A 107582-nucleotide genomic window follows, 5' to 3' on the forward strand; every position below is an offset into this window, starting at 1 on the left:
TGTCGGCTCCAGCTTCGATGCTGGCTCCAGCTTCGATGCTCATGACATGGAGCCCGGACGATTCTCCCTTGGCGGGGCGATGTCGGTGCCCCTCCTGACCACGGGTTCAACGACGGGAGATGAAGGTCCCGGTTCTGCTGCCATTCTCGAGCTGTCATGATCGTCTGCCCGGAATGACCTCCTGTGTCCGATGCTCGTCTTTCCAACCACAGAAACCTCAGGAGACAAATGTGTAACGTTAGGACCTGGACATGAACCCGTAACAAAACCAGATTCGCCCCACATATCGCACCCGCCTGCGGGGCCCCCAGTCGCGTAAACCTTGTGGCCCCGCGATCCGTGATGGGACATGCTGGGATGCGAGTAAGCTCCGCCTGCGAATGCTTGCGGCTGGGTCCTTGGTACCTGCTGGTTATGATGACCAAAACCAGGCCATCCGCAACCATAAAGACCGCCCGCGTGGCCCATGGTGCTCCCCACCGTCTAAGGAAAATAGGGGAATGGCACTGTCTGACCCCCTATGTACAGGTGCCCATATTGCTGCTGGGGAATCTGGTACCCCTGCGGCCCAGTGGGAAAAGGCGAGGCAAAAGACCATGGCGCCTGCTGCTGTTGGTGTGCAGGAGGCTGCATAAAGGCTGTGGAACCCATACCGTATGCCGAGGGCCCAAAGCCTTGGGCCCCCGGGTGTCCCGTTGGAGCCCAGACGAAGCCTTGGTGATTAAAGGGGGATGGGACCTGGCCCTGGTGCCAATTCATATGGGGGGCCTGCCCCGTGTGTAATGGAGCGGAACCCCCGTCCTGGAGGCATCCCAGGAGCGCCCCTGGGTGGCCCCCATCCCTTGCTATCGCGCGCAAGCGGAAACCTGCAAATGCCAGCCCGTGAATGGGAGGTGCAAAAACTGCACCCCCACTGGTGGGCAAGCCCCCCGCCAGAGCGCAGAGCGGCCCCCATATTGGGCCCCTGTTATAATCTGCATGGGGCTGCCCTGCTGCTGGTTCATGGGAGTCGATGCCCTAGGAGAACCCACCCCATCCCCTAAGGGCTGGGGGGTACCCCCTGCCTGCCCCCCATGAGCCCCTCTTGAAGAGGCCCTGGGAGGTCTCATGGGCATCCCTGCCATGCTCCCTGAAGCCCTGGACTGTGGAGGCCGGAGTACTATACATTCCGGGGTCAGCCCACACCACTGGTGCTGCCGTCACCGCTAACAGCCGCGTTACTTGCGGCTGGGAGAAATGAAATCACGGCAAACGCCCCTTGATCCCCGCTCGGGGGGGGGGGGGGGGGACTTGGCTGGCTGGGCATGGGGGCTGGGGGAGCATGTGTCCACAGCCCGGAAACAGGGGTGATTATCTCCCGCCGCCGCGTGCAGGGACTGTAACAAGCAGGTGGGAGGCATCCGCCAACCACCTGGGCGGGGCGCAGACCTCCTAGGGCGGCCAGACATGGTGTGCTGACAGAGCAGGGAGGCTAAGTGCAATGTATGAACGTATAGTATAAGGCCTGTACGTGTACGTAGCTTCGGTCACTGATTCCCAGCAGCTACTGTACGCCTCTGAAAGGAGGGATTCCGATACTGCTGAAAAAAGCAATGGATGAGGTCACTTACAACAACCTCTGTCTCCCTGATGACATCAAGGCAAGAGGAGTGGAGACATTCCCAATTACCTGTACAAGGAGGATGGGATGAAGATCTGGTTGGCTGTGGAGAGGTAGTTCTGAGAAACATCATTCTGTCCCAGCTGCCCAATTAGAGGGAGATGACCACATTTTCCAATGTTTAATGACTATGGGCGTGATGTACTAAAGGGAAAATGCGGTAAAACCCCCGTTTTACCGCATTTTCCTATGTACTATTACCCGACCGCCACGTCACCGCAGTGTAGGGTATCGCCACCTTTGGGTGGCGATACCCTATAGAAGCCTATGGGCTTCTTTTCGCCGCCCGACGCCTCCGCCGAAAAACCCGCCGACCCCCCTCTCCCCCTCCCTCTCTTACCTGGTCCAGGTTAGTATGTATGTTAGTACATATGCGGCGGCATCGCGGCGGGGGGGCCGCGATGTATTTCAATATTTCAATACATCCCGCCCATTGCCACCTACTAATAGGGTGCTGTAGGTTGAAGACCCATGCTGTATTGTTTTCAAGCCATTGTCAGAATATTTGATGTGATTAAACATATCAATACAAGCTGCGCATTGAAACTATTATAGCATGTTCCTCTGACAGGAAAAGTGTCGGCTCTTATAGTGAAGTTACTGAACACACCCCAAAATATCATAGGGGCATCCAAAGGATCACTTTAGGGAATGGTCAAAGCTAAACAACTATTTCTTACTATGGGAACTGCACACAACCAAACATGGAGCATTGAACCATTCAGTAACTGTACAATAGCTTGCGGTCAGTGTATCTAGGAGCTTCAGGGATTTTTGGAAATGCGTGTACAGATTAATGTAGCAGAGTTGACATGACAAACGGTCCAGTTGCTAAAGGGGTGGCAATTTATTGGAAATATGTATAGCTTTTCCCTCTGTTACACATACCTGTAGGGGGCGCAGAACCTGAGCAGAGCAGGGAGTAGTACATCTCCCCAGTGCATGTGGATGTAGGAATGCTGGAATAGATTTCGAATGCAGCAAATTAATGGTCTCACTGGAGCCTATGGATGGCCTATGTCCCTCTCGTGCACATGCACTGCTTTAGGTCACTGGCTATAATAATAAAGTGAATGGCGCCTCCTTTTTGGCTTGTGGGAGGAAACCGGAGTACCTGGAGGAAACCCACCCTTCCAAGCACAGGGAGAATATACAAACTCTGCACAGTTAGGGCCATGGTGGGAATCGAACCCATGACCTCAGTGCTGTGAGGCAGTAATACTAACCACTACACCATCTGTGCTGCCCTTAACTGTAATGTGTTTTATTTGTGTTTAATTTTAGCGTGAGCTCTGAAAACAAAAAAAAAAAAATATATATATAAAAAACAATTTCCACTGGCCAGTGATTACTATTTAATTGCATAATAAATTTGTGTTTAATATATTTCTTGGTGTACTTCTGTTTCGGTGATTTTTCATATCACATTGAAAATGGTAAAGTAACCTATTCTTTTGAAATTGTTCAGCAAGTATGTTCTATATCTTTGATCGCTAACCTTGACACTCCAGCTGTTGAACTACACATCCCAGCATGCTCTGCATCAGATTTAGCATGGTCATACAGGAAAACTGAAGCAGAGCATGCTGGGATGGGTAGTTAGACAGCTGGAGTGTCAATGTTAGCCATTGAGGTTCTATATCCTTTATTCTGTAGCTCAAAAGGAAACAATTTATTACATTAGCTGCCTTTATCGCATAGTGTGTATGTGGCATTAGTCACCAGCTAAGAGAGAAAGCAGACACCATACATCTTCCTCTATAACTGAAACTGTTATTTTCCTTGACACGCACAGGAAATGACTGGTTACCACTCCCTGTCAATCAACTTCTGTATGGCCAGCAAAAAAAAAAGTGTAATTACAGGATGGCCTCACGCAAGCATACCACAGGCGGGTTGCATGTGTAGTCAGTCATGCAGCAATGCAATCAGATCTGAAATAAGCCCTAAGCCAACACTTCCCATCAGAGGTACATATCACGCAAGAAAGGAACTACGCAAATTGTAATGAAATATTTAATCACATCAAATATGATCAGACAATGGCTTGAAGATTTCAATGTCGACTCCTCTGCCAACACAGATGGACAGTGCACATCAGGACATTATACGCTGGTGGCAAGGTCAGGCATAGTCAATAGATCACAGCCACTAGTCCGATTATACAGATACACTGTTCTCAATCACACTCGGGTCCAAGTAGGGTTATGGCAAACGCATGTTCTTGTTCCTCTCTTTAATGGAATGGGAGATCTCAGCCAACTTCTTCTGGAAATTCTTTATGGAAGTCTGTGGAACCGCCTCTGTAAAACGCACATTGGGATAATCCCCCAGACGTCTCTACAGGAGGAATGGGAAATCTTATTAAATGGAAGCCTCAAAGACCAAATCACTTTAATACTGTAACTGTCCATTCACATTACAGAGTGATATACATAGTAGAGATGGGCGCCAGGGCCAAAGATTTGGCTTTGTCAAGCGACTGAAAGGCTTTGGATTTTTTAAAATTGGAAAAATAAAAAAAAACCAAAGCACGTCATTTTTTGCACTTTGGCCATGGAGTAATATTAGCCTCAACATTTCCAGCCCTTTCAAGACAATTTTGACCACTTTATAGCTCAATGTTTTCATTCAATCTAGGCCAAGGTCTGCAGCAAGCTGGATGGTTATTAACACACAGAACTTCTGACAGTATCAGGATTATGTATTGGGGTGCAGTAGACAAAGCGCGAAATATTTTTTTTGTGTTAGGCTTGTCCAACACTGCGTGGAGGCAGAAAATCACACACGTAACTGGTAGTATCAGTATGGTGTACAGTACACCACAATGTTAAGAAAAATAAAAAAAAAATTATATATATATATATATATATATATATATATATATATATATATATATATATATATATATATATATATATATATATATATATATGACTGACAACCTGCCTGTGTACTGTACTCCACTACACTGACAGCCACTGCCCTCTGCACACTGACTTGACACAGCCTGCCTAACACAACCAGTACACTGACACAGCAAAGCAGCAAACCCCCCTGCATAACTTTGCACAAGTACCCACCACACACACACACACACACACCAGAGCTGTGCGCTGCTTGGGAAGAGTGGGGAGAAATTGCACCAAATTCGAGATGCCGAGCCTATAAAGACTTCACGTCTCGCCAGAATCTCATGCGAGATTACAACGTTCAGGTTTCCGAGCAAAGTTGGAAACACACAAGCGAGGCAGGCTCGGTTCAGATTCCCCAGAATCCAGACAGCTCATCTCTAATACATAGATGATTGGATTGCACTGGTTAGACATCCAAAGAGGAATATGAGGGTACTTGTTTCCTAGCACGGCGCCCGTCACGGTTAATCGCATACCTAAAGTTAAGGTATGCGATCAATGCGATATTCTGTCAATTACCAGCCTTTATTGCCGGCAAATAGAAAATCGCGTTAAACGCATGCCATTATAATAGCACGCGATTAACATAGGGAACAATGTGAAATGGGCCAATGTGCCAGTTTGATTGTATATGCCCCCTTATGGGTATTAAGTATGGTAAATGGTCCCCCATTGTTAACGCCAACCCGAAGCGTGGCAAGCGGCGGTACGCATCTTTCGACCTTTTCATAACCTCACTATCCACTATGGCGTGGAGCTTATTTTATAAAGTGTGGCGAGCGCAGCGAGCCCTGCGTAATACCTTTGAAGTTATGAGCGTCCCCTCGCGGGTATTGCCACGATTTGGGCTCGGTGGCTCGCTGCGCTCCCAACACTTTATAAAAGCAACTCCACACCAACGTGGATAGTGGTGTTATGAAAGAGTCGGAGGACGCGTACCGCCGCTCACCACGCTTCGGGTTGGTGTTAACAATGGGGGACCAGCACCCATGAGGGGGGTATGCAATTAAATTGGGGTTTCGGGGGCTTTTAACATTGGGCACAATGGTAAAATGGTCTCAGGGACTATTTTACATTGATTCCAATGTAAAAATCACATGGCATGCGATCGACGCCATTTTTTTGGTCCCGATGCTTAAGATAAAAATCGCTGGCGCTGTGCTAGGAAACAAGTACCAATATGAGAGTACCAGATCAGATTGCAATATTCATAATGGCCCCAGTACTCACCCGGTCCATTGGCTCTTTACTGAGCAGCCACGCAGCGGATATGCCCAAACTGGTAGTATTTACTTCAGGCAATGTAGAAAGGATACTCTGGGTTGTGCTGACCCCTTTTACTGTGGGTGGGGGGCTTCTCATTGATGTGGGGCCATTAGGCATCCAAGTATAGATGTCAGACTGCAATGGAAACCCAGACAGGAATGCTTTACACCAGAAAAGCAGAGGAATGGTCAGAATACATTACAAGGTAAATTACGGAGTAATGTAGAAGTGCCCAGTTTTTTCTTTGATGATTTTAGGAACAATTTCCACATTCCAGGTTAAGGATATCAATGCTTATGCACAGGTGACTTCATTAGTAACTCAGCGGCAGATTTATTAAGCTCAGTGAAGTGATAGTGTCTGGTTTTTATCACCGGCCAATCATCTCCTACCTGTCATTTTTCAAACCAAGCCTGTAGCTTCATGGTAGGAGCAGATTGGCCGGTGATAAAATCCAGACACTATTATTTCACCGATCTTAATAAATCGGTCCCGCTCTCAATTTGATTTATCATCTGGATTCAAACAGGGATACCTTAAAACCTGGACTGTACTGGCAGAGTTTAGGGAACGTGTATTGCATGGTGTTTCAGGACCTATATAGGCTTACCACAGTACCTAGTAGATAGTCCCATAAAGTGTTTTGCAGAATATAAAATGAGGCTTGCAATATGTAGTTTACAGATGTCAGATTAAAGTGGTAAATGCCATCTATAATAACATACTGCACAATACAAAAGGTAGAGAAATGTTGGACAATATGATGTTCAGCACAGTTAGTGTCAGTAATCCTGTAAGTCAACGTCTTCCAATGTTGATGTCCACAATGCTCCAAATCCAAAATAACTTGTATTATCAGAAAGATGATATGAAAAAAAAAAAAAAAAAAAAAAACAGGATAATGAGAACAGCATAAAAAGAAGTGGTGGTGGTTACCCAATTGTTCGGATCCAAGTACGCCCCATGGACTGGAAGGGGGGGGGGGGGGAAATAGTGAAAGTGGAACCTGGTCCAAGTTGGGTCAAGTGCAGATGGTCCCAATAGCCAACTCAACAGGAGTCAACGAAATGCGTTAGAAGCACTCCTGTTGACTGAGCTATTGGGACCATCTGCACTTTACCCGACTTGGACCAGCTTCCACTTTACTATATTTCCCCCCTCCAGTCCATGTGGCATACTTGGATCCGATCAATTGGGTAGCCACCACCTGTCTATTCCTGGGAAAACCAAAAAGGCAAGCTTTCTTTCCAATTGGATTACAATAACACAAGCTACCTCACAGTCAGGTTTATGGACACCCTTTAACCATACTGGACTGAAACTTTAGGGATTGACCATTCTTCAAGGGACGCAATATAGGAACAAGCGGGACTGGTAAAAGTATACCATTTACTTCTTTAACTCTTCAGGTCCATAGCTCACCCAAAGACATCAAAGTTGCTCAGTGCATTTTAATTTGTTGTACGGTTTAATCTTGAGCCATAATATTCTCATATATACACACACAATTATTTTTTATTATTACTATTTATATTCATTTTTTTCTTACTTTATCATTTTTTTTATTGTTTAAATTATAGATTATAGTTTGTTTTATTATAATAAATCATTTATTTTTGTGATACCCAATTGATCTAACTAGTCATTTATATAGCGCTCCACATACCATTTTTCTTTCCTCAATGAGAACAGCATACTGTAAAACTTGGTCAGTACAGATGGTGTAATGGTTAGCCTTACTGCCTCACAGCAGGAGTTAGATTCCCACCATGGCCATACCTGTGCAGAGTTTGTAATTTCTCCCCGTACCAACGCAAGTTTCCTCCAGGTACTCCGGTTTCCTCCCACAAGCCAAAAATATACTGGTAGGCCAATTGGCTCCCAACAAAAATTAACCCTAGAATGTCTGTGTACATGTGGTAGGTAATATAGATTGTAAGCTCCACTGGGGCAGGGACTGATGTGACTGTTCAAATATTCACTGTAAAGCGATGCGGAATGTGTGCAATGTATAAGAAACCGTTGATAAATTAGATGTTTTGTCACTCACCTGACCACTGTTGACAGCTGCATGCTGAGCAGAACAAGTGAAGATCACCATGGTTAGGTACTTGATCAAACAGGCCTTGGTCTTAAAGCAGGAGGGTATTCCTAACATACGGAATAAACCATTAGTCAACTAGACCAGTGGTTCTCAATCCCGGTCCTTAAATACCCCACACAGGGCACATGGAAAACCTGCACTGTTGGAGGTACTTAAGGACCAAGGTTGAGAACCACTGAACTAGACCTTACCTACACTGAAAAGTCAAAGTAATATCTGGAGCACCACATTTGGTGCTATTCAACCTTTGGCAAATACCAAGTTTACTAACATTTCAGAGACCAGGTTGGCTCCTTGAGGACACCATTGTGATCCGGTATCACTGAATAAGAAGTCACTAACCTGTAGATTTATACTCCAAGAATCCTTCTTTGTAGATCTCGGCCACCCAGGCCTGAAGTTCAGGGTCTGTACTGACCACCACATCGCTCTCATAGTAGTAATTCACAATGTTGGATACAAAGCTGAAATGGATAAAGCAAGAGGGATGATATAGAATTCCACACCCAGTTATTTTCTGTAAATGACCAGAGGATGTCTGATCATGTGTGGGGGCAACATTAAGGTTTTTATCCTACAGCAGGCTTTCCCAACCACGGTCCTCAAGGCACACCAACAGTGCAGGTTTAAGTGATATCCAAGCTTCAGCGCAGATGGTTTAATCAGAATCTCTCAGATACTAATTAAGTCACCTGTGCTCAAGCCTGGATATCTTCAAAACCTGCACTGTTGGTGTGCCTTGAGGACCGTGGTTGGGAATGCCTGTCCTACAGCAGTCACGCTATGATTAGTAGGTGGCAATGGGGTAGATGTATGAAGGAGTAATTAGGGAGGAGAAGGGAGCCAGAGGAGAAATGGCCCATGGCAACCAATCAGCACTGAAGTAACATCTATAATTTGCATAATATAAAATGATACAGAGCAGCAGATTGGTTGCCATGGGACAATTCTCTTCTGTCTCACTTCTAAATTTATAACTCCTTCATACATCTACCCCAATGTCATTAAACATTGGAAAATGGGGTTCTCTCCTGGGTGGGCAGCCAGTCAGGATAATGTTTTTTCAGAACTACCTCTCCACAGCCAACCAGATCTTCATCCCATCCTTCCTGTACAGGTAATTGGGAATGGTCTCCAATCCTCTTGCCTGGATGTCATCAGGGAGACAGAGGCTGCTGTAAGTGACCTCATCCATTGCTTTTTTCAGCAGTATTGGAATCCCTCCTTTTCCAGTTACCATGCCCTGGAAAAATACAATGTGCTGGATGTCTGTTCTGGTGTAATACGGTCATTTTTTTTAGATTCAGGACAAATAAATGATCGTTTAAAACATTTAATATGAATGTTCTACCTTAGACTCAATACCACGTGAACTAGGACAGTTTTCTTTAACCACTATATAAGAAAGGATCTCACCTTATCAAAGAGACCCCCAGGACCAATGAGAGTAGATCTGGCAATGACATTGATTTCAAGGGTGTAACGAAGGTGTGGAATTATTAGCTGGGGAAATAGAATAAATATCAGCATCTGATCTAGACCATGAGAAACTGATTTTAAATACAGGAAATAACCACATTATTAATACTCCAGCATCAGCAGTCATGTCACCCAGGGCCGTCTTTCCCATTGGGCTGAATGGGCAGTTGCCCAGGGGCCCAAGGATGGTAGGGGCCCAGCCCAATTGGGAACACTGCACTGCCCTGGGGAATGGTGGTGGGGATGCGGTCAGCGGCGACGGTGATCCAGGCAGCGGGGGGCTGGGATCTTGATGTAGCAATCCGGGAGGCGTGTGGCACGGATCCAGGCAGCAGCTGTCAGCGGGGACAGCGGTGATTCGGGCAGCGGGGGGCTTGATGTAGCAATCTGGGCGGCATGTGTCGGGGATCCTCCGGGCAGCAGCTGTCAGCGTTGTCCATACAGGCAGTGGCGACTCAGACCTCGCTGTTGCGCTATTTGTCGCCGGGCGGGAAGCGCTGCTGATTCTGAAAATTCTGGCCGGACGCTGATTGGCCGGATGCTCAGCCAATCAGTGTCCGGCCAGTCTTTTCAAAATCTGCAGCGCTTCCCGCCCGGCATCAAATAGCGCTACATCAAGTTCTGAGCGAGCTGCCTGGACGGACAACGCTGACAGCTGCTGCCTGGATCCCCACCACACACCGCTACATCAAGCTCCCAGCCCCCCCCCCCCCGCCTGGATCACCGCCGCCACCGATGAGTCACCTAGACAGATGCCGCTGACAGCTGCTGCCCGGATCCCCGCCCAGCCCTCCTCTGCTGCTGCAGATAGGTGGGTGGAGGGGGGCCCTAAAAATTATTTTGCCCAGGGGCCCAGTAGATTGTTAAGACGGCCCTGATGTCACCCTTCTGTAAAACCTAAGTAGGACTTGTACAAGTTATGTCATTGTATTGCCATATAAATGCAGATCATTCTGCAGTAGGCAGCGAAATGTTATGTTCCACCATTTCAGGTAACAGACCGTTCTATGATTGGTGCAAGGTATGCAGTGCACAGGGGCCACACAATGCACCCATAACATTATACTTATCCCTCTGGTGTCCCATGACAATCTAGTATCTACAGTACTGCTAGCACAATGTGGGCCTGCTAAGAACATGCACACAAATCCTATGTTCCGATACCACCTCTCAAAGCCTCAATATTAAATGAACGCTTTAGCCCATTTATGAAGCCCCTGCAGACTGCCACTCCATGCCAATACTGGCAGTACGGATGGCGTAATGGTTAGCATTACTGCCCCACAGCACTGACATCATGGGTTAGATTCCCACATGACTAACTGCAGAGTTTGAATATTCTCCCCGTTCTTGCGCGGGTTTCCTCCCACAATCCCAAAAATATACTGGTAAGCCAATGACTCCCAACAAAATGAACCCTAGAAGGTCTGTGTGCGCATGTACATGTGGTAGGGAATAGATTGTAAGCTCCACTGGGACAGGGACTGATATGAATCTTTAAATATTATCTGTAAAGCGCAATGGAATATGTGTGCGCTATATAAGAAACTTTAAATAAATAAAATATTGTAAAACCAGATCACCTTGTACACCGGGTGGCCCATTGGAAGTTATCTGGTGGTTGCAATGTTGAAGACCTCAGCAAAGAGATGTGTACGGAGAAGGTGAGTGACCATTTGATGCACCTGGTAGTCAGAATTGCGCACCCAGGTCTTGGCCAGTAACCAGTCACATTCAGAGTCACTCGGCAGGAAGATTGGAGAGTGCTCTCCTGGGGTTTGTGCCAACTGTAATAGACAGAACAGTCACTACAACACCATCTAGAACCACAAATATCCTTTATATGTTATTTAGAAGTGGGCAGTATCTGCACGGCATGCTCTCGCTGCTCTGCCGACTGCTGCACTTGTCAACACATCTTTTCTGATGCAACTTCTGTCCTCTTATGAAAGGACGCAAGTTTATAGTTTACAGGTAGGTGCCAAACACCCTTGCACCGGCCCTGTGGCATGGTCCTAACTGAGCAGTTTTGTATACTCCATGGGCTGCGCTAGGTAGATACAGTACTTTGGTTGCCTACAGAGGTAGGATGGTTAATCAGCTCCTAGAAAAAAAAAAAAAAAAAAAAACTAACTAGTGTTTACATGTGGTAGGGAATATAAATCATCAACTCCACTGGGAGTGATGCGATTGGCCAAATATTCACTGTAAAATCACTGCAGAATGTGTAAGCTAATTAAACCAGCTAGAGTAATACTGTAGTAGCGTTCAAACTGTGTACCCCAGTCCAAAATTAACGAAACCCCTTTAGGACCACCCATATGTCCCGACTCCCAACTGGTTATGTTTGGCATGCTATTGAAGCAATTCCCTCATGCACAAACCTATTTTTGAAGATATTAGGACACAAGGTGTATTTTATTTTTTTTGTATCACTTTTGTTTCCAGGTTATTTATATTGCATTCGTTTTAAATTATAACTGTCCACATTTGTAATTTTTGTCTGTTAAAAAAAACCCACCAACCCCATCTTTCAGATTAAAATACTTTAAATCTAGCATTAGGGTCTCTTCTGGAACTCAAAAGCCTGTGTGGTTATAGCTATGGACCTACATGTAAAAAGGCCTGGAATATTTGGGGATGTCAAGACCCCGTATAAGTCTTTTGTACGGGCAGAGGATAACGCGTGCACCTCTCGCTACCCAGCTGTATTAAATAGTGGTATCTGAGTACAGTCTGGTATGGTGACCCCCAAGTAAGGCTTCAACTGTCTCATACAATGGTAGTCCCACTACATTTTGGTCCAGGATGAAAGCCATGCATTTATAATAAAAAAAAAAAAGTTTATATGATCATGGCCTTTGCTTAAACATGCCCTCTAATTGTATTTAAACTAATCTTACAACTAGGATTCCGCAGAACATATTTGAATTAAGTAGACATTAGAGAAAATACTTGCCTGGATGGCTATTGGAATAAGTTGATCTTTAGGAGTTCTCCACAGTAGACACATAGGAGCAGTCATGTATTGTTGCTTTCCATTAATGGAGTTATTGGCTGGGACCCCCTTCAGAATCTTGTAATCGGCCAGGAAGATATTGCCTTTCTGCAAAACGCAAACACCAGTTTATTGCTGGGTATCTGGGTTCTTTGTTTTGGGCCAACGGCCTTATCAGAGTCAGCTTTATTGGTTAGGTATAATTGCGTATACTAGGAATTTGTTTTCGGTGCAACAGCCAGGAGGGTAACAAGTAAACCGTATACAACATAAACAGGTGGGGGAACATAGGAGCCAATGGACTTGCTGTTTATCTATTCCTAATTTCCAGAAATAGACCCCTCACCTTTAGTTCTGTCTCAAGACTGGTGGTGGTCCCCAGAGATGCAGCCACCATGTTGCAAGTAACTGGGAAGTTCTCAGGAATGTGGGAGCATTTCCTGAGGAGTATAGGGTTAATGCCATTCAGGTATTGGTTACCAAAAAAGGTATCCTCCTGCCACATCTCAGCTACCACATCTGGGGATAAAAGACACGAAGGAATATTAGATCGGATTCATCGCAAACTGCAGTACTCCTGGGATATTACTGATCTTGATCATTTCAGAAGACAACTTTACCATATGAGATAGGTGTATCATTTCACTAAGAGGGGACAGAAGACTAGCAGCTGTTACTCCTTCATCTGAGATATTCACCTCCGTGAATAAGAAAAAAAATAAAATAAAAAAGTACCTGAGTTATCAAACCCTCTCAGGCAGAAGACCCGTTTGATATCATCTAGACTGGTCCACGATTCTGCACTTGTGAAACCTTCCAGCATCATTACAAGTTCTCTAAGAAAGAAAGTATTATGAAGGATTCAAACATGCACATGAGAACCAAGAGGTTTTATAGCCCAACAAATCCATACAGTGATGTAGAGAAAGGCCAATTTACATTTCCCTTCCACAACTACAAAAAGGGATTTGCAAGTGACTGAAAAGGAGATCTTTGTGCCTGGAAATGTACTTGAGCATTGGTACTATGGTAGATTGTGGACAGCCAACTACAGTATATACATTTAAGTAAAGAACACTAAAAAAAAAAAAAAAACACACAGGAGCTTATCAAATCAATGAAGGACTCTTTGGCCAATCATGTAGAGAACTAGACATGAAGGATATACTGAGTTTTCTCCAGTTTCTTCTCAGACTAGATACATACACGGCTGACTTGGAATGCTGGAAGCTGCTCAGTTTTTGGAAGGAGTACTGGTCATTACTGGGCAGTTCCTCAACCTTGTCTACAGCAATGCAGTGAGGGGCACCTTCTGCATAACGTTTCCACCTGCAGGATACATAGGTTAGTACTAAAGTGATCAGTTATGCTTTCCCTACATGGACCATTCCTAAGCATACTGATTATAGAATTCAATGTTTTTTTGCTCAATGTTTTAAAGCCAGTGGGATTGGTTTAAATAAATGAGGCAGCTTAATCTAAAATAAGCGACCAAAAAAGTCAGTTGATCTTGAAAGAACTGGGTCAATCAGCAAAGGCTTAAATACTGGAGCAGGGATATGTCAGACCTTAACACCAGAAATACATATATTCTTATGGTCTTCAGTCTATGCTTAGTTTGTATTTTAATAGTCTAGTTCAGGGGTCTGCAGACTATTTTGCTCTGGGACCCCGTCAGACAATAAAAAATAAAAAATTTTACAGGGCCCCAGCAAGTTACTACCGAATGGACGCCACAGGTATGGTCAGTATAGTGAAGTGACCGCTTTTGTGACAAGGATGCAGTGGGTAATTGTGCGATGGAAAAAGGTGACAGGGGGGTGGAAAAGGGAAACCATGGGTGTTTACTTAATGCGTTATACCCTGTCCCCCCCCCCTCCCCGCCACAGACACATTAGCCTGATGATCAGCAACAAAGTTGTGACCCCATGCTGAGGTGGTAAGGACCCACAGTTTGAGAACCACTGGTCTAGTTAATGCCAAGTTATGCATAGGATAAATGCAAGTCTGTCCTGGCCACTTAGATGTTTTGTAGAGACAGGGGTGGAACTGCTGGAGGCACCTGTACTTAGTTGACAGGCAGCTTCCAGGCCAGATGTACTCCAGTTATTAGCAGCACCCAGCTATATACTGAACTTCCTGTGTGGTCAGGCAGGGAAGCTCTGCCTTGGCTCCTGTTGCTATTAGTCCCTCTCCTCCCACCCAGGCATAAACTCCCTCTTCCCAGATGAGGAGGAACCTGCTGCTTGCAGTCAGTGATAATTGGGGGCTGACAATGTGAGTCTCTGCGGGCAAGTGTCCATGGTCCTGCTCCTTCAAAAGGCCATCCATGCTAAAAATAATGGACAGGAGAAGGGGGGGGGGGGTCAGTGTCTCAGAAGGGGGTGGAGCTACCAGCCTTGCACTATACCATGCAGCATAGGAGGATTATGGAGCTGCCACACACACACTGGCAGATTTATCTTAAAGAGGGAAAGGCATGAACAATATACAGTATCAGGAGTGTGTATACATGTAATTATATGTGTGAGCAACTATATGTGTTTAATCTGTACACATACATATATATATTTTATAGTTGTAAGTTTGGATTTGTGTAACTTTGTATATTATGTCCAACTATAGACTGACCTCCTGGATGTAGCATGGGTGGGGTTCTGCAACATTAAATTGTGGGCAGTCACTGCATTATAAAGGTGGTTATGGATTGGTCTATTACATGCTTGTCACAAAATTGCTTTCATACGGTCTGGTGGAACATGCTTTACGTGGTTTGTAACAGTCACCAAAATGCTATCTGTATTGTTTGCTCATCATTAAATCGCTCTCTGTATTGTCTAGTGATTAAAGTTTGCAGATTAACCCCTTCCCGACATTTGACGTACATTTACGTCATGGTCGGGAAGTACTTCCCGACACATGGCGTAAATGTACGTCATGGCTTGTAACTGTCACCGCGTCTATAGACGCGGTGACAGTTTCAACATGTCTGCTGTCCCTGACAGCAGACATGTCCCTGCATGCCCAGGGGGGGCTGCGATGCCGCCCCCCCGTCGGCGATCGCTGTGATTGGCTGTTCAGTGTGAACAGCCAATTACAGCGTTTTCTGTGTCACCGGCGAATAACGTTCGCCGGTGACACGCGATCGGAGGTGATTGGTGCTGTAAAGTACAGCACCAATCACCGCGGGGTGTAAGGGTGACACTGGTGTCACCTCACCTCGCCCGCCCCCAAAGGCCGTGATTGGTTCGTCGGACCGACGTACCAATCACAGCCAAGGAGGGGGATTTAAACTAACGGTGACTGCACTGCAGACGCCATTCCGGTCTGGAATTGCGTGCAGTGCGGTCACCGTGCCTAACTGCCGCAGTATACTGACCTGAACCGAGCAAAATACTTACCTGATCACTGCTTGTAGTGTGCTGGTTGCTTCCTGGATCCTGTTACTACTTCCTGTGTTGTGAACTTGTGCTGCTGCAGTGTAATAGCGTTAGATAGAGAGAGATAGAGAGAGATAGATAGAGAGAGATAGTGTCAGAGTGCTATATTTTGTGCTGCTGCAGTGTGATATAGTTATAGATAGAGAGATCGAGAGATAGTGACAGATTGTGCTATATATTTTTTATATAACTGACTGCTGCCCCCCCTTTTGTGCTGATCAGTATAAATTAACTGATCAGCTACTTTTTGGGGGCGCAGGGTTTTATATATATATATATATATATATATATATATATATATATATATATACACACACACACACACATATATACACACACACACCTGTCAGTGCTGCTGCTGCAGTGTTATAGAGTGATAGATAGTGAGAGATAGAGAGAGATAGTGACAGAGTGATAGAGACTGCTATATTTTGTGTCTGCTGCCCCCATTTTGTGCACCCCCAGCAACTTTTTGGGGGTGCAGGGGTTATTTTTCATATATATATATAACTGTCAGTGCTGCTGCTGCAGGGTCATAGAGTGATAGATAGTGAGAGATAGAGAGAGATAGTGACAGAGAGTGCTAAATTTTGTGTCTGCTGCCCCCGCCTTTTGTGCTGATCACTATATCTGAGGTGATCAGCAACTTTTTGGGGGTGCAGAGGTTTTTTTTTTTTATATATACCTGCCAGTTGCTGCCAGTTGCACTGTCAGTTGCACCAAAGGTTGTGCACCTGCTGCCCCTCACTGGTAATCAGTGTCGCATCACTGATCACCTTTTTTTTTTTTGAGGCTGCTGTGGGGTCTTTTTTTAATTTTTTTTTTTTTTTACACACACTGTGATTTTGTGGGTGTCCTGTGGCCACTGTGCGCTGATCAGTGACGTACATCACTGATCAGCTTTTTCGGCACAGGGTTGATCTTTTTTTTTTTTTTTTTTTTATCAAATTCCTGTTGCCTTTGAGCGCTGTTCAGTGACGGACGTTACTGACCATCATCTGTGCTCAATTTTTGGCGCAGGACCTTTTTTTTTTTTTTAACCCCTTCAATTTTTTTTTTTTTGTATAAAGTATTTTTTTTTCTGCACTACATACACACTACACACTACATACCCCCCGGGTTGAAATAAAGTTTGTACCCCCCCCTACACTATACACGTGTTGAAACATTTCACTACCAGTAACACAAAAATAAAAATGTCATCCCAAATGTCATCCCAGTCATCCAGAAGAATGTATTCAGCGTAGGAGGCATATGCCATGCTTGCCTCTGACTCTGACACAGCCAGTGATGCAAGCGGGGAATTTGAAGGCTTCGTCTTAAGCTCCTCTTCCTCCTCTAGTGATGAGGGACCCCCTCAAAGACGCCCCCGTAGAGCAGCTGAGACCCCCCCCCCAATAATTGATCTTGTATGGACCCCACCACCAGACAATTTTGAGCCCCAGGTTCCTGAGTTTTTGGCCATGCCAGGAATCCAATTTGATTCCACAGGTCTCAGAGAAATTGACTTTCAAATTATTTTTCTCTGATGATTTTATAAATTTAATGGTGGACCAAACTAATTTATATGCCCAGCAGTTTATTGCTCAAAACCCCACGTCATCATTTGCTAGGTGGACCCCTGTAGATGCAGTAGAGATGATGACGTTTTGGGGTCTGGTGTTTCATATGGGCATAGTAAAAAAGCCAGAAATTAGGCAATATTGGAATACAGATGTTCTGTACAGCACCCCATTTTACCGTATGGCCATGCCCCGGGCTCGATTTGAGACGATCCTTAAATTTTTGCATTACAACGATAATGCACAGTGCCCACCCAGAGATGATCCCACCTTTGACCGGCTATTCAAAGTCAGGCCGGTCATTGATCATTTCAGTGCCAAATTTGAAGAGATGTACATCCCAGATAAATTCATTTGCATAGACGAGTCCCTTATACATTTTAAAGGAAGGGTTAAATTCCGCCAGTACCTTCCCAGTAAGAGGGCAAGGTATGGCATAAAAATGTAGTAAGCTGTGTGAAAGCACCTCAGGGTACACCCACAGGTTTAGGGTATATGAAGGGAAGGATTCAAGAATTGAACCGCCAGAATGCCCCCCCTCCCTCGTAGGTGTTAGTGGAAAAATTGTCTGGGATTTAGTGCACCCCTTCCTGGATAAAGGTTATCACCTCTATGTGGATAACTTTTACACCAGCATCCCCCTGTTTAAGGCCCTTGGTTCAAGAGGTACAGCAGCTTGCGGTACTGTGCGCAAGAACCAAAGAGGCCTCCCAAAAACGCACATTGCCCAAGTAATGAGAAGGGGTGAAAGCAGGGGAATATGCACCGAAAATATGTTGTTGGTCAAATATAAGGACAAGAGGGATGTCCTTATACTGACAACAATTCACGGAGACAGTACCACCTCCGTCCCTGTACAAGGTACCAGTACCCACACCTCAAAACCTAATTGTATCCTGGATTACAATAGGTACATGGGCGGAGTGGATCTTTCAGATCAGGTACTGAAGCCGTACAGTGCCCTGCGGAAAACAAAAATCTGGTACAAGAAGCTGGCCGTGTATATCATCCAGATGGCACTGTATAACGCTTACGTGCTATTCCGTTCTACCGGCCAGAGGGGGACATTTATGCACTTTCAAGAGGAAGTCATAAAGGGCCTAGTATTTGGGAACCAGCAGGCAGAGGGCCCCAGTACTTCTAGTACTGGCCCCCGTATTGTACCAGGGCAGCATTTTCCTGATGAAATCCCCTCCACTGGAAAAAAGGGCAGGACACAAAAAAGGTGCAAAGTTTGCTATAAAAAGGGAATAAGAAAGCAAACTATTTTCCAGTGTGACACTTGCCCCGACAAACCCGGCCTATGTATAAAGGAGTGTTTTAAAATATACCACACATCTATGGATTTTTAGGTTCATCATTTCACCGTGCTTCGGGGGTCTTGCTAATGCCACATAGCACCCACCATTCATTCCACCAGAATCTGAGCCGCAAAATCCAAAAAATCACTCCTTCCCTTCTGAGTCCTGCCATGCACCCAACTGGTATTTTTTGGTCACATATGAGGCATTGCCATACTCGGGAGAAATTGGGGCACAGATTTTGGGGTGCTTTTTCTCCTTCATACCTTATGAAAATGAAAAATTTTGAGCCAGAACTGCAATTTTGTGTAAAAAAAAATGTAATTTTTCATTTTCACTGCCCAGTTGTACCACAATTGGTGAAACCCCTGGGGGTTTGAAATGTACACTATACCCCTAGATGAATTCCCTGAGGGGTGTAGTTTGCAAAATGGGGTCACTTGTGGGGGGGGTTCCTAAATTTTAGCATCTTATGGTGCCTAGAAACCTACATGGTGCCTAAAAAATAATCTCATAAAAAGGAGGCTCCAAAATCAAGTAGGTGCTCCTTCTATTATGAAGCCTGTGGTTTGGTCAACGTGCACACTAGGGCCACATATAGGATATTTATGAAAACAAAAGAATTGGGGGAATCAATTTTTAGTCACATTTCTCTAGTAAAATGTACTGTGTTCCTTAGAAAAATGTATTAAAATTGCAAATCTGCAAAAAAATGAAATTTTGAAATTTCACCTACACTTTGTTTTAATTCCTGTGAAACACCTAAAGGGTTAACAAACTTCCAAAATGCTGTTTTGAATACTGTGAGGGGTGCAGTTTTTGAAATGGTATCATTTATGGGGGTGTCTCACATACAAGTCCCTCAAAGTCACATCAGAACTGAACTGGTCCCTAAAAAAAAAAAAAATCAGTGTTTGAAATTTTCTTGAAAATTTGAGAATTTGCTATTCATATTGTAAGCCTCCTAGTGTCCAAAAAAATTAAAAGGAAGTTGAAATAATGATGGAAACATAAAGTAGACATATGGTCTATGTTAGTTATTAACTTTTGAGTGGTATGATTATTTGTCTCACAAGCAGAAAATTTAACATTTTGCAAATTGCTAAATTTTCCATTTTTTTACGACATTTTGGTATTTTTCACAAAAAAAACACAGACTGTATCGACCCAAATTTACCACTAATTTGAAGTACAATGTGTCACGAAAAAACAATCTCAAAATCACTGGGATAAGTAAAAGCAAAAAAAAGTTCCCACTTAAGTGATACATGTCAGATTTGAAAAAAAGGGCTCTGTCAGGAACGCAAAAACTGGCTCTGTCAGGAAGGGGTTAAGTTAAAGATTTCCACTACTGCTCAGTCATCATTGGCTCAGATGCATGTGTCAAATTTGCAGTCCAAAGTCGCATGGCACTGCATCCATGAGTGAAAGTGAGCAATAACAGGTTGACCAGAGGGTGCAAAGATCTATCTTGCATACAGGCAACTGGGATGAAGTTAAACCACTGGGTAGGAGGCAGCAAGGGGATTACTAAAATAACCAAAAAGGGAAGGGAAGTTCTATCCCTCTAGGGCAGTGGTAGCCAACCCTAGCCTTTGAGAGCTAGCAACAGTTCACATTTTCCAGACAACCTAGCTGCTGCACTCATTAATCACTGACACATTTTAAAAGATACACAGATGGAGCTAATTAGCTCAGTTGTGATTCTGTGAGGAGACCTGCAGAACATGCACTGTTGGTAGATCTCGAAGGACTAATGTTGGCTACCCCAGCTCTAGGGCAAAGGACACTTCCTCAGACACTAATTTATTTATAGTTTCTTATATAGCGCAGCAGATTCCGTTGCGCTTTACAATAGTAGACAGTGATAAAACAAACTGGGTAAACAGACTGGGAGGTAGGAGAGCCCTAATGCTGTATTCCATGTATAGCGGCCACTTACTTGTGAGTTTCCCTCTCCTTCTCCAATTCCTCTGTCCGTTGTTGCTTGAGTACTGGGTGAGTATTGCCGGATAATATGATGCCTGAAACAGAACAGATCCCAAGAGTACTGTATGTACCAGAGTCAGCCTGGTTTATGGATGGTTATTGATCTTGCATACAGAAGAATCATGAGACAAGTAAAGTGCCCATACATGGAAACCTTCTCATCTGTAGTGTTACATGTGCGCCAATTCTACATCAATCCCAGCTGTATAATAGATAGTACTGTACACCAGGGGTTAAAGTGTGTGTGTGTGGGAATACAGGATGGAACAGAGTTCCACCAGCTCTAATGGTGAGGTGAAACTAGGTCATTGTCCACATTGTCCCCGCACAGTAATGTTAACAGAAGCATTATAGTTTGCAGGGAGGGGGTTGTAACAAAAACCCTACCACTGGCCCTTACTACCTACTGGGGGGAGAGGAGTGGGGTAATTAGGTGGCATAGGGAAAGGAGTTCCCCGACCTCTCCAGGAGCACTGCTGTGCACCAACATGGAGATGAAGCACTGTGGAATGTGACAATATAATACATTGGGGTGAGCACCTCTCCCACAATGACAACCACCCACATAGACCAGATGAGGAGATCTCCAGGGAGCACAATACAAGTCTGGATAGAATCTCACCCTTTCCCTCTGGTATGGTCACAGTCATTCCCGTAGGAATCCATTGATGAAACGGGAACTGGTAGAGCAGACCATTAGGGCAGGTCACATTGACATACCGGCAATACCAAGCAACTGTATTAAAGTTATTGTAGGTCACGGTGGACAGCCGAACCAGCAGGAGCTCTCCAAGATCTTTCCTTGTGTCAACTTCAAATTCAGTCACCTGGAAAAGCAGAGCGATGTCTGAGAAACATGCACTGAGGAACCACAGAATGTTACTAGGACACATACTAGGGAATTAGGGGGATGTACAGACTGAATATTTTATTAATGTAGATAATTACTGAATAGCCTTTTATTAGCCATCAATTTTAAATGATTTGAAGATTTGAGAACCCAACTGCTTCAACGCCAAATATTTAAATGCATAATTTGTTCATATGAATAGTGTTAAAGTTCAAGATCAAGAAAACTGAAACAAGAATAGTCTAATGAAAGTATGCAGATATTTTAAACTGGGAAAACCTATAAAACGCAGGGTTGGTTGACATTCCTGTTGGATTTTGCTGTTCGTGAGCCACAGACCAGGCAACAGTCTGGACTCAAGAATATATAAGGTGCAATTGTCCTGCATTTCCCTATACTGGACTTGGCAGAGTTGTAGACATCTCTCTTTGTTCCAGGACTTACTTTGGGGAGTAATGGGGCCTAGACATGTAAATCGCTTGGAAATTGGCCTCTACATCGCCCCATGTGTAGTGCATGCCGGATGGGGGGGGGGGTCCAAGTGCCCAGAAACCCTCCGGACAGCCAGGCCAAGTTTTTTTTAAATTTAGTTTGAGACGGAGACCGTCTCTAGTGACCGCTGCTGGGCAGCTCTATGCGAAGATGCCGGGGACGTTGTTGCAGGCAGAGCAATGGTATGCGGCAAGGTGGCCAAGGAGAGCTTCAGCAGAATGAAGGAACGTGCCAGCAGCACACAGCTTACCCTGCTCGCCTCCTTCCATCGAGTGGAAATGAGATGACCAGCGAGAGAGACAAGCTTGCTATGACATTGGCTTGACTCACTACAACTGAAGCAGGAGGTTCAGATGATATTCAACGTACGTATGTTATAAACATAAACACTTCTTATACATCGTATATGCAGGTGGTTGGGGAGTTTCCAGATACACAAGTCACTCTTATTAGCTGCAATCTGAGGACATCTATTATATGTGGCATGATGGCAGCACTGTAGTACTTTGTTAAAGTGCTTTAGTCTTTCAGCATGTTGGGATTGTATCTGTCATCACCCTGCTGACGACAGGTACAACCCCAAAAAAACAAAGAATAAAGCACTATACCAAATAACCAGTCTTGGAGCACCGCCATACATCTTATGGAAAAAGGATTTGTGAAATTCTATTTGATAACATTTGAAAGCAGAAGCCTCTTTATGAAGGTGTGTAAAGAGGTTCCTGCCTCAAAAAGTCAGTTTTCATGTGAAAAAAATAAATTGGTACTTATGTAATATTTGGGCTCCAGTATTTCTTATGAGACCGCGTGCGCTCGCCACGCTTCGGGCACGGTGGCTCGCCACACTATATAAAATCAACTCCATGCGTAGTTGGATAGTAGGGGTATGAAAAAATGGGGTACATTTAACATGGGAGCCCAGATAATACATAAGTACCAATAAATTATATATATTCTGGAAATCACCCCCCCCCCCCTTACAAATCCTGTGTTTGCCCCAGATCGTTCGGCACACAGCGATGTTCCAGTGCTGTGCTGAACAATCTAGCGTCAGCTCAGAAGTATCGCTACATGCATAGGCCCCGTTTAGGCTTCTGGCAACAGCCACCAGGGATTCAGTCTGGTAACGAATCCAAGCCAAGTCTTCTGCACTGTTCAGGTATTCGACACCGATGCAGAATGCTTGGCTCCAACTTATGAAGGCCGAGTATCACACAGTGGAGAACGCACTACTGCCTGAACTCCTTGTCCAGGGACAGACTGGCCCACAAGGGAAACAGCAGTGAGCCCCATTTGCTCCTCAGGATCTAGACTGTGCACTTAGTGATACATTATATGATTACAGGGCATCGCTAGTATTGCATGTACTATACAGAGCAGTGAAATTTGTTTAGGCAGAAGCCAGTCCTGAACTGGGTCAAATAAGGTAAATAAGTGTAATGCCAATTAAGAAGGGTACAACTATATTGTACTGTATGTGTAGGCCAAAGAAGCCTGTCTATTACTGTACTTCGCACATCTTATTGTATAATCTGTGTCCATTACCCGGAATTTATTTTTGGTAATAAAACTTAAAGTAGGTTATTATACAGAACATGCAAGGCAAACTTGCCAACATGTAAAATCTCTCCAGGACATTGCTACGGGGCCCTATTCAATGCTCTCTTCCCCGACAGCATTGCACAGGGGATCTCGGCAGAAGGAGCCCGACTTCACAAGCAGTCGGGCTCGTTCTTCCAAGAATAGCTGGAATTGACAAGCTCCCGGCCACAGCCCCAACTTGTCCCGCTGCAGGCGGGACATTGAAATGTGCCTGCAAATTCTGGGTCGAGCAGACTGAGAACAGGACAGGGTCATGGCTGTTGGCCCAGCTCGACAGCCATGACCCAAGATTGAATACCCCCCTAAGTAATAAAAATAAATATATATAATTTTTGAACTGTACATTGATATGGTGTCTGTATTTCCTGTAATAAACAGCTTGTATTAATGGCATTGTGAGCATACTAATAAGATACTTACAGCTCCAGGTCTGAAGTTACTCCACTTATGATCCAGGTGATGTTTAGCACTTTCTCCCAGGGTGCCCAGAAGAACAATGGAGACTTGGTCACAGGTCCCAGCACTCAGGTCAGTCCCTGTAGCAATCTTTAGCTTGTAGGTCCTCATGTCTTCAGGTAACAATGCCCGATGGAGCAGTGCTGGAAGGAACTAGACAGAACGGTCTCAGACCTGAGCAGAAGTTATCCAAGCATCAATTCTTTTTTTTTTTTTTTATTACATTTCCATTGGTTCTGCAAATTTACTAAAGGTAAATGCAAAGGAAAATCCTGTCTGTAGATTGCAATGTACGATCAGAATGATCCATTAATCATTTTAAATAACAGCAATAACATCGGATTATACTTACCGATAATTCCTTTTCTTCCTAGAGACCATGGCAGCCATCACATTGGGATATCGCCCCTTTCCTTGAGTTAGACAGGTTACTTTTTCCCCAGGCTCCTCCCCCTTGGGTATATATCCCTGCTCCTCCCCTCTCCTGGTGTCTTTTCGAGTGTCTCCTTCCTCTCTGGGAAAAAAGAACATAAGGGAGGGCAAATAATGGCTGCCATGGTCTCTAGGAAGAAAAGGAATTATCGGTAAGTATAATCCGATGTTTTCTTCTACGATCCCATGGCAGCCATCACATTGGGAATACCAAAGCTAAATACACGGGAGGGCCCAGTCAAGTTATAATTCTTTTAATTATCCATCACACCATGTAATACTTGATCCCCAAATTGAGGAACAGACACATTTATTTCATAATGTCTAGAGAACGTATGAACTGAGGACCAAGTAGCAGCGTCACATAAGTCCTTTATCGACGCCTTCGCCTTCAAAGCCCACGAAGTCGACGTAGCCCTTGTAGAGTGTGCCGTGACAAATCGCTGGAACTTCTTTTCCTTCCAACTTGTACACGAATACAATGATCTCCCTGATCCATCTTGAAATGGTTTGCTTCGTAGGAGTCAATCCCTTCCTTGACCCCTCAGGGATTATAAATAAACTCTTTGTCTTCCTGATTTCCTCCGTTCTCTTTAAGTAGTAATACTCCTTACTACATCCAAATTGTGTAAGACCATCTCTTCCTCACTCTTGGGTTCTGGATAAAACGTTGGCAGTGAAATTTCTTGGTTCAAATGAAATTCAGAAATGACTTTGGGGAGAAAGTGAGGATTGGTTCTAAGAACAATTTTATCAGGAAGAATCTTCAGATATGGCTCCTCTGCCCATAGCGCTTGGAGTTCACTAACTCTTCTCGCTGAGGTGATGGCGACTAAAAATACGGTCTTCCAATTCAAGTGCTTTAACGAGATTTCTGCTAACGGCTCAAAAGGTGGACTCATCAGAGCTTTTAATACTAGATTTAGGTCCCAGGAGGCTACCAGAGATCTAATTGGAGGTCTCATCCTCTTGATCGCATTCCCGAACCTAATAATCAGTTGTTCTTCCGCCAGTCTTCTCTCTAATAGGACACTTAAGGCTGAAATCTGAACCTTCAATGTTGAATTAGCCAGACCATCTGCAAACCCCTTGTAAAGGAATTGTAAAACCTCAGCAGTTGTAACTTCCTGTATTGCCTCCATCGACCCTCTCCAGTTGAGAAACGCTCGCCAGACCCTATAATAAGCCACAGACGAAATCTTCTTTCTTGCTTGGAGCAACAGAGAAATAACTTGGTCCGAAAGACCCTTCTGCCTCAGATGGCCCTGCTCAATCTCCACGCCGTCAAAGCTAACCCTGCGGGATCTGGATGTAGCAGCTGCCCCTGCATCAGGAGTTCTGGAACCACCGGCAATGTCCAAGGTTCTTGAACTGCCATCCTCAGCACTGTTGTAAACCATGCCCTCCGGGGCCAAAAGGGAAGAATGATTATCACTTCCGTCCCCTCGTCCATTATCTTCTTTAGAACCTTGGGAATTAGTGGAAATGGGGGAAACACGTACCCCAAACTGCACGTCCACTGTACGGAGAAAGCATCTATCGCTGCTGTCTGGGGAAGAGAGTATCTGGAGAAGAATCTGTTCACCTTCTTGTTTAAGTGTGTCGCCATTAGATCTACTTCCGGCACCCCAAACCGGCTGGTCACCTCTCTGAAGACTCCTCCATTCAGCTCCCATTCCCCTGGGTGCACTTTGTTTCGGCTGAGGAAATCTGCCAGTATGTTCTGCTCCCCTGGGACATGAATGGCTGTTAAACGACTCCACGTTCTCTTCCGCCCAAGACAGTATCCTTGAGAGTACTGTCATAAGTGACTTGCTCCTGGTTCCCCCCTGGTGATTTATATAGGCAACCACCGAGGTATTGTCGGAGAAGATTCTTAAATGTGTCCCTATGATCGTCTGGGAAAAGTTTCTTATCGCTCTCCATACGGCCTCTGCCTCTCGCCAGTTTGACGAGTTTGCACTCTCTTTCGCCTTCCACGTGCCTTGAATTGTCTCTCCTTCGCAATGAGCTCCCCAACCTAGCTGACTCGCGTCGGTTGTGATTAACCGGAATCTTGGTGACTGGAGAGATGTCGTCTTGTCTTCCAAAGCTTCTCTGGCCCACCAGTGTAGAGACCTTCTTGCTTCTGAAGACAGATTTATCTTCTTTGTTATGGACACCCTTTTCTTTAGAAGTGGCAGGATTGCCCACTGTAACTCTCTCATTCTCCATTGAGCCCATGGAATGACCCCTATTGTGGAAGACATCATCCCTAGTAATCTTGTGCATTCTTTCAAGGATGTCACTCTTGTCTTTGCAATTGAGTCCGACAGCCCCCTGACCTTTCTGCACCTTTCTTCTGATAGCGATATTTCGAACTTTCTTGAGTCTATTATTACCCCCAGAAACTTGATTCTCTGTGTGGGCGTCAACTGACTCTTCTGACGATTCACTAGCCACCCGTGCCTTTGTAAACAGTCGATCACAATCTGCACGTGATGTGTGAGCACCTGTTCGGATGGAGCTGCTATGAGTATGTCGTCTAAATACAGCCAAATGAGAATCCCTTTTCTTCTTAATAGTGCCACCAGAGTTACTAACACTTTCGTGAAGACCCTCGGAGAGGCCGCAAGCCCGAAGGGTAGACACGTAAATTGGTAATGCTTCCCTTTTATGCAAAACCTGAGGTACTTCCGATGCAGCTGATGTACTGGAACATGATAGTAGGCATCTTTTAGGTCCAGGGACACCATGAAGTCCCCCTTTCTTATTCCTGCCGTAATGGTTCTCATGGTCTCCATACGAAACTTCCTCACTATTAAGAATCGATTCAGTCTTCTCAGATCTATAATAGTTCTGAACCCCCCCGTATTCTTCTCTACGAGGAACAAATTGGAGTACATCCCTTTCCCCCACTGGTTCCTTGGCACCGTCTCCACTGCTTCTATGGACAGTAAATTGGTTAGAATTTTCTCTAACTCTCTTGACTCTAGTGCCGACCTGGGTTTTCTTGACCTCTGGAAAAAATCTGTAGTGGGAGTCTGGTTGAATTCCAAAGAATAACCCTCTCGAATTATCCTCTGTACCCATCTGTCCTGAATTGAAATGTCCCATACCTGTGGAAACTGGGCCAGACGGGCTCCCACCGGGGGAAATAGCTGGTTGTCATTGTCTTCCACCTCTCCTATAATTCTGCCGAAAGGACTGTCTGGAGCTGGAAAAGGAGCCTCTCTGACTGTACGGCCTACCCGGCCTGTACGGCCTACCCGGCCTGTATGCTTTGGCATCTCTAAAGTTTTGCTTGTAGGTACTTGGATACGGGAATTTATTTCTTTTATCCTGGGGAAGCTTTAGGGACTTGCCCCCCGTGAGTTGTCATTGTCTTCCACCTCTCCTATAATTCTGCCGAAAGGACTGTCTGGAGCTGGAAAAGGAGCCTCTCTGACTGTACGGCCTACCCGGCCTGTACGGCCTACCCGGCCTGTATGCTTTGGCATCTCTAAAGTTTTGCTTGTAGGTACTTGGATACGGGAATTTATTTCTTTTATCCTGGGGAAGCTTTAGGGACTTGCCCCCCGTGAGCCTGTGAATCAGGGCATCTAGCTTGGTGCCAAAGAGAAATGATCCTTCAAACGGTAACGAGACCAGACGGTTTTTAGAATGAGAATCAGCTGACCAGGATCGCAACCATAGAGCCCTCCTTGCTGCTACCCCTGCTGCCATAGATCTGGCCGCAAAGGAGGTCACATCTAAAGACATTTCACAAAGAAATTCAACAGCCCTTTGAATCACTTCTAGATTCTTCATGATGTACTGTCTAGAGATCTTCTCCTCTAAGTCCGTATGAAGTGTAGTACACCACATCCTCACCGCCCTTGTAACTGAGGCCATCGCTACCCCTGACTTCAGGGATACCGCTGTGGAAAGGTGCAGTTTCTTCAATGAACCTTCCATTCTTCGATCCATTGGATCCCGGAATGAGGCTCCATCTTCCAATGGTAATGTAGTGCGTGAAGTCACCTCTGCCACTGCGGCATCTATCTTGGGTATACCACACCACTTAAGACATTCCTCATCCTTTATAGGATACATTTTATCAATACGGAATAACTTTCCTTGTTTCTTTTCCAAATTTGACCATTCCTTCACAATAGTCTCCTTCATAACACGATGAACCGGGAAGGAACGACCCTTCTTGGATCTGTCCTCAAATAATAAATCGGCCCCTTCTATGGGTGTGACAGTCTCTTTATAATTCATCGATTTATAAATATGTTTCAGCACATATTCTACTGTTTCAAAATTGAACACTCTAGTATCCTCTTTAATCTCCCCTGGCTCATCTGAGACATCCTTAAATTCCTCCCCATCATCAGAGGTATCATTTCCTTCATACTCCAATTCTGCCTGGTCTCTTGTTCTCTTAGACCCTTGGTGTTCATCCTCTTTAGCCACAAAGGATTTTTTCATCCAGTCCATCAATTTCTCCAGCATTATAGACTGATTATCAGGGGCTTCCGGCTGTGGTTCACAGCTCTCACATATAGTTTTGTCAAGTGCAGCATCAATCACTCTATCACAAGCCATGCAGCGTATTTCTGTATGCTTCTTCTTAGCAACTTTTTTCTTTGGTTCAGAAGGCACACTATAACAACAATAAAAAACCCCTATTACTAATCTGAAATAAAATTTTCTAAAACTCCCTATCACAAAAACGTATAAGGCTCACCTCACAGGGGCACTGTTTCCTCTACTGGGGGAAGGCAGATCCATCTCACAACACCACTATCTGCAGCAACATAAAAAACCCATAAGGTATGTATACACACACTGCGTTTTACAGATGCTGATAGCAGAAGTAACCCATCGTCCTACCTTACAGCCGCTTTGTCAGAACTCCACTGCTGCTGCTTTGCCTCACAGCAGACACTGACATTCTGCCTCTTTTATTCAAGCAGAGCGCGCTGGAAGCGTGCAAACGCCGCCCGGCGTACCGGAAGTGCGCGATAGCGCAAAGGAACATGGGACCTGTAGTTTCTGCGCGTACTGCCGAAACCGGAAGTACGCGGCAGGAAGACGCGCCGCAAGGGATTCTGGCTCCTGTAGTCCAATCCCGGCGTCCGCGCTTGTAGCTCACGCTGGAGTTTAACAACTTTCTCCTCTCAGTCAGCAATCCCTGCCGGAGAGTGCACACGCTGCAAGCGCTAGAGCTGGTGCTATGAAGGAGAGAGGAGCTACAGACGCCCGCTACTGTACTCCTGATGGCATGGACAGGCACCCTATTAAGGGTCACGCTCCCAAGCTGCAACCCCCTGAGTGATCCCTGTATCTAAAAGGTGAGCCAAAAATAAAAGTAACCTTCCTGCCTTAACTAACAAGGAGACAGGAAAAAAAGACACCAGGAGAGGGGAGGAGCAGGGATATATACCCAAGGGGGAGGAGCCTGGGAAAAAAGTAACCTGTCTAACTCAAGGAAAGGGGCGATATCCCAATGTGATGGCTGCCATGGGATCGTAGAAGAAACAGGACTTCCAGTTTAATAACCATCTGGTTTGTAAACCAGACAGACATTATAGAAACATCTCAGCAGAATCATCCATCAGTTTAAAAAAAACATGCAAGAAACAGGAAAACGGGAATACTCCAGTAAGTTATGGCGAGGTGGGCTATATTTTAGGGTATGTACCGAACATGGGCTCGATCTTGAAGATAATTCAGTCAGTTTTCCATTTCCTGCACAGTTTTTGAAACAAAAGGGTTGCCGCTGCAATTTCTGAAATCATCCTCCAGGAGGTGGCAAGCAGCTTGGCATGGTGCAATATCTGGGCTTAGCAGAGGTGGTGATGGATAGGGGCAGAGCAGAGGTTGTGTCTTCATAATAGCATAATATCAGATCCACAATGCTGAGACTACTGGCATTGTGAGGCAGGGGTCAGGCACATGATGACTGATAGGAATGGTGATCATTGGGTCGACAGTCATTAGGTCAACACTGTTGGGCCAAAATACTGGAAGGTCGACACAGTAGAAGGTTGACACATGTGTTAGGTCAACAGTCAAAAGGACAACATGGGGGTTTTCACCAGAATGTTGACACAGTCGACATGGACACAGTTTTAAGTGCACCGCTGCCCTCGCCATTCTTTGGGCACGGTGCCTTTCTATGCAAGTCACACTATTTTATACTCCCACCACGCCCTAGTGGATGGTAGGGCATGAAATACCACACGTCGGCCCAAAAAACAGTGAAAAAACCCATGTCGATCATCTTTAGGTCGAGCTATCGACCGTATCCCGACTGATACTCCACATTCCTGTAATAAGGCAAATATATTGTGAGGAATGCAAGCTTTGTTCATTTTTCAAATAAAAAAATATGGTTACTTAAAGTTCCCCTTGACATAACATAAGCCACCTCTACACCACCTCTACACTAGTCAGCCCATGAGTAGAATCCCTCAGAAAGCTTACACCCCTACAAAAGAGGGTACCCCAATTGAATTGGCCTACAATGTCCAGCAAACCTGCCCTGGTAGAAGTGCTGGCATTCCAGGACAATGAGGGCCTGCTGCAGCTTGTGATCCGCTTGTAAAAAACAAACTCGAATGACCACTAACTTTGATTCACTGTCACTGGGAATACATGAAATAGCCCAGTGCAAGTTCTACCACAGGAGTATGTGGGAGGACAGTAGTCTTGTGGAGATCCCAACATCTGAGAAATTCCACCCCTTAGCTATGCAGTTTGGGGTTGCTCAACATGTTTTCAGGCAGTCCCCACACTGTATAGGAAGAGGAACTCTAGACTGCACACCACCCCAGCTGCTTGTAATAGGAGGAGTTACCTAGCTGAGATTTATAGTTATATGCAAGATGGGGTGGGGGCAGTTGCATAATATAATACAGATCTTCTAATTAAGTCAGAAGTGGTTGTCACCATATATTAGGCCCAATATAAGAACCTGTCCACAAGCATTGAGGTCACCTCTTTCAAGCGGGTTCCTAACACTCTAGGACAGTGGTTCCCAAACTTTATATACATAAAGTCCCGATTTTTTAAATCGCCAATCATTTACACTGCAAACCAGTTTGATTCTGAAACGGAAATGATTGCCGCTTTAAAAAAACCCGGAGATTTCTTACCAAACCTCACTTTCTGATTCTCTCACCCTATTAAATATCACCCTTTGTGTTAATCAGTGATGGCCTGAAGTGGCCCAGCCAGACAATCTCAGGGGCCCCACACCCCAAAAAACTGACACCATATAAGTATAAAAGCACTTACTTTGGATGATGCCTAAATCAGTAATGAGCAGTCACTGCTAGGTCCCTGCTTATATACCATGTGATGGCAGTGGGGGAGGGGAACTGATCTAGACTGAGGCAATCTCCAACCTCAGGTGTGTCGCTATAGCTATCCCCATAATATAGACAATATAGGAAATGGGCTCTTGACTGCACGCCCTAGCTGCTTGTAATGAGTCTGAGAGGTGCTACCTTGCTGAGATTTATATCTACACTATATGCAAGAGACAGTGAGATGCAGGTGCACTAATCATTACTCCTCACATACTGTATATATTGCTTATTATATTTACATTGTAATATTAAAGGCTGTAATCAAATCTTTTGTCAAATATATGAACACCAATATTGAGGTTACCTCTTTTGAGCAGATACCTAACACTCTGGACTACCTCCCAACATTGGTGGCAGTGGAGTAGGGACACTTGTGTGCATCCAAGGGACCTACAGTATGAATGCAGTACTCCTGTAAAGCTATGCCCCGTTCCATCCATTGTGGGGGTATGGCCAGTGCTCTGAGAGCTGGCGGCTATGCCCCCAGCCCATACTTGCCTACCCTCCGGGAATGGCTGGGAGGATCCCAAAAACCTGGTCTCCCCCTGACATGTACAAAAATCAACCAAGCTCATACACTTATTATTATTGCTGATTAAAAAATACACAATAGATGCTTTTCAAAAGCTTGTTCCTAATGTGGGCTCTTAAACAATGTCCCAGACTGTATAAGGCAAGACTGATTGCTAACTGCAGAGACATACTGTAGCATTTGTCCTGGAGCTCTAGTTGAGACAATGTAGCCCTCAATGAAATATGTAAATTGTTAATGTAGACACTGTAACAAAATAAGACTCTTTATAAAATACCATGCATCCCTTAGGTGGTACTCAGCAGGTATCTTTATAGTAAGGTCTGTTTGTGGATGACAATTCACTTATCAATTATGGAGCAGGTCTACCGCAATTATAAACATTGTAACAGAATGGAGATCTACCCGGATGTGGGATACATGGAGTTCTATAGAACTCCATGTATCCCACAGATGAAGCTCAGCATGGACCTTTATAAGGGATATGGTCATTTGGTGTACAGCATGAATGCTGACAAGCATTGGGTCAACACCATTAGGTTGAAATGCTGAAAGGTTTACATGGGTCTAGGCCAACATGGGACTAGGTCGACATGGGTCTATGTCGACATTGGTCTAGGTCGACAGGTCACTATGTCGACATGAGTCTAGGTTGACAGGGCACTATGTCGACATGAGTCTAGGTTGACATGGCTTTAGGTCAACAGGCCATTAGGTCGACACATGCATTAGGTCGACATGGCCAAAGTCGACAGTCAAAAGGCCAACATGTTTTTTTTGTGGTTTTTCTAGCTGACATGAGCCGACAGGCGGTATTTCATGCCCTACCATCCTCTAGGGCCGGGCTGGGCAACACCGGCCCTCCAGATGTTAATGAACTACACATCCCAGGATGCTTTGCATGAGTTTTGCTATGTGGCCATGCTGAAACTGAAGCAAGGCATGCTGGGATGTGTAGTTCATCAACATCTGGAGGGCCAGAGTTGCCCAGCCCTGCTCTAGGGCATGGTGGGAGAATAAAATAGTAGGGTGGCACCGTTCCCGAAGCATGGCGAGCCATGCAAGGGGACATGGTGCTACGTTTTAGTGTTTATGTTGACTGTGTTGACATTCCGGTAAAAAAAAAAAAGTTGACTTTTTCAATGTCGACCATACCCATGTTGACCTAATGACCCTGTCATCCTAAAGTCATGTCGACCTTCCTGCATGTCTACCTTAACTCATGTCGACCTAAAAGCATGTCAACCTAATGGTGTCAACCTAATGCTTGTCCACCATGATGCTAGTGACCTAATGATCCATACCCGCAGAGACATAGCATTTGTCCTGTAGCTCTAGTTGAGACAATGTAGTCCTCAATAAAATATGTGTCAATTGTTAATATAGACACTCGCTGCGCTCGCCATGCTTCGGGCACAGTACCTCGCTGCGCTCAGCACACTACGTTATTCTCCCACCACGCCCTAGTAGATGGTAGGGTATGAAATACCGCCTGTCGGCACATGTCAGCTCAAACAACAGTAAAAAAAAACATGTCGACCTAATGACCCTGTCTACCTTACCCATGTCGACTTAATGACCCTGTCCCCCTAATGACCCTGTTGACCTAACCCATGTTGAACTTCCTGCATGTCGACATTAATTCATGTCGACATTAATTCATGTCGACCTAAATGCATGTTGACCTAATGGTGTCGACCATCATGCTGGTGACCCAATGACCGTATCCCATCTCAACTAGGTAGCACCTCTCATTACAAGCAGCTAGGGAGTGCAGTGTAGACTAGAGCCCTATGTTACTATATATTCTATGGTATGGGGATATCTACACACCTGAGGTTGGAGATTGCCTCAGTCTAGATTAGTGCCCCTCCCCCACTGCACTCACACGGTATATAAGCAGGGACCTAGCACTGACTGCTCATTACTGACTCAGGCACAATCCAAAGTAAGTTCTCATACTTATATAGTGGCAGGTTTCTTGGGGTGAATGTTTGGGTGTGGGACCCTGGAACTTGTCTGGCTGGGCCAATTCAGGGCATCACTACATAACGCATAGATTCACATTCTATACCACTTTCTTTGTATGTCTTTCATCCATATTTTTTTTCCACATTTTTTATTTTCTTCAAACACTGAATAGTTGCTTTCACCTTACACAATGCTCTGTAACACTTCACTGCTAAATTTAACTCATGTGATGTCCTGTGGGATTTCCTATGTATCCCGGGTGGCAGTGGATGAGAGGTTAATGGTCAATTGAGAGATGATGTTGTTGTGGGCAACAAACACCAGTTGCTTTCTTATTGTCCAGGAATGCTGGCACTTGTGGTTCTCCAAGTGTGCTCAGGGCAGGCTTGCTGGACATTATAGGCCGTCTTTATCATATCTGTAATGATGCTATTTTGGAGACACAACCCCTGCTCTGCCCTTACCAATAATCACATCTGCTATGCCCAAAGATGCTACATCATTCCCCAAACTCCCCCAGCATGCCACACTGCCTGTAACTTCCTGCTGGGGCCATCAGAACATCAGTAAATATGGATTGTTCTTGGCTTTGCAGTGCTTCAGCCAATCGCTACTCCCACAGGCAGGGCTATATAATATTTATGTTGTGCATTTTGCTCAGCTGTTTGTGGTTTCTATCTGCTTACGAAACTGATGGTTACTAAATCTGAGACTTCTATCTGATATAAAATGATGGCTGTTTGTTTCTGATGGTTCATTCACTCAGGATATTTCTTTGGCATTGCCATTTGTACATTTGCAGAATCAATGGAGGGTCATACACAAAACTGACCCTTAGGGGGGGGCTATTCATGTCAGCCACTATTCCCAATGGGAAATAGCGCCTGCCACCTATTCAATGCTGTTATTTCTGATAGCATTGAAGGCAGACTTAGGCAAAACGGATCCAGCTTTAAAGTAAGCTGGATCTGTTTTATTGGAAACTCCTGTGGATTGTATAATTCACAACTGTTACTCCACATGTCATGACCGTTTTCACCACTCGAAAGGCGGAACATTGAATTCAAACATTGAATTCAACCTATCGTATCTTTCAAGCTGGGTGGGAACAGCCTGGGATTCTAACTGTCAGTATGTTCCAGTAGTTGGAATCCCGTATTTAAAACCGCCCTTAGTAATTTATGCCCAATTCTGACTGGTCTTGTTCCTTCCAGCGCTGCTCCATCAGGCATTGTTACCTGAAGACATGGGGACCTACAAGCTAAAGATTGCTACAGGGACTGACCTGAGTGCTGGGACCTGTGACCAAGTCTCCATTGTTCTTCTGGGCACCCTGGGAGAAAGTGTTAAACATCACCTGGATCATAAGTGGAGTAACTTCAGACCTGGAGCTGTAAGTACTTATTAGTATGCTCATAATACCAGTAATATAAGCTGTTACATGATGTATGAGCTTTGTATCTGATCATGATGTATGAGCTTTGTATCTGATCATTAGACTGTTCAGAGAATAAAATGTATACATTTCACAACAATAGTCTTAAAATGTGAGTTCTCCTACACTTTCATTTCTCATTGTACATTAGGGCTTGGCCCAGTGGCATGAGGTCTTCTGTAAGGGCATTTCCTGGCTATGCTACATGGTGGAAAGTCATAGATAGGAAACTGACACTTTTTTTTTTTTTTTTTTAATACAATAACATCTATGACGTACAAGAACACAGAAAGGGAAGGCTGCGGTATACATGGTGTACCTAGTCATTTTAAAATATAAAACTTTTATTAATCTAGATTAAGACTGTGAAATGGGGTGGGATGTACCAAGCAACTGCAGTACATCCCGCCACATCGCAGTTCTGTGCTAACATATGTGATTAGTATTGCCAAGGGTAATTCGGTACTCTTTACCTAGAACGGCGCCCGCGATCAGAATCGCGGGCGTCGGGGGTAAAAAATCGCGGGCATCGCGGGTAAATCGCGGGTACATCAAAATCGTGTACCCGCGATCACCGCGATTTTCCCATAGGGAACAATGTTAAAAAGCCTAATTGATCGCGATTTTAATGTTAAATGCCTCAATGCCCGCGATTTTCCCATAGGAATCAATGTTAAATGGGCTACAGAGCCCAAATAGACCCAATTAACCCTTAAATGTCACCCCAATTTTTTTACGCCACCCCACGATCCACGCCAACCCGAAGCGTGGCGAGCGCAGCGAGCCCGCGAGGGGCGGCGGTACGCGTCCTCCGACCTTTTCATGCCCTACTATCCACGTCGGCGTGGAGTTGAGAATAGAATAGTGTGGCGAGCGCAGCGAGGCGAGCGCAGCGAGGGGACGCGGATACCTTCACAGGTAAACGCGTCCCTTCGCGGGCTTCACAGGTGTCGGCGTCGCCACGGACACCTGTGAAGTCCGCGAGGGGACGCGTATAACTGTGAAGGTATCCGCGTCCCCTCGCGGGGCTCGCTGCGCTCGCCACGCTTCGGGCTCGGTGGCTCGCTGCGCTCGCCACACTATTCTATTCTCAACTCCACGCCGACGTGGATAGTAGGGCATGAAAAGGTCGGAGGACGCGTACCGCCGCCCCTCGCGGGCTCGCTGCGCTCGCCACGCTTCGGGTTGGCGTGGATTGTGGGGTGGCGTCAAAAAATTGGGGTGACATTTAAGGGTTAATTGAGCCTATTTGGGCTCTGTAGCCCATTTAACATTGATTCCTATGGGAAAATCGCGGGCATTGAATGCAAAATCGCGGTCAATCTGGCTTTTTAACATTGTTCCCTATGGGAAAATCGCGGTGATCGCGGGCGTCGCGGCCGTTTATGTACTGCCCGCGATCCCGCGATCACCCCGATGGGCGCCGTTCTAGGTAAAGAGTACCGGTAATTCTTGCCATGAGAGCTGCCCTTTTGTGAAACTGGTGGTGGGGAAGGTGAGCGGGTCTGTGGCTTTCCCCCCCCCCCCCCCCCCCTCCTCCTGCTCAGTCCACTGCTAGGCTCCTCCCTGCACCCAGAAGAGGGTTGCTGCCCGGACAATGGTAAGGGAGGGATGTGAAAAGAAACACATAGGCGTACCCCGGCCGTGGCAAAGCTCTGGCGGTGGGGCTTTAATGCCTAAAAGTGTGTTTAAAAAGGTTTTTACCATATTTCCAGTTTAGTACATCCCGCCCAAGTGTGATAAATATAAGGTGGCAGATGGTGCACTATACCTGTATAATACAGTATATATGTGTGTTTTTTTTTTTTTTTTTTTTTAGTGAGAGATGAATACTGTTCATCATATACTATAGTACTGCACCTATTTTGTGTCCTATGTACTGTAATAGACTGGATTGTTCCTTTGGCCTACACATACAATATAATTGCACCCTTCATAACTGGCATTAAATTATTTATCCTGCAACTTATTTGACCCAGTTCCTGATTGGCTTCTGCCTAAATATGTACATAGTGCATGCAAGAATAACCAGATTAGTAATGGCAATGCACTGTAATAATGACCTAATAGTCCTGTGCAGCAATATGTAATAGATGTAGATTCAAGTGCACAGGCTGGGACCTGAGGGGGTGGGGCTCACTAAATATTTCCCCTGTGGGCCAGTCTGACCCTGGACAAAGGCAGTAGTGATGTCTCCACAGCTTTCAAAGGCTTCTGCACCAGTATGTGACCATATTGAATACCTAAACAGACTTGTTTTGATTTTCTGCCAGAAAAAATTAGATTTCTACAGCTGGTTCCAATATATTATATAAGTTACATGTTCCCCAAACCAGACTGTTGCCTGGTCATAGTGGAGTTTAATTATTGGAAATTCCAACAAGAAAGTGGAAACCTCCAGGGTTGAATTCAACAGTCTAAAATATTTGCAGAACTTTTTTATTAAGGAGCATACACCGTGATAACAGCCCATATTCTAAGCAATCTGAATAAATCTCTTAGAAAATAAGTTTAAACTGCTCACTGTGTATGCCTGATGGCGATGTGCTGTCCCACGCGTTGTGTTCGCCGGCTCATATCTTGAGTTTATGTAGTGAACATCTGTCCAAATTGCCAGTGTTCTAACCAGAGAATATTTGTTAGCACAGACACATTACTACAGGTGTATAAGCAATCTCGTTAGCCATGTGTGCTGAGTGATCTGTAGCCTAGAACCCTAAGCACATAGATGCCCTTAGTGTAAGTACTTACCTGAACAAACAATTTATATATTCTTGGTTTTAGCTTTGATAAATCACAACCCCATTGCTTCAAACGTTGCCAAACTTATGAACAATAGAAGACTTATTCCGTAAATTGATGCAGAATTCTGTCTGCAAATCCCCTGATCCATAGAGATGTTCTGTGGTTCCTCGGTGCATGTTTCTCAGACATCGCTCTGCTTTTCCAGGTGACTGACTTTGAAGTTGACACAGTGAAAGATCTTGGAGAGCTCCTGCTGGTTCGGTTGTCAACAATGACCTACAATAACTTTAATACAGTTGCTTGGTATTGCCGGTATGTCAATGTGACCTGCCCTAATGTCGGCTCTACCAGTTCCCGTTTCATCAATGGATACCTACAGGAATGACTGTGGAAATACCAGAGGGCAAGGGTGAGATTCTATCCAGACTTGTATTGTGCTCTCTGGGGATCTCCTCATCTGGTCTATGTGGGTGGTCCTCCAGATGTGGTGAAACTACAATTCCCAGCATGCCTTGCCACAGTTTTAACACTCCCTTATAGGAAAACTGTGGCAAGGCATGCTGGGATTTGTAGTTTCACCACATATGGAGGGCCGCAGTTTGAGGACCCATGGATTAAGGAATAGTTAGCACACATAAAACACTACAGATGGGAACGTTTCCATGTATGGGCATTTCCCTTATGGAGTCACATTATTGATCTTGCATACTGTATGTATCACCATTCATAAACCAGGCTGACTATGGTACATTACAGTACACTTGGGTTCTGTTTCAGGCATCATACTATCCAGCAATACTCACCCACTACTAAAGAAACAACGGACAGAGGAACTGGAGAAGGAGAGAGAAACTCACAAGTGAGTGGTCAAAATACATTGAGTACAGCTTTATTGCTGTTTCTATGAGGAAATTCATTCATTATATAAGTATTCCCTTTTAGGGAGGTGCCAAGGGAATTGCGGGCAGGTTAAGCTTACATTTTACCTATGCACATCTTTCATTAGCATTAACTCTACTGTTACTGCCTAAGATATATTCAGGTCTTCAGCCTATGCTGTCATGTGACCAGGTCTGAACTATCTCCTCCAGTCTTTAAGCCTTTGCAGATTGAGCCAGTTATTTCAAAAATAACTTTCTTTTGGGTCGCTTATTCTACATTAAGCTGCCTCGTTAATTTAAATAGATCCCACTAGCTTTAAAACATTGGGGCAGATGTATTCAGCCTTGTGAAGAGATGGTGGTCTGTGTGTTATCCCCTTCCACTTAATCTCTTCAAAAGGCTTAATACATCTGCCCCATTGAGAGAAACTGTTCTATAATCCCTACATCTAGGAATAGTCCATGTAGTAAAATCATACATTTCTTCTATACTACTAACCTCTGTATCCTGCAGGTGGAAACGTTACGCAGAAGGTGCCCCTCACTGCATTGCTGTAGACAAGGTTGAGGAACTGCCCAGTAATGACCAGTACTCCTTCCTAAAACTGAGCAGCTTCCAGCATTCCAAGTCAGCCGTGTATGTATCTAGTTTGAGTAGGAAGTTCTGTATATCCATAATGTATATTTTACGTGACTGGCCAAATAGTCCTTTGTTTTTACAACCCCTGTTAGTATTTTGTTTTATTTGCTTAGTGATTGCCTTTGGTATAGTTTTGTCAGGAATATAATGGTTTAATGTGTATGGGGCTTTGGAACCCATGCCCAAGTGCCTTTCCAGGAACAATCTTGGCTTGTGCTAACATCAGCAAGTGCTTACACACTTACTGATGCTGGCCGTGAGTGGTGGTTAGGGCGGAGCAGCAACATGGCTGTCATTTACAAGGACCTCCCTTATCTGTACATGTCCAAGGAAGGGCTGGGCAATGTATCGGAGCAGACATTGTTCATCTGTACACACTAGGCCAGGACAGGCCAACCTGTGGCTCTCCAGATGTTGTGAAACTCCAAATCCCAGCAAGCCTTGCCACAGTTAACACACTCCCTTATAGCAAAACTGTGGCAAGGCATTATGGGATTTGTAGTTTGACAACATCTGGAGAGCCACAGGTTGGCCAGGCCTGGACTAGGCGATATAATGACACCATTTTGTTAAGTAGGGCCCATCTGAGAAATCTTTTACTATATTGCTTAGTGTGTATGGGGCTTTAGATCACAAATTGCAAATCTCCTTTTTCATATCTGTGGAAATTTAAATTAGTTTGTCCCTAAGTCAATGTATGTATTTGTAGGACTATGGGACATATTAATTATGTTTCGTGTTAGTACATCTCTGTAGTTTATTTGAATCCTCCATTTCTTTCGTAGGGGCCTTGCAATGATGCTGGAAGGTTTCACAAGTGCGGAATCGTGGCCTGATCTAGATGAGATCAAACGGGTCTTCTGTCTGAGAGGGTTTGATAACTCAGGTACTTTTTTGCCAGTTTCCTTGTAAGGTGAATATCTTGGATGAGGGAGTAACAGACGCTCCTCTTGTCTGTCACCTCTTTAGTCATATGATGCACTCAGCTTATATGGTAAAGTGCTCTTGTAGAAGAAGCAAGATCAGAGCTATCCCAGTAGTCCCTCTATCTGCAATAAATGATATCAAATGTTCCTTCATGTCTTTTATCCCCAGATGTGGTAGCTGAGATGTGGAAGGAGGATACCTTTTTTGGTAGCCAATACCTGAATGGCATAAACCCTATACTCATCAGGAAATGCTCCCACATTCCTGAGAACTTCCCAGTTACTTGCAACATGGTGGCTGCATCTCTGGGGACCACCACCAGTCTTGAGACAGAACTAAAGGTGAGGGGTCTATTTCTGGAAATTAGGGGCTAATGAACTTTGTATCTATTCCTATGAAACAAAGGAAGCCCAAAAGCATGGCTACTGACCCAGATGCACTGCAATAAACATGTTTGTCTTGCAGAAAGGCAATATCTACTTGGCAGATTACAAGCTGCTGAATGGGGTCCCTGCCAATAACTCTGTAAATGGAAAGCAACAATATATCGCTGCCCCTGTGTGTCTACTGTGGAGAACTCCTGAAGACCAGATTGTCCCAATAGCCATCCAGGCAAGTCTTCTAATGTCTGCTTAAATTTCAAATATACTTTAGGTGAACGCTCCAGTGGGCTGAACAAGTGTGGTTCCATCTGTGTTGATCATTGATAGGCAGGCTTAAGGCAGTAAAAATGTATACTATACCCAGACTTGTATTCCAAGCAATCCATGTCTGGGTACCAATGCATAGTTTACAATGATTGTAAACTTTATTTGGCAAATTTTACCTGGGCAAGCAAAAACCCCTCTGCTGAGAAGTTTGCTTCTACCTAAACCTACAGACCATTGTGGCCTGAATCCCCTTGTTGGATCCATGCATTCATTTGCTTCATGGCCACTTGCGTTTAGCATTAGGCAGAACAAATTGCTTTATGCATGTGTAACCTTCAGGGCTCTTCATAGCAAAGCACTGGAAATCCACACAAACTCAATCTCAAATGTATGAAACAGGTTGTGGTATATATCCTTCAAGGAATATATTCCTTTTTTTTTCCAAGATCAATAGATCTTGGGCCTATGGTTCAATTTCCATTCCTACTGTTCCCTACTAATTTCTCATTGTCTATTTGTCTGCACTTTATGTCTTGTTAGCCATGTTTATATTTACCTCCTTAATAGTTGTTGGATATACAATTGGGATGTTTCTGATTTTGTGCCTTAAAAAATATTTGACAATTCGTAATCTGTGTTCAGAGGTATGTATTGTGTATATTTTGTATGATCCTCGGTTTAAAACTTAGGGTTAAAGAAGTGGGAGGGAGACAGTGTGGAATGGAATTCTGTCACCTCTAAAGATAAAAGGTACTAGTTTCACCTCCAACATAGCCCTGCACAATAATTCCAACAGAAAAGCCTGTTCCAGCGACTCCACTAAAAATTAGTCTCTGTGCGTGCTGAAGACTAGTTGACAGGGTGGTCGGGAAGCTGCTGAATGGATCGATGATGGAACATGGATGGTGAGTACTGGACTGACAAACAGATATGTGTATAGGCGGCACTAATACAGTGTTTGAGTGACACTACTATGTGGCCTACATGTACAAGGAGTAGCACTGTTTAAAAGCACAAAGGGCACTGGTGTGTCGTAGCATGCATAAGGGGTGCTATGTGGTGTAATACCAATTGGGGGCACTACAATTGGTATGTGAATACTGTGTTACTATGGCATAACTTGAACGGGGTTGCGTAACCATGTCTTCATACCACTGCCCTTTTTTGTAAAATGTGAGGTCCTCTCATTAATTTGCCAAAAACCCTAGCACTGGCATGTGCTCCGCCTAATGGGGGTGGAGGTTGTCGGTGGCAGACTAATAGTTCCACCAACCCTCAAGGACCTTTTTTGCCTTCTATTTTTCTACTGCTGTTTAATGAAGCTGTTTGAATGAAAGGCTGAAAGTGATCCAAACCTTGATTGACAAGTAAAGAATTACTTAGTCTCTTATATATTTGGCTACATCTGTCACTCAAAGTGTCTGGAGCTATAACGCTGGGTGGAGCCTCTGACTCACATGACTGACTCACATGACAGAGAACCAGCCCAGTGAGCCCACAGACAGTGCCAGACATCCTCTGCCTCCATGTTACACAGCAACTCACCAGACACACCAGGTGAGCGCCCCACACCTCCATACCTCCCAACATGACCCTCTCCAGGAGGGACAGAATGCTCTGTTTGTGGACTTCCATCTTAATTTATGATTGTCATCACCTGTTTTAAACAGGGTAATTGATAGAGGTTTTTATGCACAGGTGATGGTAATCCATAAATTAAGAAGAAAGTCCAGAAACAGAGCAATGTGTCCCTCCTGGAGAGGGTCATGTTGGGTATGCCCCCCCCCCCCCATTCACGGCATCCCCACGATTAAATGGCACATGCAAAAATCTGACATGGCTATGGTCGACAATGAAAAAGGTTGACAAGATTTATTCACATTTTGAATGTTTTCATATTCATTCTCATGTGTCGACATGGACACCAATGAAGTGCCACAAGTACATGTGTTGACCTTTTTTTTTTTTTTTTTTTTTTTTTTTTTTTTTTTTAGCAATTTTTTTCCAGTGACAACTATGAACTATGTGCACGTCAACCTACACATCAACCAATTCTTTGTATAATATATAACACCTGTTCTGTATTACTGTAGGTGTGAAGTCAGACCTTTTTACTGCTACTATTACTGTTTATGTAAATGCATTCTGAATGACAGCAACATCCTACCATCCTTCTACAAGAATATATAACCAGCTAGGTGATTCATCACGGACCCCTCCCGCGATTCGCCGACACCTGCGCCCCCTCCCTTGATTCACGGCGCCCCCCCGCAATTCACAGCACCCATAAGCCCCTCTTTAGTCCCCTGTATACTCACACACCCCTATCACTACCCAGCTTCCTGCTCTCCTGAACCATAACTTCCACCACTGGGGAGTCGCTGACGCTGTTTTGCCCATATGCCCCTATCATGCCTCATAGCCCAGCCTCCTGCTCTCATGCACCCGAACTCCCACCCAGTAGGAGGAGACTGACTAAGGGCCACACCTGTACTGCCACGCTGGACCCTCACCCACTGGCAGAATCTGCACAGTATTTCCCTCCCTCCTCTTTAGTCCCCCTTATGCCCACACACCCCTATCACTACCCAGCCTACTGTTTTCCTGTGTCGTGACCTCCGCCAGTGGGGAGCCGCTGACTCCAACACCCTACTTTACTATTGCGCACACACACCTAAACAACATGCGCGCGCACACAGCCCCCCCCCACACACCCACAAATGTCACTACCATCCACACTATCAATGTACATCTTACTCTGTAACCGCTTTTTAATTAAACAAAACAATACACACCCCCTTCCACATCACATGCTCTCTATTTATTTAACACATTTCACCTATAACTCAAGTTGCAATACAGGCCATCTTTCATACAATTCTAACCATCTTTCTCATATACAAATGTTCACAAATTAAGGGGGCGCAGCCCCTTACGATGGTGTGAAGAGCGCCCGTAGGGCGCGATGAATCACCTATTGTTACAATAAAAGCCTTTACTCAGAGATACCACTTTTAAATGGAGATGGTTCACAATGGGTGAGTCGCATAGGATAAATACAAGGTTGTGGATGTATCTACAGTGTCTATATACAGTCAGTCGACAGTAAAAGGTTGTGTTTTTTTTTTTGTTTTGTTTTTTTTTGGGGTGTTAACGTGGACCATTAATTAGTATAACCCTTATCCTTGCATAGCTTGTCTCGCTCACAATGCTTAAGGCACTATTTTATATTCTCCCTCTACGCTAATGTGGATGGTGAACTAAAAGTCAAAAAAAAAATTGTGGAGACATGTCTACCTTTTTGACCCTGTTGACTTACTGTCTATCTAGACACTGTAGCTCTCACCTGGATATAAGACCTCTGCCAACACAAGACTTCCATGTCTTAGTTGGAAATATTAAAATGTGTGAAAATACTTACATAATGGTCCTTGGCTACAAAACCACAGGTGTGTGGGTACCACAAGGGATGACTACTTTGCTAGAGCAAAATATTTCAATCCATAACTTTTTACAAGGTTGTTACAGATAATGCTATAAATGTGGACAAACTGACTACTGCATTAGTTTCAATGAAAACGAAGCCTGTAAAATAGAAGTAAAAAACAAACAAACCCGAGTCCTAATATGACGTAAAATAGGAGATCTTGCCATGAACGAGTCCCGTCAGTATCCTATATTGTATAATCAGTTCTAGGACTCTGATTAAGGTAATACAGTTGGAGTTGTCTGTAGCTCCCATGTATCCTCACAGCTTCTAGTACCCCAATCCTTGGGTATTTGACTCTTGTTAATCCTAAATAACTATGTCAGTATATAGAGGAGGTGGGTGGTCCAGATGGACACGTCCTTACAGATGTGTTCTCCTATAGACTTCATCAATTTTTATACTTCCTAAAATGGTTTGGTTAATTTTTACTGGGCAAAATTGTTTGACCTTCATTACCAGTTCTCTCTAGAGCTCAAATTCTGCAGTGCTTTACAGAGTATATTTGGCCGTCAGTCCATGTCCCAGTGGAGCTTATAATGTCCCACTATTTTTTGCTGGGGGGGGACACCTTCTCAGTTAGGGCCATGGTGGGAATCCATTCCATGGTCTCTGTGCTGTGAGGCAGTAATGATAACATTACATTAGCTGCATAAATCCTTCATAGAACTGATACAAGATTGTTAGCTTGTTTTATTCACTTTAAGAACCCATAATCTGTTCTCTACATGCCTGAAGTCACACACCAGACCCAGCATTTCTGCTGTTTATCCCAAATCTGCGCACACTTGGGTCCATAAAATAGTTTTTCTATAAAGTATATGCAATCTCCTATTTGGTAATTACTTCAACCTTTTGATGGATATCAGATGGCATATGTCTTACTAGTTTATAGGTGAGACTAGAACACTTTCGGTAGGGATATAGATAAATCTTATGCATTAAAGCTTAATTATTAAATAGGCTCAAGTGCAGATTTGCTGCCCACTTAACCTCTAATACCATATAATCATCCTGTCTTACAGTTGTCTCAAACCCCAGGAGAGCACTCTCCAATCTTCCTGCCCAGTGACTCTGAATGTGACTGGTTATTGGCCAAGATCTGGGTGCGCAATTCTGACTACCAGGTGCATCAAGTGGTCACTCACCTACTCCGTACTCATCTCTTTGCTGAGGTCTTCAACATTGCAACCACCAGACAACTTCCAATGGGCCACCCAGTGTACAAGGTGAGATTTTGCTTCCCAATATTGTCATGGCGTGGCAGTCTCCTCATTGGCATATCTGTAGAGCCCCTGTTGTCCTCTTAATATGGAGGCTTAGGAAGGGTCACTAGTGGTGGTTATAAGAATATGTATGCAGGCCTCCTTAGGTCTCGCAGTTATGTATATTCTAGATCAGGCATGTCCAACCTGCAGCCCTCCAGCTGTTGTGAAATTACACATCCCAGCATGCCTTGCCACAGTTTGCATTCCATAATAGCAAAACTGACGGCATGCTGGGAATGTGTAACTTCACAACAGCTAGAGAGTCGCAGGTTGGACATGGGACATCCAGAGGTGTAAGAATGTTATGGCTGAACATTTGCTGCCACATTATCTTCTGTTGCAGTATAATGGTTTACCGCGTACGTTTAAACTTCATACTAAATACCTGTAAGTCATTGGTTTGTTTTACATTAATATCCAGAACCTAGTCCGGTTTAACTTAACCCCTTCACGACATTTGACGTATATATACGTCATGGCCGGGAAGTACTTCCCGACACATGACGTATATATACGTCATGACTTTAAACTGTCACTGCGTCTCGAGACGCAGTGACAGAGGGACGATGTCTGCTGTCCCTGACAGCAGACATGTCCCTGCATGCCCAGGGGGGGCTGCGATGCCGCCCCCCCGTCGGCGATCGCTGTGATTGGCTGTTCAGTGTGAACAGCCATTCACAGCGGTTTCCTGTGTTACCAGCGAATCAGACGCTTGGTAACACAGGTGTCAATCACCGCCGGGCGTCAGGGGGCATGAGGGGGTCATCGACACCTCACCCCACCTGCCCCCAAGGCTGTGATTGGTCCGTGGGACCCACGGACCAATCACAGCCAAGGCGCGACATTTAAACTACCGGTGACTGCGCTGCAGACGCCATTCCGGTCTGGAGTAGCGTGCAGAGCGGTCACCGTGCCTATCTGCCGTGATACTGACCTGATCCTTGCTCATACTTACCTGATCCTTGCAAATACCTTACCTGATCACTTGATCACTGCTTGTAGCGTGCTGGACGCTTCCTGGATCTGACTTCCTGAGACTTCCTGCTGCTGCTGCAGTGTGATAGAGAGAGAGAGAGAGAGATAGAGAGAGATAGAGAGATAGTGACAGAGAGAGCTATATTTTGTGTCTGCTACCCCCCCTTTTTGGGGGTGCAGGTTTTTTTTTATACATATAACTGTCAGTGCTGCTGCTGCAGTGTGAGAGATAGTGAGAGATAGTGAGAGATAGTGAGAGAGAGTGTATATTTTGTGTCTGCTACCCCCGCCTTTTGTGCTGATCACTATATCTGAGGTGATCAGCAACTTTTTGGGGGCGCAGAGGTTTTTTTTTTTATATATACCTGTCAGTTGCTGCCAGTTGCACCAAAGGTTGTGCACCTGCTGCCCCTCACTGGTAATCAGTGTCGCATCACTGATCACCTTTTTCGGCACAGGGTTGATCTATTTTTTTTTTTTTTTTTGATCAAATTCCTGTTGCCTTTGAGCGCTGTTCAGTGACAGACGTTACTGACCAACATCTGTGCTCAATTTTTGGCGCAGGACCTTTTTTTTTTGTTTTTTTAACCCCTTCAATTTTTTTTTATTTTAACCCCTTCAATTTTTTTTTTTTTTTGTATAAAGTATTTTTTTTTTCTGCACTACATACACACAACACACTACATACCCCCCGGGTTGAAATAAAGTTTGTACCCCCCCCCCTACACTATACACGTGTTGAAACATTTCACTACCAGTAACACAAAAATAAAAATGTCATCCCAAATGTCATCCCAGTCATCCAGAAGAATGTATTCAGTGGAGGAGGCATATGCCATGCTTGCTTCTGATTCTGACACAGCCAGTGAGGCAAGCGGGGAATTTGAAGGATTCGTCTTAAGCTCCTCTTCCTCCTCTGGTGATGAGGGACCCCCTCAAAGACGCCCCCGTAGAGCAGCCCCCCCCAATAATTGATCTCGTATGGACCCCACCACCAGACAATTTTGAGCCCCAGGTTCCTGAGTTTTTGGCCATGCCAGGAATCCAATTTGATTCCACAGGTCTCAGAGAAATTGACTTTTTCAAATTATTTTTCTCTGATTTTATAAATTTAATGGTGGACCAAACTAATTTATATGCCCAGCAGTTTATTGCTCAAAACCCCACGTCATCATTTGCTAGGTGGACCCCTGTAGATGCAGTAGAGATGATGACGTTTTGGGGTCTGGTGTTTCATATGGGCATAGTAAAAAAGCCACAAATTAGGCAATATTGGAGTACAGATGTTCTGTACAGCACCCCATTTTACCGTATGGCCATGACTCGGACTCGTTTTGAGGCAATCCATAAATTTATACATTACACCGATAATGCACAGTGCCCACCCAGAGATGATCCCACCTTTGACAGGCTATTCAAAGTCAGGCCGGTCATTGATCATTTCAGTGCCAAATTTGCAGAGCTGTACATCCCTGATAAATGTATTAGCATCGACGAGTCCCTTATACATTTCAAAGGAAGGGTTAAATTCCGCCAGTACCTTCCCAGTAAGAGGGCAAGGTATGGCATAAAAATGTATAAGCTGTGTGAAAGCACCACAGGGTACACCCACAAGTTTAGGGTATATGAAGGGAAGGATTCAAGAATTGAACCGCCAGAATGCCCCCCCTCCCTCGTAGGTGTTAGTGGCAAAATTGTCTGGGATTTAATGCACCCCTTCCTGGATAAGGGTTATCACCTCTATGTGGATAACTTTTACACCAGCATCCCCCTGTTTAAGGCCCTTGGTTCAAGAGGTACAGCAGCTTGCGGTACTGTGCGCAAGAACCAAAGAGGCCTCCCCAAAACGCACATTGCCCAAGTAATGAGAAGGGGTGAAAGCAGGGGAATATGCACCGAAAATATGTTGTTGGTCAAATATAAGGACAAGAGGGATGTCCTTATACTGACAACAATTCATGGAGACAGTACCACCTCCATCCCTGTACGAGGTACCAGTACCCACACCTCAAAACCAAATTGTATCCTAGATTACAATAAGTACATGGGCGGAGTGGATCTTTCAGATCAGGTACTGAAGCCATACAGTGCCCTGCGGAAAACAAATATCTGGTACAAGAAGCTGGCTGTGTATATCATCCAGATGGCACTGTATAACGCTTACGTGCTATTCCGTTCTACCGGCCAGAGGGGGACATTTATGCACTTTCAAGAGGAAGTCATAAAGGGCCTAATATTTGGGAACCAGCAGGCAGAGGGCCCCAGTACTTCTAGTACTGGCCCCCGTATTGTACCAGGGCAGCATTTTCCCAACGAAATCCCCTCCACTGCAAGAAAGGGCAGGACACAAAAAAGGTGCAAAGTTTGCTATAAAAAGGGAATAAGAAAGGAAACTATTTTCCACTGTGAAACTTGCCCCGACAAACCCGGCCTATGTATAAAGGAGTGTTTCAAAATATACCACACATCGATGGATTATTAGGTTCATCATTTCACCGTCCATCGGGGGTCTTGCTAATGCCACATAGCACCCACCATTCATTCCACCAGAATCTGAGCTGCAAAATCCAAAAATTACTCCTTCCCTTCTGAGTCCTGCCATGCACCCAACTGGTATTTTTTGTTCTCATGTGAGGCATTGCCGTACTCTGGAGAAATGGGGGCACATATTTTGGGGTGCTTTGTCTCCTTCATTCCTTGTGAAAATGAAAAATTTTGAGCCAGAAGTACATTTTTGTGTAAAAAAATTTAATTTTTCATTTTCACAGCCCAGTTGTACCAAAATTGGTGAAACCCCTGGGGGTTTGAAATGTACACTATACCCCTAGATGAATTCCCTGAGGGGTGTACTTTGCAAAATGGGGTCACTTGTGGGGGGGTTCCACTGTATTGGCAATGCAACATAGCACCCACCATTCATTCCACCAAAATCTGTGCTGCCAAATCCAAAAATCACTCCTTCCCTTCTGAGTCCTGCTATGCGCCCCACTGGTATTTTTTGGTCACATGTGAGGCATTGCCGTACTCGGGAGAAATGGGGGCACAGATTTTGGGGTGCTTTGTCTCCTTCATTCCTTGTGAAAATGAAAAATTTTGAGCCAGAAGTACATTTTTGTGTAAAAAAATTTAATTTTTCATTTTCACAGCCCAGTTGTATCAAAATTGGTGAAACCCCTGGGGGTTTGAAATGTACACTATACCCCTAGATGAATTCCCTGAGGGGTGTAGTTTGCAAAATGGGGTGACTTGTGGGGGGGTTCCACTGTATTGGTGCTTTGGGAGTCTTGCTAATGCAACATGGCACCCACTATTCATTCCACCAAAATCTGTGCTGCCAAATCCAAAAATCACTCCTTCCCTTCTGAGTCCTGCCATGCGCCCAACTGGTATTTTTTGGTCACATGTGAGGCATTGCCGTACTCGGGAGAAATTGGGGCACAGATTTTGGGGTGCTTTGTCTCCTTCATTCCTTGTGAAAATGAAAAATTTTGAGCCAGAACTGCATTTTTGTGTAAAAAAATGTAATTTTTCATTTTCACTGCCCAGTTGTATCAAAATTGGTGAAACCCCTGGGGGTTTGAAATGTACACTATACCTCTAGATGAATTCCCTGAGGGGTGTACTTTGCAAAATGGGGCGACTTGTGGGGGAGGTTCCTAACTTTTAGCACTTATGGTGCCTAGAAACCTACATGGTGCCTAAAAAAAAAATCTCATAAAAAGGAGGCTCCAAAATCAAGTAGGTGCTCCTTCTATTATGAAGCCTGTGGTTTGGTCAACGTGCACACTAGGGCCACATATAGGATATTTTTGAAAACAAAAGAATTGGGGGAATCAATTTTTAGTCACATTTCTCTAGTAAAATCTACTGTATTCGTTAGAAAAATGTATTAAAATTGAAACTCTGCAAAAAAAAAGAAATTTTGAAATTTCACCTACACTTTGTTTTAATTCCTGTGAAACACCTAAAGGGTTAACAAACTTCCAAACTGCTGTTTTGAATACTGTGAGGGGTGCAGTTTTTGAAATGGCATCATTTATGGGGGTGTCTCACATACAAGTCCCTCAAAGTCACATCAGAACTGAACTGGTCCCTAAAAAAATCAGTGTTTGAAATTTTCTTGAAAATTTGAGAATTTGCTAGTCATATTTGAAGCCTCCTAGTGTCCAAAAAAATGAAAAGGAAGTTGAAATAATGATTGCTACATAAAGTAGACATATGGTCTTTGTTAGTTATTAACTATTTTGAGTGGTATGATTATTTGTCTCACAAGCAGAAAATGTGACATTTTGCATATTGCTAAATTTTCCATTTTTTCACGATATTTTGGTATTTTTCACAAAAAAACACAGACTGTATCGACCAAAATTTACCACTAACTTGAAGTACAATGTGTCACGAAAAAACAATCTCAAAATCACTGGGATAAGTAAAAGCAAAAAAAAGTTATCCCCACTTAAGTGAGACATGTCAGATTTTAAAAAAAGGGCTCTGTCATGAAGGCACAAACTGGCTCTGTCATGAAGGGGTTAAGGATAATGCTAATGCTAGAGCAAGAATTAATTTTAAAAGTATTCTGGTGTGTTCTGTATTTCAAATATATTGGTTACTCCATAAAGGTCTATATCGGATGGGATCCTAATGGCAATCTTTCTCTTTCAGCTAATAACTCCACATCTTCGTTATACCCTTGAGATCAATATCATTGCCAGATCTACTCTCATTGGTCATGATGGGGTCTTTGATAAGGTGAAATCCTTTCTTGTACAATGGTAACAGAAAATTGTGCCATCCACAGGGTTTAGAATCTGTAACCTTTTATATGAAAGTTAAACCCTAAATCACATGCCTGGCCTGACTATAGAAGCTGCAGTATTGCACCATAACAAACATCCACCATCCTTTTATTTTTTCCAGATTATAGTAACTGGGAAAGGTGGGATTCCAATACTGCTGAAAAAAGCAATGGACGAGGTCACTTACAGCAGCCTCTGTCTCCCTGATGACATCAAGGCAAGAGGATTGGAGGCCATTCCCAATTACCTGTACAGGGAGGATGGGATGAAGATCTGGTTGGCTGTGGAGAGGTAGTTTTGTAAAACCTTCTAGCTGCCCTCCCAGAGGGAGATGACCACATGTTCCACTGTTTAATGATTTTGTCACCTTCTGGTCAGTGTTAAGAGGATGTAGAAAACCTTAATGTTGCCAACATATCTGGTCAGCTAAAATTCAACACCCTGTAATCACCCATACTTTATTTACTCATTGTACCTCTTTATCCATTTCAGCTTTGTATCCAATATTGTTAATTACTATTACAAGAGTGATGTGGTGGTCAGTACAGACCCAGAACTTCAGGCCTGGGTGGCTGAGATCTACAAAGAGGGATTCTTGGAGTATAAATCTACAGGTTAGTGACTTGTTCTGTGCTGTCGGATCATAATGATGTCCACACTGAGCCAACCTGATCTTTGAAATGATGGTAATCATGGTGTTATCAAGTCATACAGCACCAAATGTGATGGTCCAGATCTTACCTTGAATGTTCCAGCAGTGTATAGGAAAAGTCTAAATGACTAATGGTTTATTCCATTTGCTAGGAATGCCCTCCTCCTTGAAGACCAAGGCTTGTTTGATTAAGTACCTGACCATGGTGATCTTCACTTGTTCTGCTCAGCATGCAGCTGTCAACAGTGGTCAGGTGAGTGACTGAATATCACCACTTTGCAGTAAACTTTTCTTATCCCATGTGGTGTATTTCGTATTCTGGGCCAGATGCACCAAGCCTCAAAAGTGATACAATCAGCTCCTTCCTGCAATGTGACAGACTGTTTGAAAAATGTCCAGACAGGAGCTGATTTGTTAGTAGTTTATCACTCCATCTTACCACTTTTGAAGCTTAGTGCATCTGGCCCTTAGTCCTTGATTTGGTCAATTGTAGACCAAATTGACAAATCTGATGTCAACCATTGGAGACGTTGACCTATAGGGTTGCTGACCCTAAATGGTGCTGTGCAACATTTCTCTACATTAGGCATCCATAGTATACGTACTGTATGCATTCACCACTCTAAACTGTAACATACATGTCACAAGCCTAATTGTATATTCTATGAACCACTTGTGTATGTTTCATGGGACAATGTTTACTAGATAATGTGGTGAGCCTATATACATTAGATCCTGAAACACAATGACCTACAGCAGTTTCCCATACTCTGCCAATACATTCCTGGACGTTGGATATTTGTTAGCCAACCCAATTTTGTTTGGGAAATGCTGCACTACACAGTAGCGTAGCCTGTAATTTATTATGAGAATGTTCTCTATCCTTTCCTGTTGTAAAGCATTCCTGTCTGGGTTTCATTGCAGTCTGACTTCTATACTTTAATGCCTAATGGTCCCACATCAATGAGAAGCCCCCCTCCTTCAGTAAAAGGGGTCAGCACAACCCAGAGTATCCTGGCTGCATTGCCTGAAGTAAACACTACCAGTTTGGGCATATCCACTGTGTGGCTGCTCAGTAAAGAGCCAATGGACCGGGTGAGTACTGGGGCCAGTATGAATACTGTAATATGCTCAGAAGAGGAAGTACTAGATCAGCTGATCTAACCAGTGCAATCCCACCATCTATGCGTGTGCATATCACTGTTATTTGGTGGTGAATGGACTTATTCATTGGAATAATTTTGAGGCTTTTATTTAACATTATTTCCCGTTCCCCTTGTAGAGACGTCTGGGGGACTATCCCAATGTGCGTTTTACAGAGGCGGTTCCACAGACCTTCATAAAGAATTTCCAGGAGAAGCTGGCTGAGATCTCCCATTCCATTAAAGAGAGGAACAAGAGCATGCGTTTGCCATATCCCTACTTGGACCCGAGCGTGATTGAGAACAGTGTATCTGTATAACATGACCAGTGTCTGTGATCTACTGATTATGCCTGACCTAGCTACCAGTGTATAACGTCCTGATTTGCACTATCCATCTGTGTTGGGTGGATAGTTTGGGTTTTTCAAGCCGTTGTCAGATACTATTTATAATTAAATATTTCAGTACAACTTGTGAATCTCATTTCTTACATACTGTAGTATGTACCTCTGATGGGAAAAGTGGTGGCTCTTAGAATGCACATATATCATAGGGGTGTCCAGAGGATCAGTATAGGGAATGGTTATAACTAAATATCTTCTGCTATGGGAGCTTAACCCAAACAAACATGGAGCATTGGACCATTCGGTAACTGTACAATATATTTTGGTCAGTGTATACAGGAGCTCTGGGGACATTTAGACATTGTGTGTGTGTGTGTACTGTTTGTAGCAGTTTCTGTACACACCAGTGAATGCCTTGATCTAAGAAAAAGCCAAGTTTTTAAAAGCTTTTGTAAAAACCCAAGTGCAGCTTTATCCACTCCTCACCATATGAGTAAATGGTGTGGTGCTTAATGTTGGTCAACTATCCAGACAGTGAGTGTGGTAATGGGGTTGTGGTGTAGACATGCAGGAAGGTTTTTATATTGTTTGGGGGAGGGGGGGGATTAATGCAGGTAATTATAGGTCTCCCTGGAGCTAATGTAAGTGCAGCGGCGTAACTATAGCACCGCAGCCACCGGGGGGGGGGGGGCGCTGTGCATGTGGGGGCACCGGGGGCTGCGGTGCTATAGTTCAACCCCCCCCAATCCTCTGCAGACTTACCTATCTCGCTGGTCCCGGCGGCTATATGGCCGCCCCCATATAGCACACTGTTCTCAAACTGTCTGCTGTATGGGGGCCATTTTGTGGTGGTCCTAAGCAGAAGAACAGAGCCGCCGGGACCAGCGCGATAGGTAAGGCTGCGGGGGGGTTTGCATGGGCTATGCCACGAAGTTGTAGACTTCTTGGTACTTGATTCCTAGCACAGGCCCATCACATTGAATACCATTATACTAAATAAGGTATGCGATATTGTACAATAAAATATCGCATTGTATACCATACGATTTTTGATTGTACAAGCACCCTGATGGGTCCTTACAATGTTAAATGCCCCCCCCATAGTAAACACAAACCCGAAGCGTGGCGGTAAGCGTCCTCCGACCTTTTCATACCCCCCACTATCCACGTCGGTGTGGAGTTGACTTTTAGATAGTGTGGCGAGCCACAGCCCCGTGAGGGGACGCAGAATACGTGTAAAGAAATGAGTGTCCCCTCACCACTATCTAAAATGAACTCCACGCCGACATGGATAGTGGGGGAATGAAAAGGTCGGAGGGCGCGTACCAACGCCCCTCACGGGCTCGCCACGCTTCGGGTTTGCGCTTTGGTTTTGCGTTGATAGTGGTGGTTTGTTTAACTTGAGTTGATGACGTTGTACCAAGTTTACTAAATGCCTATTACTGGAACTATTTAGGGCCCATTTATAATGCGATCTGGGCAGAATGCTACCGCGCAGGGATGTGCCATCCCACAAGCGCAGGGTCAGGGCTCTGAAAGAAGCCCGTCCCTGCAATGCAAGAAGCAGGGCGGGTCTGTCTGCACATGTACAGTTAGCATTGACCCAGAAGCAGTTGGATGTGTATCCCTTAGGCTACAATGGGCTATCGCCATCTCAGAATGGCAATAGCCCAGGAATGCGAACTGCTGCTGCCAGATTTTGCTACATCGGCTGCTTTGCATCTCCCCATAGAAACCTATGGGGAATGCAGCTAGCAGCAATGCAGGGGGGAATGCAGATTCATGCTGTGGTCCCTCTTTAGTAAATTCAGGGGGTAATTAATATTTGAGGTAAATATTCTTTGATAAATGTGATTCTTAGTCTTTTTATAGTGCTCATATCTGGATCATACAGTAACTTCTGCAGTCGCCAGCTGACATGAACTGAAACATGCCAACTATTGGGCTTGGATGTAGAATGACCATGGGGAGCACTTCCTAGTTCTTTTGCATTTAATAGTTATTGTGCATGAATGGACTCTCCTCTCCTCTCCGTTTTTTTATTCTGCCTTGTTAAAGTTCTAAAACTAGAATCATTGGTTTGCCGCAGCTTCAAACTTGCAATGATTTCAGCCTGGAGAGGAGAGAGTCAGTAAATATGGTTAAAGCCTACCTGCCAACTGTCCTGGAAGGTGTAGCAGATTTTTGGGTGGTCATCTACACCCCTGGAAAAGTAGGTGGTGGTGTCACAGTCCACGAAATTCTTAGTACTGTGATTCCAAAACTGTGTTGCGGCTCCCTGGCATGCTGCAGGGCTGTAACAGGGGTCCCCTGGCCAGTGTCCCGATGCGGCATCCTGGCAGCTGCATGCATTTTACTTGTTGGATATAGTGCAAGCAGGTAGTGGGGATGTATGACCGAAGTCAGTCATCAGGTTGTGAATGCGCACTGCTACACAGCAGGCAAATGATGGGGATGAAGGCGATACTGGCAGCTGTGGCAGAGGAACTGAATGCCTGCCATCTAGCCAACCCTGATCACTCTATGAGAGTTTGATGTGCTGCATATGAGGGTGCTACTTGGGGTATGCATGCTATGTTTTATTAAAGGGTCAAGCTGGATAAATGTGCAGGTATATAAGGAATGTAATGCAGGAAAAATCTTGCAATGCATTCTGGCGTTTTCCATATGCATGAAGTACTTTGCGAAGGATGGCTCTTTATGGTGATGGGATTCAGGGTCTAAAATTTGGAAGTCCTATCTGCGCATGCACTGGGTGATGTGCGCTGCCTGGGATGCAGGAAGGGATCCAGTTGTATCATTCACAGTTGAAAACTGCAATAGAAGCTTCTATGGGCAATGCTGACTTGAAAATCTCATGTACCCCATTCTAGGCTTGATGCATATAGGAGCTGCGGCCAAACCTCCAAAAATGACATGATTTCTTCCTACTTCCTACTTCATGGCAGCCACACAATGGGTTTACCCCTCTCTCGCTTGTACACTAGAAAGGTAGTTTTTCCCTTAGGATCCTGCCCCTCCTCTTCTCACTCCACTATATAATCCAGCTCCTCCCCCTCAGCTTCCAGTATTTTTCCTGTCTCCGTGTAGTGCAGGTTTTTACTTTGATTTATTGTGCTTACCAGTGGGCTTGTATGCTGCTGGTCCTGGGCAGCTCGGGGTTGGTGGTGCCTTACTCCTGCTTTGGTCCTGGCCGGCGGCGTGGACTATTCCTCTGGATGCCTCTCAGTCCTGCTTGTTTGGGGGGTGCCGCTGGCGGTAATGGCGCCCGGCGTGTAAAACACTGTGTTGCAATGTGTCTGGTCCCTACTGTGTGCTGCATGCCTCGGACGGTGGTCAGGGGAGCAGGGTGGTGCTGTGTCATCGCCGCTCCTCACTCTTTCCAGCTATTGTGGCAGAAGGGGTGGGGTTTCTGCATTCCAGGAGAGCTGGTGTGCATTCCAAGAGGTGGAAGTGCCTGGCCGGTGTTATAGGCGCTAGGGCTCCAAATAAGCTGGTGCTAGCTTTTATCTCAGCATGGCCACTTCCTACAGTAACATGGAGGCCTCTCAAAAAGCAACTGTTTCGCTGCCCAGGTAGGTTCTCTCTGAGGACTGGTTTCTACTATTATTTTTATTTTATTTGCTAAAATATTCCCTTCATGTGCTAGATCTTTTGGGGGTGAAGATTCTTTGTGTCAGGACTGTGTTAAAGATACCGCGGCTGGTGCTAGTACTACTTCGCAGTTAAATGACCTTATGATTTGGATGAAGAGAAATTTTGTTTCAAAGGAGGAATTCTGGGTAGCAAAAGGTCCAGATCAGACTAGACTGGATTATGACTTGAATGAATGTTCTTTTGTCTCTAGTGCAGAGTCTGGTGAACAAGTTGAGGATGAACACCTATTTAATTTGGAGCTTGTTGAGATGATCCTGAAGGATCTGTATAGGACTCTGAATTATAAGTAGCTGGCGAAATCTGCATATGACTCCCTGTCGAAGACAGGTCCAGGAAGGGAAGGTGTTTCCCGGTGCATAAAGTAGTTAAGGAAATTCTAACCAAGGAATGGTTTATTGTAGATAAACAGATAAGTTAATTCAAACCGATTGATCGTATGGACCCCATTGATGAGCATTTTTAAAGTGGTGTAGCATTCCGAAAGTTGCTGTAGCGGAAGTCACGACAAGGACGACCATTCCTCTAGAGCAGGCATTCCCAACCACGGTCCTCAGGGCACACCAACAGTGCAGGTTTTAGTGATATCCAGGCTTGAGCACAGGTGACTTAATTAGTATCTGAGGGATTGAGATTAAACCATCTGTGCTGAAGCCTGGATATCACTAAAACCTGCACTGTTTGTGTGCCTTGAGGACCGTGGTTGGGAATGCCTGCTCTAGAGGATGGTGCTACGCTAAAAGATGTGATGGAGAAAAAGATTGAGTGCATTAAAGAGGTTACATATCTCCAAATTCTGTATGTATAAATGAAATATGAGGTAGCCATAGCTTCCTCGGCCAGGGCCCTAACGATATGGTGAGCCTCACTGCAATCAGATTTGCATGGAAAAATATCTAGATAACACATTAGCAAGCGTCTTGCACAGATCCAGCTTGCAGTGGATTATATTTGTGAAGCTTCTCTAGATGTATTGGACTTCTCAGCTAAGTCTATAACCTCAATAGTGGTAGCCAGAAGGGCTCTGTGGCTCAGGTCTTGGACGGCAGATTCCCACTCTAAAAACAAACTTACGACTCTCCCGTATGAAGGTGCTTTTTTTTTTGTTTTGGGAGTAAATTGGATCAAATGATCCAGAGGATGTCTTGGGGCAAATCTGTCAGGTTGCCGCAAGACAGAAGAGAAAGGTTTGAGAATCCTTTCCCTAGACAGACCTTCATGCAAGCTAGATCATATAAGCCTGGGAGGCCGTTCCATGAAATCATGCATCTGGTACATCCAGGGCATTTTTTTGACAGTCCGAAGAGGTGTTCAAAAGCAGTGATGTACCATGTCCTGTGGTAAAGGTCCCAGTAGCAGGAAGGCTACTAAAGTATGCTCAAGTTTGGAGGCAGACTGTTTTGGACAAGTGGGTACTAGAAACAGTGTCTCCAAGGGATATCGCCTAGAATTTATTTCAAAGCCCAGATTGGGAACATCTTTGAGTTCAAAGCTTCCAGCTCCAGCTGCAGAGAGGGAAGCTCTAAGTGAGAGTTTAAAGGACCTAGTAGACTCAGGAGCAGTCGAAGTCCCAGAGGCGGAAAGAGGTCTAGGTTTTTACTATTGCCTTTTTTCATAAAGAAGAGTTCTGGAGGACTCAGAACCATTCTAGATTTAAGAAACTTAAATGACAAAATGTGGAAAAAGAAGTTCCACATGGAAACAGCCAAGTCAATTCTTATGGGTCTAAGGAAAACGACTAGTAAGTGTCCGTAGACCTCAGACGATTATTTTCATGTCCCTATTAAGTATTTAAGATTCTGCATAGGATGAAGCCATTATCAGTTCACATGCCTGCCGTTCGGTCTCACATCCTCACCAAGAGTTTTTAGAAAAGTCCTAGTGGTTCTGGTCGAGTATCTTAGAAATCAGAAAATTTCAATATGGTCAAACCTGGACAATTTGCTGATTTCTGCCGGGTCAGAAAACGAACCAGTCTTGGCAGCAGAGTTTGCCATTCAGTTTCTACAAAACCATGGATGGCTGGTCAATTGGGAGACAAGTCACTTAGTTCCCTCGCAGAAGATTACATTTTTAGGGATAGTAATCAATACAGTAGACTTCAAAATCTCACTGGCCGAGAAGAGGTGCAAAAAATTCAGCAAATAGTTTGCATAATCCCTGAAAATATCTGGGTACCGCTAAGGGTGGCTGTAAGTCTGTTGGGGATGGTGGCATTCACAGTGTATATCGTTCCATGGGCAAGGTGGAATATGAGAACTTTGCAGTGGTGCCTCCTCAAATATGCCAAAAACCGTGTGTCTTTGGATCATCAAATCAGAATACCGGAGTCTGTAAAACAGTCCCTGCTTTAGTGAAGAAGTGATCGTCTAGCATTAAGAACTCTAACCCTGTCAAGCCTGCAGTATAATGTGATAACTACGGACACAAGAGCCCAAGGTTGGGGGGTCTGGGCAAGACTTGTCAAGGCATCTGGTCTCCTCAACAAGCAGAGTTCTCTTCAAACCACAAAGAGCTAAGGGCAGTACGGTTAGCTATAGAGATCTTCAGCAGAGATATCGATGGTTCTCACCGTCGTGTGTTCTTGGACAACGTTACTCCAGTTTCCTACATAAACCAACAAGGTGGAACAAGAAGTCGGCCACTGTTGGAAGAAGTACGGCATATAATGATTTGGGCCGAGAAACATCTGCTGTCAATATCAGCGCTCCATGTACCAGAGGAAGACAACCATGTGTTAGCTTTCCTGTCTGAACTGTTTTGTGCTGGAGGATTCAGTGTTTCGTCTGATAGTGCAGCGGTTCAGCCAGCCAGCCAGAGATAGATCTGATGGCGATGGCAGTCAACAAAAATATTCCTTGGTTATTTTCCAGGTATATGGGGGGGGGATCTTAGAATGCACACCCGATTTACATGAGGTGCTATCATGCTGGGACTTGTAGTTCTGCAAAGAAAGACATGTGGTGCAGATGCACACTCCATATTATTAATCAAAATCAATCAATAATAGAGGTTCTTGGTATATTCATTGGCCAAGAAATATTTGCCCACCAACCAGCTTCACGGTAACCTCATTTCTGGTGGGTCCCTAATACTAAGAATCTGGGGTGCGGAACCCCAAAAAGGCCAGCATAAGCCTCGCTATCCATGTAGCTCACCCCCCGGACCACCTCTCTTGCAATACAGCACTCGGCCATCTCCTCCAGGGGGGTGAGCTTCAGGAGGCCTGGCATGGGGCCAGCCCCAGAGGTGTGGCTGTGTTCCCACCATTTGGTCAGTTTCTTCTTGAGGTTGGTTTTGAAGTCGTGCCACCTGCAATCAAAGTTTACATATTACTACATGTCACTCCTGATGTTTGCTGTAGCAGCCATTGCAATCTGCAACAGATTACAACATGTGCTTCATTCCACATAACTTACATTATATTAAACTATAAAACCAACCCTTAGAAGATACATTCACACTCACCCTACAATAACTATCGACTAAGTGACATGGCAATCATGTCTGTGGCTCCTAGCAACATGACCGACCATTTACCAACTCCATCTAATATCTAATTAAAACATTACTGGTTTTGTACTGCTCAAATGTAACACACATGAACTTGCCTCTTCTTTACGTGCTCCGCCAAACGAACTTGTGGAGCTACCGCATTAATCTCCGCAGTTATGTCCTCCCAAATCTTCCATCTCCTTGTGTGTGTCAACCTGTCCTGTGGACACTCTATCCAATCCCGTGCACGGGGTACCAGTATGGCAAGCTCCTGCGGTTCGAATGCCATGTTCCTGCTGCTTGGTTCCTCTGTTGGCCTCTTTCGGCCACCCCCATGGCCACGGCCACCTGTCGCTGTACTTGAAGTGCTGGCCAGGCTACTCTCTTGGGAAGCCACCTGCTGTGTTCCCAATGATTTTGCTGAGGCAGAAGATGGCCCAGCTGCAGATTGGGCTGATGTTGATGGGCCAGCTGCCTGCTCTTCTCCCACTGGCTGGTCTGTGGTGAGGGGCACATAGGAGGTGCTGGAGTCCAGGCGATCAAAGAGTTCCTAGCACTCCTGGTCTCCCTCAGATTGAGATCCAGCCATGTTTGCAACAACTTTTTGGTTTTCTAGCACACCTTTATATACTATTTCTGTAATTGGCGTACATCAGCGACACCCTGCGTTCCGTGCGGCAGCGTAGACCGTGCGGTGTTTACATGGCACCATGGCCTAATATTGGGAAAAGGTCTTGCACTATTTGCTATGTTTCTGTTTTCACACTAATAAAGCTGTCTATTTTAGTACCTTTTAGAGTTATGTGTAACTGGCTAGTGATGCACACTATTTCACCTGTTGTTTCCAGCCATGTTTGGTGAGTACAATGGTTTCCCAACTTCTTTCACCCTGTCTGTTTTGGAGATACTAAGTAATGCCACGGTCAGCTCAGCGATGCAAAGCTACAGCAAGTGTTTGCGATGCAATGGTTTAGCCGTCTGTTGTGGCGCATACACGCTGTTAATGTAAAAATGAACAATAAAGTTAATACCAAATATCACTCAGAACAACCAATTACAGGACATGATTGCTTGAATTGTGCCATTGTTAAGATGGCGGCCTATGGGAGAGCAGCCCCATTTTCGCCCGCGGAGCTCAGGGCACTGGTCTCCGTTATGGAGATCAGGCTGGGGCGTGCGGGCCCATTTATAACCAATCGCCAGAAGCGGCATGCTTATGCGGCGGCCCGCCGCCGCATATTCACTCGCACCCAAGTGCGGAGGACCATCGCTCAGCTGGAGCGGCGATGGTCAGATCTGAGGCGACGACAGCCAGATTTGCTCCAGCAAATCAGGGCCAGCATTGCGCGATGTGAGTGTTTACACATTAAATGGCCAATTGTACATTATTGCTTACATGACCTTTTTTAAGCCAATAAGGTAACCTGGCTGATCATGAGTTAAACATGGCATACACTATATGTGTGCTACTTCCTGTTTAACATCCTGTAATGGGGATAAAATATGTAATTGTGTAGGATTATTGTTTGTGAAGCATACAATGGGCCAAATGTCACATCATAACTGCCATGTTACAGGCTGTGTTTGATAAAAGCCAGTAAGGAGCTGATTAGCTGGTCATTTATCTCTACTTATCACCTTTGCATTTATTGCTTGTTAAGGCTTAATACATCTGTCCCAATGACCCCTAATTGGCACTAATGTTTTTTTTTTCTCCAACACAGCACGGGATCGAGCACAACAGGCACGGGAGGAGGCAGAGGCGGCCCAGGAGGAGGGCACAGATGAGATGGGCGAGGAGGTGGTGCCAGAGGAAGGGGAGCAAGTGGAGGAGGAGGTGGTGGCAGCTGAGGAGGAGGTGGTGGCAGCTGAGGAGGAGGTGGTGGCAGCTGAGGAGGGCCGGGAAGAAGAGGAGGATGAGGAGGCCTGTGAGGTGGTGCAGGCGGCCGAAAGTGGTATGTATACATAAAGAATCATTATTCCTTTTGTCATCTACTATTTGCTATGTAGCACTGGTGATTCTATTGTGTTTTAAAATACTATAAAGTGGGTACCAACAGACACACTTAGGGGTTAGATAGGGTGCCCAAACCATCCCTTTCATCCTGGACACATATTAATGACACAGGTTGTGGGGATGGCTTTCAGGTCAATTTTAACTGCCACTGAACCTGTGTAGTTAATCTGTATCCTGGAAGAAAGGGATGACGTGCTCATCTAAGGGTTACATGTCCCTGCTGCAAGCGTACAATCTATAGCCTCATATAGGTGAATAGAGTTTACAGGTGATTGATATTTCTAAACTAGATTAAGTATGGCATAAATGGAGTATGGACAGGCGTGGCTTAGAATGGAGTCACAAGTGGTCAGTGCCCCTGGGCCCTCCTCTAGCTAACCACCACCTGCGGTCTGCATGTATTGTTGCCACCATAATTGTTGGTTGATTTTGTCTTAATAATGATTTTGTGCATGGGAGTGGGTTAGTGCTGCAGCTTCACCTACCTGGCATTTTGACAATGATTTATGGAGCAGACCATCAGCAGGCAAGCCATGCATGATTGCACAAATGTACTGTGCATTCCTGAGAGTTGACTAAGTCCCATGCCACGTTGCATCATAGAACAGACACTGAGCGCTTTTTGATGAGTTGTTATTGGTGGAGCTCATGACATGCTTCTCAGAGCTTAGTCATGGGTGGGTTTGGATTCAGAAGGAGCACTATGACTGTAAGGTGTTCTACAGAGTAAAGGGTAGAGGGAAAAAAACAGGCTTTCCATCTAGTATGTATGCATGTATGTATAGATGTATGTGTCATATATATAGTTATATATGTCTCTATATTCATATATATATATATATATATATATATACACACACACACACACACACCTGTCACCTTGCATTTATTTAATTTATGTATGGCTATGTTAAATGTATTCATGAATATCATTACTAATTGTACCCTTTTTAACATGCCCACAGATGAGCCAACCCAAGCAGATGAGGGTGTCCGTGGGGCCCTCCTGCGATTAAGGGCACAAATCCAGCTGGTTGTGGCAGATCTGCAGGACCTGACGGACCTGCTAATGTAATTTTTTTTTTTTTTTTTCATTTAAAAAAAATTGTAAAATATTTAATAAATTGTTGTAAACAGTTAGAAGTTGTCTGTGTGGTTTTTTTACATTAAACAGTATATGTGTAAATTGTTTAGAATATTTTTAATTAGCAAAAGATACATACTGTATATAGATGTATGTTATGTTCACATGATGTAAGGGTTAATGTCTGTAATGAATGTAGTAGTAATGTGTTTAAGTATGTATTAGGATTTAATTGATTCCAATAGGAAACAAGCACTTTTTAATGAGGTTGCCTAATTGCATAAGTGGGTCATGTGATCGATTTCGGTGTTCAGATAATAGTGTTGAATTGTGCGTAAATACACCGCATCGGTGCGTACGGCCAGGTTCCCGTCCGTTCTGACGCGGTAAGACCGTGCTTACGCTGTAAGACCGTGCAGAATATGTGTGTGTCCACCGCACACGCAAGGTTTGGATGTCGTCCGTAAACACGCCCTGATCTTCCAGTGTGAGTCCGTCCGTATGCGGAGGTCCGGTGGCCGTTTCTTCGGACGATGTCGGCACAGAATAACCTCCAATGTCTCTGCTGTCCTTCTCTGTCCCTCTCCTTGCCCTCCTTGCCACTATGTCCCTTCTGTCCCTCTCACGGTCCCTGCTGTCCCTCTCTCTGTCCATGCTGTACTTATGTTCCTGCTGTCCCTCTCCATGTCCCTGCTGTCCCTCTCTGTGTGTCCCTGCCAATGCTATTTTCATGTTTGTAGGTATGCTGCATGTGCATGTATGCTGTTTTGGTACTTGTGTTTTATCACGGCGCCCATCGCAGACCATAAGGCATGCGTTGGTATGCGATGTCCTGCGATGTTCCCCAATGTCATACAATGTTAAAATTGTATGGCATTGTATATGGCATACAATGCCATACAATGCGATGCAATGTGATTATAAATTGTATAAGCACTCTAATGGGTGCTTACAATGGTAAATGCACCCCCACGCCACACCCACTATGAACGTGAACCCGAAGCGTGGCGAGCGCAGCGAGCCGGCAAGGGGCGGCGTTACGTGTCCTCCGACCTTTTCATACCCCCACTATCCACGTCGGCGTGGAGTTGATTTTATATAGTGTGGCGAGCGCAGTGAGCCACCGAGCCAGAAACGTGGCGAGCACAGCGAGCCCCGCGGAATACATGTAAAGTAATACGCGTCCCCACGCGGGGCTCGCCACACTATATAAAATCAACTCCACGCCGACGTGGATAGTGAGGGTATGAAAAGGTCGGAGGACGTGTACCGCCGCCCCTTTACATTGTAAGAACCCATTAGGGTGCTTATACAATTTAAAATCACATAGGGGGCTTAAATCGCATCGCATCGCATCGCATTGGGTGTATGGCATGCGACTTCATATCGGGGGCGCCGTGATAATTAGTGATGAGCGGGTCCGGATCTCCGAGATCCGGATCCACACGGACGTCCTGAATCCGAATCCGGATCCAGGACGTCCGCGGACTCCCGCGCAGGCCCGGAGCCGAAATCGAGGCCCGACGTCACATTGGTGACGTCGGATTCTCGCGAGATCCGGATTACATAAAAGCCGGGACCCGCCGCCGCCATCTTCATTCTGTGGGGCGACGCAGAGCAGGCAGCAGTGCTGCCAGAGAGGGGGGTTTTATTTATTGCTCCGTGAGGGGGGTTTGCTGGAGCGTTGTGTGTGTCACTGTGCTGCTTGCTGCTAAAGAGCTGCAAGTACAGAGGGGGTTTAATCATTTTTATTGTGCTGCTGGAGAGTGATTTTTTTTTCTATATTGCTGTAGCCTGCTCATCTGTAATTTGTGTCACTGCTGCTGCTACAGAATACTACAGACAGAGGGGGGTTTATTGTACTGCCACAGAGGGGGTTTTCTTTCTATATTGCTATAGCCTGCTCATCTCTAATTGTGTCACTGCTGCTGCTAGCCTGCTACAGAATACTACAGACAGAGGGGGGTTTAATAATTTTTATTGTGCTGCCAGAGAGGGTTTTTGTGCTGCCTGGCTACCTGTTATATGGTTGTAAATGTGGCAGTCCACCCCAGAGGTGTGCCTGTGCCACAAGGATTTAATTGCAGCCAATGCTGCTGTTAGGAAAGACTGCAGCTTCATAGACACTGCAGGGATGTGAGGGGTTAACAGACCCAGCTCACATCCACGTGCAGAGAACCTGACACCCCCCTGATTAGCTGGCTGAGGGAGCGTGAGGAGGAACTGAAACTGAAACTGATGAGAGGGAGAAGTCTGCAGCAGCATGAGAGGAAAGAGACTCACATGCTGCCAGAGAGGAGACACTGTGTAGTGTGTGTCCAGTAGCCAGAGCTGGGCAGCGTGAAGTGCAGCAGCCAGGAGAGACCAAGAGAGAGAGCATCAAAGCAGAGCAGTGACCCCACAGACCCTGGATGCTAGAGACAGCTGCAGGAGGAGAAGGGACAGCTGCTGAGAGGAAGCAATCGTTACTGGCTGGAGCCAGCATCAGCAGCAGTAATCACAGGTACCCAGTCCCCCTTGGCTGACCCACCCATGTGCCAGCCTGCGTAGAACCCAGCTGAGGCCCAGTCCCAGGGACACCCCTAACCCAGCACCTGGAGAGAAGGAGGCCCCTTGAGAGACTCCCTTGGTGAAAGCTCCCTATTTTGCATAGTGCTTCCAAAGCCTGTTGTTACCTGAGTACAGGAGGTTACCCCAGGAAACGGGAATCTGCCTGCCCCTCTTTCATGAGGATCGTTTTGTGAGTTACCCTGTTGTGGGTCTATGTAGATAAGTGTGCACACTGTTAGGGCCTAATTCAGAGTGAGGATTTGCCTTCGTGGGACCTTGTACTCTATCTGGGACTATCGTGTAATATGCATATATGAGGTGCCCGGCGCCATCTTGTGGACATTCTTTATTACCCCGGTAAAGTCATCTTGTTTTGAAATACCAGTCTTTGAAGTAAATCTCTTTACCCTTGTCTTTATTATATTTTTGCTGACTGTCATTTATGTAGAACTGTCATTTATTGCACCAGTGTTTAGTGTTACGGTACCGTAGGTAGGAATGCTCATGACCAGTACAGTCTGACCCTTGAAACGGACTGAGGTGGTCATTGGTTACTAGTTAGTGTTGCAGAGATATTCATTCATTCACCCATTCATACAGTAGTTATTGTAAGTGTGATGTTTACGCAGTTATGTGAGGAAAGAGCAGCAGGATTGCACTACGTATTCTTTAAATAAATTTCAGTTGCTGCTAAATGTTTAGCGTTGTCTTCTGTGGGTCCCTTGGGTTGTGCCGTTCCCTGCCACAGGTTCTCCAGCAGAAGCCGTGAAGAATCCAGAAGCCGCCGCCGTCACCAGCTCCAGATTAAGGTACGCCATCTTGCACCACATCGTACAGGGGCACTGTCACATTTGGCGTCACGAACAGGATTGCACAAGACCCCTGTGAACGGCAAGATGTGGCGATCGCAGTACATAGAACCGCTGGAGATGCGAAGAACCGCCACTCCACCAGCCCAAGCCAATCAGAACTCGATTGGGGCAATCATCGAAGCGATGACCGAAATGACCAGGATGATCCGTGAGATGCGTCAGGAATGGGCGGAGGATGAAAAGGAAAGACAGCAACGTGAAGGTGGCAGAAGGCATAGACGGCAACAGAATCCCCAATGGAGGTCAGAACGACTACACACTGTGAGAAGGCACGGGAGAAGTAGTCCACCGGCAGTGTTCCAGAACACGTCAAGAGCATCCGGTGTAACGCAGATGACTGATAGGCCGCGAACCGGCCCAAGAAGGATCACAGGTCGTGTCCTGTGGTTTGATGTGCCACGCGGATATGGATACATTAGACGTGCGGATACGGGGCGGAGCGTCTATGTCCATTACACCGCAATACAGAATGAAGACCCCCAGAATTGCTTTCGGAGCCTGAGCGATGGTGAAGCCGTCGAATTTGAATTAACAAGCGGAAAAAAAGGCACCAAGGCTGCAAAAGTGACGGGGCCGAATGGAACGCCGGTGCTACGCAACAGACATGCCCCAGAACAACAGTGGCACTACCCGCACCGTAAAGAGCCTCCACCATACCGCCAATACACCGGAAGTACAGCTGAACTGAGAGAGGTCAAGCTAGAAAAAGAAAGAGTGAACAGCAACCCTCCTCGACCAGGACAGATGACCCGCCCACCAGAACCTGACATCACGAGGTCAAGCAAGAAACCGGTCGTGCGGAGTGAGGCAGTCCATCAGAACTGGCAAGAAGCGACCAGGCCTCAACTTCCAGAGCCGACGCGGGAGTATGTGCCCAGGATGGATGATGCCGGTTACCGAGCGGCGAACCTAGGGCCAAGAAATGTCAGAATGGCTGAACCGGAGAGAAACCCCAAAATTGTGGTCCATATGGCCGTGACAGAGACCGTGGAGCCATCAGAAGTGGAACCAGCTATACCGTTGCCTGAACCCAAGGCCAAGATAGAAACAGCAGAGAGAGATGAGAAGGCCGAGACCTGTTTCATCAATGGGAAGCCTGTAAAGGACGGCGAGTACACGACCATCTCCGGGGAAGAATTTGCCTTCCAGATACAGCAGGCGATTCTGCGATCCAAGAGGCAAGATCGAGAGGCGAGACGTGCTTAAGTGCCGGTCGTATGCCGTGAGAGTGGGCGCCATCCATGGACGTCGATGAAGCACCTGGACCGCAGAGGGATGGGAGACCTGTGGCGGAGGGATGGTTGACCCGGGGAGCCCGCGTTAGATATCAGGTGATAGGGAGTAATTTGACATTTGTATTATTATGTAAGTGTTTGCAATTTTTTTTATTTTTGCCGTTAGGATGTTTATTGACAGGACTTTGTCAAGTAGTTATTGGTCCGGGTAAGTTGCCTGCGGACAGGCAAATTTCCAGCAGGGAGGTATGTGGCAGTCCACCCCAGAGGTGTGCCTGTGCCACAAGGATTTAATTGCAGCCAATGCTGCTGTTAGGAAAGACTGCAGCTTCATAGACACTGCAGGGATGTGAGGGGTTAACAGACCCAGCTCACATCCACGTGCAGAGAACCTGACACCCCCCTGATTAGCTGGCTGAGGGAGCGTGAGGAGGAACTGAAACTGAAACTGATGAGAGGGAGAAGTCTGCAGCAGCATGAGAGGAAAGAGACTCACATGCTGCCAGAGAGGAGACACTGTGTAGTGTGTGTGCAGTAGCCAGAGCTGGGCAGCGTGAAGTGCAGCAGCCAGGAGAGACCAAGAGAGAGAGCATCAAAGCAGAGCAGTGACCCCACAGACCCTGGATGCTAGAGACAGCTGCAGGAGGAGAAGGGACAGCTGCTGAGAGGAAGCAATCGTTACTGGCTGGAGCCAGCATCAGCAGCAGTAATCACAGGTACCCAGTCCCCCTTGGCTGACCCACCCATGTGCCAGCCTGCGTAGAACCCAGCTGAGGCCCAGTCCCAGGGACACCCCTAACCCAGCACCTGGAGAGAAGGAGGCCCCTTGAGAGACTCCCTTGGTGAAAGCTCCCTATTTTGCATAGTGCTTCCAAAGCCTGTTGTTACCTGAGTACAGGAGGTTACCCCAGGAAACAGGAATCTGCCTGCCCCTCTTTCATGAGGATCGTTTTGTGAGTTACCCTGTTGTGGGTCTATGTAGATAAGTGTGCACACTGTTAGGGCCTAATTCAGAGTGAGGATTTGCCTTCGTGGGACCTTGTACTCTATCTGGGACTATCGTGTAATATGCATATATGAGGTGCCCGGCGCCATCTTGTGGACATTCTTTATTACCCCGGTAAAGTCATCTTGTTTTGAAATACCAGTCTTTGAAGTAAATCTCTTTACCCTTGTCTTTATTATATTTTTGCTGACTGTCATTTATGTAGAACTGTCATTTATTGCACCAGTGTTTAGTGTTACGGTACCGTAGGTAGGAATGCTCATGACCAGTACAGTCTGACCCTTGAAACGGACTGAGGTGGTCATTGGTTACTAGTTAGTGTTGCAGAGATATTCATTCATTCACCCATTCATACAGTCGTTATTGTAAGTGTGATGTTTACGCAGTTATGTGAGGAAAGAGCAGCAGGATTGCACTACGTATTCTTTAAATAAATTTCAGTTGCTGCTAAATGTTTAGCGTTGTCTTCTGTGGGTCCCTTGGGTTGTGCCGTTCCCTGCCACAGGTTCTCCAGCAGAAGCCGTGAAGAATCCAGAAGCCGCCGCCGTCACCAGCTCCAGATTAAGGTACGCCATCTTGCACCACATCGTACAGGGGCACTGTCACATAAACACCTACCAGGCAGTCACCTCTGTTGTTGCCAGTGCCACTACCTTGTACCTACCTCTCAGAGTATATAAAAAAAAATAAAAAAAAAATTAAAAATATATAAAAATATAAAAAAAAATAATTAAGTTGTTGTTGTTGCTGACACCACTGGCTGCCGTTAGATATCGCAGACTCAGTAATTAAATTTTTAACTGTGGTTTGCTGACGCCACTTGTTGTGTTACCTACCAGTGTATCCACTTTTGTATCTTGCTGCTGTTGTCACTGGCTAGTGACAACAACCAGCTGATATCTGGGTATCCAGTTTGCTGCCACCGCTGCCGTTACATATATCGCAGTAAATAACTCCGGTTTGCTGACGCCACTTGTTGTGTTACCTACCAGTGTATCCACAAAATAAATATTGTATCTTGCTGCTGTTGTCACTGGCTAGTGACAACCAGCTGATATCTGGGTATCCAGTTTGCTGCCACCGCTGCCGTTACATATATCGCAGTAAATAACTCCGGTTTGCTGACGCCACTTGTTGTGTTACCTACCAGTGTAACTATCCACAAAATAAATATTGTATCTTGCTGCTGTTGTCACTGGCTAGTGACAACAACCAGCTGATATCTGGGTATCCAGTTTGCTGCCACCGCTGCCGTTACATATATCGCAGTAAATAACTCCGGTTTGCTGACGCCACTTGTTGTGTTACCTACCAGTGTAACTATCCACAAAATAAATATTGTATCTTGCTGCTGTTGTCACTGGCTAGTGACAACCAGCTGATATCTGGGTATCCAGTTTGCTGCCACTGCTGCCGTTACATATATCGCAGTAAATAACTCCGGTTTGCTGACGCCACTTGTTGTGTTACCTACCAGTGTAACTATCCACAAAATAAATATTGTATCTTGCTGCTGTTGTCACTGGCTAGTGACAACAACCAGCTGATATCTGGGTATCCAGTTTGCTGCCACTGCTGCCGTTACATATATCGCAGTAAATAACTCCGGTTTGCTGACGCCACTTGTTGTGTTACCTACCAGTGTAACTATCCACAAAATAAATATTGTATCTTGCTGCTGTTGTCACTGGCTAGTGACAACCAGCTGATATCTGGGTATCCAGTTTGCTGCCACCGCTGCCGTTACATATATCGCAGTAAATAACTCCGGTTTGCTGACGCCACCTGTTGTGTTACCTACCAGTGTAACTATCCACAAAATAAATATTGTATCTTGCTGCTGTTGTCACTGGCTAGTGACAACAACCAGCTGATATCTGGGTATCCAGTTTGCTGCCACTGCTGCCATTACATATATCGCAGTAAATAACTCCGGTTTGCTGACGCCACTTGTTGTGTTACCTACCAGTGTAACTATCCACAAAATAAATATTGTATCTTGCTGCTGTTGTCACTGGCTAGTGACAACAACCAGCTGATATCTGGGTATCCAGTTTGCTGCCACTGCTGCCGTTACATATATCGCAGTAAATAACTCCGGTTTGCTGACGCCACTTGTTGTGTTACCTACCAGTGTAACTATCCACAAAATAAATATTGTATCTTGCTGCTGTTGTCACTGGCTAGTGACAACCAGCTGATATCTGGGTATCCAGTTTGCTGCCACTGCTGCCGTTACATATATCGCAGTAAATAACTCCGGTTTGCTGACGCCACTTGTTGTGTTACCTACCAGTGTAACTATCCACAAAATAAATATTGTATCTTGCTGCTGTTGTCACTGGCTAGTGACAACAACCAGCTGATATCTGGGTATCCAGTTTGCTGCCACTGCTGCCGTTACATATATCGCAGTAAATAACTCCGGTTTGCTGACGCCACTTGTTGTGTTACCTACCAGTGTAACTATCCACAAAATAAATATTGTATCTTGCTGCTGTTGTCACTGGCTAGTGACAACCAGCTGATATCTGGGTATCCAGTTTGCTGCCACTGCTGCCGTTACATATATCGCAGTAAATAACTCCGGTTTGCTGACGCCACTTGTTGTGTTACCTACCAGTGTAACTATCCACAAAATAAATATTGTATCTTGCTGCTGTTGTCACTGGCTAGTGACAACAACCAGCTGATATCTGGGTATCCAGTTTGCTGCCACCGCTGCCGTTACATATATCGCAGTAAATAACTCCGGTTTGCTGACGCCACCTGTTGTGTTACCTACCAGTGTAACTATCCACAAAATAAATATTGTATCTTGCTGCTGTTGTCACTGGCTAGTGACAACAACCAGCTGATATCTGGGTATCCAGTTTGCTGCCACTGCTGCCGTTACATATATCGCAGTAAATAACTCCGGTTTGCTGACGCCACTTGTTGTGTTACCTACCAGTGTAACTATCCACAAAATAAATATTGTATCTTGCTGCTGTTGTCACTGGCTAGTGACAACAACCAGCTGATATCTGGGTATCCAGTTTGCTGCCACCGCTGCCGTTACATATATCGCAGTAAATAACTCCGGTTTGCTGATGCCACCTGTTGTGTTACCTACCAGTGTAACTATCCACAAAATAAATATTGTATCTTGCTGCTGTTGTCATTGGCTAGTGACAACAACCAGCTGATATCTGGGTATCCAGTTTGCTGCCACTGCTGCCGTTACATATATCGCAGTAAATAACTCCGGTTTGCTGACGCCACTTGTTGTGTTACCTACCAGTGTAACTATCCACAAAATAAATATTGTATCTTGCTGCTGTTGTCACTGGCTAGTGACAACAACCAGCTGATATCTGGGTATCCAGTTTGCTGCCACTGCTGCCGTTACATATATCGCAGTAAATAACTCCGGTTTGCTGACGCCACTTGTTGTGTTACCTACCAGTGTAACTATCCACAAAATAAATATTGTATCTTGCTGCTGTTGTCACTGGCTAGTGACAACCAGCTGATATCTGGGTATCCAGTTTGCTGCCACTGCTGCCGTTACATATATCGCAGTAAATAACTCCGGTTTGCTGACGCCACTTGTTGTGTTACCTACCAGTGTAACTATCCACAAAATAAATATTGTATCTTGCTGCTGTTGTCACTGGCTAGTGACAACAACCAGCTGATATCTGGGTATCCAGTTTGCTGCCACTGCTGCCGTTACATATATCGCAGTAAATAACTCCGGTTTGCTGACGCCTCTTGTTGTGTTACCTACCAGTGTAACTATCCACAAAATAAATATTGTATCTTGCTGCTGTTGTCACTGGCTAGTGACAACCAGCTGATATCTGGGTATCCAGTTTGCTGCCACTGCTGCCGTTACATATATCGCAGTAAATAACTCCGGTTTGCTGACGCCACTTGTTGTGTTACCTACCAGTGTAACTATCCACAAAATAAATATTGTATCTTGCTGCTGTTGTCACTGGCTAGTGACAACAACCAGCTGATATCTGGGTATCCAGTTTGCTGCCACCGCTGCCGTTACATATATCGCAGTAAATAACTCTGGTTTGCTGACGCCACTTGTTGTGTTACTGATATATATCCACTTTTGTATCTTGCTGCTGTTGTCACTGGATAGTGACAACAACCAGCTGATATCTCGGTATCCAGTTTGCTGACACCGCTGCCTACCGTTAGATATCCAAAATATGGAGGATAAAAAAAAAGGAAAAGATGAGGAGCCACTTCGTCGTGCTTCTGAAGCTGATGCCACTAGTCATCATGACATAGGCGATGAAATGCCATCGACGTCGTCTGCCAAGGCCGATGCCCAGTGTCAAAGTAGAGGGCATGTAAAATCCAAAAAGCCAAAGTTGAGTAAAAGGCCCTTAAAAAGAAAAAGCAAATCATTGGAGGAGAAACTTAAAGTTGCCAGTGTGCCATTTACAACGCGGAGTGGCAAGGAACGGCTACGGCCATGGCCTATGTTCATGACTAGTGGCTCAGCTTCACAAGATGATCAAAGTCCTCCTCCTCCTCCTCCTCCTCCTCCTCCTTCTCCCACTTTAAAATTTAAGAGATTTAAGGTGTCACCAACAAAAATCCAGCAAACAACTCTGCCTTCCAAAGAAGACATGGTATCACAAATCCCAGTGGAGAGTCCAAGGGTGTTGGTGGTTGCGATGCCTGACCTTCCCATCACTGTACGGGAAGAGGATGCTCCTTTCAGCATTCGCAGCACACCCTCTGCATGTGCTGGAAGGATCACAGACAGTGCAGTTGCAGATGTCGATAATGAAGGTGTCAGTGTTGTACACCAGGAGGAGGATATTGATGAAGCTGGTGCTGAGGGAGAAATTGACGAGGAGGACGATGCTGATGCGGTTTGCTTAAATGAGGCACCGGGCAAGACAGTTGTTGTCCGTGAGATCCCAAAGGGCATCACCATGCCTGGACAGAAGACCAATAAATCCACCTCTTCGGTCTGGAATTATTTTTATCCCAAACCGTCCAACAATTGTTTTGCCATATGTAGCTTATGCAAAGCTCAAATAAGCAGGGGTAAGGACGTTTCCCACCTAGGGACATCCTCCCTTCTACGTCACTTGAAGAGCGTTCATAAGTTGCTGTTTAGTTCAGAAACTGTGGCTAAGAATGTACACAGTCCAGGGACAACTAAATCCCTTTGTCCTGTTGTGTCCACGTGCCCAACTACACCGCAAAGTCCCTCCTCGTCAATTTCTTCCTCAATGAGGATTGGGAGTAGTCCTATAGGCCATGTTACTTGCCTGACTGACTCCTCTCCTATCCAGGATTCTTCTGGAGGATCCTGCATTGCTACGCCTCCTACTGCTGCCGCTGCTGCTGTTGCTGCTGGGAGTCATTCATCATCCCGGAGGGGAAGTCGGAACACTTATTTCACTAAGCAATTGACTGTCCAACAGTCCTTTGCCATGAAGATGAAGTATGACAGCAGTCATCCAATGGCAAAGCGGGTAACTGAGGCCTTAGCAGATCTGATTGTATTAGATGTGCTTCCGGTGTCCATAACTGCTGGAGTAGGATTTAGACGATTGATGGACTTAGTGTGTCCCCGTTACAAAATACCGTCAAGATTCCACTTCGCTAGACAGGCGATACCGAAGCTGTACAGTAAAGTGCATAAAAGTGTTCTCAGTGCCCTGAAAAATGCGGTCATACCCACTGTCCACTTAACAACGGACATGTGGACAAGTGGAAAAGGGCAGACTAGGGATTACATGACCGTGACAGCCCACTGGGTAGATGAATCACCTTGTCCAGCAGCAACAACAGCAGCAGCACCAGTAGTAGGACCTGGGAAATGCCAGCTCCTTCCTAGGCAGGCTACGTTGTGTGTAACCGCTTTCCGTAAGAGGCACACCGCCGATAACCTCTTACAGAAACTGAGGGTAATCATTGGGCAATGGCTTACCCCTCTTAGACTCTCCTGGGGATTTGTGGTGTCAGACAATGCCTGCAATATCGTGCGGGCATTAAAGCAGGGCAAATTCCAGCATGTGCCCTGTTTTGCTCACACGATAAATTTGGTGGTCCAGAGTTTTCTAAGAGACAACAGAGCTGTGCAGGGGACTCTTTCGGTGGCCCGAAAAATTTGTGGCCACTTTCGTCATTCGGCGGCTGCATGCCAAAGACTGGAGCGGCAGCAAACACTGTTGAACCTGCCCCTCCATCAGCTGAAGCAAGAGGTCGTAACGCGGTGGAACTCAACCCTCTATATGCTTCAGAGGATGGAGGAGCAGCAAAGGGCCATTCAAGCCTATACATCCACCTATGACATAGGCAAAGGAGGGGGTATGCACCTGACTCAAGCACAGTGGAGAATGATTTCAGTGTTGTGCAAGATTCTCCAACCCTTCGAACTTGCCACACGTGAAGTCAGTTCAGACACTGCCAGCTTGAGTCAGGTCATTCCCCTCATCAGGCTTTTGCAGAAACAGTTGGAGAAAGTGAAGGAGGAGCTGAGACGGAGCGAGTCCTCTAAGCATGTGGGACTTGTGGATGAAGTCCTTCATACGCTTTGCCAGGATTCGAGGGTGGTACAAATTTTGAAATCAGAGGAGTACATTTTGGCCACCGTGCTCGATCCTCGGTTTAAAGCCTACGTGGTGTCACTCTTTCCGGCGGACACAAGCCTGCAGAAGTGCAAAGAACTGCTGGTTAGAAAACTGTCATCTTCTGAAGTGGAAAGTGACTCAGCAGCACCTTCTCCTTCATTTTCTCCAGCAACTGGTTCTGCAAGGAAACAACTGCGATTTCCTAAACCCCCCGCTGGTGGTGATAAAGGACCAAGTTTGGACATTTGGTCTGGGCTGAAGGACCTTCCAACAATTTCTGACATGTCTACTTCCACTGCCTATGATGCTATCACCATTGACAGAATGGTGGAGGATTATATGGGTGACAGCACCCAAGTAGGCATGTCAGAGAGTCCTTACCAGTACTGGCAGAAAAAAAAGGAAATTTGGAAGCCCCTGTACAAACTGGCTCTATATTACCTCAGTTGCCCTTCCTCCAGTGTGTACTCCGAAAGAGTTTTTAGTGCAGCTGGGAACCTTGTCAGCAATAAGCGTAGGAGGTTGCTTCCAAAAAATGTGGAGAAGATGATGTTCATAAAAATGAATTATCAATTCTACGAGAAAGACCAGCGTCCACAAAGTACACAGGAACCTGTGGTGGTGGATTCCAGCGGGGACGAATTAATACTCTGTGAGGGTGAGGAAGAACAAGATACTGATGGTGGTGAGGAATCGCTGGATGAGGATGAGGACGACCTTTTGCCTCTGTAGAGCCAGTTTGTGCAGGGACATATTAAATGGCAACTTGTGATGTGGGGGCCCAAACGAACCAATCATTTCAGCCACAGTCGTGTGGCAGACCCTGTGGCTGAAATGATTGGTTTGTTAAAGTGTGCGTGTCCTGTTTATACAACATAAGGGTGGGTGGGAGGGCCCAAGGACAATTCCATCTTGCACCTCTTTTTTGTCTTTTGAATAATGTGCTCTTTGGGGCCTAGTTTGGGTGGGAGTGCCGTAGGACAATTCCATCTTGCACCTCTTTTTTGTCTTTTGAATAATGTGCTCTTTGGGGCCTAGTTTGGGTGGGAGTGCCCTTGGACACTTCCATCTTGCACCTCTTTTTTGTCTTTTGAATAATGTGCTCTTTGGGGCCTAGTTTGGGTGGGAGTGCCGTAGGACAATTCCATCTTGCACCTCTTTTTTGTCTTTTGAATAATGTGCTCTTTGGGGCCTAGTTTGGGTGGGAGTGCCGTAGGACAATTCCATCTTGCACCTCTTTTTTGTCTTTTGAATAATGTGCTCTTTGGGGCCTAGTTTGGGTGGGAGTGCCCTTGGACACTTCCATCTTGCACCTCTTTTTTATCTTTTGAATAATGTGCTCTTTGGGGCCTAGTTTGGGTGGGAGTGCCGTAGGACAATTCCATCTTGCACCTCTTTTTTGTCTTTTGAATAATGTGCTCTTTGGGGCCTAGTTTGGGTGGGAGTGCCCTTGGACACTTCCATCTTGCACCTCTTTTTTGTCTTTTGAATAATGTGCTCTTTGGGGCCTAGTTTGGGTGGGAGTGCCCTTGGACACTTCCATCTTGCACCTCTTTTTTGTCTTTTGAATAATGTGCTCTTTGGGGCCTAGTTTGGGTGGGAGTGCCGTAGGACAATTCCATCTTGCACCTCTTTTTTGTCTTTTGAATGATGTGCTCTTTGGGGCCTAGTTTGGGTGGGAGGGCCCTTGGACAATTCCATCTTGCACCTCTTTTTTTCTTTTGAATAATGTGCTCTTTGGGGCCTAGTTTTTCTATCTGCCACTGCAGTGCCACTCCTAGATGGGCCACGTGTTTGTGCCGCCCATTTGTCTTGCTTATCATAGTCATCCAGCTACCTCGGTGCAACATTTTGGCCTAAAAACAATATTGTGAGGTGTGAGGTCTTCAGAATAGACTGTAAATGAGTGGAGAAGAAAGCTGATGGGGTTAATAATAGCATAGGAGCAAAAAAAACACCTAAATTATGCAATGTTAACCATTTTTATGCTTTTTTCAAAAAAATCAGAACCCAAAACCCAAAACCCAAAACCTTTAGGGGGTGTTTTGGCAAAACCCATTAGAACCCAAAACCTGAAGGTAATCAGAACCCAAAACCCAAAACCCAAAACGCGAAAAAGTGTCCGGTGCACATCTCTAGTGATAATACACAAGTACTGCTGTTTTTATGTATGTATGTATGTATGTATGTATGTATGTATGTATGTATGTATGCCTGTATGCTATATGTGTAAGTATGCTGTGTGTATGCATTTATGCTGTGTGTATATATACTATGTGTAGGTCTGTATGCTAAGTGTGCAAATGTATGTATGTATGTATGCTGTGTGTGTATATGTATGCTATGTATACATATACACGGAATGGGATCATTCGTCAGACTGCATTTAGGTCTATAGTCATTAGGTCGACCCCACTAGGTCGACTGGCAGGAAGGTCGACCTGACTTAAGGTCGACATGGGCCAAGGTCGACATGACTTAAGGTCGAATTTGCATAAAGGTCGACATGAGGAAGGTCGACTGGTCATAAGGTCAACATGGGTTTTTCACTGTTTTTTTATCCGAATGTCGACACAGTCGACATGGACACAGTTGGCAATGAGAATCGGACCCTCGCATCGCTCGCTTCGCTCGCAATGCTTCGGGCACGGTGCCTCGCTGCGCTCGGCACACTATTTTATTCTCCCACCACGCCCTAGTGGATGGTAGGGTATGAAATACCGCCTGTCGGCACATGTCGGCTCAAAAAACAGTGAAATACCCATGTCGACCTTATGACCAGTCGACCTTCCTCATGTCGACCTTTATGCAAATTCGACCTTAAGTCATGTCGACCTTGGCCCATGTCGACCTTAAGTCAGGTCGACCTTCCTTCCAGTCGACCTAGTGGGGTCGACCTAATGACTGTAGACCTAAGTTCATTCTAATAGATGACCGCATCCCATATACACACAGCATACATGCACACACAGCATACATACATACATACATACATTTATATGCATATTTGTATGTATAAAGCTCCAATAAGCAGGGGTAAGGATCTTGCCCACCTAGGGACATCCTCCATTATACGTCACCTGAAGTCCCTTCATAAATCAGTGTTTAGTTCAGGAACTGTGGTTAGCAGTCCAGGGGCACCTAAATCCCTTGGTCCTCCTGTTGGAGCCAAGCGCCTGAAAAGCACACCACCAACTCCCTCCTCGTCAAATTCCTCCTTGATCCGGATCGGGGGGAGTCCTGCAGGCCATGTCACCATCATGACTGACTCCTCTTCTATCCGAGATTCCGCCAGAGGATCCTGAAGCGCTATGCCTACAACTGCCGCTGCTGCTCTCACCCTGCATTATTCTGGGAGTCCGCCACTGCCTCTCTCACCCTGCATTATTCCGGGAGTTGGCCACTGCCGCTCTCACCCTGCATTATTCTGGGAGTCAGCAACTGCTGCTCTCACCCTGCATTATTCTGGGAGTTTGCCACTGCCGCTCTCTCCCTGCATTATTCTGGGAGTCAGCCACTGCAGCTCTCACCCTGCATTATTCTGGGAGTTTGCCACTGCCGCTCTCTCCCTGCATTATTCTGGGAGTCAGCCACTGCCGCTCTCTCCCTGCATTATTCTGGGAGTTTGCCACTGCCGCTCTCTCCCTGCATTATTCTGGGAGTCCGCCACTGCCGCTCTCACCCTGCATTATTCTGGGAGTCTGCCACTGCCGCTCTCACCCTGCATTATTCTGGGAGTCTGCCACTGCCGCTCTCACCCTCCATTATTCTGGGAGTCTGCCACTGCCGTTCTCATCCTGCATTATTCTGGGAGTCAGCCACTGCCGCACTCACCCTGCATTATTCTGGAAGTCTGCCACTGCCGTTCTCATCCTGCTTTATTCAGGGAGTCTGCGACTGCAGCTCTCACCCTGCATTATTCCAGGAGTCTGCCACTGTTGCTCTCACCCTGCATTATTCTGGGAGTCGGCCACTGCCGCTCTCACCCTGCATTATTCTGGGAGTCCGCCACTGCCGCTCTCACCCTGCATTATTCCAGGAGTCTGCCACTGCTGCCCTCTCCCTGCATTATTCCGGGAGTCGGCCACTGCCGCTCTCACCCTGCATTATTCTGGGAGTCTGCCACTGCCGCTCTCACCCTGCATTATTCCAGGAGTCTGCCACTGTTGCTCTCACCCTGCATTATTCTGGGAGTCGGCCACTGCCGCTCTCACCCTGCATTATTCTGGGAGTCGGCCACTGCCGCTCTCACCCTGCATTATTCTGGGAGTCAGCCACTGCCGCTCTCACCCTGCATTATTCTTGGAGTCCGCCACTGCCGCTCTCACCCTGCATTATTCCAGGAGTCTGCCACTGTTGCTCTCACCCTGCATTATTCCGGGAGTCGGCCACTGCCGCTCTCACCCTGCATTATTCTGGGAGTCTGCCACTGCCGCTCTCACCCTGCATTATTCCAGGAGTCTGCCACTGTTGCTCTCACCCTGCATTATTCTGGGAGTCGGCCACTGCCGCTCTCACCCTGCATTATTCTGGGAGTCAGCCACTGCCGCTCTCACCCTACATTATTCTTGGAGTCCGCCACTGCCGCTCTCACCCTGCATTATTCTGAGAGTCTGCCACTGCCACTCTCACCCTGCATTATTCTGGGAGTCTGCCACTGCAGCTCTCACCCTGCATTATTCTGGGAGTCTGTCACTGCAGCTCTCACCCTGCATTATTCTGGGAGTCTGCCACTGCCGCTCTCACCCTGCATTATTCTGGGAGTCTGCCACTGCCGCTCTCACCCTGCATTATTCTGGGAGTCTGCCAATGCCGCTCTCACCCTGCATTATTCTGGGAGTCTGCCACTGCCGCTCTCACTCTCCATTATTCTGGGAGTCTGCCACTGCCGCTCTCACCCTCCATTATTCTGGGAGTCTGCCACTGCCGTTCTCACCCTGCATTATTCTGGGAGTCTGCCACTGCCGCTCTCACCCTGCATTATTCAGGGAGTCTGCCACTGCCGCTCTCACCCTGCATTATTCTGGGAGTCCGCCACTGCCGCTCTTACCCTGCATTATTCCGGGAGTCTGCCACTGCCGCTCTCTCCCTGCATTATTCTGAGAGTCTGCCACTGCCGCTCTCACCCTGCATTATTCCGGGAGTCTGCCACTGCCGCTCTCTCCCTGCATTATTCTGGGAGTTTGCCACTGCCGCTCTCACCCTGCATTATTCTGGGAGTGTGCCACTGCCGCTCTCTCCCTGCATTATTCTGGGAGTCTGTCACTGCAGCTCTCACCCTGCATTATTCTGGGAGTCCGCCACTGCCGCTCTCACCCTGCATTATTCTGGGAGTCTGCCCCTGCCGCTCTCATCCTGCATTATTCTGGGAGTTTGTCACTGCCGCTCTCACCCTGCATTATTCTGGGAGTCTGTCACTGCAGCTCTCACCCTGCATTATTCTGGGAGTTTGCCACTGCCGCTCTCACCCTGCATTATTCTGGGAGTCCGTCGATGCCGCTCTCACCCTGCATTATTCTGGGAGTTTGCCACTGCCGCTCCCACCCTGCATTATTCTGGTAATCCGTCGATGCCGCTCTCACCCTGCATTATTCTGGGAGTTTGCCACTGCCGCTCTCACCCTGCATTATTCTGGGAGTCCGACGATGCCGCTCTCACCCTGCATCACACAACCAGATGCCGTCTGAAGACGGCCTAAGTGAGAGGAGCGTTTCTCCCGCTGCCTGCAGAATGCTGCCGAATCACCCACTGCTCCAAGGCTGGTGGTAAACAACACAATCAAGCCAGAGAGTGGTCTTATTAGATACTAGGTGATTCATCGCGCCCTACGGGCGCTCTTCACACCGTCGTAAGGGGCTGCGCCCCCTTAATTTGTGAACGTTTGTATATGAGAAATATGGTTAGAATTGTATGAAAGATGCCCTGTATTGCAACTTAGGTGTCCGCGAATCGCAGGAGGGGGGGTCGCGGAGGGTGTCGCGAATTGCAGGAGGGGGGGTCGCGGGGGGTGCCGCGAATTGCAGGAGGGGGGGTTGTGGGGGGGTGGATGCTGCGAATCGCGGGAGGGGAGGGATTGCAGAGAATCGCGGGAGGGGGGTCGCGGGGGTGGGTGCCGCGAATCACGGGAGGGGGGGTTACGGGGCGGGGGTTGCTGCGAATCATGGGAGGGGGGGTCGCGGGGGTGTGCCGTGAATCACGGGAGGGGGGGGTCACGGGGTGGGGTGCCGAGAATCGCAGGGGGGGTGTGTGTGTGTGTGCCGTGAATCGCGGGAGCGGGGGTTGTGGGGGGGGGGTGTGTGACGCAAATCGCCACAAGAAAAAATCAACACAGAAAGGTCAACACATGTAAATGTTGACATAAGTGTGGCACTTCATTGGTGTCCATGTCGACACATGACAATGAATATGAAAATATTCAAAAAATGAAAAAAAAACCTTAAAAACTCATGTCAACCTTTTTCATTGTCGACCATAGCCATGTCAGTGTTTTCCATGTGCAATTTAATTCTGGAGCTGCCGCGAATCACGGGGGGTGCCGCGAATTGCGGGAGGGGGGGGGGTCGCTGGTTGGGTGCCGCGAATCGCGGGAGGGCGGGGTTCACAGGGGTTCCGGTGGGGGGTTGCCGCGAATTGCGGGAGGTGGGGGGTCACGGGGGGTGCCGCGAATCACGGGAGGGGGGGTTGCGGGGGGGTGTGACGCGAATCGCCACAAGAAAAAATCAACACAGAAAGGTCAACACATGTAAATGTTGACATAAGTGTGCCACTTCATTGGTGTCCATGTCGACACATGACAATGAATATGAAAAAATTAAAAATAAATCTTCAAAAACTCATGTCAACCTTTTTCATTGGGGGGGGGGTCACGGGGGAGGGTTTGCCGCGATTCGCGGGGGGGGGGGTCGCGGGGTGGTGGTTATGCCGCGAATTGCGGGAGGGGTCGTGGGGGGGGTCTTCTTGCAGCGAATCGCGGGAGGGGGGGTTGCGGGGGTGTTTTTGCTGCGAATCGCGGTAGGGGGGTCGCGGGGGAGCGGGTGTTTTTGCCGCGAATCGCGGGAGGGGGGGGCGCGCGGGGGGGAGGTTTTGCCGCAAATCGCGGGAGGGGGGCGCTCACCTGGTGGCTGTGGAATAGCAGTGCTGGGCAACATGGGAAGGCAGTGGGTGTCTGTGGGCTCACTGGTAAGGTTCTCTGTCACATACCTCCCAACATGACCCTCTCCAGGAGGGACACAATGCTCTGTTTCTAGACTTCCCCTTAATGTATGATTGCCATCACCTGTTTTAAACAGGTTAATTTCTCAGAAAGGTGTTCAGCACAGATGAAGGCAATCACACATTAAGAGGAAAGTCCAGGAACAGAGCGTTATAGACACAGACACCCACTTTGAGTGACAGATGTAGCCAAATATATAGGAGATTAAACTGATAAAAACAGATACACAGCACAGCACACTCGCAGACCAACTCAGTGCTGCACCAATCGCCTACTGCTACTAAGATTTCAGGCGAGGTTGTGGTAGGCCAATACTTCCCATTTTTATTGAGGATAAGCCTATTGATGAGATGAAGGTTTTTAAATTTTTGGGGCTACTCTTTTCTGATGATCTGATGTGGTCTTTAAACTCGACCACAGTGATTAAGAAGGCCCAGCAACGGCTTTTCTTTTTAAGGAAACTCAAAGCTGTATGCTCTGACATTAACACACTAATTAGTAGAGACAGGATTATATGCATTTGCATATTTGCATATGCATTTGCATATTTTGCCCATTCTTACTGGCTATTGCATATTTTAAATAAAATCTAGTGATGGTGCATATTGTAGGCCCGTCCTCTTCCCACCCGTGAGTTCCAGCACTGCTTTGCCCTGCTGCTGCTGGCCAGGTAGTGGTAGAGTGTGCAGGCTGGGGCAATATCTGCGCAGTGTGGGGAACCTTGGATGTACGCTATGTCTAACACTGCTCTAGGCTGCCAATCCATGTTGTTAAAAGTCAGTCATGCCATTACATAGCGCTTGAATCTTTGCCTGCCCCTGGCCTGGGACTTTACACCAAGAGACAGACTACTGCAGCAGAGGAGGTGGGCAGAAGGGTTGTGACATCATGCGGCGCAAAGGAAATGCCATGTCACAGTGAATATGCAGCGCAGGGAGGAAGCCTTCCACTGCGCCACCCTCACACGCTATGCTGACATTTGATCCATCGGCGCTGGAGATGAGGGTCCGTGTAGTTGATGCAAGAAGAGCCTAGGACGCTGCAGTCTGCTGTAGCAGCCTGGAAGAAAAAAATTCCTATGTACAGCACTAGACATCTGCAGATGCTGTGGGCCTATTTTTGAGGTTTATTTGCAACTAATTATATGCTTATTTTTAAATAAATAAGTAAAAAATTATGGTACTTGTGTACTATCACGGCGCCCATCGCATCGCAGACCATATCGCATGCGATGCGATATCGGCCGATGTTCTACAATGGCATACCATTTTAAAATTGTATGCCATTGTATATGGCATACAATGCCATACAATGCGATGGGATGCGATTATAAATTGTATAAGCACCCTAATGGGTGCTTACAATGCTTAAATGCACCCCCACACCACCCCCCAAGTAAAAACGTGAACCCGAAGCGCAGCACTGGTATCCGCGTGCGCTCACCACGCTTCGGGCTCGGTGGCTCGCTGTGCATGTCACACTAAAATCAACTCCACGCCGACATGGATAGTGGGGGTATTAAAAGGTCTTAGGACACGTACCGCCGCCCCTCGCGGGTTCGCTGCGCTCGCCGCGCTTCGGGCTCGGTGGCTCGCTGCGCTCGCCGCACTTTATAAAATCAACTCCACGCCGACGTGGATAGTGGGGGTATTAAAAGGTCGTAGGACGCGTACCGCCGCCCCTCGCGGGTTCGCTGCACTCGCCACGCTTCGGGTTCACATTTATAATTGGGGGGTGGCGTGGGGGTGCATTTAAGCATTGTAAGCACCCACTAGGGTGCTCAAAAGCACCCATTAGGGTGCTTATACAATTTAATATCATATATGCGTTAAAATCACATCGCATGCCATCGGGTGTATGGCATGCGATTAAAAAATCGGGCGACTAATTAGCGGGGCGCCGTGCTAGTACACAAGTACCAAAATTAATTTTTTATTATTTAATGTAGCATATTTTAACACCTTTTATGCATATTTTAAGTATTTTTCATGCATATTTGCATGCATATTTCAAGCTTTTTATGTTGCATATAATCCTCTCTCTACTAATTAGATTCTATAGGGGCATAGTGGAGAGTGTCTTAACGTATGGGATCGGAGTTTGGTTTGGGAGCTGCACCGTGGCTGAGCAGACCGCGTTAGATCGTGTGATAAAAATTGCTGGTAAAATTATTGGGGTGTCTTTACCATGCGCCCATGAATTACACAGAAATAGATTGCTAAAGAAAGCAAATTGTGTTTTAGCAGATCCTAGTCATCCAAAATACGAGGTTTTTGATGTTTTGCCATTGCAAAAACATTTTCGTAGTGTCCCGGCACGCACAAAGCGCATGTTAAATAGCTTTTTTCCTACTGCTGTTGGCATGCTAAATGCTGTAAAATGACATGAGAATTGCTCTTAGTGTTTTCTTTTGTGCAGGTTCTTGTGTGAAGTTTTGTAAACAGTGCATTCGTTGTGGTGTATTGTTAATAACAATAAAGTATTCTTGTCTTATCTCTATCTCTACTGATACTCGGCTGGCGGTAAACACGATCAAGCCATCACCATTCATTAATCCCACTGCCTAGAGCCATTCATGGGATAACTGGACTTGTTTAAACACATACAACTGTTTGCATTCAAGACAGTGGTAATAATAAATTATAACCAATCACAGAGCTGACCAATCCCACTGCTGAGAGTAATTGATTGCTGAACCAATCACCCACTGCTCCTCGCCTGGTGGTAAACAACACGATCAAGCCAGATAGTGGATATTAAACTGATAAAAACAGATACACAGCACAGCACACTCACAGACCAACTCAGTGCTGCATCAAACGCCCACTGATCCTCGGCTGGTGGTAAACACGATCAAGCCAGATAGGGGTCTTTTTGGGGCCTAGTTTTTCAAACTGTCACCCTGTCTGCCGCTGCAGTGCCACTCCTAGATGAGCCACGTGTTTGTGCCGCACACTTGTGTGGCTTAGCATAGTTATCCAGCTACCTCGGTGCAACCTTTTGCCCTAAAAACAATATTGTGAGGTGTGACGTGTTCAGAATAGCCTGAAAATGAGTGGAAATTAATGTTATTGAGGTTAATAATAGCGTAGGGGCAAAAAAAACACAATAAATCTGCGATTTTAGCAGTTTTTATGCTTTTTAAAAAAAAAATCAGAACCCAAAACCCAAAACGTTCAGGGGATGTTTTAGCAAAACCCATTAGAACCCAAAACCTGAAGGTAATCAGAACTCAAAACCCAAAACCCGAAAAGTGGCCGGTGCACATCCCTACTTACAAATAACAGTTTTTCACAGTAATGATCCTCAAAGAATAATATTCATGTGCGTACTGGAAATAACATGGAAAACCGCATGTAGCCATATCTTTCTTTAAGACACAGTACTCCTCACAGGCTTCTAAGTTCATCGACCTGCAAGCTCATCGATATCACATTGCAAAGATGAAGTAAAGATGCCCATACACATACCGATTACACGGTACATTTTGTGCTAAAATAGCATTGCATCACATTGCATGCGTTGTGCATGCGATGCGATGAGATGCGATCAAAACACAGTACAAAAAGTATGTGCAGCACATACTTTTTGTACAGTGCGTTGAGATGCCGCGGGAGCGCGCATCTCATAGCACATATCGCACCGTGAAAATCAGTGCATGTATGGGCACCTCTAATAACAGTGTCAGTAATATATATATTCAGATGAAGTGACATTCAGGGTGAAATTTAATAGGATGAGAGATTCAGAAAGTGAGAGATTTGGTAAGAAATCACTAGTTTTTTAAAGGGGCAATCATTTACACTTGGAGATTTCTTACCAAATCTCTCACTTTCTGAATCTCTCATCCTATTAAATGTCATCCTCTGTGTTTTGCAAACGGTGCATATACTGTAATGCTTATATTGGAAAAAGGCGATTGATGCCACCTTGTGGTTAAAAATAATAATGCAGCCCTGAAAAGTACTAGGGATGTGAGCTAGGCTTTTATAGCAGGCAATGGGGGGAAATTTACTATCGCAAATATGCATGAAATTGGCGTATTCATAGGCAGTCCTATGGAAATATGACTGCCTACACATATTTGGGGTATTTACTATGCCCGAAATATGCAGATTCGTATTCTTTTGACAGGCGTATTCATATTCCTATTTAGGACTATGAATGCATACACCATTAAAAGAATACGACTAGGAATCACCATTCATTCTAATTTACTAAGCGACCGTATGTATATGGCTGGTAATTGCCGTGAAAGTATGCCTGTAATATATAATGCCTTTTCCAGGCGTATTTGGCTTTAGCCTGCACGAGTCAGTCAGATCTGTGCAGGCTTCTGTGTAAAAAAAAAAATAGAATAATTTATAAAAAAAAAAAATTTAAATTGATGTGGGGTCCCCCCCCATGGCCATTACCAGTCCTTGGCTCAAAGACCTGGCTCTGGTTTTACAATTCTTGGAATAAACCAAAGACGGCAGGTGAGTATAACACAGGTATGCCTATTGAATTTTTAAACTATTTGTAAGGTTGTGGAACTACAAGTACCAGCTGGCCCTTTAATGCCCCCATGCTGGTACTTGTGGTTTTCCAAGCCCCTGCATGTGGTGCAGGCTTGTTGGGACTCATAGTTCCACAACAATACATAATAGTTTTATTCTATATTTTACAATTATATTAGCTCGGTGCCAACTGCCTTAGGGCACCAGGGAGGTTGGCCTTTACACCAGACAGGGTTAATACTGGAGGGGGGCCCTTCATTGGGGGGTCCCCACTCCCCAGGTTCCCCCAAGTTTTCCCCAGCTGTGGCATTACCCTGCTGGCTGGTTGGGCCCGGTGCTGGTTTTCAAAATACTGTACAGGGGACACCTTCTCATTTTGTCCCCAGTACATTGGGAACCAGGACCAGCCCTTGAGCCTGGTACTGGTTTTAAAATTTCAACGGAACCCCCTTTTGTTCCAAGAATTTTTAAAACCAGGACCGGCTCTTTGAGCCCGGGGCTGGTTACGGCCATGGGGGTGGGGACATTTCGTTTTTATTATTAATTTTTACAATTTTTTTACATTGCAGCCAGCACACCTAATACTTTATCTCTATTCACAATATGCCTCTCCAAGGCTTCATACAGGGCCGGCGCTACCCGCTCAGCAGAGGATGCAAAGCAGGGAGGCGCCAGCCTGCATAGGCGCTCCCCTTGCCTTTGCTATCCTGCTGCTGACGCTGCGCCTAGCCTGACCTGAGACTCTAGAAGGCAACCTGCGGCGCCGGCGGCTCCCTCCGTCCCCCGACTCCTCTCTCCTCGCCACACTCACCCCTACCCCTTGCCTGCCCGACAATCATTCGAGCCAGCTGAGCGGAGCTGAAAGGAGAGCAGGGAGGCTGCGTAGAGCTGCATGTAGGTGGCGCTGCAGTGCACAGCTCTGAGTACTCTGCTCTTCGGCAGTTCCAACTTCCTTCTACTCCGTGAGAAAGTGACCACAGCACATGGGGCTGTTGACTATTCAGGTGTGTGTTCCCTGATGTGGGTGGTGGGGGCACCTTAAATAACTGTATACTGGCCCAGGGAGCATTAGGATATATTTGCAGCTGCAGGGCATTTTCTATGATTGCTTGTGTGGTGTCATTCCTTTTAGTACATCCCCTAATAACAAGTATGCTGTGTGTATGACTGTACTGTATATATACAGTTAGCTCAGGGTTGCCGACCCTCCCGGAATTTGCGGGAGTCTCCCGAAATTCGGGTCCTTCCTCCCGGCCCCCGGAAGGGTGGGCAACCCTCCCGGAATCAGGGGGACCCCCACTGAGCCCCCCGATCGCGGTATTTATATGCCGCAATCCGCGGGTCTCAGGGGAGGGGGCGGAGCTAAAACGGCACAATCGTGACGTTTTAGCCCCGCCCCCTCCATGGATAACTGTTATTTCGGCTATTTGCTGTAATGGGGGCGGGGCTTAATGACGCCACAGTTAAGCCCCACCCCCAAAACGCGTAATGCAAGATTCCTCTCCGGGCTTCTCCCGGAGAGGATTTTTTGAAAGTCGGCAACCCTGAGTTAGCTGTGTATGTGTCTTGTGTATGTTTATGAATATACTGTGTGTATGTTTGCCTACTGTATATGCCACGTGTGTGTGTGTGTGTGTGTGTGTGTGTTTGTATATGTATGGTACATGTGTGTGTATTTATGGTAGATGGGCATGTATGCTCTGTGTGTATTTATGGTACTTTTATACCCAGTGTGTATGTATGGTGCGTGTGCTTGTATACCCTGTGTGTATGTATTGTATGTACAGTATGAGTGCATGCCCTGTGTAAATGTATGTGTGAGTGTATGCCTTGTGTGTACATATTGTGTCTGTGTGCATGCATGCCTTGTGTGTATGTATGGTGTGTGTGCATGCATGCCCTGTCTGTATGTATGGTTTGTGTGCGTGCATGCCCTGTCTGTATGTATGGTTTGTGTGCGTGCATGCCCTGTCTGTATGTATAGCTTGTGTACGTGCATGCCCTGTCTGTATGTATGGCTTGTGTGCGTGCATGCCCTGTCTGTATGTATGGCTTGTGTGCGTGCATGCCCTGTCTGTATGTATGGTTTGTGTGCGTGCATGCCCTGTCTGTATGTATGGCTTGTGTGCTTGCATGCCCTGTCTGTATGTATGGCTTGTGTGCGTGCATGCCCTGTCTGTATGTATGGTTTGTGTGCGTGCATGCCCTGTCTGTATGTATGGCTTGTGTGCGTGCATGCCCTTTCTGTATGTATGGCTTGTGTGCGTGCATGCCCTGTCTGTATGTATGGCTTGTGTGCGTGCATGCCCTGTCTGTATGTATGGCTTGTGTGCGTGCATGCCCTGTCTGTATGTATGGCTTGTGTGCGTGCATGCCCTGTCTGTATGTATGGTTTGTGTGCGTGCATGCCCTGTCTGTATGTATGGTTTGTGTGCGTGCATGCCCTGTCTGTATGTATGGTTTGTGTGCGTGCATGCCCTGTCTGTATGTATGGTGTGTGTGTGTGTGTGTGTATGTATGTATGTATGTATGTATGTATGTATGGTGCGTGTGCTTGTATGTATGTATGTATTGTGTGTGCGTGGGTGTGTGCATGCCCTGCGGGTATATATGGTATGTGTGCATGTATGACCCGTGTGTACATATTGTGCGTGCATGCCCTGTGTGTATGTATGATATGTGTGCTTGTTGGCCCTGTGTGTGTATGTATGTATGTATGTATGTATGTATGTATGGTACTTATATGCCTAATGTGTATGTATGGTGCATGTGCTTGTATAACCTGTATGTATGTATTCTATGTGTGTATGTGTGCATGCATGCCCTGTGGGTATATATGGTATGTGTGCCTGTATGCCCTATGTGTATGTATTTTGTGTGAGTTCATTCCCTGTGTATATGTATGGTAAGTGTGCGTGTATGTCCTTTATAATTATGCTATGTGTATGTATGTGTTTACTACGGGACCCCCCCCCCCCCCCTGAAAATCCTGGGTTTACCCCTGCTACTGTATGGCAGGTGCCTCAGTCCTCAGTCTCCTCCCTCTACTTCCCACACCCCTGTATCAGGTCCTCCCATGCCCTATGTATGCGCCTATGTACAGACAGAGTCCCAGTGCCCCTATAAAAATGTCCGCCTCAATAGAGGAGTGAGGCACTTGAGTGCCTCCTGCGCCTCTGTCAGGGTGCCTAGCGCTACCAGGAAGTGCTGATTCCAGGAGCGCTGGCATGCTGTGCCTCTGCATCCCCAGGAATGTAACTCCCCTGGCAACAAGCATGTAAACCACCAAAGCAACTAGCGTGTAGCAATCATAAAGCCCCTGGAGAGGAGCAAGTAATCCCTGGCAACGAGCATTTAACTCCTGGCAATGAGTGTGTAGGTAAGCTGAACTTATGTGGCATAATATGTTATGGGCATAACGGTGCGTGGCATGTCTAATAAACATTACAGTGTGTGCGGCATAACGTGTAATGGCCATTATGGTGTGTGGTATAATATGTAAAGGGCATTACGGTGTGAGACAATGTGTCATGGGCATTACGATGTGCGGCATAAAGTGTAATGGACATTATGATGTGCTTAGTGCTGGTGCAGTATTTCTATAGAAGATCTATCGAGCGCAGGGTGTCTAAGGGCTCTACCTGGCACATCGTGCATAAGGAGCTCTAGCTGGAACAATGTTCATAAGTGGCACAGTGCGCACTCGCCCTGTATTGAGAGAGAGAGAGAGAGTGTGTGTGTGTGTGTGGCAGGAGGTACAGGGACCTAATTCATTTTCTGGCACAGGGAACCAAAATGTATAGTTACTACACTGATGCTACTGGGCACATGATGTGGCACTACGGGCATTATATAGCTTTTTTTCAGCGTCCAGATTTGTTACTTGCTGTCTCTTTCTAAAGTATAGGAGGGCGCAAATTTATAGTTTGCAGGAGGGCGCCGAACACCCTAGCACCGACCCTGGCTTCATACATATGTCCCTGAAGCTATAAATGCCTTTGCTGTGTTACTGCATGCCAGAAATTACCAGAGAAGACAGCTGCTTTGGTTCATGTTGATTAGCTGTATCCTCTCAGTTATAAATGTAGGCTACTGTAGTGTTTCATAATATTACATGGTAGTGCATCATAATATTACTTGGGAAATCTCTAGCCCAGTCTTGTTAAGATGCAGAGGAATCAGTCTTTCACTGTTTATCATTATGTAATACCCCTTAAGGCACCTAATGAATTATGCTGGTTGGCCTATACCTTAACTTAACCTTAAGTGCCTAGAAATAACTCACACAGGACACCTTAACTTAAAATAACGACTCGGACAACCATAGCATAAGTCAGGGTTGCCGACTTTAAGATTGTCCTCTCCGGGAGAAGCCCGGAGAGGAGAGATTCAGCAGCCACTCAGGGGGCGGGGCGTGCGAGTGACATCACTAAGCTCTGCCCCATGCTGTTAAAGCAGCTAATTCACGGATCTCCACGGAGGGGGCGGGGCTAAAATTACGCGATTGTGCCGTTTTAGCTCCGCCCCCTCCTCTGAGACCCGAGGATTGCGGCATTTTAATGCCGCGATCCGGGGGTCAGCGGGGGTCCCCCCTGAATCCGGGAGGGTTGCCCACCCTTCCGGGGGGGCCGGGAGGGGGACCCGTTTTTCGGGAGACTCCCGGAAATTCCGGGAGGGTCGGCAACCCTGGCATAAGTTTAAACTGGTCATAATATTAGACAAAAAACAAAGCCCTGCGCCACGGATAAATGGACTTAATTTAACCAGTAAACCAGACTTAATTTAAAAATACTGTCCCTTCCCGTTTATTGCTGCTGTTCTGAGGGGGATAGCTTGGTGCCCCAAATATCAGACAAGAAAGGAGAGAAATAGAACTGCGCAATATAGGGGATAACAGTATTTGCAATTTATTCGCTCTCTATAATTAACAAGACATACATCACATCAAACATACATATAAAAATAAATATTAAAAGAAAATAAAAGAATTATGCACAACCGGTTATGACTATATATAGCATGCACAAGTTTTGTAAAAACTGATCGTATTGGTTAGAAATGCACTTCCCTCACGTTATTATGTTATTTGGCTCATTTGAAATGGCTGGTTAGTATACAGTCTGTTATGGATTAGTGCTTAGGTTTTGATGTGAAATGAATTTAACCTGTCCAGGTTTTATGTCTGGCCAGACACTATAGTGAGGGTACCTTACAGCTGCCACCTGTAATTCCTCGGGTCTCCCAGTTGATGGTGCTGAATCACCTTTATAAACAACTATATCCAGAGTCACCTTAGGATGGATGGTCTGATTGGATTCTGTATGGTGTCCCTCTGGTGCAGTGTTTGTTCCAACGCGTTTCCCCGCCTCCAGTCACGGTATCAGCGGATTTATCAAGGAAATAAATTTTTCGGAGGCAAAGGTGACTCCGGATATAGTTGTTTATAAAGGTGATTCAGCACCATCAACTGGGAGACCCGAGGAATTACAGGTGGCAGCTGTAAGGTACCCTCACTATAAAGTGTCTGGCCAGACATAAGACCTGGACAGTTTAAATTCATTTCACATCAAAACCTAACCACTAACCCCATAAACCGCTCCACCGTAGACCCCTAACCCCAAACCTCCGGTGGACTTTGAGGGACAGCGAATTGAATTAGTCCACAATCGAAGGAAAAAGTAAAAAATTCACTCCACACCGTCAATTCCTGAACGCTAACAGTTCCAGAACCGATTGTAAACAAAGTTTTTGGGCTGACGCAACAGGCGCATGCTACAACTTATCTAACCTTATATATTTCTTATAATCGGAAGACCTCCACCTCCCCACTCTCTGAATGGCAGATGGGGGAAGCCTTGCCGCCTCTGCGCAGGTAGCTGCTCCGATACGAAACAGATGCGTTCCGTAATCCTGTACCCACAGGCCCAAAAACGCCAAACAGCGCTGAAACACAGCCGTAAACTGGATTCGGGTCAACGGCACACCATCCGCGTGAGCCAAAAACTGAATGGCGTTACCCGGCCTGTGGGACACATAATCCTTACCCAAGGAAACAGGGCAGATGACTTTGTCATCACTGGCTATCAATGTGACCCAACTGCTCCTGCCCATTTGATCCGTTTTGGACCTTCTGATTCTGCACATAATTAGCTCCTCATGAAAGACCACATCTTCCAAGAGGAGACCTGTTTGGGCAGTTTTGCTAGCCGCTACCAACTCGCTAATTATAAAAGTGCCAAAGAAGGCAAAGGAAAAAGCAACCCTGAAAAGATTTGTCTCAAAAGCACTCTCAGCTATGCTTGCTAAACACTCCACTAACTCACCCAGCATGCGCTCATCTATCGGCCTACGAGAGTTGGGAGCCGCTGGTTGCTGCCTCATGGCCTTCGTTAATATGAATGACCTTGTGGGATCGTGCTCATTCCACAGGCGAGCGTGGAAAGCAATGCCTGCCAAAGCCACCGCCATAGCCGGCTTGGACCTGCCTTTTTGATAATAGCCCCACACAAATGCGAGTCATCGACCGACAAAACTTCTGGTAAAGTCTGAAATTCCGACCAGTCCCGCCAGGCCGCAGTGTAAGCCCTACGTGTAGAAGGGGCCAAGGATAACATTGCCAGGCCCGTCATGCCGGATCTATGATCTGCCATACAGAATGGGGACAGCTAAGCCCCAGGGGTGAAGCCTCAGGAGCCAATTCGCGAAACATCTCAAACTGGAACCTAGACAGTGCGTCCGCTATGCTGTTGTCTACCCCAGGAACGTGTCTAGCCCTGAACTAAATGTTGTAACGCAAGCAGTGCAACACCAGGGGCCAAATGTAATAGGGTGAGAGTTTCAGAAAGTGCGAGATTTTGGGAGAGTTTTCCCATGTTTTTTAAAGCAGCAATCATTTACATGGCAAAATCAACCTGGTTTTGCAGTGTAATTGATTGCTGCTTTAAAAAACATGGGAAAACTCTCCCAAAATCTCTCTCTTTCTGAAACTCTCACCCTATTACATTTGGTCCCTGATAAGCCTCTGAAGTTTGGCTACCTTATCCTCGGGGAGGCGGCAACACCCAACGCCCGTGTCTATTTCGATGCCTAGGTAAGACAACACCTGCCTAGGTAAGCCCACTGTCTTGTCTGAAGCTATGGGGACCCCGATCTCCCCCATGATGGAAATGGCCCAGGCCATAATGTGCAAGCATGTGTCGTAGTCTCCTGGTCCCACAAAAAGAAAATCGTCCAAATAATGAGCAACTCCCTTGCACCCGGTGCTGCTCTGAATGCAGCAATGCAAAAACGTACTGAATCTCTCAAAGTTGGAGCAGGAGACCGAGCAACCCAATCGGGAGGCACTTGTCTATGAATATGCCCCCGTCTAATCTGAAACCCATAAACTGGAAGGAACTGGGGTGAAGTGGCAGGAGCCGAAAGGCAGACTCGATGCCTAATTTGGCCATAAGGGCACCTTTCCCAAATCCACGAACCATGCAGAGCACGTCATCAAACAGCTGATAAGGTACACTGCAAAATTCACGGGATGGCATCGTTTATGGACTTCCCATGGGGGTGCGACAGGTGTTGGATCAATCTGTATTTTCCTGGAACCTTCTTCGGAACTACTCTGAGAGGGGAAAAACACATGTCCGGCAGAGGATCCCCTTCAAAGGGGCCCGCCATCCTGCCCAATGTAAGCTCAGACTGCACCTTCTGGCGCACCACCTCGGGGAAGTCCCTAGCCTATTTAAGGTTCCTGTTGGAGGAGACCCTAACCTCCTCAGGGATAGGTAAAACAAAACCGTAACGGAAACATTCTAACAAAAACTGGGCTTCGGCCCTATTAGGGTAACTAACCAACCTACGGGCCAATGCGTCCACTATGATGGGAGAGGGGGCCTTACTTGGTCCCCGCTCCAGGGCTGTAGCCTTGCAGGACTTGGATGGGTGGCCGCCCCCACAAACATGGCATTCATGACAGAAGCAACATTTTGCGCCCCTGTCACATTTTCCATCATTGAAAGCAAAGCTCTTCCCTTTGCTGCCGGTCTTTGCGCCGGGTTTGGCCGCCTGAAAGGGCTTCTTGCCCGAGGTGTCAGCACCATGTTGACCCTTCCCAATGACCTCTAGCCATATCTCAACGTGCTTGCAACCCATGGGCATGACCCTGGACCCCGCGAGCGTGAGACGAAATTTCTCATCGTAGTCACGCCATGTGCTGCTCTTGTAACCCATGAATGTCTCGTTAACTAGAAATAGATAACGCACTACGTTCATGTGCTCCTCCAGCTTGCTGCAGAGATAGCAGGAGGCGAACACCAGGAAACCCTTCAGCCAGTTGTGATAGCCCCGGAACGCATTCTCAATACTGCTCCCCGCCTTCTTGGCTGCTGTGAATTCTTTCATCAGGTCCACCGTAAGGGTGAACAAGTCGACAAACTTGCCCCTCTTAATCCTGTCCTTAATACCCTTACGCAGGCCACGGGACATGGCAGTGTTGGTGCAGTGCACCATATCGCCGGTTGGCGGGACTATATCCTGATCTTTCTCCTTTCATGCATCCTTGGCCCCTCCCACTTTCTTAGCAATCGCACATGCAACCATCTTAGCGAATTTGCGCGGTCGCTTGGAGGACCCTGACTCGTCGTTACTGGCGGACGAGTGAGAGGAGGAGGACTCGCACACGGAGGAATCATCATGCTCACCGTCTCCTGAAGCCTCGCCCTCAGGAGACGGACGTCGGCTGCTGTACAACCTCAGCTTCAACAGCCGGTGTCGGCTCTAGCCTCGATGCTCATGACATGGAGCCCGGCCGATTGTCCCTTGGCGGGGCGATGTCGGTGCCCCTCCTGACCACGGGTTCAACAACGGGAGACGAAGGTCCCGGTTCTGCTGCCATTCTCGAGCTGTCATGATCGTCTGCCTGGAATGACCTCCTGGGGAAAATTTACTCAAGGAAATTTGTAAAAAAAATAGGTGTATTTGTATCCAGAAATACACTTATTTTTGACATTTACTATCCCGAAAATATGGCAATTTGTATTCATATTGATGTGCTAGCAATACGAATACGAATTGCCGTATTTTCGGGATAGTAAATGGCAAAAATAAGTGTATTTCTGGATACAAATACACCTATTTTTTACAAATTTCCTTTAGTAAATTTCCCCCCCTGTGTCCGATGCTCGTCTCTCCAACCACAGAAACCTCAGGAGACAAATGTGTAACGTTAGGACCTTGACATGAACCCGTAACAAAACCAGATTCGCCCCCCATATCGCACTCGCCCACAGGGCACCCAGTTTCGTAAACCTGGTGGCCCCGCGATCCGTGATGGGACATGCTGGGATGTGAGTAAGCTCCGCCTGCGAATGCTTGCGGCTGGGTGCTTGGTACCTGCTGGTTATGATGACCATAACCAGGCCCGCCGCAACCATAAAGACCGCCCGCGTGGCCCATGGTGCTCCCCACCGTCTAAGGAAAATAGGGGAAAGGCACTGCGTGACCCCCTATGTACGGGTGCCCATATTGCTGCTGGGGAATCTGGTACCCCTGCGGCCCATTGGGAAAAGGCGAGGCAAAAGACTATGGCGCCTGCTGCTGTTGGTGTGCAGGAGGCTGCATTAAGGCTGTGGAACCCATACCGTATGCCGAGGGCCCAAAGCCTTGGGCCCCCGGCTGTCCCGTTGGAGCCCAGACGAAGCCTTGGTGATTAAAGGGGGATGGGACCTGGCCCTGGTGCCAATTCATATGGGGGGGCTGCCCCGTGTGTAATGGAGCGGAACCCTCGTCCTGGAGGCATCCCAGGAGCGCACCTGGGTGGCCCCCATCCCATGCTATCGCGCGCAAGCGGAAACCTGCAAATGCCAGCCCATGAATGGGAGGTGCAAAAACTGCACCCCCACTGGTGGGCAAGCCCCCCGCCAGAGCACCGAGCGGCCCCCATATTGGGCCCCTGTTATAATCTGCATGGGGCTGCCCTGCTGCTGATTCATGGGAGTCGATGCCCTAGGGGAACCCACCCCATCCCCTAAGGGCTGGGGGGTACCCCCTGCCTGCCCCCCATGAGCCCCTCTTGAAGAGGCCCTGGGAGGCCTCATGGGCATCCCTGCCATGCTCCCTGAAGCCGGAGTACTATACATTCCGGGGTCAGCCCACACCACTGGTGCTGCCATCACCACTCCCAGCCACGTTACTTGCGGCTGGGAGAAATGAAATCACGGCAAACGCCCCTCAATCCCCGCTCGGGGGGGGGGGGGGGACTTGGCTGGCTGGGCATGGGGGCTGGGGGAGCATGTGTCCGCAGCCCGGAAACAGGGGTGATTATCTCCCGCCGCGTGCAGGGACTGTAACAAGTTGGTGGGAGGCATCCGCCAACCACCAGGGGGGGGCGCAGACCTCCTAGGGCGGCCAGACATGGTGTGCTGACAGAGCAGGGAGGCTAAGTGCAATGTATGAAAGTATAGTATAAGGCCTGTACGTGTACGTAGCTTTGGACACTGATTCCCAGCAGCTACTGTACGCCTCTGTAAGGAGGAATTCCGATACTGCTGAAAAAAAGCAATGGATGAGGTCACTTACAGCAGCCTCTGTCTCCCTGATGACATCAAGGCAAGAGGAGTGGAGACATTCCCAATTACCTGTACAAGGAGGATGGGATGAAGATCTGGTTAGCTGTGGAGAGGTAGTTCTGAGAAACATTATTATGTCCCAGCTGCCCAATTAGAGGGAGATTACCACATTTTCCAATGTTTAATGACATTGCCACTTACTAATAATAGTGTGACTATGCTGTAGGATATAAAAAATCTTAGGGGGAAATGTAATAGGATGAGAGATTCAGAAAGTGAGAGATTTGGTGAGAAATCTCCACAGGTTGAAGACCCATGCTGTATTGTTTTCAAGCCATTGTCAGAATACTTGATGTGATTAACCCCTTCCCGACATTTGACGTACATTTACGTCATGGTCGGGAAGCACTTCCCGACACATGGCGTAAATGTACGTCATGGATTTAAACTGTCACCGCGTCTATAGACGCGGTGACAGTTTCAACATGTCTGCTGTCCCTGACAGCAGACATGTCCGTGCATGCCCCGGGGGGGCTGCGATGCCGCCCCCCCGTCGGCGATCGCTGTGATTGGCTGTTCAGTGTGAACAGCCATTCACAGCGTTTTCCTGTGTCACCGGCGAATAACGTTCGCCGGTGACACGGGATCAGAGGTGATTGGTGCTGTAAAGTACAGCACCAATCACCGCGGGGTGTAAGGGTGACACTGGTGTCACCCCACCTCACCCCGCCCGCCCCCAAAGGCCGTGATTGGTCCGTCGGACCGACGGACCAATCACAGCCAAGGAGGGAGATTTAAACTAACGGTGACTGCACTGCAGACGCCATTCCGGTCTGGAAAGCGTGCAGTGCGGTCACCGTACCCCCCTGCCGCCATACTGACCAGAAATACTTGCTGCAATACTTACCTGATCACTGCTGATTGCTTCCTGGATCCTGTGCAATAATTGTGCCATACTGTGATATTGTGCTGCTGCACTGTATTAGTATTAGCTAGATAGATAGAGAGATAGATAGAGATAGATAGAGAGAGATAGAGAGAGATAGAGAGAGAGAGATAGAGAGAGATAGAGAGAGATAGAGAGAGATAGAGAGAGATAGAGAGAGAGATAGTGTCAGAGAGTGCTATATTTTGTGCTGCTGCAGTGTGATATAGTTATAGATAGAGAGAGAGAGATAGAGAGAGAGAGATAGAGAGAGAGGCCTACTGACAGAGTGCTATATTTTGTGCTGCTGCAGTGTGATAGTTATAGAGAGATAGAGAGAGATAGAGAGAGAGAGATAGAGAGAGATAGAGAGAGATAGTGACAGATTGTGCTATATATTTTTTATATAACTGACTGCTGCCCCCTCCTTTTGTGCTGATCAGTATAAATTAACTGATCAGTAACTTTTTGGGGGCGCAGGTTTTTTTTTATATATAGATATACCTGTGAGTGCTGCTGCTGCAGTGTCATAGAGTGTTAGATAGTGTTAGATAGTGAGAGATAGAGAGATAGAGAGAGATAGTGATAGAGAGTGCTAAATTTTGTGTCTGCTGTCCCCGCCTTTTGTGCTGATCACTATATCTGAGGTGATCAGCAACTTTTTTGGGGGTACAGAGGTTTTTTTTTTTTTATATATACCTGTCAGTTGCACCAAAGGTTGTGCACCTGCTGCACCTCACTGGTAATCAGTGTCGCATCACTGATCACCTTTTTTTTTTGTGTGTGTGCTGTGGGGTATTTTTTTAATTTTTTTTTTTACACACACTGTGATTTTGTGGGTGTCCTGTGGCCGCTGTGCGCTGATCAGTGACGTACATCACTGATCATCTTTTTCGGCACAGGGTTGATCTATTTTTTTTTTTTTTTTTGATCAAATTCCTGTTGCCTTTGAGCGCTGTTCAGTGACAGACGTTACTGACCAACATCTGTGCTCAATTTTTGGCGCAGGACCTTTTTTTTTTTTAACCCCTTTTTTTTTTTTTTAACCCCTTCATTTTTTTTTTTTTTTTAACCCCTTCATTTTTTTTTTTTTTATTGGTATAAAGCATTTTTTTTTTTTCTGCACCACATACACACTACACACTACATACCCCCCGGATTGAAATAAAGTTTGTGCCCCCCCCTACACTATACACGTGTTGAAACATTTCACTACCGGTAACACAAAAATAAAAATGGCATCCCAAATGTCCTCCCAAATGTCATCCCAAATGTCCTCCCAATCATCCAGGAGAATGTATTCAGTGGAGGAGGCATATGCCATGCTTGCTTCTGACTCTGACACAGGCAGTGATGCAAGCGGGGAATTTGAAGGATTTGCCTTAAGCTCCTCTTCCTCCTCTGCTGATGAGGGACCCCCTCAAAGACGCCCCCGTAGATCAGCTGAGATTCCCCCCCCAATAATTGATCTAGTATGGACCCCACCACCAGACAATTTTGAGCCCCAGGTTCCTGAGTTTTTGGGCATGCCAGGAATCCAATTTGATTCCACAGGTCTCAGAGAAATTGACTTTTTCAAATTATTTTTCTCTGATGATTTTATAAATTTAATGGTGGACCAAACTAATTTATATGCCCAGCAGTTTATTGCTCAAAACCCCACGTCATCATTTGCTAGGTGGACCCCTGTAGATGCAGTAGAGATGATGACGTTTTGGGGTCTGGTGTTTCATATGGGCATAGTAAAAAAGCCAGAAATTAGGCAATATTGGAGTACAGATGTTCTGTACAGTACTCCATTTTACCGTATGGCCATGCCCCGGACTCGATTTGAGACAATTCTTAAATTCATACATTACACCGATAATGCACAGTGCCCACCCAGAGATGATCCCACCTTTGACCGGCTATTCAAAGTCAGGCCGGTCATTGATCATTTCAGTGCCAAATTTGAAGAGGTGTACATCCCTGAAAAATTTATTTGTATCGACGAGTCCCTTATACATTTTAAAGGAAGGGTTAAATTCCGCCAGTACCTTCCCAATAAGAGGGCAAGGTATGGCATAAAAATGTATAAGCTGTGTGAAAGCACCTCAGGGTACACTCACAGGTTTAGGGTATATGAAGGGAAGGATTCAAGAATTGAACCGCCAGAATGCCCCCCCTCCCTCGTAGGTGTTAGTGGGAAAATTGTCTGGGATTTAGTGCACCCCTTCCTGGATAAAGGTTATCACCTCTATGTGGATAACTTTTACACTAGCATCCCCCTGTTTAAGGCCCTTGGTTCAAGAGGTACAGCAGCTTGCGGTACTGTGCGCAAGAACCAAAGAGGCCTCCCAAAAACGCACATTGCCCAAGTAATGAGAAGGGGTGAAAGCAGGGGAATATGCAACGAAAATATGTTGTTGGTCAAATATAAGGACAAGAGGGATGTCCTTATACTGACAACAATTCACGGAGACAGTACCACCTCCGTCCCTGTACGAGGTACCAGTACCCACACCTCCAAACCTAATTGTATCCTGGATTACAATAGGTACATGGGCGGAGTGGATCTTTCAGATCAGGTACTGAAGCCGTACAGTGCCCTGCGGAAAACAAAAATCTGGTACAAGAAGCTGGCCGTGTATATCATCCAGATGGCACTGTATAACGCTTACGTGCTATTCCGTTCTACCGGCCAGAGGGGGACATTTATGCACTTTCAAGAGGAAGTCATAAAGGGCCTAATATTTGGGAACCAGCAGGCAGAGGGCCCCAGTACTTCTAGTACTGGCCCCCGTATTGTACCAGGGCAGCATTTTCCTGATGAAATCCCCTCCACTGGAAAAAAGGGCAGGACACAAAAAAGGTGCAAAGTTTGCTATAAAAAGGGAATAAGAAAGCAAACTATTTTCCAGTGTGACACTTGCCCCGACAAACCCGGCCTATGTATAAAGGAGTGTTTTAAATTATACCACACATCTATGGAATATTAGGTTCATAATTTCACCGTGCTTCGGGGGTCTTGCTAATGCCACATAGCACCCACCATTCATTCCACCAGAATCTGAGCCGCAAAATCCAAAAATCACTCCTTCCCTTCTGAGTCCTGCCATGCACCCAACTGGTATTTTTTGGTCACATGTGAGGCATTGCCGTACTCGGGAGAAATTGGGGCACATATTTTGGGGTGCTTTTTCTCCTTCATACCTTCTGAAAATGAAAAATTTTGAGCCAGAACTGCATTTTTGTGTAAAAAAATGTAATTTTTCATGTTCACTGCCCACTTGTATCAAAATTGGTGAAACCCCTGGGGGTTTGAAATGTACACTATACCCCTAGATGAATTCCCTGAGGGGTGTAGTTTGCAAAATGGGGTCACTTGTGGGGGGGTTCCACTGTATTGGTGCTTTGGGGGTCTTGCTAATGCGACATAGCACCCACCATTATTCCACCAGAATTTGTGCTGCAAAATCCAAATATCACTCCTTCCCTTCTGAGTCCTGCCACTTTTTGGTCACACATGAGGCATTGCCGTACTCGGGAGAAATTGGGGCACAGATTTTGGGGTGCTTTGTCTCCTTCATTCCTTCTGAAAATGAAAAATTTTGAGCCAGAACTGCATTTTTGTGTAAAAAAATGTAATTTTTCATTTTCACTGCCCACTTGTATCAAAATTGGTGAAACCCCTGGGGGTTTTAAATGTACACTATACCCCTAGATGAATTCCCTGAGGGGTGTAGTTTGCAAAATGGGGTGACTTGTGGGGGGGTTCCACTGTATTGGTGCTTGGGGGGTCTTGCTAATGCGACATAGCACCCACCAAAATTCCACCAGAATCTGAGCTGCAAAATCCAAAAATCACTCCTTCCCTTTTGAGTCCTGCCATGCACCCAACTGGTATTTTTTGGTCACATGTGAGGCATTGCCGTACTCGGGAGAAATTGGGGCACAGATTTTGGGGTGCTTTTTCTCCTTCATACCTTCTGAAAATGAAAAATTTTGAGCCAGAACTGCATTTTTGTGTAAAAAATGTAATTTTTCATGTTCACTGCCCACTTGTATCAAAATTGGTGAAACCCCTGGGGGTTTGAAATGTACACTATACCCCTAGATGAATTCCCTGAGGGGTGTAGTTTTCAAAATGGGGTGACTTGTGGGGGGGTTCCACTGTATTGGTGCTTGGGGGGTCTTGCTAATGCGACATAGCACCCACCAAAATTCCACCAGAATCTGAGCCGCAAAATCCAAAAATCACTCCTTCCGTTCTGAGTCCTGCCATGCACCCAACTGGTATTTTTTGGTCACATGTGAGGCATTGCCGTACTCGGGAGAAATTGGGGCACATATTTTGGGGTGCTTTTTCTCCTTCATACCTTCTGAAAATGAAAAATTTTGAGCCAGAACTGCATTTTTGTGTAAAAAAATGTAATTTTTCATTTTCACTGCCCACTTGTATCAAAATTGGTGAAACCCCTGGGGGTTTGAAATGTACACTATACCCCTAGATGAATTCCCTGAGGGGTGTAGTTTTCAAAATGGGGTGACTTGTGGGGGGGTTCCACTGTATTGGTGCTTGGGGGGTCTTGCTAATGCGACATAGCACCCACCAAAATTCCACCAGAATCTGAGCCGCAAAATCCAAAAATCACTCCTTCCGTTCTGAGTCCTGCCATGCACCCAACTGGTATTTTTTGGTCACATGTGAGGCATTGCCGTACTCGGGAGAAATTGGGGCACATATTTTGGGGTGCTTTTTCTCCTTCATACCTTCTGAAAATGAAAAATTTTGAGCCAGAACTGCATTTTTGTGTAAAAAAATGTAATTTTTCTTTTTCACTGCCCACTTGTATCAAAATTGGTGAAACCCCTGGGGGTTTGAAATGTACACTATACCCCTAGATGAATTCCCTGAGGGGTGTACTTTGCAAAATGGGGTGACTTGTGGGGGGGTTCCACTGTATTGGTGCAACATAGCACCCACCATTCATTCCACCAGAATCTGTGCTGCAAAATCCAAAAATCACTCCTTCCCTTCTGAGTCCTGCCATGCACCCAACTGGTATTTTTTGGTCACATGTGAGGCATTGCCGTACTCGGGAGAAATTGGGGCACAGATTTTGGGGTGCTTTTTCTCCTTCATACCTTCTGAAAATGAAAAATTTTGAGCCAGAACTGCATTTTTGTGTAAAAAAATGTAATTTTTCATTTTCACTGCCCACTTGTATCAAAATTGGTGAAACCCCTGGGGGTTTGAAATGTACACTATACCCCTAGATGAATTCCCTGAGGGGTGTAGTTTTCAAAATGGGGTGACTTGTGGGGGGGTTCCACTGTATTGGTGCTTGGGGGGTCTTGCTAATGCGACATAGCACCCACCAAAATTCCACCAGAATCTGAGCTGCAAAATCCAAAAATCACTCCTTCCCTTCTGAGTCCTGCCATGCACCCAACTGGTATTTTTTGGTCACATGTGAGGCATTGCCGTACTCGGGAGAAATTGGGGCACAGATTTTGGGGTGCTTTGTCTCCTTCATACCTTCTGAAAATGACAAATTTGGAGCCAGAACTGCATTTTTGTGTAAAAAAAATAATTTTTCATTTTCACTGCCCAGTTGTACCACAATTGGTGAAACCCCTGGGGGTTTGAAATGTACACTATACCCCTAGATGAATTCCCTGAGGGGTGTAGTTTGCAAAATGGGGTCACTTGTGGGGGGGTTCCTAACTTTTAGCATCTTATGGTGCCTTGAAACCTACATGGTGCCTAAAAAATAATCTCATAAAAAGGAGGCTCCAAAATCAAGTAGGTGCTCCTTCTATTATGAAGCCTGTGGTTTGGTCACCGTGCACACTAGGGCCACATATAGGATATTTATGAAAACAAAAGAATTGGGGGAATCAATTTTCAGTCACATTTCTCTAGTAAAATGTACTGTGTTCCTTAGAAAAATGTATTAAAATTGCAAATCTGCAAAAAAAAAGAAATTTTGAAATTTCACCTACACTTTGTTTTAATTCCTGTGAAACACCTAAAGGGTTAACAAACTTCCAAAATGCTGTTTTGAATACTGTGAGGGGTGCAGTTTTTGAAATGGCATCATTTATGGGGGTGTCTCACATACAAGTCCCTCAAAGTTACATCAGAACTGAACTGGTCCCTAAAAAAATCAGTGTTTGAAATTTTCTTGAAAATTTGAGAATTTGCTATTCATATTGTAAGCCTCCTAGTGTCCCAAAAAATTAAAAGGAAGTTGAAATAATGATGTCAACATAAAGTAGACATATGGCCTATGTTAGTTATTCACTATTTTGAGTGGTAAGATTATTTGTCTCACAAGCAGAAAATTTAACATTTTGCAAATCGCTAAATTTTCCATTTTTTCACGATATTTTGGTATTTTTCACAAAAAAACACAGACTGTATCGACCCAAATTTACCACTAATTTGAAGTACAATGTGTCACGAGAAAACAATCTCAAAATCACTGGGATAAGTAAAAGCAAAAAAAAGTTATACCCACTTAAGTGAGACATGTCAGATTTGAAAAAAAGGGCTCTGTCAGGAACGCAAAAACTGGCTCTGTCAGGAAGGGGTTAAACATATCATTACAAGCTGCGCATTGAAACTATTATAGCATGTTCCTGACAGGAAAAGTGTTGGCTCTTATAGTGAAGTTACTGAACACACCCCAAAATATCATAGGGGCATCCAAAGGATCACTTTAGGGAATGGTCAAAGCTAAACAACTATTTCTTACTATGGGAACTGCACACAACCAAACATGGAGCATTGGACCATTCAGTAACCGTACAATAGCTTGCGGTCGGTGTATCTAGGAGCTTCAGGGATTTTTGGAAATGCGTGTACAGATTAATGTAGTAGAGTTGACATGACAGACGGTCCAGTTACTAAAGGGGTGGCAATTTATTGGAAATATGTATAGCTTTTCCCTCTGTTACACATACCTGTAGGGGGCGCAGAACCAGAGCAGGGAGTAGTACATCTCCCCAGTGTATGTGGATGTAGGAATGCTGGAATATATTTCTAATGCAGCAAATTAATGGTCTCACTTCAGCCTATGGATGGCCTATGTCCCTCTTGTGCACATGCACTGCTTTAAGTCACTGGCTATAATAAAGTGAATGACGCCTCCTTTTTGGCTTGTGGGAGGAAACCCACCCAAGCACAGGGAGAATATACAAACTCTGCACAGTTAGGGCCATGGTGGGAATCGAACCCGTGACCTCAGTGCTGTGAGGCAGTAATGCTAACCGTTACACCATCTGTGCTGCCCCTAACTGTAATGTGTTTTATTTATGTTGCTTTAATTTTAGCGTGAGTTCTGAAAACAAAAAAGTATAAAAACAATTTCCACTGGCCAGTGATTACTATGTAATTGCATAATAAATTCATGTTTGATATATTTCTTGGTGTACTTCTGTTTCGGTGATTTTTCATATCACATTGAAAATGGTGACGCAAACCTATTCTTTTGAAATTGTTCAGCAAGTATGTTCTATATCTTTGATCGCTAACCTTGACACTGCAGCTGTTGTTGAA

General features: G+C 45.8%; 1 protein-coding gene and 1 pseudogene across 2 annotated transcripts; one reads left to right on the forward strand and one right to left on the reverse strand.

The window, feature by feature from the left end:
* Window positions 1-3662: 3662 nt before the first annotated feature.
* LOC146058046 (polyunsaturated fatty acid lipoxygenase ALOX15B-like) lies at window positions 3663-31915 on the reverse strand (annotated as a pseudogene). Its single transcript, XR_014469814.1, has 15 exons — window positions 31813-31915; window positions 24079-24257; window positions 21337-21541; window positions 20668-20749; window positions 13629-13751; window positions 13158-13258; window positions 12769-12941; window positions 12384-12530; window positions 11008-11211; window positions 9362-9448; window positions 9019-9188; window positions 8288-8409; window positions 7892-7992; window positions 5806-5976; window positions 3663-4000 (listed from the first exon to the last, which is right to left on the reverse strand). The product of XR_014469814.1 is annotated as a polyunsaturated fatty acid lipoxygenase ALOX15B-like (transcript).
* A 2534-nt stretch (window positions 31916-34449) lies between these two features.
* LOC146058047 (hydroperoxide isomerase ALOXE3-like) lies at window positions 34450-54439 on the forward strand. Its single transcript, XM_083170010.1, is given in 16 exon segments — window positions 34450-34502; window positions 35604-35782; window positions 38775-38904; window positions 38907-38978; window positions 39347-39428; window positions 39965-40087; window positions 40876-40976; window positions 41186-41358; window positions 41483-41629; window positions 46180-46383; window positions 52060-52146; window positions 52315-52484; window positions 52686-52807; window positions 52998-53098; window positions 53770-53940; window positions 54128-54439. Coding segments are annotated over 15 exon segments (2010 nt in total). The 5' UTR covers window positions 34450-34502; window positions 35604-35635; the 3' UTR covers window positions 54308-54439.
* The last annotated feature ends 53143 nt before the right edge of the window (window positions 54440-107582 follow it).

This window comes from Crinia signifera, chromosome 2 (assembly GCF_055691185.1).
Source record: "Crinia signifera chromosome 2, ASM5569118v1, whole genome shotgun sequence".
NCBI classification, from domain to species: Eukaryota; Metazoa; Chordata; class Amphibia; order Anura; family Myobatrachidae; genus Crinia; species Crinia signifera.